The sequence below is a fragment of the Grampus griseus genome (assembly GCF_964374135.1).
Source record: "Grampus griseus genome assembly, chromosome: 5".
NCBI lineage: Eukaryota > Metazoa > Chordata > Mammalia > Artiodactyla > Delphinidae > Grampus > Grampus griseus.
In genome coordinates this window covers 13,981,957-14,104,979 of record NC_138998.1, presented here as the reverse complement: position 1 = coordinate 14,104,979, position 123,023 = coordinate 13,981,957, and the positions used below count along the sequence as shown (strand labels likewise).

Here is a 123,023-nt window from a genome sequence, read left to right as displayed (position 1 = left end):
TTTAATTTTGGAGTCAGGTTCTTTCTAAGGAATGAGAGGGTAAGCAGTGACTGAGATAAGTAGACTTTAGCTAAACTGATGGGGAGGGAAGAGATTATTACAGGTGGAGGGAATGATGTGCTTGAAGAAAGATGATAAAATGTTGGGAAGTGGGAAAATTCCACACTGAAACTTAAAGAGACTGGTGGTGAAGGCCAAAGGGATAGAAAGGAGCCTGACCATAAAAGATCTTACATGCCACAGAAAGAACAATAATACATTTTAAGTAGGGGAGTGATTACTTTGACTGCTTTGAGTAGAAAGGAATGGAGGAGGCAAGAGTGGATGTAGAGAGACTAGTTAACAGGCTGTGGTGTAGGGGAGACAAAATGAGATGACAGAGCAAGATAGAATATAGGAAGGACTGGAATTGAGTTGCTAGGAAAAATAATTGCCAAGATTTAATGATTCATTGGATGTAGAGAATTAGAGGAAAGGGTCAGATGGCTCCCAAATTTAAGATTTGAAAGATGACCTAATAGAAAGGTACCATATCCTGAGATATGAGGAACATAGGACGAGGAAGATTTGGGGGGGGGGGTTGGGGGAGGGTTGAGTTAATGTGTATAATTAACACTTGTAGAGTTTGAGGTGCCTGTAAAACATACAAATTGAGATGTCTAGAAAGCAGTTGGTTATATGAGTTAAAGACGCAGAGAGAGCAGACTGAGATTATACATTTTGGGAGTTCTGGCAAATATTAATATTATAGGAATGAATAGTTCCAATAAATGTACCCATTGGGCACGCCGGATATGACAAGTATGTGAACTGTTCAGTAAGAAAGACTGGGTAGTCATACTGGAGATGGTAGGGACAAAATGAGAAGGAAATAGCGTGGACTGTTTGAATGTTTTAAAAGAAAAGACACGAGAGCTTGCTCTGTCTTCCCTCTGAAGAAAGACCATGTGAGGACAGAGGCTGTCTACAAGCCAAGAAGAGAGCTCTTACCAGGAGCCAAATCAGTCAACACCTTGATCTTGGACTTGTGTCTCTGATGAAATGTTACTTTAATCAGTGAAGCCTTTCCTCACTAAAATATTGGAAAAAGCACTCCTCCTGTCATTATCCCTTTAGTCTAATTTTTCTTCTTTTCATTTTTATTATCTCTGGTGCCTATTTCCTGTCAAACTACTTAGCATTACCTGAGATGTATACATACACATATACATATACATATATATGTATATACATTACATATGTGTAGTGAAGAACTTAATCCTATCCAAAGAGAGGGCTGGCCTTTGCCCTTCTGAGGAGGTAATCTCTAAACCCTTGGAATGTTATGCCTGATAGGAGTGACTTTGTTTGTTTGGAGGCCTTGGACCAGCCAGACAGTAACAATACGATTTAGGGTGGAGGCTTTGAGTTATTCGTTCCATATAAGCTTGACCTTCCGAGGAGCTGGATACTGAGATCACTCTTATGAGCAGTCAACCATGCTTACCCTACTCCTACCATGATGAAGCCCCATTAAAGATGGGACACCAAGATTTGTTCCTTGTTGGCAGTACTCCATGTGTTTTGTCACACATTGATGCTAGGGAAGTACTGCTGTTCCTGACTCCACGGGGAGAGGAAAACAGAAGCTCCACACTTAGGCCTTTTTTCTGGATTCTGCTGTATGTGCTTCTTCTCTTGGCTGATTTTGATCCATATCCTTTCCTTGTAATATACCATAACTGTGAGTATACAACTTTCAAGGAGTTCTGTGAGTTCTTCTAGTGAATTATTAACATTGATAGTGGCTTAGGGAACACCCTGAACTTGCACGTGGTGTCAGAAGTGAGGGGAGTCTCGTGTGGACTGTGTGCTAACAGTCCGTTCACAGTATATATGTTTGTTTTGGTTTTGTTTACAGTTATAATCCTGTGTACCTAGAGCTAGTTTTAGCATGAAATAGGCATTCATTAAATATTATGATGAGTACATGAATGAGAGTAGCTGAATAGTATAAGAAATTAAGAGAAAATCTATTTATGAAATCCAATACTACAGAACTATGTTGAGAAAAAGCTTCCAAGTAATGCATAACCAAGCCTTTTTTTAAATTATATTCCAAGTAATACTGTGATATTCGCTGTCTTCAAAATGGTTGCCTCAGTCATAATTCTTGGAAGTCTTTGGGATTATGTAATATGTGTTTATATTTGGGGAAATCTTAGGGATTATGTGTTTTCAGTTTATAAAAGTCACCACCAGATGGTGATATTTTTATTAGGTAAATAGTTTTTGTTTTCAGATACATCAATTTGTAGAGAAAAGAGATAAACTATATGAAATAGAGCATTTATTAATAATAAGAACAATATAACAATGCAAAGGTAAGATATTTAAATATAGCACAAAATATCTATAAGGGTATGTCCTATACCAGAATGCATTTTTACAATTGTAATCACATTAAAGAGAAAGTAGACTTTATACCGGTGTAGCTGAACCATCCCCTCTCTTAACAGGGATTGGTAGAAGCTGTTCATGCTTAGGCATAGCCCCCTGTAGAGTTTTCTTGTAGATTCACTACTGTTGCCTTGAAGTTTGAACTGTTACAGGTTAGTAATGTGATGCCAAAGTCTGTGGCTTTGTGGTAAATAATCCTGGTATTGTATGAATACGTCTGAACTTTTAAGTGTATCCATTATACAGTTAATTCAACAACCAAGGACAGTTAAATGGGGATACAATATCCTAGGTTTTTTGTTTGTTTGTTTTTCAATTCCCCCAGAATAGGCCCAAGTCCAGTGAAAATAAAATGGAACACAGGAGAGAAAATGGGTATTACTGTCTTCCAATCCAATTCTTGTATTCTTTAAATCTTGTTTTTCATCATCTCCTCTCCACTCAAAGTGCTGTGCAGTTATAAAGGATTTCTCTTTATTATTTTGTTCAGTTTTATTATGATTCTGTTTCTAATTTTCTTGCTGCCAGAAATTATACTTTAAGCAGCAAAATCACTTTTCTCTTTTATAAAATTATACATCTAAATTTAATATATCAAAACCTGTCTTTTACAAAGCATTATTAGAATATTCAATTCAACTTTGGCTTTTATAACAGACATTTAATGCTGCTGATTTATAACATCAGATTGATCTGGCCATTTGTCGTTATGTTAAATTAACCCTCAAGTTTGGAGATAAAAAGTATTATCTTAAGTTAAATGTATTTGTAATGAGAATACATCTGAATTTGAATTTATATGTTATGCATTATTTGAGGCTTTCTTTACAAACATGACTAGTGGCATTACCTTTGCTTCCCAAGTTTAGATAATGATATATTGAGAAGTTAGGTGAAAGATAGGGAAAGTCCACTGAGATAATTATTTTGAAAATAACTTCTTGGTAGCAAAATAATCATCTGAAGATAAAACAGTCTGAAAGCCCATGTCAAGTAATTTAGAATTCTGATTCAATATAATGAAATAGAAACCAGAATAAATCGTTTAAAAAATAATTCACTCAGTTTGTAAATAATAACTAAGATATGTGAGTTGAGAGTGTACAAAGTTTAAAACGTAAAATGTCAACTCAATAACTTTGGAAATAAACATTTAGGTAATACATTTAATATATGTTTACAGAAAGATCAGAATAAAGCAATTTGAGGAAAAATCACTTTCTAATTTTTTTTTTTGAAATATACGTCACTAATATTCTGACAAGGTGATATCTGCATTTTTGCAATGTAACATATTTAAAATTAATCTTGATATGTGTACCTCACAATCACTTAATAAAGTATATTGAATTGTTTCTTTGCTTGAGATACACATATCTTTGGGAAGGAAATGAAAAAGCACCTAAACTTAGAATAATATGTGAACTAAAATTTTCCGTGCTTCAAGAGTGGCGAAGAAGGTCTGCCATATCTGCCACTTTAGAAACAGATACTTTTGTTTGGACTTAGAGGATTTTCCCTCTGCTCTGCCCAGAAGTTTTTTAGTCTACTTGGGTGCACCTCACAGAACTTAATCTTATGGTGTTTTTCCCTAGTTTCTGTTCAAATAAACAAAAGAATTCTAGAAATGATAAGTATACATCTACAAACTTTTCCAATATGTTTAAGAGCTACGTCTAACATACAACATATCTGTTTGAAGAGCAGTCAACATACTGAAAAGGTGAAAGGAAAACTCTCATATTTAAGAGAGAAAGAAAAAAAATTCAGTAAACAATTTGTATTTTATAGAAATGAAGGGAACAACTATTTACAGACTAGGGACATGCACGTTTCAAAGTTGGAAGCTAATTTGCCGTTTTATACAGGAGTATATTTCCTAGACATCAGTGTAAAGCTAAAGCAGTAACTGTAATAATAAGCTTGCTTTGCTAGCCACATTTAGGAAGCCTCTTCAACTCAGAGTTTTGCTACATTTCTTCCATTCCCCAAATATTTTTCCCCTTGCTGTAAAGGCCAACTTTATGTGTAGAAACACATGCATGAGAACAGTATATTCATTGAGCTTATACAATTTTCTGTTTACTCTGAGGTTGACAAACATAGGCGAAAACATTAGTAAACAAGACCAAGGTTTGATTTAGAGAAGGTTTTTAGAAATCAGATAAGAAACAGAATCTTATAATTGCCACAGTGTGCGCGATCTATAAGTAACACTTAAAAAGCACTCAAGTGTTTGCACTAGTTCCAGCTGTTTGCACTAAAAATAATTAACTATTAAGTCTGTAAAGCTTATGTAAACCAACAAATAAAACAGAAAATCAGGGCTTCCCTGGTGGCGCAGTGGTTGAGAGTCCGCCTGCCGATGCGGGGGACACGGGTTCGTGCCCCGGTCCGGGAAGATCCCACATGCCGCGGAGCGGCTGCGCCCGTGAGCCATGGCCGCTGGGCCTGCGCATCCGGAGCCTGTGCTCCGCAACAGGAGAGGCCACAACACTGAGAGGCCCGCGTACCACAAAGAAAAAAAAAAAAAAAGGAAATCAAATAGCCTCAGAACAAAGGTGTTAGTTTAGTAGTTTGAAGTTGCAGAGCCATTCTTGCCTTTATTAGGCCAAATGATCACTAGTTATCCTTGCTTTCTTCTTCTCTTCTCCTATAAGCTTTATTTAACAACTGGATTTCCTCCTGGTAGCCGTCCCTCTCTTGGCTCTGCCTTTTACTGTTCTGCCTGTGTGCTTCAACAGTGTCTGGAATGGAGATGTTGATATCACCATCAGGATTACTTGTGGGTAAAAAGAGAGAATATGAGGCTGTTTCCCCTAAATCACATGAAACAAATCTGTTTTCTTTCCGTGAGTAGCGTAGGGAAGGAGATCTGATCTGTGTGGAGGACTGGCTGATGTTGCTAATAATTGACACCGTGTCCAAGGCCTCTTCATTATCACAAATTTCAAGAACCTCCAAGTGTATTTTCACACTGGTGTCCGCAAATGTGGAGGGAGAATCTTCTGAGTTTGGTTCATGGCCAACACTTTTGGATCGATAGACTTCTATTTTCTTAGAGGCTGGGGTAATTTTTTGTCCTTCTGTGCTCACCTCATAGGTAGAAAGAGATAGGGTTTTCCCGGTTGGGGCTTGGAGAGACACGGTCCCCTGGAATGCACATAGGGGAATGGCCAGGGCACCACCGGAACGCTGGGGACAAAAACAAAATGGTTATTATTGAAACCTGGTGTCTGAGATTGGACCATTTAGTAATTCATTTTATTCATCAAAATGGTAAAGTTTCTCTATTTCAAACCCAATTCCATAGAAACCTTTTACAGATATGGGATTGAAATTTTGTCATCAAAGCTCTGTAGCTTAGTTTCTCCTAGGTCAAATACTACATCTAAATGAGGGCAGTCAGAAACCTATCTTTGATGATAAAGGGACATATTTCCACAGTTTAAGGTAAAATTTGTGTACTGTAGCCAGCAGGAGATGGGCAGAATACGGGCATAAAATCGAATGCATATTTATACTCTGGAATTGTTTTTATATTTTTGTAACATGTTCAGTTACATTAAAAAGCTTTCATAAAGGTTGAAAGAAATGCAGAATGTGTTATCAAAATGCACTTTTTTTTCCTGTTTAGTATGCCAGAGAGAGTGACACCTGTGAAACTATGGTTCAAATTAAATACAAAGAATATTTCGACTGTAGGTTTGAGCACACAGAAGAGGAACCAAATGTCACCAGAACTGTGTGGTACAGTGTGCTTACTTTTCCACAGAGAAATCACAGTCATTAAAGTAAACCCAGTAATAGAGAATGCCCTCACATCCCTGCAAAACTTTTGTATTATATTTAGAAGTATTAAAATTTTGTTTTTAAATTGTACTCACCACTGAGGACTGCTTAAGAAATGAAGACTAATTCTTATGATAGTCTGTACTTTATATTGTTGATTCATGCCTTCATACTTTCAGTTGATTCTTTTGGATTACATGTTAGTTTCAGAAAAGGACAGTAATATGCCAACCTTAGAGCAGTGGTACTAAAAGCTAGATCCCCAGACCAGCATTATCTGCATCACCTGGTAACGTATGAGAAATGCGATTTTTGAGTCCTACCCCAGGCCTACCGAATTAGAAACGCTAGGGGTGGAGTTCAGCAGCCTGTATTTTAACAAGCCCTCTAGGTGATTCTGTTGCGTGGTGAGATTCAAGATGCATTGCTGTAACTAAAGAAATGCTGTAGCCCAGAAACAGAAGGTGAGGGGAGGGGTGGTTAACAGACACTTCTTATACGTGTGCCCACCATCTGTAAAGCCTGGAATCACTCACTGGATTGGCTTAAATGTGTCTTTCCACCAGGGGAATGGGCGTGAGGGCTCTTAATGTTTTGCCAATTTAGGATGATCACCCTTCCCAGTTTGCCTGTGACCGTCCCAGCACTGAAATTCCTGCATCCCAGGAAGCCTCTCAGTCCCAGGGAAACCAGGACAGTTGGTCACCCTATTTTCCATGGGCATTTTGTATCTGGACCTAAGAGTAGCTAGAGAAAGCCTAGGACCAGGGTCCCACATTAAAGAACAGTTTGTATTCTCATCTACTTAGGGAAATTTTTTTTTTTTTTTTTTTTTTTGTGGTACATGGGCCTCTCACCATTGCGGCCTCACCTGTTGCGGAGCACAGGCTCCGGACGCGCAGGCTCAACAGCCATGGCTCATGGGCCCAGCCACTCCACGGCATGTGGGATCCTCCCGGACCGGGGCACGAACCCGCGTCCCCTGCATCGGCAGCTGGACTCCCAACCACTGCACCACCAGGGAAGCCCGTAAGATCAATTTTTAAAAATACATGTTTCCCTTGCTATCTGAAAGTAGACTGTTCTGGTGAAAATTTACATAAGCTGAAATGGCGTAAAGTGAAGAAGCAATTACCCTAGGACACATCTTGCCAACAGATGCACAAAATTAATTGAGATAAAGCACAGATGCTCATAGACACAGTTCAAAGCTATGGTGGCTTGATGCCGAGATGCTGAGTATATTTTCCAGAGAAGGAGCTGAGTGCTGCGGTTCTCGCAGCTCTGGGTGTGCACTGCTTCTATAAAGGCTTGTTGCAAAACAAAAACTGAATGTTATTTTCACTTTTTGCCTTTCTTATTTAAAGCAAAAATCCTCTTTGGATTTCCTTCAGTTAGTGAAAACTGGTTCTAATGTAGGTCTTTCGTAAAAGCAAAGTGGAGTAAAAGTGAATTTTCGAAAAGCAGGGGATACCTGTATTATTGTTTAAAATTTATCTATTTTTATTTTAACAGCCCTATATAATACCTGATGATAGTCACAAGTGCATCAGAAGGTCATATTGGAACATATTCTTTTTTTTTTTTTTTTTTTTTTTTTTTTTGCGGTACGCGGGCCTCTCACTGTTGTGGCCTCTCCCGTTGCGGAGCACAGGCTCTGGACGCGCAGGGTCAGCAGCCATGGCTCACGGGCCCAGCCGCTCCGCGCCATGTGGGATCTTCCCGGACCGGGGCATGAACCTACGTCCCCTGCATCGGCAGGCGGACTCTCAACCACTGCGCCACCAGGGAAGCCCGGAACATACTCTTTTTTGAAAATAAAATAGGATATTGAGGGACTGAATTGTATGTGAAAGTTTATTGCATGATAAAAAGTGGTAGATTCAGAGAACATAAAACTACTCATTTCGTAGTCTCTGCATTCTTTCCATTTAAAAGCCTATGAATTAGCATATGCTGTCAGGAATAGTGCCAATCCATTATTGCTGTATTCCTGAGTGTAGGTGGCTGGGAGCATTTTTATTTGAAAATGAAAAGCAGTTTTCAAAACCTCAGAAATGCTTCAGGAGGAGAGATCATGCCATGGAAACACATTAGCACAAATAATCTGCTGTGATAATTGATTCAGACTAACTGACCTTGAGCATAATGAACTTTTTGTTTCTTCACTATAAGCCTCTAAGTGAAATCAGGGTGAAATTATAATATAAAGGAGTTGCTCCAAAATATCTCTCCTAACAGTTGAAGTTTCTGTTGATTATCTGAATCATTCAATTTATGGAAGATGTATTACAGCATGTAGGATCATAGGACTCACCAGAGACCATTTTATAAAGGGAGAACTGACAGCCAGAGAGGTGAAACTACCTGCCCAGGGTCACACAGGTAATAGTAGGAGGACTGGCACCAGGACTCAGGTGTCTTAACTCCCAGTTAAATGCTCTTCCCACTGCACTATGTTGTTACTTTGAAAGAAATCTGCTTTAGCCAGGGATGGCGGATCATGGGTTTTCTGTCCAGGAAGCTAGAATTCTATCACTAACTCATGAATAATCCAAGTGACTGACAATTTTAATCTAAATTAAAATCATATAGATGATCTTTATGTGATTTAGGTGACTTTCAGGCATCAAAAAGTACAGACATTGAGGAATTAAGTCAAGCAGACCATCTAAGAGAGCTTGGAGGAGAAGAGATAGGGACACAAAAAAATAGCAGGGAGAGTAAGATCTTTGTAAGAAAAACAATAAACTAGACTTTTTTTTTTTGCGTTACGCGGGCCTCTCACTGTTGTGGCCTCTCCCGCTGCGGAGCACAGGCTCCGGACGCGCAGGCTCAGCGGCCATGGCTCACAGGCCTAGCCGCTCCGTGGCATGTGGGATCTTCCCAGACTGGGGCACGAACCTGTGTCCCCTGCATCGGCAGGCGGACTCTCAACCACTGCGCCACCAGGGAAACCCTAAACTAGACTTTTAATAATTTACTTTTGGAATTTTATTTAAAACTGTGTGATTACTATATTTTCATATATTCAAGTCCCCAAATATTCCTTGTGTCATCCTGTCTACTTCATTTAAATCTTTAGTAAACCAAAAAGAAGCACACACATGAATTGCTTAAAGAAAAGAGTAAGAATAAGAAAATAAGGGCCTCTATAAAGGTCCTATTATGTGGCATGGAAAATGTTAGGTATTTTAACACATTTCCCATTTAATTCTCACAGACCTTTGAGCTATAAATTAAGATTTGCCTTGTTAGTGATGAAAAGTCTCACAACTGAGTGACAGATTTAGGATTGATATTCATCATAACAAATATTTACTGATCTGCTGAACACAGCCCATATATCAGACTTCTTACTAAAGTACTTTATATACATTTTCTTATTTAATTTTCACATCAACCTTATTAAATAGAGACACTCGTCACCCCAATTTTATAGAGTACATAATTGAGTCACAGGGAGGTAACTCCAGTTAGTAAATGGCAGTCAAATCCAAATCCAGGATTATCTGTCTTAAGCCCTCTGTTTTTAGCCGTTTTGCTACTTCAAGGCGTAGTGTTAGCGAATAAAACATGAATAACACCTCACTCTCCTAATCCAGCTGGAACCTGCGGTGTCATGTGGGAACAAGGGAGAAGGGGGATTTATTCACTTTAGGAAGTGAAGGGAGTCTTTAGAGAAGATCTTCAAGAAAAGGGTTTCTAGGGCTTCCCTGGTGGCGCAGTGGTTGGAAGTCCGCCTGCCGATGCGGGGGACACGGGTTCATGCCCCGGTCCAGGAGGATCCCACATGCCGCGGAGCGGCTGGGCCCGTGAGCCATGGCCGCTGAGCCTGCGCGTACAGAGCCTGTGCTCCGCAACGGGAGAGGCCACAACAGTGATAGGCCCGCGTACTGCAAAAAAAAAAAGAAAAAGAAAAAGAAAAGCGTTTCTATACTTGACTGTAAAAATCCATAAAACTTTATAAACAAACATTTTGTAAATAGAATCTATGCTACAGTAAAAGAATTAACACAATTATAAGAAGAAAAAAAAAGGAATTCCTTGGTGGTCAAGTGGTTAGGACTCGGTGCTTTCACTGCTGTGGGCCCAGGCTCAATCCCTGGTTGGGGAACTAAGATCCTGCAAGCCACTCGGTGCAGCCAAAAAACCAACCAACCAAACAAAACAAAACAAAAACCCCACAACAATTATTTACATGCAATACTGACATATTTGGCACTTACTGAAAATATATGTACAAAACACTTGGCTGAAAAAGACATTTAAAATGAGAAAACTCAGAGCATTACTATAATGCACTTTCAAATATCTCACAAGCACTTATGGCACAGCAAGTGAAGAGCACCAGGCTCCCTGGTAATATTTAGGTAACTTTAATGTGCTTCCACAAGATTGTTGTAAAACCACCTGAACGTTGTCAAGAATAAAGTCAAATGCCATATTCCAAACTGAAAAAAAGAAAATGGTTTCTAAATAGGGTCCTAAAAGATAACTTCAGTTGGCAGAAAAGTAGGAAAAATGTAATCCAGGATGAGGGAACAGTAAGAACAAAGGCAATTGGAATTTTGGGGAAATGACATAGTAGAGGGAAATGAGACTGACAACAGAGTTTGGGCCCAGGGCCAAGAGCCCTGTCCACCAGGATAACAAGTTCTGATTGTATCCCATAGGCAAGCAGGAACCACCTATTTTTGTTTATTGAAAGGAAGGAAATTAAGATATATGGAAGGTCTACTATGTACAGGCGCTTCATCTTGGCACTTTACATGTGAAATCTAATTTAATATAATACTCCATAAGGAAGGTAAAATTATTTTCATTTTATAGATAAATTGAGGTGTGAAGAGGTTAATTAACTTGCTTAGGTTACACAGGAAGTTAAGTTTTGATTTGTGATATATACTCATCTCAGATTCCATATGCTTTCTGCTATGCCTCTTCTGGTCTAACATGATAATTGGGTAGCCTGTGAAATACAGATTGGGAAAGATGAGTGTGGTGGTAGGGAGACCAATTAGGTAGTTTTAAAAATCATTGTGTACAAAAGAAAAGGGAATCTGAACTTCAGTACTGATAGTAGAAACACGTATGTGGGATGGACTATAGGGGAATTGCATAGGCAAAACTCTTGAGATTGTGGAGGGTCCTGGTGAAATATGGCTATGGAGTCGTGTATACCTGTCTTTGAACTCGGTTGAGTCACTGTCTTTGTAATCCTTACCTCTCAAGCCTCAGTTGTTTCATTTGCAAAATATGAAGAATAAATGAGTTAATGAATGTAAAATGATTATTTGAGTGCCTCACACAAAGTAAGTGCTGCATAACTATTAGCTATTTTGGGGAGGTAAGAGACAGGAAACCACGATGCTTTTGAGATTCTATTGCTAGTGTCTAGTACTAGTAGTTGAGATAAGGAGCTTAGGAGGATGTTGATGATTTAATGCTACTTTAACAATCTTCATCTCCTAGTCATTTTATAATGATTTAAAATTTTGCCCTGATACTAAAACTAAACAGAGATAATCCAAAAAAGAAAACTACAGAGAACTATAACTCATTAATATAAATGCAAACATTCTTAACAAATATTAGCAAGTGGCATTAAGCAGTCAATAAAAAGAATTAAACTTCATGATTAAGTGGGGTTTATTCCAGATGCAAGGCTAGTTTCCATATTCCAGAATAGGTTGATGTGACCCACCATATTAATAGGCTAAAGAAGAAAAATCACATGATTATATGAATTGATACAGAAAAACTATTTGACAAAATTCAACATCCATTCATGATAAAAGAAAAGTAAGATCAAGAGTAAGTTCTTTTCCTTGATAAAGAGCATCTATAAAAACCCTACAGCTAATGTTACACTTAATGGTAAGAGACTCCTTTCTCTTAAGAGCAGGGATAAGGCAAGGATGTCAGTTCCTACCACTTCTGCTCAACATAGTGCTGGAAGTTCCAGCCAGTGCAATAAGTCAAGAAGAGGAAGAACTAAAACTGTCAGTACTTAGATCACTTAGATTGGTTTAAGCAGAAAACCCCAAGGAATCTACAAAAACTCCTAGAACTAATAAATGAGCTAATCAAGGTTGCCTGCAAGTTAAACATAAAAATCATTTCTATTTCTGTATACTAGCAAATGAATGTATGGATGTGAAAATTGGTAATTACAGTACTATTTACAATTCCTCAAAAAAGTGAAATACATGTTAGTCTAACAAAACCTATGTAGAACTTACATGCTGGAAACTACATGACTCATGAAAGAAATCAAAGAAGTTCTAAATAAAAGGAGAGACATAACATGTACATGGACTGAAAGACTCATTATAGTAAAAATGTCAGTTTTCCCCAAATAGATATATAGATTTAATGCACTTCCCAATAAAATTCCATCAAGATTTTTTTTACAGATACAGACATGTTTATTCTAAAATTAATATGAAAAGACAAATGAACAGAAGTGTGAAGTTATTCTGAAAAAAAATGAATATAGTGGGAGTAATCAATCTACCTAACTTCAATATAGCTACAAAAACCAAGACTGTGTTATTGGTGGAGGGATATACACATAGGTCAATGGAATAGAATAGAGAACCGGGAAGTAGTAGACCCACACAAATACACTCAACTGCTTTTTGACAAAGGTGCAAAACCAATTCAATAGGCTTTTCAGCAAATGATGCAGGAGCAATTGACATCCATAGGCAAAAAAATTAACCTAGAACTAAGTTTCATACTTTATTCAAAAATTGACTCAAAATGGATCACAGACTTAAATGTAAGATGTAAAACTATAAAAATTTTAATAAAAACATAGGTGAAAATCTTTGAGACCTAAGGCTAGACAAAGAGTTCTTAGACTTGGTACCAAAAGCATGATTCATAATAGGAAAATTAATAAATTAGACTTCATCAAAATTAAAAACTTTTGCTCTGTGCAAATGCAGATTTTGATTCAGTAGGTCTGTGGTGGTCTGAGATTCTGCACTTAATAAAATTTCTCAGATGATGCTGAGGCTGCTTGTCCATGGACCACACATTAAGTAACAAAGGACATACAATCTGTAAGGCTCCTTACAGTTCTAAAATTACATGATTTCACAGGTGAATAGATTTTGTTATTTTATAGTGTTAGCAGTTTGGAAAAGTAGAGAGAATTCAATATCAGTTGACAGAATAATAGAAAGCGCCTCCAAAGCTCATTTATAGATGAATAGGATGGGAAACAAACTCATATCTTTTCACATGCCTTTAATATATTCTAATATTTTATTCAAATGACACATATTTCAAATGATGAGCCATCCTGATGAAAAATGATCAAGTTTCAGCATGAATCTTCATTTTACGTTGATCTTACAACCAAAACATAAGCTTCTGAAATGAATATATCATTGCATTTAAATTGCTCTATTTTTTATTTATGGAAATTGGTATTCTCATATTTTCAATTCATACTTTTGGGCTTTATCTGAGCCCATGAGCACAATCAGCACAGGCTATAAGAAATCCTATAGGAATTTTTTTTTTAATTTATTTATTTTTGGCTGTGTTGGGTCTTCATTGTGCGGGCTTTTGCAGTGAGCGGGGGTTACTCTTCGTTGCGGTGCGCTGGCTTCTCATTGCAGTGGCTTCTCTTGTTGCGGAGCATGGGCTCTAGGCACGTGGGCTTCAGTAGTTGTGGCACGCAGGCTCAGCAGTTGTGGCTCATGGGCTTAGTTGCTGCGGGGCATGTGGGATCTTCCTGGACCAGGGCTTGAACCCGTGTCCCCTACATTGGCAGGCAGATTCTTAACCACTGCGCCACCAGGAAGTCCCCTGTGGGAATTTTGAATTTAAGTGTGTAAAATTGGAGCTTTTGGGATTATTGGATAGGTTTTCTATTCTCTGATCTAATAGAAACTAAATCTCTTGTAACTCTAACAATGACATTTCAGTTTAGATCTGGTATGTATCCAAATTTATTTCCATGTGAAATAAATGGAAATAAAGAATAAATAAATTTCTTCTTTATTTCCAGAAGAAACTAATTCTTTCTGTTTTATAACAAAATAGAGAATAAACTGTAACTTGAAAGAAAGCATGCATTGTTTCTATTTGGAATATACAATTTTATCAGGAATAAATGAATCCTAAGAAGTGAAATAGTTTTTCTCATCTAAATGATAAACACCCATTCAATTGGGTGTTGTACCAGTTAGGGATACCCTACTTAAAATTGTTGCACAAATATTTTTTCTCATACTTCATGAACCTGAATTAGCTCAGGAATGAATGTATATTTTCATTTGTAAGACAGTTTCAAAGGATAAATACAGTGTTTTTGGTAAGATTACTATACTTCAGAAAAGGTGTTAAAATTCATGTTGATGGTATTTATAAAAGTACAGAAGACAAAATGTTTTTATTGACAGCATAATATAAGAAAAAGATAAAATCAAAAGAACACAAATCTATGGAGATAGTAGTTTAGGGGTATCCTGGGACAGGTGATGGTGATGGATTAAGAGTAAATGGGTAGGGACTTCCCTGGTGGCCCAGTGGTTAAGACTCCGCACTCCCAATGCAGGGGGCCAGGGTTCGATCCCTGGTTGGGGAACTGGATCCTGCATGCCACAACTAAAAGATCCCACACACGGCAACAAAGATCCCGCCTGCCACAACTAAGACCTGGCACAGCCAAATAAATAAAAATTTTTAAATAATTTTAAGAAGTAATAAATGGGCACATGGGATCTAATTGGTGTGATGAAAATGTTCTAAAACAGATTTACTAGAAATCATTGAATTGTACACTTGAAATGAGAGAGTTATATAATATGTAAAATGTTCCTCAATAAAGTTTTGTTTTAAAGAACATTTGACTGATACTCAGGAGACCCTGAACTACAACACTTGTTCTGCCACTAAATAAATAGCCGTGTGACCCTAGACAAGTAGTGTATTCACTCTAGACTTTTATTTCATTATCTATATAAAGAGTGGGTCAGGCAGATGACCTGCAAAGTATCTCTCATTTCTTCCATTTCAATATTCTTTGACTCTGTTTTGGCAAAGTTAGCCTCAAAGAAAGCACTTTGTTCCTTGAAAAATATCTAAGCAGGGATGCTCTTCTGAAAGAAATTGAAATATAAAAATTTCCTTTAAAAACTTGCTCCCAAAATTATGGATCCAAGCCCCTTCAAAGACCCCTCCCCTTTTTTACCAATAGGACATTGTTGCTGATGGAACATTTTTTATGCTTTCAAAATATATTAAACCTAAGCCACCATGCATTCTGTACAATGAAAATGTCTGTGGTGGGAAAATAAAATAGCAAGAAAGAAAGTGAAGAAGATTATAAACCACTGTTTAGAAAGAAACCTGTAAGAAGAGTTTCATGATGCTTATATAGTTCTAATTTAAATCTTCAATCATAGGAAATATTTATTGAACACTAGATATAGTTAAAAGACCATGTAGAACCCTGCATATATGAGTATATATGGGGTTTGTGTATGTGTGTATTATATATGTGTGTATAATAATTTATAGCTAACTTTTTCCTGATGATAAAAATAATACATTACTGTAAATTTTTACAATTACAATAATATCTGAAGAATATGGACCAAACAGTCCTTAGGTTATAGCAAATTAAGGATGACTTCTATGTGACTATAGTTTTAAGAATTTTAATCCTTTTGAAAAAAGAATCATTCAACTCTATACAGCCTATGTGGATAGCATGAGTTATTTAAATTAATGGGATTTCCTCCTAACTTTTTGCAAAATTTTTTTTTTGCAAAACAGTGGCGAAATTCTCTGGAAACTTTTTTTATACTTCTTGTCTAGAAAATCATTTGATAAATCTAATATTTATACCTTAAAAAAAGATAGTACATGCCATCAGACTCCATTCTCCAGAATTCCCTTCCTTGTATGCTTCCAGGTTAGAATTGGCCAAGACAGGGCTTGCTTAATATTTGGAAGGTAGGAACAAGGTAGTGGTCATAACTGCCTGGAACTATTTTCACAGGCAGGTACAGAGACAGAAGAAGAGATATGTGGCAGGTGCCACCATGTCATCTCACTCTCCTGCCCCACATCTAGCTTTGCTTACTGACTCCTGGCAGTGTTGACCGGCAGTGGCTCAGATCCACCCTTAGGTGCTTGGCTATGGCTCCACAGAGGTTGTGGTTTATTCGCAGGCAACAGGTTTTCATAGACCTCTACACAGATTCCCCCTTCGTGTCCCTACTTTGGGTCTAGACATATGTGGCTTCTTAAATTGACTAACTGGTAACTCCACATCTGGCCCTCCAACTTCTCTTCCAGACTCTTCTCTTCCCTAGATTTACCACAGTTCTAAATAAGTCTCTTATCCCATAACATAGTGCTTTTGCTCCCCTGACTAAACCTTAGCTGACCAAAATCCTATTCAATGGAAGAGAAGCCCCAACCTTAAGAGTAAAAAAATGAGATTTTTTTTTGAGATTATTTTTAATTAACTCAAAAACCCAACTATGCTTATGGATGAAGGTGTTGGAATGTAGTCCAATCACAGAATCTCTTTCATCCAGTAATAACATGAAGAAAAATAACAGCCACGGGTTCAAGCAACAACAAAATAAATGGCTCAGCCTCATGTACAGTAGTGGCTACAAAAAGAAACAAAGGAGTCACCCACTTCCAAAAGCAGTTGTACAGAAAGAAGATGACTTAATATCCTGATAACTCTGGCTATAAATTTTATTTTGGCAAGAAGTGGTTTGAAAAGTGGTTCTCAAAATGAGGGGGTCTGTATAGTCAAAACTATTTTCATAGTGATACGAAAGCTTTATTTGCCATTTTCACTGTGTTGGCATGTTCACTGCTGGTGCAAAAGCAATGATAGGTAAAACTGCTGGCACTTTAACATGTTTCATGGCAGTCAACACCAAATCTACTAGTAGGCATTGTATCTTCCACCACTGTACATGCATGTGCATGCATGCATGCACACACACACACACACACACACTCCAATTTCACTTAAGAATGTCATTGATGAAGGTGAGTAGTATTATTATCCCCATTTTAAAGATGAGTTAACTGAGTTGCAGAGATGTTAAGTGTCTTTTTCAAGGTCAAACACATATTAAGTGATAGAAATGAGATTCCAATTTGGGCAGTATTGTTCCAGAAAAACACATCATTTATTTTAATCAATGATTTGATCCAATTCATTCATTTACTGTATTTTTATTGAGTACCTACTATAAGCCAGACACTATTCCAGGGACTGGGGGTATGAAATGATTTTCCAGCCATCCATCCATCCAACCATCCATCCATCCATCCATCCTTCCATCACCCATCCATCCCTCTCTCTATATATGCACATAGAGAGCTATGGTTCTTCCTGGGTGGTATAATTTTAGGTTAATTTCTCTCTTCTTTGTACTTTTCTGTATTGCTTGAATTTTTAAAATAGTGAGCATGTGTTATTTTTATTAAAACAATAGTCATTATTCTTAAGATAAAACCTAATGTGACTCGTTTCTCTTTTGAAGGAAATAGAAAGTAAATTTTCAAATCTTAAACTCAAAGGAGTATGAAAAGACTGCTTCGTTCTTTCTTCTCACTACATACAAAGCAAAAGAACATGACATGTGGAAATTGTTTTCTCAGACTGATTTAGAAGTCAAGGTCTCCAAAATCTTTCCATCCCACACAACAAATACTAAAGCAATTCTTTTAAAAAACATTACAAAGTTTCTTTAGAAAAAATTAGCTAAAAGTCTTAGTGATATTATTTGATCTCAAAGAAGGAGAATGCTAATGATACAGTTATACATCACCCATATGAACACTCTTCAGAAATTAACCACTTGCCTTCAGAGGAAATGAGCCCTGTGGAAGTGAAAATGCCATATCTAACTAGTCTTTTTATTTCTGGGAAGAGAATACTATACACATATAAAACAACATTAGGAATAGATTAAAGTCTCTGTCCTAATCTACAAGTTTGTAACATGCCTGATAGTGCATTTTTAATTGATGGAATTACTCAGATACTTAAACTTTTCCTGGATTTTCGTTTTAATTCCTGTAAATCATTTGTGTAGTAGATGATAGGACAACCATATGCACAAATGCATGCTTTTAACTTCACAGGGTGAAAATTGGTGATGCTCCAGTCTTTTTTTAAAAATTTGGGCCAATGCATAGTGTTTCTTCTCTCTTCCCTATCAGTTAAGGTTTCAGAATAAGTTGGCAGTCCTATCCTAATGTGGCAGTCCTAGAAATCTGCAATAGACCATCTAGGTTCTTAGAACCAATGATTCTCTGTATTATAAAAGTGTTGGAAGAAAATTTAATCCACCTATTGAGACTATTTATTCTTCAATGAGTGGGGCCTTTGACCTGGCTTCTTCAGTTCTTTAGACCAGTTGTTTCCAAATGTCATTTTTAAATTGGTGCTGAACTGACTCCATAAGAATCACCAGCAGAGTCTGTTAAGAATACAGATTTTTGGCCTCACTGTGGGAGAGCCTAACTCAGCAGGTTTATAACTGGAACCAAAAATTTATATTTGTAAAGAACTCTCCAAATGATTCCTACATATAGCCAGGGTTGGGACCCACTAACTTAGAAGATACAAGAAAATGAAGATAGAGCTGTGATGTCACACAGAGTAAATAATTTCCTGGTTAATTTACTGAACACTTCAGAAAAGGACATTAAGAAATATCTTGCTACAAGCCCCTGTTCTCTGATTTCCAAGCTTTAGTCAGAATGACAAATAAAAAAGCAAATGGGCATTTGCATTGGCTGGGACACGTAAAAACTATTAAGGAAGAGACAGATATATCATAAATTTAAAGTTCCAGAGCCACTCACAAGCATGGGCTACTCTGAAAACTGATTACTGTTGGAAGCTGTAGCGTCCTGAGTGGGGAGGGAAACGAGGTTACAACCAGAAAGCATTTCTAGGTGAGTGTACCTGGGAAATGGCCTAACAAGATCTCAGAAAATAGACACCTGAATCTCCAGGGCACCAATACATTTGTTATGATTTCTTCTCTTGTTCTAAATAAATAGTCATCTTCATACCTTATTTTGTACTCATGATTTGTATACTTTATTATTTTTTTTTTAATTTTACTTTTTTTTCCTTGGCCGCACTGTGTGTCATGCAGGATCTTAGTTCCCCGACCAGGATCGAACCTGCACTGGAACTGAAGAGTCCTAACCACTGGACCGCCAGGAGATTTTTGATGATTTGCATACTTTAAAAAAAAAGATATCTCCCCCAAAGATGTAATGTTCAATTTCCACATAACCTGTATACATACCTGTCTTAAGGGTCAGTAGTAAGAAATCATAGTATGAATATCAGGCTTATTTAGAGACACACCACTGGTGAAGCATGAGACATGAGATCACATAATAGTATACAGTACTAGGTAATCTTTGAAGAATCCTCTGAGAGGGAATCCTTGACTAGAGGGTTCAAAGTTCTGGTGGAAAGAAAAAGCATGACATATTCAAGAAGTAAAATTATTAATAGTTAGAAAACCTGAAGCAAAGAGTTTAAGAGGAGAGATGAAACCACAGGAACCAATCACTTAGGCCGCATTAAAAACTTTCAACTCTGTCCTGAATGATAAAGGAACCACAAAGTGTTCTGAACAAGGGGTTGATGTGATGAAAATTGCATTTTTGCAAATTTATTCTGGACTGTGGTCTGTAAAATAGACTAGAAGGGTTCACACTGAGAGACAGGAGGACCAGCAAAGAGGCAATTGAGAGAGAAAGAATGGTGATTTAAATTAGGGGAGAAACAATGGCTATGGTGAGTCATGAGAATAGCAAGATATTTTTAAGATGTAGGCTTGGTGACTGATTTGATGTGAGTTGTGACAGAGAAAGAGAAATCAAGGAGGTTGACCAAGTATCTGGCATAGGCAACTGGATGGGCGGTAGTGTGATTCCCAGAGAAAGGGAACACAGAGGAGAAGCAAGTTTGGAGCCATGGGATAGAGGGGTCAGGAGAAGATTAAGAGTTCAGTGTTGGAAAGCTGGAATTGAGATGACTGATGGGTGTCCAAATGGAGAAACTCGGCAGGAGGTTGGATATTGGGGCTTGGGGTTCGGGAGAGATTCAATCTGAAATATACATTTATATATATATTTGAGATGAAATTGAATCAGGAGAGTGTGTGAAATGAGAAGAGGATCCTGAAGAACACAAACATTTAAGGAATGGGCAGAGATAAGGGAGATCATAAAGGGGTCCATGAAGGAGTAAGCAAAAGAGATAGGAGAGTAATCAGAAAAGTAAAATGCAATGGAATCCAAGGAAAGAGTAGAAGAAAGATAAAGACAGTGTCAAATGCTACTGAGATGTCAGGTAGGATAAAGACTGAAAAGTCCATTGACCCCTGGACAGGCAGGGAATACGAGATGGAGAATCAAGCTTCCACAAATGGAGTCAATGCAAAGATGCACATATATACTCTTTTCTCTCAGGGCCCAACATGGGGACAGTGGCTGATGAAACCCATGTTGAGAAGCCCTTGGGAAATTTTAAAGGAAGTCCATGAAACTTCATCACTAATTGTCAGACACTTTAATCAAATAACCTGGTTTTGTCTGACAGTTCCTGCTTATAAAATCCATTCTTGTCATATGTGTTTATAGTAGTCAGATTTTTTTGCTGGTTGTTGAAGGAAATATGGTCACCGTATATTTTTTAGGAATAGACATAATGAGAACAAGAGATGCAATTTATCCTGCTTTCCACCTTCTTGTATACTGAAAGCCTAAAGAGAAGGCACACAGTTTGGTTCCAGAATTCTGAACCTTTCCTGCTTCCCTCAGGACTCTTTTTTCAAGAATCTACATGTCAACCTTTCTGCACCAGTATGATGCGTGGGATTTTAGGTAACAAAAATATGCTGCAAAGAGAAGTAGATGACTATTCATTGCTACATTCTCAGTGTCTAGCACATAATAGGCCCTAAATAAATATGTATCGAATGAAAGGAAAATGTAGGAAGCAATTTTGGTCTTTATGACTAATAGAAAAGTGGGGAAAAGAACTGCTACAGAAAATATCTTTTGCATGCTTAGAGTCTTCTGACCAGTTTTTTAAAAAATTATGAACTCCTTGAGAGCTAGACCACATATCTAAAGTGGCTCACACAAGTCTTAACATTTTCCAAGAGCCCCCAAATGGCAAGTGGTTGAGGGCAAGGGCTCTAGTCTGTCACAATATCCAGGAATAAAGGGGTGTTCCAGACTCAAACCAGGCTCGGTCAAAATGGCCAAAAATGAATATCCCAATATTTTTAGTAGCAAAGGGGGAGGCACACAGACATGTCAAATCTGGGTTAGTGTATATAGCTCAGGGGTCATGTTTTAGTAGAAGAAACCATTCTTGGCAAATCTTAGAAAGCAAGGAAAGATTGGAAAGCAGTTGACTGTTGTCCCATCTCTTGCTTTTTTTTTTTTTTTTTTTTTTTGCGGTACGCGGGCCTCTCACTGTTGTGGCCTCTCCCGTTGTGGAGCACAGGCTCCGGACGTGCAGGTTCAGCGGCCATGTCTCACGGGCCCAGCCGCTCCGCGACATGTGGGATCTTCCCGGACTGGGGCACGAACCCGCGTCCCCTGCATCGGCAGGTGGACTCTCAACCACTGCGCCACCAGGGAAGCCCCCATCTCTTGCTTTTTTGATAGCATCATTGGAGATGCAGACTTTGGTCCTTAGAGAAACTCTTGAAATGGGCTAAGCAAACTTACCAGCATTTCCAACAACCCACCATACTTTCTAACAGAATGCTATTGCAGAGTTGCTTAATAGACTTGTTCTCTCTGGTTAGCCTCTCAAGTCTTACATGATGTGGTACAGTTTGAACAAAGAGAACTATTTAGGACTAGCTCTATAGCAGCTTTTGACAGAGGTTTGTTTCTAAAAATTCTAATATCCTATGCTCCTTAAGAAATATTCAATATGAAATTTTAATCCAACTATTCACCCAAGAGCCACTTTTTAATATTGCTTTTTTCCTTTTCTTTTCCTGGTAGAGGTACACTAATATGCAATTTTATTTGTGTTAAGTAGGAAACATTACCTTAAAACGGTTTGAGAACATTTTGTCCTCAATAGTTCCATGCCAAAATATTACATTGTGTAAATATTTTATTTTTTCAAATGACTTGCATCTTTTTAAAACTTTTTTTCTCCCCAGTGAACTCTCTTCAATACCATCATCAAAGCTTACCACAGGGCATATTTGTTGGTATTAAATCTGTATAAATTCCTGTCCAAAATACCTTTAGGCTATTTTGTCAACTTGAAACTAGAACACTATTTTCACCAGAGGACTAGATGTGCCAGAATGTTAATTTTTAACATGCTGAATAGATCCTAATACTGAAAGTTATGAATCAAATTATATTTTCTCATAACTCATAATCCGTAGTGGCAGTCTAAAATGTCATAAAAGGAATTATACTGAAGTTGGGTGTATGTTCATATCCCTGATTATGAAAAGTATATAACAATTTCCTTATTTTTATCATTTGCTCCTTAATTACTCAAACTTTAGTTGCTGGAAGAGGCATTTTTCACAATGCCCATCTCGTTTACAAGAAGTCTTAGAGTCAGGCTTTTGATTTTCTTAAAAAGACTCATTTCCTCCGCTACAACTAAAGTTTCTAAAAATGCATCTATAGTAGCTTTGTTCTTTCACAAACCAATTCTTCCTGTTCAAGTTATTCCTCCTTATATACGTTATACATGTCAGGATGAAGTAATGTGCATAAAGAGATTAGTCATTGGGGTTAAATTCAAAGTTCAACCAGGAAGTCAAATAACCAATGTGTGTGTATTCACATTGTATGTATCTTTATACTTTTCCCCTATTACTAATATGAAACACATGCTATTTTGGAGGAGTGCATAACAAATTCATATAATGTGCCCACACATTTCATGGTTTGTCTTAAGGAACCAGGAGGAAAACAGCAGTATACACTTCGAGCATTCCTGTTTTAGAGAGCTTTATGTAAAAATATGCAAGGCAACAAGGCCATTGTAATAAAAATGGAAGATAACTGCAAAACATTCCCTCTCTGTCAATGCTCTAGAGAGACTTTTCAGCTCAGTGGTTAAGAGGTTGGGCTTGGGAGTCATATCTCGGCCCTACCACTTTAGATATGGGTTTAGATATTAAGCGACTTCCCTGTGCCTCCGTCTCCTTTAACATATTACAGGGATTACAATAATGCTATTTCATAGGGCTATTTTGAGAATTAAATGAAGTAAGGTGAGAAGTAAATAAAACAGATGTGTAAAGTATTGTAGAAGAGGGTATGTTTCAAGAAGTGTTTATAATTGTAAGCCCTAAGCACCAGTACTCCTGAATTTTAAAACAGAAGATAATAATAAAATACACAGGGTAAATGGGGGTGGTAAATTGTGGCAGGAATTTAGAAATTAAAAAGATGTAAATTGTCAGTGGAACATAATTTTTTTTTTTTTGCGATACGTGGGCCTCTCACTGTTGTGGCCTCTCCCGCTGCGGAGCAAAGGCTCCGGACGCACAGGCTCCGGACGCACAGGCTCAGCGGCCATGGCTCACGGGCCCAGCCGCTCCGCGGCATGTGGGATCTTCCCGGACCGGGGCACGAACCCGTGTCCCCTGCATCGGCAGGCGGACTCTCAACCACTGCGCCACCAGGGAAGCCCTGGAACATAATTTTAAAGTGAGTGGGAAGAGAATATGTTGTACTTAATGAATATTACTTAATGAATATTCAGTAGTATGGCCCTTGAGCAAGAATAAGGTCTGAAAGGAAAAGAAAGATTTTAGGCAAAGGATTTTAGGCAAAGGATGTTTTGGTTTTAAATCTGTAAAGCATACCTGTGTAAGCCAATATGAGCAGTGTGCTCTGGGCTAGAACATCATCTTGCTCTGCAATTATTACTTTTTTTCAAACATTCTTTATTAAGGTATAATTTACATACCGCTAAACTCACCCATTGTAAATGTACCATGCAACGATTTCTAGTAAATTGAGTTGTGCAACCATCACCACAGTTTAGTTTTAGAACATTTCCATCACTCTACCCCAAAAATCTTTCCTCATGTCCATTTGCAGGTATTCCCTATTCTGGCTTTCAGTCCCTGGCAACCACCAATCTGCTTTCTGTATACATAGATTTAAATCTCATGGGCATTCCATATAAATGGAATCATACAATATATAGTCTTTCAGGTCCGGCTTCTCTCACACAGTGTTTTTGAATTGGTTTCATGTGGTAGTATGTATTGGTAGTTGATTCCTTTTCATTGCTGAATAAAATCCCTGTTTTGTAGGGGTACACCACACCTTTTATCCATTCTCTACTTGATGGACATCTGGATTGCTTGCAGTTTGGGGCTATTATAAATAGTGCTGCTATAAACATTCAAGTACATGTCTTTGGGCATATGTTTTCATTTCTCTTGTGTATAATCCTAGGAGTGCTGGATTGTATAAGTTTAAGTTTACCTTTGTTTGGAACCACCAAACTTTTTTCCAAAGTGGGTATACAATTTTACATTCTTACCAGCAATGTGGAATGCTCCAGTTTCTTTACATCCTTGCCAACATTTATTACTGTATTTTTAAAACTGCAGCCATTTTAGTGAGTGTGTAGTGGTATCTGATTGTGCCTTTGATTTGCATTTCTCTCTGATATTAAGGATCTTTGCTTATTAATCATTCTGTATCTTCTTTGGTTAGGTATCTTTTCAAATATGCTCATTTTAAAAACCGAGTTGTTTTTCTTCTTATAATTGCTTGTAAGAGTTCTTTATATATCATAGATAAACATTTCTTTATCAGAAGTATAATTTGCAAGTATTTTCTCCCAGTCTGTGGCTGTTTTGTTAATTTTCTCAATCATGTCTTTTGGAGCACACAGTTATTTTTTACTTTCTTTTATAAATTAAAGCTATTTATTTATTTTCATGTTCAACTTTACCAGTTTGTTCTTTAATGGATTATGCCTTTGATGTCATATCTAAGAATTCTTTGCCTAATCCAAGGTTATAAGGATTTTTTTCCTTGTGTTTTCCTTCACAAGTAAAGTTCTTGCATTTATATCTTTGACCTATTTTGAGTTAACTTTTGTATATGGTGTAAAGTAAGGGTCTAAGTTCTTCTTTTTTTAACATATTGATATCCAATTGTCAGCACGATTTGTTAAAAAGTCTATCTTTAAAAAAAAAAAAGTCTATCTTTTACCCATTGAATTGTTTGGTTTCTTTGTCAAAAATCAATTGTCCATTAATGTAAGGATTTTGTTTTCTGGACTCTCAATTGTGTTTCATTTGTCTATGTTTTTATCCTTATGCTGGTACCACACTGTATTGATTACTGTGCCTTTATAGGAAGTTTTGAAATCAGGTAGTCTATGACCTACAACTCTGTTGTTCTTCCTTTTGTGCTGCTATCATAGCATCCTTTACATTTAAAAAACAGAAGATGTGGGCTTCCCTGGTGGTGCAGTGGTTGAGAGTCCACCTGCCGATGCAGGGGACATGGGTTCGTGCCCCGGTTGGGGAAGATCCCACAGGCCGCGGAGCAGCTGGGCCCGTGAGCCATGGCCGCTGAGCCTGCACATCCGGAGCCTGTGCTCTGCAACGGGAGAGGCCACAACAGTGAGAGGCCCGCGTACCGCAAAAAAAAAAAAAAAAAAAAAAAGAAGATGTAAGTGCTGGGGCATGTGTGTGTGTTTTCTGTTCATCTTTTTGGTCGCAACACTCAAACAAAAAACAAAATATCCCCAACCTTCTTATATATTCTAGAAAATCAAAGGTTTAGGATTGTATGGTAAATGAATATAAATGTTTTTATTTGGCACACAGTTTTTACATTAGCTAGTCCTTGTTCATTAACACCTCTGTTAAAGAGTGTGCTTTCCTATTGGTTAAACTTGTAAGTATCAATGACGTGCAGTTCCTTATGAAACTGAACTTTTATTCTGAAAGTCTGCTTCCAGGGAGTTAACTGCATGCATTATTTTGTATGAGAGAAACCCAAATAATTATTGCAAAATTATTGTTTGGTGGAAAGATTTTTCTACCATTTGAACTGATGCCCATTTCCCCAAGCCCCTGCTGTTGCCACAGTCATTTAACACAAATAGGGAACAAAACAAAATAAAATTAAGTAAGCAGGAAAGTTGTGCTTTTTGCAAGAGAATTGCTTCTACACTATTTAATCCTACATATATGTGATTACATTAAATTATTTATTTACATGATTTATAGACATAAAATGATATTATTCCATCTAAGGCCCCATTTAAACTACTTTTTACATGAAAAATTCATATTATTATGACACATTCTTTGACTTAACTATTGTGCTCTCCACCTCTCATCCCAGAGTTCCATCTACATACAGTGCTATGCTCAGTTTACTGTTATGGGATCATACTGTTATGGGAGCACAGTACTGCTCTTACAGGATGGAAATATTAAAGCATGAATAACTCAAAAGATAACTCATAAAGATAGTGATTTTATTATCTAGATGCCTGACTTCATTATTAACAGGTGTGTCCAAGGAATCATGACAAATCCATTTTCTGAATCTTCTAAAAGTATTTTGTGATTCTTTTTGTACCTAATTTAACTAAAATTGTAGAGACAATTGCTCATTAATGATAAACATTTACACTGATGAGAATCATTGGGTCTTATTATGGCTGAGAAAAATAGAGGTCATTCTTTCTTCAGGTGTTTCTTCAAATAAGCTCTTTTATTCTGCAAATAGCCCTTTAAACCTCCCCAGATTAATTTCTCTCTCTCCCATCCTTTTTTTAGAAATGACTATGTTTCAAATTTAATATTTAAACTAATAATTAACACTAATTATTTCAAGGTCAAAATTGTTGTACCTAAGTAAATTAAATCCAAACTGCCAATATCCAATTCTGTAAAAGCACTTAAGGGTTAGATTATACATACAGAGTTAAAAAAGTAAAGCCTGTTAGCTTAACTACCTGCCATTAGGCCGTGTGTCCAAATAAATGCCAAGCAAACCCAAACCCACCATATACTGAGCTAAGCCAATGTCAGATACAGGATTTTAAAAGTAGGAACATGAAAGCTAATAGCCAAGGCCCAGGGGCAGAAAAAGCAGGAGGAAAGTTCCTACAGCTATTTTACTTTTTGTATCTAGCAGATATTATGCCCTAAACCAGTGGTTCCCAAGTCTAGAGAGTCATCAGCATTTCTTCAGGAAAATTTAAAAAGATACAAATACCAGGAATCCACACTCAGAAATGTTTATTTAATTAGTCTAGGTAGGGACTAGGTAATTCTAATGTGCACACAGGTTTAAGAATCACTGTTCTAAACAAAACCTCAAAAAGGCAGCTAAGTGCGACATCGTGACAGATGCAAGTGAGATTTTTTTCCTGGTTAAAATATATTGAAAACAACATGGATGCCCTTGGGAGCCGGTCACTGCAGACTATCAAGCTGCATTCACTAGACCTCAAAGATGTTTGCTATTCATGTGAGCTTGTCTCTTCCATTCATGTTGCCACTGACAGAAAGTAATCTGAAGATTTGTTCTTGTTCCTCCTCGTATACTTGCTTGTCAGATAACTGTATGTTATAAATGCTGCAGATCAGCAATCACTACACCATTTTGATTTCAGAAATCAAGATTTTTCAGGTAGCATTTTTCAAGAGTGCCAATAAAATAAGGTTTTACTGTTTAAATTGTTGTATTTTTAAATTAATTCAGTTCTGTTGGTCTCCAAATAGTTAGGGTTTCGTTTTCCGTACAATGATTGTTTTTAAGTGTTCCCTACCATACCAGAAATGTTTAGTTGCTTTAATATTTTTAATATAAAGTCATTATTTTGGTGGTGGTGGGAGTGAGAAGCTTCAAGATTAAAACAGACTTTAAGATATTTTATGTGGAACTAACAGCTAAGATCTAATTGGAGAAATAAAGGTAATGATTTGAAGTCCTCTTATGCAAGAGCATGGAAGTCATATGTTGTTAAGTCATAGCACTCAAAATTGAATTGGTGATATGCACTAATCTTTAAAAGATGTGATTACTTTCTAGCACAAGTTTCTTAGAAATATGCATTTGTCTTTAGAAGAGAGTAAGGGGTAATATTCTCAACCTAAATGAGTCCAACTGATGCTAAAATTACCTGTTTTGCTGCCCAACTACTTCTATCATCTCCAAACAATAAGACATCTTCCAACAGAAGTTATTCTGCTAAAAGTCAAAGTTTTTTTTCAACATAGGGAGCTAATATTTCCCTGTGGGCTTCAAGGTTTCTTATAACTCTGTTATTACTATGAGAGAATAGGAAACGTTTAAAAACTGCTTGTTTGAAAGAAAAGAGGACAGGCCTTTGGATCTGTTATATCTTGAAAATTGACAGTGAGCCTGAGCAGGAGGGAGTGAGGAGAGAAGGAGTTGAGCCCACTGGTGAGACAAAATAGCCAGCAAAAACATTTCAGACATATGGGTACATCCCACCTATTCAGGAAGTGACATTCATTTTCCCATCAACACCTGGTGCCAGATGTAGCAGAGTTCAGCCAGGGGTGGGTGGTGAAGGAAATACTCAGAAATCCAGGAAGTTACAGGAGACTGTCCACGGAAGCATGGATGCAGCACCCTGGTGAATCTAGATCCCTTTACCAAAAGTCATTTTGCAGAAAGCCAACTTACTAAAAGGTCAATTTGTGAAATGACCATTTAATCAAATTTACCACTTATCAAAAGCTCAGACGGAGAAACAGTTTTCTTGAATAATTAATGTGTTCTACTCTAGCTATACTTTAAATAATATTCAATTTATTAAATGCTGAGGGTCATAGGATCATTAACTTTTCTTATGAGTGTGTTCATGAAGAATAATTTTATAAGGTGAATATTCATATTTAATATATTCAAGAATATATTCTTGATCATATTCAAGCCAAATATATTTTCAAATATATTCTCAATAAGAATATATCCAAATTCATTTAACATTTTCAAAAAGAATGTTCCCTAAAACAAATTGTGAGTATGTTGATACATTTATTAAATTCAGTGAATCAGTCATTCAGAAAATTGCTCTTTTGGTGAATTGCTCTGTGGGCTGGATTGGGGGAGGATTAGGGCTGAGATGGGGGTGTCAAGGTCTGGAAAGAGTAGAAAATTGCTCTAGTATAGATCGTCGTGAGGGTAGCCCAGGACACAGTGCCCATGCCCCATATCTGGAAAAGGGCTGCTATAATAAGCCTGGATGTATGGAGGCATTGGACCAGAGGCTACTTATTTATAGCCTCAGATTGCTCTGAAAATAAATAGGCTGGACCTGCAGAAGATGAAATTATTTGACCCAGCTGTGGGAGAACTGGGGCAAGAGGAAACTCAGAAAACAGCCTTGGGGCTGAGAAGCTTTACTGAGCAGGCCACATTTAAACCATCTCAGGCCACACAGTCATCTCTGCTTCCTTTAAGTCATGGGCGGTCCCAAGGTAGGAGACAATTCAAGTAGGGTTTGCCTGAGGCTGCAGGCACCTACTTCTCTACAGATTTCTCTGCTTGAAAGGAAGCAGTATTTTCAATTCTTGTTTTGTTTCAGTTCCTGGCAATGAATATGGAGCACAGTACTGGGCACGCCCAAAATAGGTTAAAAAATGCTCGTTGACTTGATATAGTTATATCTGGACTCTTGAAAACTCACGTCAAATCATTTATGGCCTCTCTCATGACAAATTCTAATTTATGCTTTCTATGGCAAATTCCCTAGGAATCAGAATCTCATATTTCACAGGCATATGCTTGAAACACACAGGTGTTACGGTTGTACCTTGACCTTTGAGGAAGAAAGTTACATACAGATACTGAATTGAAACCAAGCCCTCTGCACTTGAAAGTTCAGAGGAGATTTAGAAAATTGTGACAATTTAAAAGCTCGAGGCGGGCTTCCCTGGTGGCGCAGTGGTTGAGAGTCCGCCTGCTGATGCAGGGGACGCGGGTTCGAGCCCCGGTCCGGGAAGGTCCCACATGCCGCGGAGCGGCTAGGCCCGTGAGGCCATGGCCGCTGAGCCTGCGCGTCCGGAGCCTGTGCTCCGCAGCGGGAGAGGCCACAACAGTGAGAGGCCCGCGTACCGATAAAAAAAAAAAAAAAGGCTCGAGGCATCTTCCTGAAATCTCAGGTGAAATTTTATTTCTAGTAAACTAAACTTCAAAGAAGCAAAGTTATAAATAGCTATTACTAGTAAAGGTCTAGCCATTTTCTCATGTAGAAACATTTCCAGACTCTTTATTTATGTAAAGTAACTAGGAACAGCTCAAACCTAAAAAGATTTATTCAAAACCAAAGTCTGTTTGCCTCATCTACAGCTCAGTAATAGATACAAACATCTTCAATAAGAAATGCCAACTGAGGCGATGACACGGTTGCCATGGAAGCCTAAAATTTGGGCTTATATAACTGGGATAGAGAAAACCCTACTACACTGGAAGCTTTTTGAAGTGAAATGTGGGTACAGCGCAATGTATGAAAGAATTATAGACCATAGCATTCTAGGGCTGGAAAAGACCTGAGGTTACCTAGTTCCAATCTTTTCATTTTTCTCAAATGTCTCATTTTTCAGGTGAGAAAAAATGGCAAAGAGCCTGCCCAGTGTCACAAAATCAGTCCCTGAGCCAGAGATAGAGCCCAAATTCTGTCCAGCAACAAGAAAGCCAACCAAGATCCTGGGCTTGTGTGCCTTTATGTATAACTACTGTGTGTCAGGGTAGAGCTAACTTGGGGTTCATGGTTGGAATTCCATCATCAGTATGGCTATTCTTTCTGGCTACAGAATAACTATAGAATAGTTACTAGCACTTCTCCTAGGCAGAAGAGGATGATGTATGAGACACTGCTGATTCTTCTTCACCTCTTCTCTCCTACCAGCTTCTCTTATGGACTTCCCCTAAATGGACATGTAAGTAAGCTACAGCCTTGAATGCATATTATTTGTTTTGTGAGTATGGTTGTGTGTATGCCTGTGTTTCGAGAAATACTATTTCTTAAATGATACGAGTATGTAGTGCATATCTAAGCTTATGGGTTGAATATGAGTCAGTCTATGTCTGAGATCCTGGTGTTTAGATATTGTTAGGTAGAGAAGTTATTTGCTGAAAAGAAACTTGAAGTATGCCTGCTATAGGGTAGGGAAGGATGATGAGTTTGGAGGTTATCTGACCTGGTTTTCATCCCCAATCCCTGGGGGTCCTTTGGAGATGGAAAATCCAGAGTAGGAATTCATATATATTTTTTGTACTGGTGGTGAGTACTAAGAAGCTTAAAACTCACAAGAGGAACTCTTAACATAGGCATGACACCCTTACCATAGGCATGACACTCACCCCTTGTGAGTGACTGCCTAGTCTTTTCATAGCTACTGGTGGGGGAGTGAGTAGGACAAGAAGAGAGGTAAAAGAGAACCCTGGAGCCTGACATTCTGAGTATAATCTTGACCAGGTGCTCACCAGCTATGTGATTTTAGGGGAGCTCCTTTTTGGTTTGTTTGTTTACCATCAAGTCTACACATGGACTGTATACCCTTAAGAACTGGTTGAGGGACAGGCATAAATCCAAAGATCTCCAATGTGGTAATTTTCACAAATTTCTGTAATTTTCTGACTCTTTGCTATAGATAAGGGGAATGACTAATGGCTCATAACAAATATTAGTTAAATGAATACATGAATTAATACATATTTAATCAACATTAAACTCCTAGTATTTGAAAGATGCTTCATACTTTTAGCTTCTTTCACCTCAATATGCTGTGAGGTGAATCTTTTTATCTCCCTTCACAGTTGAGGGAATTGAGGGTCAAATAGAGGTTGAAGATTGGTCATAAAGCAGAACTAGAAAGTGCTAGCTTCGAGCTCCTGAGACCACAATCACAACTTACACAACTGCAAAGAACTAGACATCGCTTCTTAAGACCCAAGAGTGCCCCCTCTGCTTTTGTTTGCACCAGTATAGGATCAGCATGACAAGTACCCCCCAAAAAGACTCAGACTTGACCTCAAGAGAATACTCTTTTGAGGGAGGAAGATGATGCTGTCTCATGGGGTGACTCTGTGATCACAGGAAAGGGCTGTTTGTACCGATGTTTTAAAAGAGATCAGATTTCCACAGTGGAGCCTGTATCCATCTCCCTAACAGAACAGGAAGCCCTTTGTAGTGAAACCAGTTCCTTAAGGCAACATTCATCATATCTTCAGAAGAGACCACCTCTCACTCTTTGATTCCACCCAGGGACTTGCCTTAGAGGGACTGTGCATTCTGAACGGGCAAAATATCCCTGTGAAAGACGTTGCTGAAGAAAACACAAGATTAGGGACAAAAAAGAAACATAAGCACTTCAGATTTAATCCTTGTAGAGCTGACACTAAGATTTGCTCGTCTAAAAAACATTAATTTATATTTTTCTTGCAAAGACATTTATAATAAAGTTAGGAATGTCTAAATAGGAGAGTCAATATTTTAAAAATATTATAATAATCTGTGTATTTTCTTTCTATCCATCCGGGAGAAATTCAGCTTTTCTCTTTTGGAAGAAGGGTTGAAGTGTATTTTTCTTCTCTTTTTCCCTTTAAAAGAAACATCCAAGAGACTCTCAGTATTATGCTCACTAGATGTTAAATTTTAAAATGCATAACTGAATATATATAAACAATACCTATCACTGCAATTTTTGAATAGAAATTTTGTACCAAAAAAAAAGTGGAAAGTTCTTGGACTTTTCATGCCTCTTTGGGTTGAAATGTGCTCTCTTCCTCCCTCTCTTTCTGCAGGATGAACTATTATCCCTTTCAAAGCTCACAATGAAAGCTGTGATTATTTTAGTTCTCCCTTCAGCAGAATTAAGTGTGCCTGTAGCATTTTTGCCCAAACCACAGTAATCAATTATCTTGAAATACTGTCATTATCTGTGCCCTCCTTCCTTCCTTATCCCTGAGTTACTTGAGAGCAAGGGCTCTATCTTATTGCCTTTGAATATTAATACCTAAGCCCTGGGCTCAATGAATATTTTTTGAGTGAATAATCTAGACCCAGTCGGAAGTACCGATTTCTCCCCACAAGGTCAAGATGCAGTGACCTGACATAAACTCAAACTTGAGTGGACCCAAGCATACATCAGATTTCATGTCTTCTTTAATTTTGGTAGAGTAGGAGTCAGTAAGCCTAAATTATTTCCCTAGTTCAATCATCTACTATCTCTGGATGTCTTATTAAACTTCAAAAAGCTATACCTTCTCCAACATGGGAATGGTGGAAAATACATAAGACGACATCTAGAGAACCAGAGTTTCTTATTAGAGAGTACATTATTATTGTCACATCAAGCAAGCTTCCGGCACTCTCCAGAGTGCTGAAAAATTTACCCCGAGAACAAAAAACAACCTGGAAACATTTTCACTATACCTGTGCTCTCTATTATTAAATAGTACACATCCTGTGAACTCCTAGAAAAAATGAAGCAAAAAATAAGACAAAGAGTGAATAAAAATAAGCCTGAGCATTAGTTTTGTGGAGGACCAATGATTTTTTATAACTTGCCTCAAGAGGCAGAGGCTTTTAAAATAAAGAAATAATATTATTTTGCCTATTTTGAGTTGGAGGAAAGCATACTGATGTGTGAACCATACACAGTTTCTAATAACATGTACTTTTAAAAATACAACTTTTTTTTTTTTTTTGCTGTACGCGGGCCTCTCACTGCTGTGGCCTCTCCCGTTGTGGAGCACAGGCTCCGGACGCGCAGGCCCAGCGGCCATGGCTCACGGGCCTAGCCGCTCTGCAGCATGTGGGATCTTCCCAGACTGGGGCACGAACCCGTGTCCCCTGCATCGGCAGGCGGACTCTCAACCACTGCGCCACCAGGAAAGCCCTGCAACTGGTTTTTTAGGTTGTTTTGAAAACTTATGTTTCAGTTAATAACTTATTTAGAAAATCCCAATGATCTATGTTACCTTACATTTTAGGTACATTTATATTTAGTTTTCCTCTTCTATAAAATGAGTTGTGGAAAATAGCAACATTCCAAAATCTATGGACTCTTATGAACTGTATTTGTGGGAAAAGTACCAGTTTGGAATCCAATTTTCCTTTTGTTTCTCCTGTGTTTTATCAGGACAATTTCAAACAACTTCTCTCTGTTTTTGTCCCTGTCTCTCTTTTTTCTCCCCATTTTCCCAATGTACTCTAAGCTTTTATTTCTGAGTTTTCTGAGTCTATAAGTACTTGGGCTTCTAAGTATATGCTGTTACCTGAGGACTGACTAAGGAATGACTTTCTGGTACCTTGGAAGCGGCATTCAGAAAACATAACCATAGCAAGGCCTGTGGAGTTGACAGGCAGAAACAGGGCAGGCAGGCCATGATTCATTACTTACTCTCTTGCCCTAACTTGACTCCAATCCACGTGACCTGCAGGTTGACTATACTATCACAGAACCATATCATTCATGGCACAGACAGAGGGAGAGTAGAATTTTACCTCATGAATTGGCCACTGTCGGGAAAACCAGGACCACCGTTAAGCTAAACACTTCACAAATAGAAATACGTATTCAAATAAAGTGAAGAAACCACTTTGTTTGTATGAGGGCACTTCCTGGTGAGTGTGAGTGGGAATTAACACAGGAGAAGAGGAAGAACAAAAAGATTACCTCAGGGTTTCAAGAAAAAGGTAACCACTTGTAGGAAAATCATTATGGAGTATTAAGCTCACACCAGGCACCATATAAGACTCCGGGAGACACAAAGATTCAATCACAATCTAGTGGAGATAGCAGACACGTAATTACAAAAAAGCATGATGAAAGACAGGGTAGGTGCATTTAAAAAGGCACAGAGGAAAGAACAATCACTTATGCCGGGGACACAGTCCATCAAAACTTACTGAAGTCACCTGGGAAATGGGTCCAAATCATCTTCGGAAATGACCTTATGAGTCTTCCAGATCAGACATGAGCAAGGGAAACATGGGTCTTCTGGGATTAGTATATATGAAATCAAATGTTCTGTAGGCGTTTTAGTGCAGACTGAAGCCTCCCGAGTTTGGGTTGGCACTAATGTTGGATTGAAAATGGGTAGGATGAAACTTGAGGTCTGAAACTCTCTGATTTCTTCTCTATAATAAACTGATTTTGGCAGTAACAGATGAGGAAAAAATGCACTTCAGCCATTTAAATAAGCTTTAATACACAGAAGCTATAGAACAGTTCCATCCAATAGAACTTTTTGCCATGACAGAAATGTTGACTTCACTCTCCAATGAAGTAGCCACTAGACACGTGCAGTATTTGAGCACTTGGAATGTGACTAGTGATACTGAGAAAATTATTTTTAAATTTTATCTAATTTTAATTAATTTAAGCTAAAGTTTAGCTACATTTGGCTAGTGGCTACATTACTAGACAGTGCATCTTCAGAGCATAGAAGACCTGTCCCAGAAAACTGAGATGAAAAGTCCAATTTAGATTAACAACTAAATTAACAAGTATGACTTACTCTAGAATACAACTGGAATAAAGTTTTAGGCTTCGAGGCTTCTACCCAAACCTGAATGTTTTAAACATTCCAACTATATAGATATGCAGATGTTCATTGATTAGCATTAACCAATCAGCTGCCAGAGGCCTTATGATAATTGTCTTCTAACTAGCATTCCAGCTCTCCAATAAGTAGTTTCTGTCTCCTAGTTATCATTCAAGCTGATTCCTCCCTTTTGGCTTTGTAAAAAGAGTAAGTACTTTCTTACAGATTGCACATCTGAAATATATTGTTTTAGATGCGTAAGTCTATAATTCATATATGTGAAAAGCTATAATGGGGAAGACATTTTAAAAGTTGGAATATTTTAGAGGAAAAGTGAGTTCTGGGATATTAACCTGCTAGGAAACTAAATCAGAATTGAAGATACTGACCTACAAAAGCAAATAAATAATACTCTTAAAGAACTGACTTATTCTTGGGAGGTAGACAAAAAGCTTAGGAAGTAGATTTGGGGAAATATATTTAAAATCAGGTTGTTTAGTAATTTCTCGAGCAAGACTAAAACCATGGATACCTAAAAAATCATACACTCTGTCAGGTAAAGATAATGTTTTCCAAACCTTGATGAATACAGCCAAAAAAAAAAAAAAGAAAAAGAAAAAAATCACATATGGGAAAGCAGGAAATCATGTAAGAGTAATTTATTGATATGAAAACACAGACAGGGGCTTCAAAATATTTATTTAATATTTGAAAGTTGTATGTTTCTTGACTATTAATACTTTTCCTGATTCCTTAGACTCATATAGGGGCAGCAACTATTAAGAATTATAAACATGCTAATGTGTGTCCGGTTTTGAATCTAAATCTAGAGTACTTAGGTGGTTGGAAATCTGTAAGATTCTCACTGGAACATTTCATTCCAAGCAGGTATTTTTAAAATGTTGCCTAGATGAGCTTAAACTTATAAATTACATTTAAATTTTTTATTCAGATCAACTTCATTTCTTATACGGCAATCTTTGTTTAGTGAGAGACCAATGTAGCTATTGTCATTTTTATAAGTCAGGTAACTTATAAAAATGATAATAGCTAAGAAATAAAGCCAAACACCTAATTAATTGTCAAGAAATAGTGGAGCTCACATGTTATTGGTTTCTGTTATTAAGGAATTTATATTTTTATGATATATCTAATGAAACAGTATTCTTAATTATAAATATATATGCTCAAATGTATATATATGTGTGTGTATATATATATACATATTCTTTTATTTTGTGACTTTTAACTTACTATAATGGGAGGCTTAAAAACTTTTCTGTTTGTAATGAGTTGACTTTATTACTCTTCTTTTGCTTCAAAGTTTCCCTAAATCTAAAACTTCTTATGACTCAGTATAGGAGCTATCCATCTAAAGTAAATATTATATAATTTGAGAGGGTGTCTTACTCAGAGGGTTTAAAAATATAAATTATATCTGAAGGTGAACAAAATATCATGATTCTAAAAACAGAAATTCAAATAAAACTTGACATCAATAAAATATTTTTAGGAATATAAATATTAAGATTTAGATTATGTATATAAGGACTTTGTTGGAGCTAGAGATCTTTTCTCTCTTCCCCTTGTCTTGTTAACCCTTTTTTGATAATTTCCACCAGCCTGAGATAGGGAGGGAGAGAGGTAAAAAAAAAATGAGAATGGTTTCTTCTGTCAATTAGTTCCTTATTTTAAAGAATATAGTTTTTAAAAAGATGTCTAAATATTGAACCAGAAGATATGGCCTTGAGTTTGAAGTATCAATGTTAGCCTTGTAACTTGGGTATTTGAATCCTTCCCACTGTTCTGTAGATCCATTGGGAGTGGTGGGGGGAAGTAAGTGTTCATGAATTACAGATCACATCTGAAATGGAAGCAAATCCAATTCCTATTATTCGGGAAAAGTTGAGAGTCATGTTAGGAAGACCAAATGCCTAAACCGGTTCTGGGGTGAGGTGCCTGGTAAAGGACAGACCCATGGCAAAACAGAGAAAGAATCAGATTCTAAGAAGGGATAGAGTCAGAAACATTCATGCCAAGAGAAGGCAGGCAAGGAAGAAGGGGTCCAGGACAGCCAACTTGGAGGGACTGTGGCTCATGTAATCAGACACTGGGTGTTACTGCACGTGTTTTATGTTGAGTTTTCTTAAAGAATGGAGTATGCCAGTGGTGTGCTGGAGCTGACTTTGTACTGACGTGAAATTTTCAGCAATCTTGTGAGTCAGTTGCTAAAAATTAAATTATATAAACTTATAATAAGCTATATTATATTTAAAACAAAGATAATGAATACTCAAATTTCACCCTTCCTATTTATCTTATTACATTTTGTTATTATATGTGCTCTTGAGATTATTTACATCGACTGTATCTGTGCATTGGAAGCACTATATAATGTGCAGCTGCACATTTCTTCCTAACTCTGCATTCAGTGATATTACTTTGGTAATTTGAAATCAGCTATGGTGGGAGTATTTACACCATGGAAGTTAGCAAATGCTACAAATTAGTACTTGATTTTTTTTGTTTTATTAATTCCCTAGACTTAAGAAAGTAGTGGAGAAAATATTAATACTACTATTAGAATTAAAGTGTGTCTTGTCCATAGTCATTACATATGAAGAGCACAGAAAATTGAAAACTATTATCTGATTCAAGAAAGGTTTTCTTATATCATTGGCAAACAAAAGACAATATGCCTTTGTTGTTTCACTTTCATCTTACTCATTAACGTATGAGAATGTTAACCAATATTCATATTAGAAATACATCCATTTGCCAATTGTAACTTGGCTATGGATTTGAAATTTTGGCAAAAATCAGTGAAAGCATTTTGTGATAATCAAGGAACTATATGGAATTTACAATAAAGAGTAGTATCTTTTTAATATTATTTGTAAAAGGATTGTGTGCTACATATTCTTTATATCAGTAAAATTTATAATAATCGTATGTACTTACATACGTAGGTATATATTCACACCATTGGAATATTAATCTCATTTCAATTTACTTATCCCTCAAAGCAGATGAAAACATCTGTGACTGTCCAGGGGGAAGATAAAATTAGGCAATATATGTGAAAGTTCTTTATACATTGTGAAGTGCTATACAAATTCCAATTAAGATTATGATTAGGGAAGTTAAAGCACCCTTTTTTCTTTTCATCCGGATTTTCTCAAAGGCTTTAAAAGGAAAGAATCTTTACTCTATGAAATAAAGACTCACTGGGGAAGAAAGTTGCTTTATGGGGTTAAGTAAAGTTTTGTCAATTTTATCCATGTCTGATATTTTTCTTGCTTATTTTTGTCCTAAATTAAAAATTAGACCATTTAGAATGGTTATTTCTATTTGTATCTGAATTGAAACCATTATAGTTTCCCAATATACACAAATGAGAACAGGAAGTTTTGGCTATAATTTAAAAAAAGAAGACAGGAAGAAAGAAAGAAACAATAACCTTGAAATATCACGGGGAAATGAGGTAAGCAGAATATAGTTACTAAAATTGAAATTTGGCTGAAATGACAAGTTCTGAGGCCCAACATTTTCATTTATGATCTTGGATCTCAAAATAATTGTGTCCATTATTCAGCTTATCGATGTAGGAACTGACTCAGAGGAAGCAATGTCATTTGTTCAGTGACACAGTTATTAGCACTCGATTGACTTGGCCAACTGAAGAATGACTGCATCAAGTCAACCCTGTTTAGTTTTCACCATTAAGGCATGAAAGCATTAAGGCATGAAATGATGTCTCATCCCATTCATAGAGCTGAACGTAATTCCAGTAAAAATAAGAGGTGGAGGATGCGATTAATTACAACTGGGGCAGTTTTTCTCATTATTTTATAACTTTGGTTTATAAAGTACAGACTAGTGGTGCTCAACCTAAGCTGCTTATTGGAATCAATAGTTTAAAAAATATTGAATACTAGGGGCTTCCCTGGTGGCGCAGTGGTTGAGAGTCCGCCTGCCGATGCAGGGGACACGGGTTCGTGCCCGGGTCTGGGAAGATCCCACATGCCACGAAGTGGCTGGGCCCGTGAGCCATGGCCGCTGAGCCTGCGCATCCGGAGCCTGTGCTCCGCAATGGGAGAGGCCACAACAGTGAGAGGCCCGCGTACCGAAAAAAAAAAAAAAAACAGCTGAGATCCTCATTTGGTTGGTTTGAAGTGGGGCCTGAGTATTGGTATTTCTTAAAAGCACTTCACATAATTTTAATGTCCAGATGGAGTTTAGAACCACTGGCTGGATTTAGGGTGTTTTTCTTTATTAGGTACTTCTCCAGAGATTAGGCTCATTAAACATAAATCAAAGCTTGTATTCATAATGTGAATATCTTATCAAATATTCAGGCTATAATTTCCCACATTTATACAAAACTATAATTCTCATGTAAAAGATAAGCTTAAGTAACATTAAAAAGTGAATAAATGCTACTATAAAGTTAATATTTTGAGGATAAGAAAAGCAAGTTGTAACCTATCCTTTCCCATAAATGTTTAAAAATTGTCAATTATTATTTTGTGTAACAAACATCATCTTTATCCTTAGACTAGTTTTGGACTCCTCCTTTTTCTTTTCTTTAATATTTATTTATTTTGGCTGTGTTGGGTCTTCGTTGCTGCGTGTGGACTTTCTCTAGTTGTGGCGAGTGGGGGCTACTCTTTGTTGTGGTACATGGGCTTCTCATTGCGGTGGCTTCTCTTGTTGCAGAGCACGAGCTCTAGGTGTGCGGGCTCAGTAATTGTGGCTCACAGGCTCTAGAGCACAGGATCAGTAGTTGTGGCACATGAGCTTAATTGCTCCGGGGCATGTGGGATCTTCCTGGACCAGGGCTTGAACCCATGCCCCCTGCCTTGGCAGGTGGATTCTTAACCACTGCGCCACCAGGGAAACTCCTGGACTCCTCCTTTCTATTCATTACAGATCCTATCTTTAACTCAAATCCCTCCTGGAACTTGACTTGCCACACTGGAATCAAAATTCCCATAGAATGTTTCCAGAGTTGCTGGCAGCTTTCCTCTGGCCCAGAGATAGATGGTCCGTTTACCCAGGCAGGACTGTTAGAAGTATTTGAAGGTATCACCTGAAGTATCTTTGTGGCACTATTATTAAGGAGTCCTTGCCATTTGACACCCTGAGTTCTCTTTACCAGAGAGCAGGAAAATAACTCTTTTACAAACACCTAAGTCACTTCCACAATCCGGCTTGAAACACAAAATTGCTTTCACTGACATTTGTCCATTAATTCGACAGTATATTAGAGTCCCTACTATATGACATACATACATATCCAAAGGTTTCTCTGCTTGATGCTTCTATATTATTATAATCATATACATGTGTAAATGGTTTCATGTATTTGAAATCATTTATATTACAATATTAAATCCTCATAATGGTCCTATGAGCTTACTAAGGGCCAGAGAGGTTACGTTACTTGTCTTATACAATATTTCTTGTAATATATAGTGGTTGTGCCAATGGACAATCTAGGGGAAGGTCTTCATATCCTCCCCAATATTCTTCATTGATGCTCCCAAAGCCACTTCAATAAATTTGCCTTCCGATGGAAAACAGTGAGTTTACCACCACTTAACATAACCAGTGAGTTAAACAACACTTTAACATAAGTCCCTTCTACAAGACTGTCATTCTGATGCTGTATCTATATAAAAATCCTGGAGCCTCCCATGGTGATAAAATACTATATTCTATTGAATTAGGTGACATCATTTCTGAGTGATTCCTCCCTCATTTATACTGCAATGAAACAGAAGTTGTAAAACCACCTTCCTAAGTTCTTGGAATTAAGTTATACTCAATTGATAAGCATTTTATAGGTACCCTTGAATATCTTTGAGGGGAATTTAAAGCAATTCAATAGATTTGGGGAAATGTATCTAGAATGTCCATCATCCTCTTTCATTTATTATAAGATTGTGGAGATGAGGGAATTCTACAAAGAAGATAAACTTCGGAGTTTGACAGATCTTTTCCTGGTTGTGTTCTCTTCCATTTTGCGTGGGTAATTCCTGCTTGTCATTCAGGTCTCTGTTGAAATAAATTCCTTATATTCTGGCACGTCTACCCTAGGTTTTCAGTTAGACACTCCTGTTATGCCCTCTATTTATTAAATACTCATTTATTTAATTTTTCTCTTTTATGTTAGGAATTAACTGCATGATGACAGAGAGGATGTCAGTTTTGTTAATTGCTCTGTCTACCACCAGCACCAAGTGTAGTGCCTGCCACCTAGTATGTATTCATTGCACAGCTGCTGAATGAATGAATGAAGGAAGGAATAAATAACAATAGTATCAAACATTATTTCTATATTATTATGAATTATACACTGAAATAAATATTTGACATGCATTATCTTATTTAAGTTCACATCGGGTTTTTATTTGTTATATTATTATCTAGGGGGATAGAGTACAGGCAGGTGGAGGCAAGATGATTCAGGCCTGCCTATTTCCAAAGCTCATGCTCTACTTGCCACATTCCATCAGAGACTAGCCACTACTAGAGTGGAAATGCATTATAATTCATGATTATATAACTCATCAAAGTGTATTAAATATCATTTTGTTTAAAGTAATGTTTGCTCCAGAAAGAATGGATGTCGATAACATACTTACTGGACTTTTACACTAAAATACTATTGAATTTGTTGTTTCACAGGATGACCCACATGTTTGAGCCCTTGTTTGACCATTTGTAGCTATATGATTCATGGGATGAGGGGACTGGTTCAAAAGTTATCTTTCTTTGAAGAATGAAATTCAAAAAGAAATTAGTTATTTTCTAAAATTCTTAAAAGCTTTTTAACCCTTTTATTCCTATAACTGCTTAAAATCGCTGACTATCATAAATTGATGACTTGACAGTAAGTGGTATTAATTTAGTGGTTGTTTCAAAACTGTTCTGGCTTTGCAGATAATGCCAGTAACTGAATATAGATTTATAGATCATAGCTAAAGATATACAAAAGTGGCTCTTGAACAGAGATATATTCATGAAGGCAGAGCATCTATGTTTGCCCAGAGGCAAGGCAGTGTTTTCCAATGATTCTGCTTAAAGGTATTTTTAAATATAAAGCAGATCATCTAGCACAATTTTGCCTTGCTTTGCTGATAGTTTCACCTCACAGAGGGTATAGGAGGTAATAGGGTACAGTTTCTTAGACTCTGACCAATAAGGGGAAATGACTGGAAAAATTGGAAGAGTTGAACATACAAGGAGAAAAATGTTTATTCCTAGAATATGTGCTATCTGGGAGGGAAAGTTCAGACATAGTAATCTGTGTACCTTTAAACTTGAAGCCAAATTTGAAAAAAAAAAAGAAAAACAAAAGTGGTATGAGCATCAAGATTACAATTCTGGCTATGTAATCATAAGTGATCCAGCTAAGGAAGAAAAGAAGATTGTATATTAAAAATTCAGTTCAGGTCAGGTCAGGCTTAAGGGGAACTATAGAATAAATGACTCATCACCAAAGATGGGAAGATTGGTATTCAGAAGGACAAATGAAGAAAATGATCTTTGGCTTGTGAAAATACTAAGGGCAACAAAAAAGGCCTTTGGAAACATGTTCAGATGAGAAGATCAAAGAAAGGGGTAGGCCACTGCTTGCAGCCAATGCCATAAGTGAAGGATGATGGAGGAACAGCAGATATCCTCAGATCCTAATTTGCTTATGTATCCTTTGTAAAGGAATTTTAAAACATAAAGAAAACACTTGTGAGAATAAAGGAAGAACGATTTAAAATAAGAAATAATAGAGGATCCTGAAGGAGTGGGAGGGAGGGAAGGGGGAGCAAAAGTAAAGGCCGGACCTCTGAGACCGGCACCCCTGAGGGGTGGCTGGGGGAGGGGAGGAGTTCCTACACCCAGGGGGACCCACCCACGGTTAGGGGTCCAGTGGTGATGGGGGAGACTCTGTGGGAGATGGGGCCAGGGTGTGGAGGAACGGAAGGGAAGGTGGCCAGTGCTTTCCCTGTCCACTTAGGCAGCAAGGAGCCTGTTGGGCTTCTGGGCCTAATCCTCCGCCCTTGGAGCCTCCCTCCTGCCGCGCAGAACCCAAGCCCCGCCCCTACACTTCCACCCAGGGCCCTACCTCTACACTCGGAGACACCCTCCAACAAGCTGGGCCTAAACCCCACCCACACACCCTCAGCCAGGGCCCTACCTCCAAACTCCAGAATTCTACACTCCAGAGGACCTCCTTTGGACGTGCTGCCTCTCCCCTTCTGCGCAGGTCCTAAGCATTGGCCCCACCCCATGCTCAAACCTCACCACGCCCCCACCTAGGTGGCACCCCACCCTAAACCTCAACCCTAAGTTCCACCTCTGCCTAAACTCTGCCCCCCATAGCCAAGGCTTTTTTTGTGTGTTTTCTCTTCTCCTCTTTTAGACTGGGGTTTTATATTACCTTGTTGTTGATTCATTATTGTTGATTCATTTATATTTTTATTTTTTCTAATAAATTTTTTATTTTTCTAATTTTATTTTATTCTTTATACTTTGTTATTCTGTTCCTTTTGGCTGTTCCCTTGTTTTTATTTTTTCTGTTGTGGTTTTCTTTTACCTTGTTGCAGTTGTTTAATTATGTTTTTATTTTTCCTAATATATATTTTATCTTTCTAATTTTATTTTGCTTTTTATTCTTGGTTATTATACTGCTCCTTTTTTTCTTTCTTTTTTTTCCTCACCATGTGACTTGCGGGATCTTGGTTCCCAGGCTGAAGATTGAGCCTGAGCTCCGGTCATGGGAGCTCTGAGTCCAAACCACTGGACTAACAGAGAACCTCAGATCCTAGGGAATATTAATCAGAGTGAGGCCTCCTAGGGGTCCTCATCTCAGCACCAAGACCAGCTCTATCCAACTGCCTGCAAACTCCAAGCTGGACGCCTCAGGCCAAACAACCAGTAAGGCATGAATATGGCCCCACCCTTCAAAAAGAAAAAAAAAACGAAACGACAAAAAAACTATGTTACAGATGAAGGCGCAAGGTAAAAACGTACAAGACCAAATAAATGAAGATGAAATAGGCAACCTACCTCAGAAAGAATTCAGAGTAATGATAGTAAAGATGATCCAAAATCTTGGAAACAGAATTGAGAAAATACAAGAAACATTTAACAAGGACCTAGAAGAACTAAAGAGCAAACAAACAGTGATGAACAACACAATAACTGAAATTAAAAATTCTCTAGAAGGAATCAATAGCAGAATAACTGAGGCAGAAGAATGGATAAGTGAGCTGGGAGATAAAATGGTGGAAATAACTGCCAGGGAGCAGAATAAAGAATGAAAAGAATTGAGGACAGTCTCAGAGACCTCTGGGACAACATTAAATGCACCAACATTTGAATTATAGGGGTCCCAGAAGAAGAAGAGAAAAAGAAAGGGACTGAGAAAATATTTGAAGAGATTACAGTTGAAAACTTCCCTAACATGGGAAAGGAAATAGTCAGTGAAGTCCAGGTGGCAAGGAGAGTCCCATACAGGAAAAACACAAAGAGAAACACACTGAGACACATATTAATCAAAGTATTAAAACTTAAATACAAAGAAAAAATATTAAAAGCAGCAAGGGAAAAGCAACAAAAAACATACAAGGGAATCTCCATAAGGTTAACAGCTGATCTTTCAGCAGAAACTCTGCAAGCCAGAAGGGAGTGGCAAGACATATTTAATATGATGAAAAGGAAAAACCTACAACCAAGATTACTCTACTCAGCAAGGATCTCATTCAGATTCAATGGAGAAATGAAAAGCTTTACAGATAAGCCAAAGCTACCATGAAACCAGCTTTACAACAAATGCTAAAGGAACTTCTGTAAGCAGGAGACACAAGAGAGGGAAAAGACCCACAAAAACAAATGCAAATCAATTAAGAAAAGGGTAATAGGAACGTACAAGTCAATAATCACCTTGAATGTAAATGGATTAAATGCTCCAACCAAAAGACACAGACTGGCTGAATGGATACAAAAGTAAGACCCTTATATATGCTGTCTACAAGAAACCTGCTTCAGACCTAGGGACACATACAGACTGAAAGTGAGGGGGTGGAAAAAGATATTCCATGCAAATGGAAATCACAAGAAAGCTGGAGTAGCAATACTCATATCAGATAAAATAGACATTAAAATAAAGACAGTTACAAGAGATAAGGAAGGACACTACATAATGATCAAGGGATCAATCCAAGAAGAAAGCATAACAGTTATAAATATTTATGCACCTAACATAGAAGCACCTCAATATATAAGGCAAGTGCTAACAGCCATAAAAGGGGAAATCGACAGTAACACAATAATAGTGGGGGACTTTAACACCCTATTTACAGCAATAGACATATCATCCAGACAGAAAATAAATAAGGAAACACAAGCTTTAAATGACACAATAGACCAGATAGACTTAATTGATATTTTTAGGACATTCCACCTGAAAGTGGAAGAATACGCTTTCTTCTCAACTGCACATAGAACATTCTCCAGAATAGATCACATCTTGGGTCACAAATCAAGCCTTGGAAGATTTAAGAAAACTAATCGTATCAAGCATCTTTTCCGACCACAATGCTATGAGATTAGAAATTAATTACAGGAAAAAAACAGTAAAAAACACAAATACATGGAGGCTAATCAGTGCACTGCTAAATAACCAAGAGATCACTGAAGAAATCAAAGAGGAAATAAACAAATACCTAGAAACAAATGACAATGAAAACACAATGATCCAAAATCTATGGGACACAGCAAAAGCAGTTCTAAGAGGAAATTCTTAGCAATTCAAGCTCACCTCAAGAAACGAGAAAAATCTCAAAAAAAAACCCCAATCTAACCTTACACCTAAAGCAACTAGAAAAGAAGAACAAAGAAAACCAAAGTTAGCAGAAGGAAAGAAATCATAAAGATCAGAGCAGAAATAAATGAAATAGAAACAAAGAAAACAGTAACAAAGATCAATAAAACTAAAAGCTGGCTCTTTGAGAAGATAAACAAAATTGATAAACCTTTAGCCAGACTCATCAAGAAAAAAAGGGAGAGGACTCAAATCAATAAAATTAGAAATGAAAAAGGAGAGATTACCACTGACACCGCAGGAATACAAAAGATCATAAGAGACTACTGCAAGCAACTATATGCCAATAAAATGGACAACCTGGAAGAAATGGAAAAATTATTGGAAAAGTACAACCTTCCAAGATTGAACCAGGAAGAATTAGAAAATATAAACAGACAATCACAGGTAATGACATTGAAACTGTGATTAAAAATCTTCCAACAAACAAAAGTCCAGGACCAGATGGCTTCACAGGTGAATTCTATCAAAATATTTAGAGAAGAGTTAACACCTCTCCTTCTCAAACTCTTCCAAAAAGTTGCAGAGGGAGGAGCACTCCCAAACTAGTTCTGTGAGGCCACCATCACCGTGACACCAAACCCAGACAAAGATATCACAAAAAAAAAAAATTATAGACCAATATCACTGATATAGATGCAAAACTCCTCAACAAAATACTAGCAAACAGAATCCAACAACACATTAAAAGGATCATACACCATGGTCAAGTGGGATTTATCCCAGGGATGCAAGGATTCTTCAATATACACAAAACAATCAATGTGATACACCATATTAAACAATTAAAGAATAAAACCCATACGATTATCTCAGTAGATGCAGAAAAAGCTTTTGACATTTATGATAAAAAAACTCTCCAGAAAGTGGGCACGGAAGGAAACTACCTCAACATAATAAAATCCATACACGACAAGTCCACAGCAAACATCACTCTCAATGGTGAAAAACTGAAACCATTTCCTCTAAGATTAGGAACAAGACAAGGATGTCCACTCTCACCCCTATAATTCAACATAGTATTGTAGTCCTAGCCATAGCAATCAGAGAAGAAAAAGAAATAAAATGAATACAAATTGGAAAAGAAGAAGTAAAACTGTCACTGTTTGCCAATGACATGACACTATACATAGAAAATCCTAAAGATGCCACCAGAAAACTACTAGAGCTAATCAATGAATTTCGTAAGGTTGCAGGATACAAAATTAATGCACAGAAATCTCTGGCATTCCTATACACTAGCAACAAAATATCAGAAAGAGAAATTAAGGAAACGGTTCCATCTACCATTGTAACAAAAAGAATAAAATACCTGGGAATAAACCTACCTAAAGAGGCAAAAGACCTGTACTCAGAAAACTATAAAACACTGATGAAAGAAATCAAAGATAACATAAACAAATGGAGAGATATACTATGTTCTTGGATTGGAAGAATCAATATTGTGAAAATGACTACATTATCCAAAGCAATCTATAGGTTCAATGCAATCCCTATCAAATTACCAATGGCATTTTTCACAGAAATAGAACAAGAAATTTCACAATTTGTATGGGAACACAACAGACACCGAATAGCCAAAGCAATCTTAAGAAAGAAAAACGGAGCTGGAGGAATCAGGCTCCCTGACTTCAGACTATACTACAAAGCTACAGTAATCAAGACAGTATGGTACTGGCACAAAAATAAAAATATATATCAGTGGACCAGGATAGAAAGCCCAGAGATAAACCCACACACATATGGTCAACTTATCTTTGATAAAGGAAGCAAGAATATACAATGGGGAAAAGACAGCCTCTTCAATAAGTGGTGCTGGGAAAACTGGACAGCTACAGGTAAAAGAATGAAATTAGAACACACCCTGACACCATACACAAAAATAAACTCAAAATGGATTAAAGACCTTAAGGTAAGACCAGACACTAAAACTCTTAGAGGAAAACACAGGCAGAACACTCTATGACATAAATCACATCAAGATCCTTTTTGACCCACCTCCTAGAAAAATGGAAATAAAAACAAACAAAAATAAACAAATGGTACCTAATGAAACTAAAAGCTTTTGCACAGCAAAGGAAACCATAAACAAGATGAAAAGACAACTCTCAGAATGGGAGAAAATATTTGCAAATGAAGCAACGGAAAAAGGATTAATCTCCAAAATATACAAGCAGCTCATGCAGCTCAATATCAAAAAAACAGAAAACCCAATCCAAAAATGGGTGGAAGACCTAAATAAACATTCCTCCAAAGAAGACATACGGATGGCCAACAAATACATGAAAAGATGCTCAAAATCACTAATCATTAGAGAAATGCAAATCAAAACCACAATGTGGTATCACCTCACACTGGCAGAATGGCCATCGTCAAAAAAATGTACAAACAATAAATGCTGGAGAGGGTGTGGAGAAAAGGGATCCCTCTTGCACTGTTGGTGGGAATGTAAATCGATACAGCCACAATGGAGAACATTATGGAGGTTCCTTAAAAAACTAAAAATAGAACTACCATATTACCACTACTGGGCATATACCCTGTGAAAACCATAATTCAAAAAGAGACATGTACCAATATGTTCATTGCAGCTCTATTTACAATAGCCAGGATATGGCAGCAACCTAAATGTCTATCAACAGATGATTGGATAAAGATGAGGCACATATATACAATGGAATATTACTCAGCCATAAAGAGGAACAAAACTGAGTTATTTGTAGTGAGGTGGCTGGAACTAGAGACTGTCATACAGAGTGAAGTAAGTCAGAAGGAGAAAAACAAATAATGTATGCTAATGAATATATATGTAACTTAAAAAAGCAGTACTGATGAACCTAGTGGTAGGGCAGGAATAAAGACGTAGATGTAGAGAATGGACTTGAGGGTACGGGGTGGAAGGGGAAGCTGGGATGAAGTGGGAATGGATGACTAGTGGGAAGCTGCTGCATAGCACAGGGAGATCAGTTTGGTGGTTTGTGACAACCTAGTAGGATGGGATATGGAGGGTTGGTGGGAGGCTCAAGAGGGAGGGGATATAGGGATATATGTATACATATAGCTGATTCACTTTGTTGTACAGTAGAAACTAACACAACATTGTAAAGCATTTATACTCCAATGAAGATGTGAGAAAAAAATATGAAAAAAAAAGAAAAGAGATAATAGGGGAGAAACTTGTTACTGCAAGAGTGCAAGATTAATCCCTCAAAAGAATCATGTTCAAAGTTACTAGGAAAAGTTGTATATAAACACGGTTGATAACCTTTATGCAGATGGGAAATCGAACACTGGAAATGTGCAAATGTTTCTCCTTTTTCAAATGGAAAGAAATGAAATCAACAAACTAGACAAGTAATATTTACATCAATTCCTGGGACATTTCTAAGATTTACTTGATGAAAAGATAGAGTTTGAACGCCAAAAAAAAGAGAAAGATTTAGGATGATGACACAGTATTAGTTTACTAAAACCATGTCTTAATAGAACAATTCTTTTCTTCCTCACGGTTGCTGGACATAATCACTCCATCCTCCACGGTCTAAAAATGCATTGTCTGTATTCTGTCCACTCTTTTCTCACTGAGCCCCAGCTATCTGCTTGAAAGTCTACTTCCTAACTTGAAGGCAGGAAGCTTATATCTTTATATCCATAGTGTTTTTATTAATAATATTTATTGAATAAATAAACGAATTAATGGCAGATAAAAGAGATGTGTTAGAAAATTTTATATTAGTGTTTCATTAAAGCATCGCATAATATACTAATTACATCCATGTGAAAAAGAGAGAGTAAAAATATATTGATTGGAAGGGTAACTAAAGAGATTAATAACTATTGGAACCACAATACTAAAGGTGTTTTTAAATAAACCAAACTAAAGGAGGGACTTGTTTCTGGTGGTGTACAGCAGGCCTCTTTCTTTGGTCCTGTCTTGCCCCACATTTTTAGTCAACAGTTTATATAAAAATATGAAGGGTGGGGCTTCCCTGGTGGCGCAGTGGTTGAGAGTCCGCCTGCTGATGCAGGGGACACGGGTTCGTGCCCCGGTCCGGGAGGATCCCACATGCCGCGGAGCAGCTGGGCCCATGAGCCACAGCCGCTGAGCCTGCGCGTCCGGAGCCTGTGCTCCGCAACGGGAGAGGCCACAACAGTGAGAGGCCCGCGTAACGCAAAAAAAAAAAAAAAAAAAAAAAAAGAAGGGTGATTTATTAAATCCATGGGTGATACAAATTTGGGAATTACAGCATAGAAGTCAGGTCTTAGAATCAGTATCTGAAAGCATTTTGATGGCATTAGAAAAGGTTATTGAAAATAATGGAAGAGTTAACTAAGTGGAACTAGATGAAATTGAACAGAGATAAGATTGAGTCTAAACAATAGACTACAAAGGTAGTCTAAGCAGCAGCATGAGCAAAAGGGCTTAAGGGTGTTGTTAGCTGATGTTAAACACCCCAGCAGTGTGATATGGCTGCCGAATAAGTGAATGTGACCTTAAGATGCATTAAGAGAAGTGTAGCTCACAGAGTGAAGAAGAAAAGACAGCTTGAACATTCTGTTTGATTCTAGGTTTTACATAATTAAAGCCTATGGGCTACTGTAAGTGAATTTATCATGAGAAAGGCTGAGGAAAGTAACAATATTTAGTTAGCATAAATGAGAAAGGACAGCAATGTGAAGAACTGGATAACCATATTTCATTAACAGCAAGTGGGAGAGGTAACAGAATGGTTCTGGGTGGGCCCAAGAGGCAGAAGCAGGGCACATGAGAGACCTAGGGTGATGGGTGCTCATCAGAATCATCTGGACAAACTTTATTTTTAACTTCTTTAAATTGAATCACTGTGCTGTACACCTGAAACTAACATGACATTGTAAATCAACTATACTTCAATAAAATAAAATTTAAAAAAATAAAATAAAAAATAAAACTGGCTTTCTAACTATGACAAAATCCAGATGCAAGTAAATAAAAAAATGGATAGATTTTTACTATAAACAAATTTTAAAATTGTGCATGCTAAAAAACATCATAAGTAAAGTTAAAATACAAATGACAAGCTAGGAAAAAATATTTGCAATATATATCACAAAAAACTAATATCCCTAATATATAAAGAACTTTTAAAAATTGAAGGACAAAGGGACAAAACTCCAATAGAAAAATGGAAAAGAGATAAAAACAGTTTACAAAAAATAAAAAGATAAAAAAGGCTCTTAAACAAATGAAAACCATTTAAACTCACTTATAATTATATAAATATAATTTAAAACAACCTGAGATAGTATTTCTCTACTATCAGACTGGCAAAAATTAAAAAGCATGGTAATATATGCTATTACTGAGGTGGTGGGGAAAAGGGTCTTCTGTTATACATTGTTGGTGGCAGTGCAAACTTTTACGACTATTTCTAACAAAATTACACTTAACTTTTGACCCAGAAATTCTAATTCTAGGAATTTATCCTAAAGATACACTTCCAACAATATGAAAATACATTTGCATGAGGTTATTCACTGCAATATTATTTTTAATTGCAAAATATTAGAAACAATCTAAGGTCCATATAAGAGAGTGGTTGAAATAACTATGGTGTATCCGCACTATGGATGATCATGCAGCTATAAAAAGAATGAGGAAGATCTCTATGAACTGATATGGAATGACTTCTAGGATATATTATTTAGTGAAAAAAGCAAAGTGAGAAAGAGTATATGTAAGGAAGAAGAAGATATAAGAAGATATGCATGTATCTGTTCATTGTGCAAAAAGACATACAGGAAGATTAAACTAGAAAGTATGATATTGGTTACTTACAGAGGATAGGTGGGAACAGGGTGGTAAGAATGGTAAAGCGAGAACAGGGAAAAAGGAATGAGGGAGGATGGTATACCTTTTCTATAGTTCCGACTCTTGGAAACATGGTAATAATTTCACATACTTAAACATAAATAATCAAAATCAAAAAGAATCAAAATGAATCAAAAGAACTCAAAATGTAATATAAAATGAAGGGAATGGAAATGAAAATAACTAATCTTATAAATGTAGAAGATTGTATTGTGACGATAAACTGTAAGGTTAAAGATAAAAAGAACTATACACAGCTATTATACTCTAGTTAATATTTTTTCCCACAGTGGTGTGTGGGTTAGCAATTCTAAAACTACTTTATGTGTATACCAGGATTGAGCAGATAAGTAAAGAAATTTGTAGAGAATGAGAACCAGTTTCCTCACTGTCAGAAAAAGAAGTAATAAGTAAGAAAAGGGAAAGGTGTGAATGAATTCTGTGGTATTTGATTGGACTTGGGACTATCAGTGTAAACTCATGGTTTTAAATGATTTATACAGAGAAACTGATGTAGAAATATAGATTTCTACATGAGCACATATATATTTCCTAGATCTGTCCAATGATAGGGTCTAGAAACAAGACACCTCTGTAACAATAAGCATACTCAGATGTTGGTTTCTAAATCCCATTCTCTAACAAAAGTGACTAGAACTCCTTGGAAAAATGGTTGATTTTAGGGATGGGTCAGGGAAAATACAAAATGAGGCTGGAATATCTTGTGTTGCTAGAAAGTAAGGAAGTGCTCAAAAAGATGAGAATGGCATGTTGAGGATAAAGGCATCAACTTGAAGAAGCTCCCAATGGCCAAATTTAGGATAATTGGAGTAATAAAATAAATAATAGTATGGCTAATAACCTATAGATTAAAATAAATACCTATGATCTCATACTGATACAAATAAGTAAACAGAGGAGAAGAGATAACTTTTTCTTACAGGAGAATTCCAATAATAAATATAGAAGAAATTATAAAAATAGAAAATCATCTTCACATAATAATTGTTACAGGCAAGGTTCATCAATTAATGCTAAAATTAGTGGGCAAAAGTATGATAGGAAACAGAGTATTTGCATAGCCTAAAAATATCTCCCTATAAGATACTTATAAATTACAAAGGGAAAAATAGTAACTTTACATGGAGAAATCTGGCAGACCTCACCTCTACTAAGTGCTCAAAGTTTACATCACCATCATAAGACATATCAACATCATATACCTCTTGATATGATGTGCTGGGAAGGGCAAACATCACTTCTGTGTTATTCTTGTCAAAAATGCATAAGCTCAATTGATTAATAAGCATATGTTAATTGCAAATTGAAGGATATTCCAGAAATAAACCAAAACAAAACAAACTGGCTGGTTGTCTTCAAAACTGTCAAAATCTAAGACACAGAAAGACTGTGGAACTGCTATAGATTGAAGAATCTGAGGAGACACGACAACAAATGCAGTAAGGAACTGAGGATCAGGTTCTGGACCAGAAAGAGGGCATCAGCAGGACAGCTGGCAAAACTGAAATAAGGTCTATAAATTGGTTATTAATTCCCTAATAATTACATTATCATCATGTAACATGTTAACATTAATAGAAGCTGGATGAAGGATATATTAGAACTCTCATACTATTTAAAAAACTGTTTTGTAACTCTAAAATTAGTTCATAATAAAATGTTTTAAAAATGTAGTGTTTCCAGCCATTTGAGTTCAAATAAGGGATAACACTCAACAGGAGTTGTAGAAGAGATTCAAGCCATAACTGGGCAATTCCAACACATAGCCTGTAAGGCCTCCTTAAACCATGAGGCTTTTTTGAGGATATTAACAGAATCCTTAGCTTAAAAAGTGAATTATAGGATTCTACACAAGCTTTGACCCAATGCTAATCCCCTTGAATCCATAGAAAGTGAACAGTTAGCTCAATTTTACTTCATTTCAGCAAATGATACATGCTGTGAGGATCACAAAATCTGTTATGAAATATTCAAATTAGTTTACAATGAAATTCCCTTAGTTTCAACTTTCAAGACTTTAAATACTTGAGAACAAATTTACATTTGTGAATGAGTTTTAAATCACACTCTAAATAGCCATTCTAAACTATACCAGATAATCACACAAATGACTCAAACAATTTAAATCAGGTGAAAATTATACTCTTAAGTGGACAAAGCAGATGCCAAAACAGTACATGCAATATGATCCCATTTTTGTCAAAAGTGAAAATATATGCTTAGGAAAGAGCCTAAAGTTTTCTTTGATAAAATGTAAACAGTGATTAACTCTGGGTGGTTAGAAGTGGGTGTTTTTCTTTGCTTATCAGCAATTTCTAAATTTTCTACAATAATTATATTACCTTATAATCATAAAAAATAAGGATTATAAATGTTTTGAAAAAAGAAAGCAGTATAACAATTTTTCAGGTCTCTGAACAGTGAGTGGAACTAACCACTCCAAACAAACGGATGTAGCTAAATATAAAATATCTATATTCCAAACACTCATTTTGTGTTAGGATGAGGCTACATCTTTGCCTTGAGGCTACAAATAGGAGGTGTTAAGTAAGTTTTTCTCCTAGTCACTTCAGTTAAAAATGTCAAAAATTACTCAGAGAACAAGTTTCAGCATTTGCAATTATCAAGCTGACAGTGTCACAGGAAAATAGTTTATTTTTTAAAATGAAAAGAGAAGATGCACTTTTTTTAGGGAGAGGAAAGAGATATGCATACTAGGGTATCTTCTTCAAGTCTTATTTCACTTTATGGGGCATATGTTAAATGAAGAGGATTGATTATGCCCCACTCTTTAAACTAGTATCCATCTCCTAGTGATTAGATGTTAAAACTGTACTTCTTAAATTTTAGAAAGAAGTACTTAAATTAAGTACTTAAACTGGGGTTGGTTCAGATATACATTACTGATTCTGTAGGTCTGGGATGGGACTTTGATTTTGCACCAGTCACCTGGGGGTTTGTCAGAAATGCAGAATCTCAGACCCTATCTCAGATCTACTCAATCATAATCTACACTTTAACAAGATCCCCATTTGACTTATTTGCACATTAAAGTTTGAGAAGCTCGGATCTAAAGAACCCAAAATCAGTTAAATAGGCATTTGCTTTCTATAGTTTTCTATGAAAAGGATTTAAAGAAATAATAATATTAAAAAAAGATTACAGAAACCAATATTGCCCCTGAACTCTGTGAACAAACACAACTTTAATTTGTAAAACTATTTTTAGATAGTTAATTTTAGATAGTTAAATCATTTTCCTTAAAAGAAAAATTAAATTTCTTTGATTCCCCAGTGACCGTAAAGTTAGTTCTGTTGGTTTATTCATCCTTATACTAAATGGTGTGTAGCTAATTCAAAAGCAATCACTTCCCCCATTTGACTCTCATTTGAGAAGGATTTTTTCAGAATCTGGTTGACTATATTCTATTGGCATAGTGAAGGACCTTTCATCTTTCAAATACTACGATGATACAGAATTATTAGTGGGACTAAGTGACATAGTGACAGCATATCTTTGCTTCTGATTTACAGTAATAAATGAGTTTCTAGAGCTCTGAGACAACACATTAAAACAAAAGAAAACGGGATCCATGGATAACTTGATGAGCTTAGTATTAAAAGAGAAAATTAGAGTGATCTCCCATAAGTTACTAAATTATTTTATAAGTACATTTTTCTTTATTCATAGATGACAAAACTTTGGGGTTGTGGAAAATCATTATTCACTTGAGGAACAGTCATACCATGGCGACCACATTAAAACTTTGTAACCGAAGAACTCTGGCATTTCTATTTTTTCTGAATTTTTAAACAGTAAACTGCTTAGGACTCTACCTACTAGGGGTCCAAAAAGAAGTGATTGTGTGGCTAAGTGTAACACAATTTTAGTCTTACAAACACTCTCACCTGTGACATATTTTATTGGATCACATTTAAACCTACTGAAGCCATTCTACTCCCATTTCCTTTATAATTTAACCTTGATCTGACACTCTCACTCCTACCAGGATTTCCAACAAGATATACTGAGAATTTGTTTACTCACATAAACTCTAAAAAAAATTAAGCAATGTGTATTGTAAAAATATAGTAAGGCTCATTAAATACATTTTAAATCAAACCTGCTTTTTTTTATAGCCTAAAAACAAAGAACATATGCAATTCAATGTAGTACCATTAGATATGAACTGATAAACTGAACCTAAATATTTGAAAGTACAACCATAGAAAATAAAAAGAGATAGTGTTTTCATAGAGTTATTAGAGTATGTATCAGTTTATTGTACCACTGTAAGATACATAAGTTAACTTTGCTTTCAGAGCAAAGAAGGAACTTAGAAGAAAAGGATGAAAAGAAAGTGCTTTCTAAGTCACCACCTACTCCCATGAAATATCTGTTGGTGAAGAATAGGGTAAGAGTTAAAACTGGTCTTTGGTCAGAGGAAAAGTTGTCATAAGCTTTTCAACTCTAAATGTATTTTTGTTATAATGTTAATCTTTAGGTCCACAGGTGATTTTGCTAAGGGAAAGTCATACAAATAACATCAGCCTGTGGCATAAGGACTTCTTACTGTTGTTTTAAATTTATGATAGTATTTCATTTAATTTTAATTAGTTTCTTAAAATATAAATTTTACTTTTCCTGAATATTGTATTATCTATTTAACCACTAAACATTTTTTACAAGTATCATTTTAAATCAGTTTCCTGAACTACTTGCTCTTCATAAATGTTAAAATATTAATACTTAACAAGCAAATCTTTGTAGTTGAAAGATACCTGAATTGATAAACATTTTGTGTTTTCCATGTAGCATTTTTGTTTGTTTGTTTTACAGAGGTGTGTAAGTTGTGCTTCACCATTCTCATAAGACAACATGCTTATATGTAAACAGTATCTGATCTTTTCACATATTTCTAGATGTGTTTAATTGATTATATTCTCCAAAATATAACTCAGGCTTTTAAATGAGGGCTGTATGTTGTGTTAGCTCAGATGGCATTTCCCACTGCTTTGACAAAATACATTAGAAAATGAAGTCATTTCATTACATGAAATGTAATGAAGTAATGTTGAGTGGAAAAAAAGCAAGTCCCAGAAATGATACCATCTTTAGAAAGCTCAAAATAAGCAAACTAAGGAATATATTGTGTTAGAAATACATTCATTTGTGTTAAAACAGTAAAACAAGTAAGCATGAGCAAGATTCAAGATAGCTGAAACCCCTAAGGGGAGAGCATGAGGATGGAATAGGGGAGTGGCACACAGGGTACTGTAGTTGCAAGTTATTGCGATATACACACACATACATGCTTCATAATATTACTTAATTTTTAAGTGCAAGAAAACCAGGAGGATTAGATTATTTAGGAACAAATTGATGATGATATTGTAGGGATTCCCCTCTTAGCTGGGGTATCACATTGTTCTAAAAATACTGAGCAGTGTATACTGTCAGTAATACAATTTTCACTGTATTTTGCAATTTACAGCAAATATTTAGATTTTTTTGAGATACCTAATCACTAAACACTATGAATAATTATTTTTAATCATATATTTTGTTTTATTATCCAACTTTTAAAACTGGTGATATCAAAGAAAAACTAGTAGTTTTAATTAATCAAGGAGAATAAAGGAAATCTCAGATTATTCTGTTCATATTCATAGTTGGTGTTAGATGGTCATACTTGTGATCAATGACTGCACTATTACTAGCAGATATTTGAAAAACTATAGTTTTGATTCCAGAGATTAGGGGCAGGTGGACTCTGATTTATGTTAAGTCATGTAGAAAAAAATGTCTTTTCCTAGTAAATTAATTGTGTGGAAAGCAAGAGCAACTTTAATTATCAGGTATGAGCGTTTGGAGGAAAGAACAATCTTATATCAATATCACACTACAATTTCAATAAAATAAGAAGTACCCCTCATCATTCTAGGCAGGCTTAAATCTAGGAAAGAATGGGATGAGCTTAAGGTACAAATTATTTCATTATAAAACATCATATAGGGACTTCCCTGGTGGCGCAGTGGTTAAGAATCCACCTGCCAATGCAGGGGACACAGATTTGATCCCTGGTCCAGGAAGATTCCCACATGCCACAGAGCAACTAAGCCCGTGTGCCACAACTACTGAGCCTGCGCTCTAGAGCCCGTGAGCTACAACTACAGAGCCCACATGCTGCAAATACTGAAGCCCACGTGCCTAGAGCCCATGCTCTGCAACAAGAGAAGCTACAGCAATAAGAAGCCTGTGTACAACAACGAAGAAGCAACATAGCCAAAATAAATAAACAAACAAATAAATAAATAAAAATTAAAAAAAATATATAACTATTCTTCAACCCTTAAAAGGATGGAACATTTAGCAGGGTTTTTGCAAAGATTCACTTGGGTCTATTCTGGAATAGGTCTTTTTTTCCTCGCTGAGTATTAGAGGGACTAGTTCCAGCAAGACTAATAGGCAAAATGGATACAGAAGGTGTGGTACATATATACAGTGTAATATTACTCAGCCATAAAAAGGAACAAAATTGGGTCATTTGTAGAGACGTGGATGGACCTAGAGACTGTCATACAGAGTGAAGTAAGTCAGAAAGAGAAAAACAAATATTGTATATTAACGCATATATGTGGAATCTCGAAAAATGGTACAGATGAACCAGTTTTCAAGGCAAAAATAGAGACACAGATGTAGAGAACAAACGTATAGACACCAGGAGGGGAAACGGGGGGTGGCTGTAGTGGTGTGATGAATTGGGAGATTGGGATTGACATATATACACTAATGTGTAAAAAATAGATAACTAATAAGGACCTGCTATAGGGAGGCGCCTTCAAGATGGCAGAGGAGTAAGACGTGGTGATCACCTTCCTCCCCACAAATACATCAAAACTACATCTACATGTGGAACAACTCCTACAGAACGCCTACTGAATGCTGGCAGAAGACCTCAGACTTCCCAAAAGGCAAGAAACTCGCCATGTACCTGGGTAGGGCAAAAGAAAAAAGGAAAACCAGGGACAAAAGAATAGGTATGGGACCTGCACTTCTGGGAGGGAGCTGTGAAGGAAGCTCATTCACTGGCAGGGACGGGGGGTGGGCAGCAGGGGGAGCTTCAGAGACGCGGAGGAGAGGGCAGCAACAGGGGTGTGGAGGGAAAAGCAGAGAGATTCCCGCACAGAGGATCGGTGCCAACAAGCACTCACCAGCCCAACAGGCTTGTCTGCACACCCGCCAGGATGGGCGGGGGCTGGGAGCTGAGGCTCGGGCTTCGGAGTTCAGATCCCAGGGAGAGGACTGCAGCTGGCTGCGTGACCACAGCCTGAAGCGGGCTAGTGCGCCACAGCTAGCCAGGAGGGAGTCTGGGAAAATCTCTGGACCTGCCTAAGAGGCAAGAGACCATTGTTTCAGGGTGTGCGAGGAGAGGGGATTCAGAGTACCGCCTAAATGAGCTCCAGAGATGGGGGTGAGCCACGGCTATCAGCGTGGATCACAGAGATGGGCATGAAACACTAAGGCTGCTGCTGCTGCCACCAAGAAGCCTGTGTGCAAGCACAGGTCACTATCCACACTTCCCCTCCTGGGAGTCTGTGCAGCCCGCCACTGCCAGGGTCCCGTGATCCAGGGACAACTTCCCCGGGAGAACACATGGCGCGCCTCAGCCTGTTGCAATGTCATGCTGGCCTCTGCCACCGCAGGCTCGCCCCCCATTCTGTACCCTTCCCTTCCCCCAGCCTGAGTGAGCCAGAGCCCCCTTATCAGCCGCTCCCTTAACCCTGTCCTATCTGGGTTGGGAACAGACACCCTCAGGAGACCTACATGCAGAGGCGGGGCCATATCCAAAGCTGAACCCCACGAGCTGTGCGAACAAAGAAGAGAAAGGGAAATCTCTCCCAGCAGCCTCAGGAGCAGCGGATTAAATCTCCACAATCAACTTGATGTACCTGCATCTGTGGAATACCTGAATAGACAACAAATCAGCCCAAAATTGACGCGGTGGACTTTGGGAGCAACTGTAGACTTGGGGTTTGCTTTCTGCATCTAATTTGTTTCTGGTTTTATGTTTATTTTAGTTTAGTATTTAGAGCTTATTATCATTGGTAGATTTGTTTATTTATTTGGTTGCTCTCTTCCTTTTTAAATTATATATACATATATATATATTTACTTTTTCTCTTTTTGTGAGTGTGTATGTGTATGCTTCTTTGTGTGATTTTGTCTGTATAGCTTTGCTTTTGCCATTTGTCCTAGGGTTCTGACTGTCCGTTTTTTTTTACTATAGTTTTTCAGTGCTTGTTACCATTGGTGGATTTGATTTTTGTTTGGTTGCTCTCTTCTTCCTTTTTCTCTTCTTTTTTTTTAATTACTGTTTTATTTTTAATAGTTTTTTCTATTTTAATAACTTTCTTTTCTTTCTTTTTTTTTTTATCTCCCTTTTCTTCTGAGCCATGTGGCTGACAGGGTCTTGGTGCTCTGGCTGGGGGTCAGGCCTGAGTCTCTGAGGTGAGAGAGCCGAGTTCAGGATATTGGCTCACCAGAGACCTCCTGGCCCCATGTAATATCAAATGGCAAAAGCTCTCCCAGAGATCTCCGTCTCAACACTAAGACCCAGCTCCACTCAAAGACCAGCAAGCTACAGTGCTGGACGCCCTATGCCAAACAACTAGCAAGGCAGGAACACAAACCCACCCATTAGCAGAGAGGCTGTCTAAAATCATAATAAGGCCACAGACACCCCAAAACACACCACCAGACGTGGACCTACCCACCAGAAAGACAAGATCCAGCCTCATCCACCAAAACACAGGCACCAGTCCCCTCCACTAGGAAGCCTACACAACCCACTGAACCAACCTTACCCACTGGGAGCAGACACCAAAAACAATGGGAACTACGAACCTATAGCCTGCAAAAAGGAGAACCCAAACACAGTAAGATAAGCAAAATGAGAAGACAGAGAAACACACAGCAGGTGAAGGAGCTAGGTAAAAACCCACTAGACCAAAAAAAAAAAAGAGGAAATAAGCAGGCTACCTAAAAAAGAATTCAGAGTAATGATAGAAAAGATGATCAAAAATCTTGGAAATAGAATGGAGAAAATACAAGAAACGTTTAACAAGGACCTAGAAGAACTAAAAGAAAACAAACAATGATGAACAACACAATAGATGAAATTAAACATTCTCTAGAAGGAATCAATAGCAAATAACTGAGGCAGAAGAACGGATAAGCGACCTGGAAGATAAAATAGTGGAAATAACTACCACAGAGAAGAATAAAGAAAAAAGAATGAAAAGAATTGAGGACAATCTCAGAGACCTCTGGGCAACATTAAATGCACCAACATTCGAATTATATGGGTCCCAAAGGAAGAAGAGAAAAAAAAAGGTACTGAGAAAATATTTGAAGAGATTACAGTTGAAAACTTCCCAAATATGGGTAAGGAAATAGTCAATCAACCCTAGAAAGCACAGAGAGTCCCACACAGAATAAATCCAAGGAGAAACACACCAAGACACATATTAATCAAACTATCAAAAATTAAATACAAAGAAAAAATATTAAAAACCACAAGGGAAAAGCAACAAATAACAAACAAGGGAATCCCCGTAAGGTTAACAGCTGATCTTTCAGCAGAAACTCTGCAAGCCAGAAGGGAGTGGCAGAACATATTTAAAGTGATGAAAGGGAAAAACCGACAACCAAGATGACTCTACCCAGTAGGGATATCATTCAGATTTGATGGAGAAATTAAAACCTGTACAGATAAGAAAAAGCTGAGAGAATTCAGCACCACCAAACCAGCTCTACAACAAATGCTAAAGGAACTTCTCTAGGCAGGAAACACAAGAGAAGGAAAAGACTTACAATAACAAACCCAAAACAATTAAGAAAATGGTAATAGGAACATACAGATTGATAATTACCTTGAATGTAAATGGATTAGGTGCTCCAAACCAAAGACACAGACTGGCTGAATGGATACAAAAACAAGACCTGTACATATGCTGTCTACAAGAGACCCACTTCAGACCTAGGAACACATACAGATTGAAAGGGAGGGGATGGGAAAAGATATCACATGCAAATGGAAATCAAAAGAAAGCTGGAGTAGCAATTCTCATATCAGACAAAATAGGCTTTAAAATGAAGAATATTACAAGAGACAAAGAAGGACACTACATAATGATCGAGGGATCGATCCAAGAAGAAGATATAACAATTGTAAATATTTATGCACCCAACATAAGAGCACCTCAATATATAAGGCAAATACTAACAGCCATAAAAGGGGAAATCAACAGTAATACCATCATAATAGGGGACATTATCACCCCATTTTCACCAATGGACAGATCATCTAAAATGAAAATAAAAAAAGGAACACAAGCTTTAAATGACACATTAAACAAGATGGACTTAATTGATATTTATAAGACATTCCATCCAAAAACAGCAGATTACACTTTCTTCTCAAGTGCTCATGGAACATTTTCCAGGATAGATCATATCTTGGGTCACAAATCAAGCCTTGGTAAATTTAAAAAAATTGAAATTGTATCAAATAGCTTTTCCAACCACAACACTATGAGACTACCTATCAATTATAGGAAAAAATCTGTAAAAAATACAAACACATGGAGGCTAAACAATACACTACTAAATAACCAAGAGATCACTGAAGAAATCAAAGAAGAAATCAAAAAATACCTAGAAAAAGATGCCAATGAAATCACGACGACCCAAAACCTATGGGATGCAGCAAAAGCAGTTCTAAGACGGAAGTTTATAGCAATACAATCCTACCTCAAGAAACAAGAAATATCTCAAATAAACAACCTAACTTTACACCTAAAGCAATTAGAGAAAGAAGGACAAAAAACCCCAAGTTAGCTGAAGGAAAGAAATCATAAAGATCAGATCAGAAATAAATGAAAAAGAATGAAGGAAAGGAGAGCAAAGATCAATAAAACTAAAAGCTGGTTCTTTGAGAAGATAAACAAAATTGATAAACCATTAGCCAGACTCATCAAGAAAAAAAAGGGAGAAGACCCAAATAAATAGAATTAGGAATGAAAAAGAAGAAGTAACAACTGAGACTGCAGAAATACAAAGGATCATGAGTGATTACTACAAGCAACTATATGCCAATAAAATGGACAACCTGGAAGAAATGGACAAATTCTTAGAAAAGCACAGCCATCTGAGACTAAACCAGGAAGAAATAGAAAATAAAAACAGACCAATCACAAGCACTGAAATTGAAACTGTGATTAAAAATCTTCCAACAGGGCTTCCCTGGTGGCGCAGTGGTTGAGAGTCCGCCTGCCGATGCAGGGGACACGGGTTAATGCCCTGGACCGGGAAGATCCAACATGCTGCAGAGAGGCTGGGCCCATGAGCCATGGCCGCTGAGCCTGTGCATCTGGAGCCTGTGCTCCACAACGGGAGAGGTTATAACGGTGAGAGGCCCGCATACCGCAAAAAAAAAAAAAAATCTTCCAACAAAGAAAAGGCCAGGAAAGATGGCTTCACAGGTGAATTCTATCAAACATTTAGAGAAGAGCTAACACCTATCCTTCTCAAACTCTTCCAAAATATAGCAGAGGGAGGAACACTCCCAAACTCATTCTACGAGGCCACCATCCCCCTGATACCAAAATCAGACAAAGATGCCACAAAAAAGAAAACTACAGGCCAATATCACTGATGAACATGCAAAAATCGTCAATAAAACACTAGCAAACAGAATCCAACAGCACATTAAAAGGATCATACACCATGAGCAAGTGGGGTTTATCCCAGGAGTGCAAGGATTCTTCAATATATGCAAATCAATCAATATGATAAACCATAGTAACAAATTGAAGGAGAAAATTCATATGATCATCTCAATAGATGCAGAAAAATCTTTTGAGAAAATTCAACACCAATTTATGATAAAAACCCTCCAGAAAGTAGGCATAGAGTGAACCTACCTCAATATAATAAAGGCCATAAATGACAAACCCACAGCCAACATTGTTCTCAATGGTGAAAAACTGAAACCATTTCCACTAAGATCAGGAAGAAGACAAGGTTGCCCACTCTCACTACTACTATTCAACATAGTTTTGGAAGTTTTAGCCACAGCAATAAGAGAAGAAAACGAAATAAAAGGAGTCCACATCAGAAAACAAGAAGTAAAATTGTCACTGTTTGCAGATGACATGATACTATACATAGAGAATCCTAAAGATGCTACCAGAAAACTACTAGAGCTAATCAATGAATTTGGTAAAGTAGCAGAATACAAAATTAATGCACAGAAATCTCTGGCATTCCTAAACACTAATGATGAAAAATCTGAAAGAGAAATTAAGGAAACACTCCCATTTACCACTGCAACAAAGAGAATAGAATACCTAGTAATAAACCTACCTAAGGAGACAAAAGACCTGTATGCAGAAAACTATAAGACACTGGTGAAAGAAATTAAAGATGATAGAAACATATGGAGAGATATACCATGTTCTTGGATTGGAAGAATCAACATTGTGAAAATGACTCTACTACCCAAAGCAATCTACAGATTCAATGCAATCCCAATCAAACTAACAATGGCATTTTTCACAGGACTAGAACAAAAAATTTCACAATTTGTATAGAAACACAAAAGACCCCCAATAGCCAAAGCGATCTTGAGAAAGAGAAACGGAGCTGGAGGAATCAGGCTCCCTGACTACAAAGCTATAGTAATCAAGACAGTGTGGTACTGGCACAAAAACAGAAAGATAGATCAATGGAACAGGATAGAAAGCCCAGAGATAAACCCACGCACATAAGGTCACCTTATCTTTGATAAAGGAGGCAAGAATATACAATGGAGAATGGACAGCTTCTTCAAGAAATGGTGCTGGGAAAACTGGACAGCTACATGTAAAAGAATGAAATCAGAACACTCCTTAACACCATACACAAAAATAAACTCAAAATGGATTAAAGACTAAATCTAAGGCCAGACACTATAAAACTCTTAGAGGAAGACATAGGCAGAACACTCCATGATATCAATCTCAGCAAGATCCTTTTTGATCCACCTCCTAGAGAAACGGAAATAAAAACAAAAATAAACAAAGGGACCTAATGAAACTTAAAAGCTTTTGCCCAGCAAAGGAAACCATAAACAAGGCTAAAAGACTGCCCTCAGAATGGGAGTAATATTTGGAAATGAAGCAACTGACAAAGATTTAATCTCCAAAATATACAAGCAGCTCATGCAGCTCAATATCAAAAAAACAAAAAATCCAATCCAAAAATGGGCAGAAGACCTAAATAGACATTTCTCCAAAGAAGATATACAGATCGCCAACAGACACATGAAAGAATGCTCAACATCACTAATCATTAGAGAAATGCAAATCAAAACTACAATGAGGTATCACCTCACACCAGTCAGCATGGCCATCATCAAAAAATCTACAAACAATAAAGGCTGGAGAGGGTGTGGAGAAAAGGGAACCCTCTTGCAGTGTTGGTGGGAATGTAAATTGATACAGCCACTATGGAGAACAGTATGGAGATTCCTTAAAATCTAAAAATGGAACTATCATAATACTCAGCAATCCCACTCCTGGCATATACCCTGAGAAAACCATAATTCAAAAGGGTCATGTACCACAATGTTCATTGCAGCTCTATTTACAATAGCCAGGAAATGGAAGCAACATAAGTGTCCATTGACAGATGAACGGATAAAGAAGATATGGCACATGTATACAATGGAATATTACTCAGCCATAAAAAGAAATGAAACTCAGTTATTTGTAGTGAGGTGGATGGATCTAGAGACTGTCATACAGAGTGAAGTAAGTCAGATAGAGAAAAACAAATTCTGTACGCTAACACAATCTATATGGAATCTAAAAAAAAAAATGGTTCTGAAGAACCTAGGGGCAGGACAGGAATCAAGATGCAGACATAGAGAATGGACTGCAGGACATGGGGAGGGGGAAGGGTAAGCTGGGATGAAGTGGGAGAATGGCATGGACATATATTCACTAACAAATGTAAAATAGCTAGCTAGTGGGAAGCAGCTGCATAGCACAGGGAGATCAGCTCGGTGCTTTGTGTCCACCTAGCGGGGTGGGATTGGGAGGATAGGAGGGAGATGCAAGGGGGAGGGGATATGGGGATATATGTATACATATAGCTGATTCACTTTGTTATACAGCACAAACTAACACTCCATTGTAAAGCAATTATATTCTAATAAAGATGTTTAAAAAAAAAAGAACCTGCTGTATAAAAAAATAAAGAAATAAAATTTAAAACAAAAAAAAGACTAATAGCCAAGCTATGTGAATAGTAGAGTTGCAAAAGGACTACCTGTTTACTGGTAATTGGATAAACATTTGCCCCAAAACCTGTTTTGGACACTTGTGTAAACTTTTCAGGTGAAGAAAAAATATAAAACCTACAAGTTTACTAATTTGAAATAAGTTTTGAGAGTCTAGTCTGAATTTACACAGATTACTTGAGGTTAAAATAGAGGCTCATCTCAAAGATCCTGTTTAGCTCTGCCAATTCCAAAATAGATAGAATTTGACTGAAAATGTAGAACTAATTAAAAAATTTTAAAAAGACACTTTGAAATAAAATTTAGTATTATGGAAATTAATTGAGTTAAGTGAAGATAACCTTGGAGTTGGATGAATGAAATAAGCAATGGATCATTTTTTTGCATGCTGTCATATTTGGTATTACTTTTAATTTAAGAGGAATAACAACCTTTACTGTACCTGACGAGGGGTTCTTTCTGATTTACTCCTACACCATTCCCAGTCTGAAAGGTCTGGTTTCTGACTCTCCTCATGAGAAAGTCTTCTTTCTGGCCCTTCCAAAAGGGTGGTTTCATCATATTTAATATCACCTTCTGTTTTTTCAGAGAGCAGTGGATCAACACCCTTTTCATTGTGGGAATCCTGTTTAGTATCTATAATATCAGTGTTTGTGCATTTGTTGATGCCTTTTAGTGTGGAGCTGTCCAGAGAGGGCGTGGTGCTGATTTCCACCTTTATGGCATTGAATACATTATGAGAGTCTCTCTGAGAGTCTTTTGTAGTTTTGCACTCATAGTTCATGGGATTGTGATAGGATATTGAATTTTCATCATCATCATAGTAATCTTCATGTGCTATTTTATAAATTCCATAACTTCGTTGAAATGATAGATTGAATTCAAAGCATCTCCTCTTGGCTATGTAAAAACAAAAACAAAATTCCATGATTAGGAAGATAGATATAAACAGTGCTTGGATATACAAAATGAATAAAAATAGGAAAGTGAATTCAACCTGATTAGTTGAATTATCTTCGTTTACTTCTTGTCAATTATGCAAAGCAACTGTGCCTCACAAATTCAACCATCTTATCACTCTGGGCCTAACTGTTCTCACTTACACAATGGAAGGCTTGAAATACATACAACCCAAGAACACTGAAGTCTTTAAAGAAATTTTATGTAAAATATTGATCCATAAATTAGAATAGTCTCATATCCACTCAGTTTTAGTTTTAGCTCTATCAATCTACCAATTATCTCTACATTTCTTTACTTGGGGATAAAATACATTGTTTATAAATTTTATTTTGCTACAACTTAATTATTAAAAAGCTCTTAATATTACTTGAGATATTCTGCTGGCAATACCAACAACGATATAACTGCTTTAAATATTTTGATGTATATCATTCCTGACATTTATATGTTTATAAATGCATACAGTAAAAATTAGATAATGCTACAATACAGTTTTTAAACTTTTAAAAATAATATGTACATTTCTGAATAAATTTGAAATGAATTTTAAAGAAGAGTATATAGACATATTTCTGTGAACTGAAGCACTTTACAACATGTATATACCTGATTAACTACAAGAGCAGTTTAGCAGGAACACATAAAACTTTCCATGGTTTAAATCAGGTGAAATATGATGGTATCTTACATATAGCACTACTATTTGGTGAATACTGTATAAAGTCTTAGTAGAATAACACATGAGAATGTGACAGAAGTGATACAATTGTTGTATGTGAACGTCATTAAATACTAGATAATTTTTGTGTATTAAGAATGAAGCTATATCAAGATGGTAGACAAAATGCAATGTAATGTTTTGATTTTCATCTTTCAAACATGGCTCATTTCAAAACTTGTTTTCTACTTGGATAGTTCTGTGTTTTATTAGCACATATTTAGCTATCCTTGGTGGAAAAATTTATTAAAAACTATAAAATTTCTATGAGAACAGGTAAAATTTGATTCATTTTACAATACAACCTCATGTCATTCATATGCTGATTCTATTACTGAAATAGTCTCAGAACTGAAGATTTACAAACCAATTCTGCTGACTGAAAGAGAATTTATAGGTATCACTCATTATTTGAGCCAAAACATTCATTGAGCCAGGATACAAACAAAAATTTCTATTCAAAGAAAATGGAAAAGTAGAAACAGATGTTAACATTATACACTATTTCATTTACAGTACTACTTAACTTTTTCTAGTAATATAGTCCAGTAAAATTAAATTAGAATTTTTAAGTTACTTTAATAGTGTGAAAGCTGAAGGAACTAAAAGGACGTTTTAGTTATTGTTGGGTTTCCTTTTTCTCTAAAAAAAAGTTATAAAGTGACAAGTGGTCAATTCAAGGATATTAAGCAAACAAAAACTGTCATAAAATCCCAATTTTATCATATAAATGGATATCTATGGCTATGTATTTTATTATCTGTGTATTATAACTATGAAATATATAAAACAAAAGTGAGTAAGGTTTTTAAAGAACTGTACAGAATGTGTCGGTGGAAAATCTCCTTCCACATCACTGGGTGCAAGAAGCAGTCTGAGGTAGGCTATGAGAAGGAAGTGTGATTGAGAAAGATACAGTGGGGAACTAGAGCATTCCAGGGACAGTTATGCACAAAGGTCATGACATTTAACAAAACAACAACCCTACATAATAAAAGGCATATTGGTTCTATTTTGCATTTGAGAAAACTGGGGCTGATAGAAGAAACCTACCTAGGATTACTTACCTGGTAAAGAGATTTTAATTTAAAGCTGACTCCAGAATTGAAGTCATTAACCTCTATGTGAAATTGCTTTACTGCTAATCAGATCCATGAAATATGTTAATGGAAGCAGAATGTCCCTGATGTGCTATCTTTGAGTTAAGGGAAGTACATTAATTATGAAATGTAACCAGTAGAAACACTTCTTGTTATTGACTTTTCCTTAACACTAGAGGTAAATTCTGACTAACCAATGAAGGTAATAGGCTATAACAACAAAACAGAGTTGACAATATTTGACTAGTAACTTACAAGAAACTTAGAGGAATAGAGTCAGGGTCTTTTGAAGTCTATAGTACACTTATGAAAAATAAGTATAATGTTACATTTGCTCTGAAAAGCAAAACCCTGGATAAGGCATGAAATAGCTCTAGTCTTCTGCTTTTAATCACATCTTACTAATGACAATTTTAGACATAAGTAATTATATCAGCTTATAAATATACATAATTCTTCAGAGTAACATGTCAGCAGATACTTTGACTTTGTCAAAAAACAGAAGCTGAAAATCTGATTTTTATAGAAAATATTTTATTTTAACTGTTTATTTAATTTAAAAAAGAACACATCATGTCATGCAAACCAAATGGGTCTGAAAGCCATATCCAATCCATATGTCTACCACCTGAGACCTCTGTGTTAAAACCAGCTTTTTTAAACAACTTTTGTTTTGAGACACTAGTAATACAGATTATTGTTGAAAACAGGAGAGAACTATTATTTCTGGAAATTATTTTCCATTACTGACATTCATATTCTGGCTGCATGTCTCTCAGTATCCATACAGTGAAGCTGAGATGTAGAATTATGCTTACACCACCAAAATGAACCTACGGTAAATATGAGTTAGGAAAAAATATTTTCCTTTTCTTGCTTCTGGAGTTCCCAGCAAAAGAATGTAAAAGGCGGATATTAATTTGTTAAGGAGAAAAAGCTTAAATGTGACACTGGAGCCATCAAAGTACTATAACTACATAGAATCAAAGTACTATAACTGATCAAGCACCTGCCCACCAGAGGATGAGCCATCTTTGGAGTTTCAAAATTCTGTTTTTGTGTCATCCTAGCAATAGGAAAATTTATGGTGGGTCCTCAGACAAGGAAAGTACATCATTCTTATAATTTTCCTGTGGCAGAGCCTAGGATCAAGTGAGAGAGTGCCATGGACATATATTCACTACCAAATGTAAAATAGATAGCTAGTGGGAAGCAGCCACATAGCACAGGGAGATCAGCTCAGTGCTTTGTGACCACCTAGAAGGGTGGGATAGGGAGGGTAGGAGGGAGACGCAAGAGGGAGGAGATATGGGGATATATGTATATGTACAGCTGATTCACTTTGTTATAAAGCAGAAACTAACACACCATTGTAAACAATTATACTCCAATAAAGATGTAAAAAAAAAAAAAAAAAGAGAATGGAGCCATTTTAAACTAACGTTTCTCACAACATTTTATTTTCGAAGCCACGCCTCTCTAAGCTCACATTTCAACACCTTCCCTGAAATTTTAAAATGAATACGAATAAGGGCAACGATAATTTTAGAGGAAAAATATTATTTTGATCTTGAAAGGCATGGTTCTAATTTCAAACATGAGATATTAGCAGGATTATTGATTCTGCTAGCCTGCTGTAGTTTCTTCTATTTTGTGCAGTATAAGACAGAAGTGCTTCCTAGACCATTTATAGTGATAGATCTGTTGCATTGCTTTGTTTTCAGCTCTGATAGAGGTGCCCTTCAGTTCTTAAAAATGACTGCCCTAAACTCTTCTTGTCTCTCTCACAATTTTAAATACTATAAGATGGGGTTAGTTCATTAATTTAGTGACAAAATATTAATGTTTGATAGAATGGTAGAACTTTAAGGCTTGTAAGTGATTTTTACATGTTCTGTGTTCTTCTATGTGGTTCAAAAAGATTTATTATTAATTTTCTGTGTCACTGTTGCTCTGGATATTAATATCCAAAAGCACATAATTATTACAAGTTCCATGGCTATTTTATTTTAAGGGCATAGATGAATTTGGCATCTATTAACAATAAAACTTCATGGCATCCTTAACACTAAAAAAATCTTCTGGTCATTTGAAAATTATCTAGACATTAAATGTCATGAATACATGGAAAATGACCAGTTCATGACTATTTAATGTTTATAAAATAAACCTGTTGAAGAACTGATTGCAGAATATTCTTTAATAGTCTCTAGTTTTCATAGCCCTAAAATAGTCTAAGATGGAATGTTTTTATTTATTCTTTCTTCTCTGTTAAAGAATAATATACTTGCTTATTCTGAGCAAAGGACAATTAATGGAACAGTTAATTCAGCATACACTAATGCAGTCTTGGATTTATTAAATGGTAGAACATCCTATCTTTTGTCTGGAATGACAAAAAAAATCCTTTTCCTTATGAAGAGTCAAAATATACAGGTCATTCTTCAACTTTTCCTGTCTCAGAATAGGAACAATTACACTCTAGTGAGTTTTATAATTGACCGCACTCCTGGTCTAGAGGTACTCTTTAGAACGTAGTTGGTTTTTTTTTTGGTTTGTTTGTTTGTTTTAAGTAACTAGCATGGCTAGATTCATACATGAACATACATTGACAAACTCTGCCACCTTTGTCCTTTTTTGAAATTATAGGTGTTTGTGGGGTTGTTTTGTGTATGTATGTATGTTTTCTAAAAGCAGAGGCAAACACTTAAAATTTGTTTTGGAACTGTTTTTAGTCACTCCTATTGCTTACTCTGAAAACTTTCCAAAACCCTGGAAGAATATAAGCAGCAAACTAAAGAAAATGCTTTTCTTTACTGTTCCACTCAGCAATAATGAACTTTAATATAATGAGTTTTTAACTTTTCAAAGATGCAGACTTCTCATACGTAGATTTGGGAGGGGGAGTTATTTTCTACTCTAGGCTAAGAGCTATGGTAGATATAACACCTAAAGGCCTTTGTTGACTTCATGCTGTTTTGAATAAATTCTCTTCTTTTCTAACCTAAAATAATTATTCAATGTACAAGCAGTTCACAGAGCTGTTTTAAACTTGCCTCATTTAAAACTTACTCCAATATTGTGCTAACACTTGTTTCACATTATAATTTCTTCCATTTACCACTTCATTTGTCCTTGGACTCTTCATCCCCTACTAAGGCAACTCTCTCAACAGACCACCTTTCTGTATTTGACCATATGCATATTGTTCCCAACCTCTGCACTGTTCAGGACTTACGTTTTTTCCCATCAGACGTCACTGCATATGTGTTCTGCTTGCAGTTGATGATGCAGCCACAGGGCAAGTGTGTCCAGTGTTTGGACAAGACAAACACTGGAGTTACAGTGGTGGCCAGGAGGGTTAGCAGAAAGCTGAGCGTCTCAAAGGGAAGGCTCTGAAACCCCACGACGTGCTGGACCACCATGTGGATCTGCAAAAGCAGAGAGCTTCAGACCTATCCTAGGATAACATTTTCCATTTTGCCAAGCCTTTCCCTCAAGCATGCTGCCCCAGTTCCCTCCTCCAGGGCCCTTTCCTGTCTGAGAGCCAGAAGCTCTATTCCTGGGCTGGCATCCTCAGTTTGGGTGATGGACTGGGAATCCTTGGGAGGAGGCCCGCTGCTCCAGACTGCACAGGCTTTGAGGGTTTCCACTCTTGACAGCCTGGTCTGTGCTAGCTGCCAGCTCAAGTTTCCACTAGGGAAACACAGTCACAATACAGAAAATGCTATCCCAGAAAACAGGCAAGCATGTGTGAAACCTGTACCTGGTACTCCAGATGTCCTTTGTCACATCCCTGGCCCCTCACCTCCGCCAGGTTATGCTTGTCACACTAGGGCACCACCTGCCACCTCTCAGCTGGGCTCTTTCCTGGAGGCTTGAACAAAAGCCTGTTTTCTCTACTTTCTGCTGTCTCTACTCCTGACCACGCCTCTCCTGTCTCCCTGCTGGGGATGGGCGGTGTCCTTACTAGGGAGGAATGGAGCAGAGAGAAGGGCATGACAGAGGATTGGGGGCAAAAACCCTCTTTACTGAATACTCCCAGATATCGCTACGAGAGAAAAGGACACCCTTGACCATGAGAGATCTCAGAAAACTAAGTCTCTCGCGCCTGAAAGCGCTCCCCATACTCCTCCCCAGTTTTTTTTTTTTTTTTTTTTTTTTTTTGGCACGCGGGCCTCTCACTGCTGTGGCCCCTCCTGTTGCGGAGCACAGGCTCCGGACGCGCAGGGACCGGGGCACGAATCCGTACCCCCCGCACTGGCAGGCGGACTCCCAACCACTGCGCCACCAGGGAAGCCCCTCCTCCCCAGTTTTGAACCGAGAAGCACTTAGCAGCAAAGGCTTCGCGGCTGCTAGTCCTACCCGTGAACTGCCTTCCTCCAAGTGCTTCTCTAAAACCAAGCGAGATACATTCGTAAGCGGACTTAATGCACGTCTCTGGGTGACCCTCCAAACCGGGGAGGGTGGTCTCAACACGCACTCATACTGCCTGGCACACACCCCCCCCCCGCGCGCTGTGAGCAACCGCACTTTTACCATCATGGGCAGCCAAAGGGTGACTTTTGTCATCGCTAAGATCAAAGAAAAGCGCTTCTGCGCTACGCTCACGGTGAAGCTCCTGGTGCCATAGAGAGTCCCCCGGTCCTCACGCCTGCAGGCTCCAGCCACAGCGGTAGCACCGCGCCCGGGCCCCTGCCCCAGCCCTGCCCTCGCGGGCAGACCCGGTCCAAACACGGTATCCGAGCTCGGGGAGCATCCTCCCGAGCACCGCAGGGCCGGGCCCGGAGCATCATCTGGGGACGGGGAAAGCACTCTCCCCTGCGTTGAAGGGGTCCCTGGAGTGGAAGCTCCGCGGGAAATTTCCTGGTAGTTGGCGTGGAGTCTTGGTGGCTCCTCCGAACACAGCAACTGGTGAGTGAGGGGGACCGAGAGGCCGGCGAGGAGTCCGAAGGCCGAAGTGTACACAGCGAAAAGTAGCAGCACGTAGGAGCTGGAGCAGTCGGCCAGGCAGCCCCAAGGCGTGCGTACAAAGGCGCCCCAGCCGCACAGAGGAAGCGCGGAGAGCAGCAGACTGGCTGCCCACACCGTCAGCGCCACGCCGAGCACCTGGCCAGATCTTCTGGAGGCTGCCTGGCTCCCCACAGCCCTGTGCATCGTGTAAAAGTTGTAGGAGACTAAGAGAGTCGCCTTCAAGTTGCTCGAGAGGCCCTGGCATAAATATAGTAAGGCAGAGGTGGTGCACAGAGACTGGAAGTAGTCAGAGACCTCATTTGGCCACTGCAAAAACATGAAGATGGTCACCGACAAGACGCTCATGAGATCATCCCCAGACCAGGAAGCCACAAGCATGGACACAACAGTTCTGTTCCGCGTTTTCATTAGGGAAACTAGTGAATAAATGCTGCCTGCCAGGGCTGCGAGAGTCATTAAGCATGTCAGGCAAAAAAGATATATATTCACGGTTCCTGGCGGATTTAAAAGATCTGTCGAATTATGATTTTCTTTCCACAGGCTAGAGTCATTTGTTGATAAGTTACTGAGAAATACAGACATTATCCTTGGTCAATATTTAATTTCTTTTTCAATGAGTCTATAAATATTCTCAAAATTAAGCATGGCTGTTAGTTGCAAATCAGATCTCATTATCTCCTACCAAGTTTCCCTCAAGATGTTCACCAGTCAGTCCCGGCAGAAAATGGACAACTCTCCTTTAGATCTGATTCAACCCATATTTTAAAATTGGGTTCCACTTAAAGCAGCAATAAGAAACTTTTCAACATTTCAATTAAAAACAGACAAACCAAAAACTCCCTCCTGAAACCAGCACGTTTCAGGCATGAAAGCAAAACCTCCTCAAGTAGATTGAAAAACAATGATGTGTGGGTCCTTTCGGGTCCTTCTTATGGAGCAAAGCAGCTTTGGCTTGAGGTAATCAAACTCTATTCAGTTTTTAAGAGCAGTAAAATGATGCATTTGGTTCCAGAGCTGGATTCAAAGGCAGAGAGCTTTTCAGGCAGTTTTCAGCTTTGCCGGTTCAGAGACAGAGAGACAGAGAGAAAATGAGAGAGAGAGTGAGTCACTGAGCACAGCTCCCCATCAGAACCGCTGTGTTCTTCAATCAGCCTGTGATCCTCAGAGCTGCAGGAAGGAGGAGTCAGCTCCAAGCAGGAGAGAAGCAGGAACAAAAGGGAGGGGAGTCCAGTGTGTGAGCGAAATGATGTACATCTCTTCAGCCTGCCTTATTCGGAGCAAGAGACAATGTTTTTGCTAAGCCTTCCCCTTCGGTTTTGACATATAAAACTAACCCAAATACTTGCTCAGGCTTGATGTGAATGACAGATAACCACTTTGAGAGGTCCAAGCTACTCTACTAAGGGGCTGCTTTTACTCTTATCTGGACCTCTCTGTTCCATAATCCACTGCAGGAAGAATATCATCAATGCCATTTTTAAGAAAATAGGAGGTACCAGCTTTGTTTGTTTTAAAAATATGTATTGTACTTACTAATAAGAATGTCATTATGGTCCTCACCACACTAAAGATTTTGCAGAATCTTTGGGTGGAGCCATTCTAACTTTAGCCATGTAACTATTTTATGTCAATGTCATAAAGTAAGCAAGCTTCCATTTGAATAAATAATATTTCTAGTTGTTAAAGTCAGATGGCATTATATAGGGAGTAAAAAGGAAGTTATCTCACAAAAACATTTTTAACCAGAGTATTGAGGTGTTTTGTACAACAATTGAGTCTCTGAACTCATTTTTTAAATTAATTAATTAATTAACATCTTTATTGGGGTATAATTGCTTTACAATGGTGTGTTAGTTTCTGCTTTATAACAAAGTAAATCAGCTATACATATACATATATCCCCATATCTCCTTCCTCTTGTGTCTCCCTCCCACCTCGTTGGTTTCACAAGATGAGTGGTTTAGCAAAGAAGTAACAGACAGCAATAGTTCTGGTCAAGCATTTCCCAGGATGCTTTGGGGGTAGTATTCCTCCTCAGCTCAGCATCATGACCTGAGGGCTGTCTTTCCACACACAGTGCTGGAGTCTGAAGGAAAGCAGGGAAAGGGAAAGGAGAACATTCATTTGGTAATGGTCTAAGTACATGGAAGTGGCAACAGAACTCTGAACATTCCTTTCATTTTAGAGGTAACTGAAGCTACATTTTGAACCTGAATCTGTTCAAGGGAAAAGTAATTGTATTAGTCATTGCCAGCCATAACCTTCAATAAACAGTGGGTCCTTCACTTATCTTGACATATTGTTTGATTTCCCCTTCACTCAGCCACCTGTGACAGCTAACTCAGCACTCTGGCTCTTCCTACTGATAGTAATAGACCTTGCAGCGTAGTGTGATTAAGGCGGCTCTGGGTTACCTTTCCACATGGTATTTAACCCTGGAGTTTTAGTGGGGTTGGACAATACGTATCACATTGTTCAAATGCAATGAGTGGAAATAAATAACGGCTGTCACAATACCACTTGAGGCTTGGGGACATTCCTTCTGTCATTACCATCATCTCTGGGTTTATTATTAAATATATTTTTGAAAAGGGACAGGACACCTAACCACCATGCTGCCCTTGTCTCTACGATATGACAGAAGGGGCAAGAGTGTTAGTACATTTCCAAAGGTTGGTGGTGGAATTGCAGCCAGCAGGGAGCTAGGAGAGAAATCTGAATTTGATTCCAAACTGTGCTACTGCTGTCTGTGTAAACTTGGGCAAAAATTCTTATACTTTCTCTGGGTATCTGTTTCCACATCTGTAAAATAAGGGGACTTGACTGGATTATTTTTAGGTCCTTTCAAGTTCTAAAATTGAATGATACAATTTTTAAATAGTTCAGGTTAACTTTATCTTAATTTTCTTTTCTGCCTACTTCACAATAATCAATATTGAATTGATGCTTGGGTTCTCCATGCTTTCTCTTTCCCTGCTGTGATGACATGGAGGCCCTTGTCAATATGAAGAAGATATAAGATGCAAGCAGCCTGGAATGTTAGGCCAACTGAAGGATCATGGCTGCCCTGGAGGGCTGTGAGAACCTATAGTAAGTTTTGTATGTGTAAGAAGTAAAGTTTGTTGTGTAAGTCACTGTGTTTTGGGGGTTGATTGTTATTGGATGGTAACTCAGCTCATCCTGATACGGTTAGGTATAGAGTTGCCCCAACAGTTAGTAAGTGGTAGAGCCAGTTTTTAAAATTGTAGCCTGGCTTTGCATTCTTAATCACAACACACACACATTTTCTAATTGCCCCCTCTTAGCACCTCATGATTGGGAACACTTCCAAGGAATGTTGACAATTATAAAGTTTTGTTTCTGTTTTTCTTTCTCAGAAAGCATGTTTGAAATATCTCATTTTTCAAAGTTGTAGTTTATAAACAACCTTTTACCAAACTTTATGTTTTATAATATATATAATATATATATACATACATAGTGTATATATATAATAAATATGTATATTATACATGAGTTTTTTGAAAGTTGTAAGCCTTCCCCCCTTCCCCTTAGCCATAATCTCATTTTCTTTGCAATATCCTCCTGAGCTAAAAAAAAAAAAAAAAAAAAAAGAATCACCCTAAATGCCTTTCAAGTAACCAGGGTAACATTTAGGAGTCTGGGGAGAAAGATTTCTAAGAAGCCTCTTTGTGCCTTAGATTTACTCAGTTCTTGTGAATTAGCCTTGCTCCTCTTGTCTCATTTATGATAAATCTTTAAATCTTCAATTATTGAAAATCCTGTCTGCAAATTACTTAATAATGCAAATTTAAATTGATTTAAATTGACATTATGATTACACCAGAACAGGTTAAGTGAAGATGTTATTTATTGTCCCACTGCTGCTTTGAAACATATAGCATTAGAGACTATAAAACAACCTAGAGAGAATTTCATGGAAAAAATTTTGTTAGGCTTTTAGTTTACGAAGTCCTTGATGTGACTGTACCTTTGCAAAGAACTGCAGGCAACTCATTTTTCTAAAAGTCTACATTATATCTGAAAATCCTCAAAAAGTAGGAAACAGCATAAAAAATTCTGGCTGAATATGGTTAAATAACATCCTTAGCAATGCAGAGCTTTGGCAATAAAAAAGTAACCACAGAATCAGATGGAAACATTTAGTCTTGTATTATGAAAATTAAAAAAAAAGGCATCACAGATAAACTTAATCATGAAGATATAACATTTCTTTGTTTCTAAAAATATAGGATGTAACCAAAACATTTTAAAGGACTGGCCCAGGTTAAGACTCTTACTAACTTATCATCAAAGCTCAAGCGAAAGATATCATAAATTATCCAATGCATATGCATACATATACATAATATGTAAAGTCTAGAATTTATGAATATAAATATATAATACACATATAAATTTATAACGTATGTGAATATATATATGTAAAATACAGATTGTATTAAACATATGCATACTCTGCTTTAGCTGATAGTTTCCAAAAAGAGTCACTAGCAATTTGGTGTCATAGGAGAGCCCAAATGCTGTGATTTATTTTCTTCTTTTTCAAAGTCTCATCAGAAATGTACAATATTTAAAACTGTCTAATAACTTTGAATAAGGACACAATTTAAGTTGGTGCCAAGTAAGAGAGACTAACTTCATATATATATGAATGTGTATATATGTTAATGTAGAACAGTTACAGAGAGAAATAGGTTTACTGTTAATGGTCACTCTTTTTATTCATTCTGGGCAAAGATCTTGACCATGGTAGTTCTGAAGGTCCACCTAGTCATATAATAAAGATTATATCTGGAGGAGAGTTTTAATATAGAGTGGTGGGAAGCATTGAGTGGACTGAGAATGACTGAATCCATTCCATCGAATAAAAATATAAATAATATATAGTTATTCTAACCATAATCATACAGTGTAAACTTTCATTCATTCAACATTCGAGTGTCTAAAGTTCAGACAATGTGCATTAACGGTAAACAGAACATTAGAGTTCCTGCCCTTATGAAGCTCATGGTCTAGTTATTTTTCATACTATCTTCTTCCCTAAATTCCTCTCTGAAAATAATCTCTCATCCCAAGGGAGTCCACACAATAAATATTTAATGCTTAGGATGAGAATGTCCTTACGCACAACAAATTGACCAAGTCTTAAATTAGTAATGAAGTAATACAGGAGGGCCCCTGTACCTTATTTTTTGGGCTACAAGGTTTCAAAGAAATTATTTCAACATCTCAGTATCTTGAGGATAGAATAATATCCTCAGCTCAGTACTATGACTATAAGTGATATACGAAGCAGTTCTGATATTATTTTTTAGTTTCTTTGCACTGGGGAGCTGGTGAAATCTCTTAAGTAGCTATGAGAGCAGTTCTTGATTCTGGTCCAGATTTCTCTTCATCCCGCACGGCCCATGTTATGCTGATCCTTAATTTTTATGTGACCATCCCCCCTCCCAGCCCCACCACCACCTCCACGTTGTTCGCGAGCCATACCAGTGCGTGCTGGGACCTTGCTGCCTTTTAAATAAAGCCTTCCTTAGTATTTCTGAAACTTCTCAGTCTCTACATCTATAAAGGCTCAAGGTTCACTTTAAGTACCAAAACTTCATCAACCATGTTGTCAAAGATGATTGCTCTTTCCAGTCCTTTGCAAAATGAATGCCACTCATTGTCGTAGGAGTGGCTTCTCTCTCAGTGCTATGGCTTTGCTTTCTAATCTGAGCACTCTGTCCTGTAGGAGTATCATTGTCTTGCGTTGAGGTGATATTTGGGGCATAGTAATGGGCAACATGTTTTCTCTCATGTCTTTTGGCAGGAAGAGTAATTTCCTTATTAAGGTCCCAGTTTACTTCACTAAGTAAAAACAATGACTTTGAAAGATTTCTTGGTTTATTTTAGGGTCTGGCAAACTATGGTTTGTTTTTGTAAATAAAGTTTTATTGGAACATAGTCACACCCATTTGTTTAAGTCTGTTTGTGGTTGCTTTCAAGCTACAACAACAGAGGTGAACCCTGAGTAGTTGTGACAGAGACTGTGCCAAAAATATTTACTATCTGGCACTTTACAGAAAAAAATATGTTGATTCTTGGTTTATCCAAAACAGGAAAATTTCAGTGCAAAGTAACTCCCAATTGATAGAATGTTTGGGTCATTTGTGAGATTTAGACAAACCCACATCTTATGTGTTCTAACATATATAATAATATATAGTATATTATATAATTATATATTATATTTATATATAAATTATATAATTAATAACAATAACAAAAATAATAGCAACAGCTAACACAATTTTAGTTCTTATAATGTGTTGGACATTCTTCTAATAAAGTTAACTACATGTATTAACTAATTAACTAATACAATACTAAGATGTGAGTATTAGTTTTAATCGCACTTTCCAAACAAAGGAACTGAGGCACAGAGAGTAAATAACCCGCCTAAATTCCACTGTCTGTAAACGAAGACGTTAGGCTTTATTCAGGTTATTCAGAGACACACCCCTCACTTATAGAGGCAAAATTGTGTGTGGTTTATTTTTCTTTCCTATTCTCTAGATTTCTTGCCTTTGCAAACATTCTGTGAGCTTTAATAAATCAGAGAGATTGCTGGGGAAGACAACTTCCTGAGGCAATACAAATTTCTGAAGTCCTAACTCAGTAAGAGAATGATACAGACGGCCACCTGTTCTTTCTTTTCATTTAGTATCATTGAGCTCCAAGGGTTTTAAAGAAATTATCTCAGTAGTTCTTACTTCCCTAAGAAGTGAAGTTTTATCCAAACTCTACAGGCGAGAAGCTAGAGGATACAAGCAAAATCACTTGTTGAAGATGATGCTGTAATTCAGTGACTGAGGTGGAAATTAAATTCACCTTCCTCCTTTTTCTCATTCGTGTCTACTCACAGGGGCAGCAGTGTCTCAGGGTTATGTAGTGAGAAATACCGCAGGTTTTGGGTGTATTTGAAATGAAAAGGTTATGTATTTATGAAGTATTTTTAAAATCTCGCATGAAAGAGAGACACGGTAAGGGCTTAGAAATAGTAGTCCTGCAGAGGTGAAAAGTGATATTGATCCTCTGGTCACTGTGGTAGAGAAGCCGGACTCGACAACCAGAATGATTGCTAACTCTCAACAGGCTTGCTTTGAATCCTTCAGCAAGCCACTTCATCTCACCTATGGTTTTGTTCCTCTGTCTTCATAGACAGGAAAATAATACCTGTCCTGAAGAATTTGAAAAGCTCAGACGAAAAGCATCATAAAAGGTTAGAATAAATAATGATGAGTTTCTAGTATACTTATCTCTGAAACTGGCAGTTCCCTTTGAAGTGAAAGACTACACTAGCACCAGCTCAGGGTTCTCTGGTAGATGACAATAAAGGGGAAGCAGTTGTGATGGAGCATTTATCTCCTTCCTTTCCTTCCATGTCTGATGCATATCAGAACCATAAAGTCACCAAGCAATCGTGCTATTTCTAAATTTGATGCTCAAATTAATAAAATGTGCAATGAAGAGAGGATAGAGAAAAGGAGGGATGGCAGGGATAGGGGGCGGAGAGAGAGAGAGAATGAGAACGAATGAATATGTAGTAGACTGGAGGTATCTGGGCTGATTAATTATGGTACTCGTGGCGACAGGCATTGGAGTTGGAGGGAATACGGCTGGCCTAGCAAGGTTCAGGGTAAGAGATAAAGACAAACTGATAGACACAGATTCTATATTTTAAAATTTAAAATTGACTTGTTCCAGAAAGGACTGGAGGTGAGAGCCAGTAAGTCAGACCTGAAAATGGGTTAAATGTAACTGTAAAGCTATGGCAAAAAACCCCACCTAAAACTACAGAAGAAAACGTTGCTCTTCCTGTACAGAAGTGATGACAATGAGCAGTTTCATGTGTGCACAAAAAAGGAATCTATACACACATGTAATCATACTTACATTTTGTTTATGGATGAAATCATTTTGAAATCACTTCATACCAGCACTTCTTTATTATTTACAGAGATGTTTTATATTTGGCTATATAAATGAACTGTAATTTATTTAATTAGTTCCTTATGAAAGAATGTGTAAGGTTTTTTCCCTCTTGTTTTGCTCTAAAAAAATAATGTTGAGTGAACATCATTGTACACATATCAAGGCACCTTTTTGTAAGTACATACACAAGGTAAATTCTTAAAGTTGAAATTGCTGGGCCAAAGTTGCTTTAATTTTGACATATTTGTCTATGTGCCTACCAAAAATGTGCACCAATAATGGTACCATAAACCCAAATATACTAAGACTGCCTGCTTCTCCCACATTCTCACCAGTACTGAGCGATATGAAAGCTTTAAATTTTTTTGCTCCATCTGCTAGGTTAAAAAATATTGATTTATAAGTGTCTTTTGGTGTGAAAGAAATAACAACTTCATATGTTCAGATATTTGTTATGAATTTGTCAATTATATTACGATTTTGCTGATGATTAATTTTTTAGGAAATTATTTTATTCAGGCTATTGCAATTGGGAGAGCATTTATTAATGAGAAATAACTCAAAGAAAAGGAAGGGGCCTTGTTTGTACTGAGGGAAGTAACAGAGGAATTATTGATAAGGATGGAGGTGGGTTTTATTTGGGGAAATGCCAGAATATGGTGGGTCTTTGGATTTAGCCATTTCCCAGAGCATAAAGGGTGGGAATCTCTCAACCATTACTGGTTTCTGGGAGCAAAGGGTTCAGCTAAAGTTCAACATTGTCATTCTCCCATTTTGTTCAAAACAAATTTTGTCGCTGAACAACTTAGAGGTAATTGAAGACTTCATGAGTGGGGAGAAGCAGGGTCTAAGAAATAATCTCTCCAGGGTACTTGTTAATCTTTTTATGGCTTATTTTTAAAAGGAGTTTTTCTTTTAAGGCAAACTGATTGACAGTTTCCTTTGTGTCACACAAAATACTTCACATCAAAAGTGTAAAATAAATTACGTCATTTTAAAATACTAGTATGGAATCACTTTTGCATTTAAAATTTTCCTGTTAAATATATTTTGGTACAAGGATTTAGAAAAGAATTTTGCTTGATTTTTATTTCCCAAGTAGGTATCCAGTTGCTCCAACGTAACTTTATATAGTCTATCTTTTCCCAACTGATTTGCTATGACACCTTTAAGATACAGTTATAATCATTTCCTATATGAATTGTGTCTATTTTCGAATCTATATTTTGTTATACAGATTATTCTCTGTTGATTACTATCCCATAAAATAATATATATTTTTATAAATTCCATAACATGCATACAGAAAGGTGTGCAAATGATAAACACACAAATTAATAAATTCTCTCAAAGTGAGCTCACCTGTGTTACAGCACCTAGATGAGGAAACACATGACCAGGATGTCAGAAGCCCCCAAGTGTCCCTTCCAGTTACCACTGAACCACCCTCCAACAACACACCCCAAGTGTAACTAGGGTCTGACTTCTAATTTATAATTGTAGACTAATTTTCCTTGGAAAGATAAAGTATGTGCTGCTGTGAGTCTAGCTTCCTTTGTTCAATGTCATGTTTGTGAGATTCATCCATGTTTTTTAATATAGTGGTTCTTTTTCTTTAGTATATAGAATTCCAGATTTATGAATAACCTACAATTTATGTGTCAATTCCATCATAGATGGACATTTGTGTTGTTGTCAGTTTGGGGCTATTACAAACAAACACTTGTAGATTTTATCCTACTTGCAAGCTTGTAAGTTAACTTGCTGCAGTTTCGTGGCAAAATAAGGGGATTCCTGGTTCAGAAGCAAAGGACTTTATTATTCACAACAACAGCAGTAGAGTATCAGTATTTTCTTGTGCCAGTTTCCCAAGCCCAAATTCCCACAGGGTCATATGCAGAGAGCCAGGTGACACCTGCACACACAATGGAGGTTGTGTCAGGAGAGAAACCCTGAACTAGCTTAGGAACACAAACAGTTTATCATGGGCAGTAAGTATGCCTGTCCTTCACTCTGCAGGAAGACACTATCCCTTTCTTCCAAGGCTGTAAGCAAGTCTGCCTTTTATTTTGTATACAGACATCACTAAAAAGAAAATATAAAAAGACAGTCAGTGTCTCTGCTTGCAAGACATACAGAGATGCAAGATATGCATGGATAATTATCTCCCAATAGAAACAGGACAAGTATGTCCACGATTACCATTGCTATTTAACATATTACTGGGGGTCCTAGCCAATGCTATGAGGAAAAAATACAAACAAGAGATTGGACTGGGTGGAAGTTCAGAAAGAAAATTATTATGTGCAGATGATATAATCATAAACCTAGGAAGCAAAAGAACTCACAGAAAAATGATTACAACTAAAAAGAGAATTCAATTGTTGGGCAAAGGATTCATTTTTAAAAATCAATAGGAGCAACAACCAACTAGAAAGTTTAATAAGCTGGAGAGGGTGTGGAGAAAAGGGAACCCTCTTGCACTGTTGGTGGGAATGTAAATTGATACAGCCACTATGGAGAACAGTATGGAGGTTCCTTAAAAAACTACAAATAGAACTACCATACGACCCAGCAATCCCACTACTGGGCACATACCCTGAGAAAACCATAATTCAAAAAGAGTCATGTACCACAACGTTCATTGCAGCTCTATTTACAATAGCCAGGACATGGAAGCAACCTAAGTGTCCATTGACAGACGAATGGATAAAGAAGATGTGGCACATGTATACAATGGAATATTACTCAGCCATTAAAAGAAATGAAATTGAGTTATTTGTAGTGAGGTGGATGGAACTAGAGACTGTCATACAGAGTGAAGTAAGTCAGAAAGAGAAAAACAAATACCGTATGCTAACATATATATATGGAATCTAAAAAAAAAAATGCTTCTGAAGAACCTAGGGTCAGGACAGGAATAAAGACTCAGCCGTAGAGAATGGACTTGAGGATACAGGGAGGGGGAAGGGTAAGCTGGGACGAAGTGAGAGAGTGGCATGGACATATATTCACTACCAAATGTAAAACAGATAGCTAGTGGGAAGCAGCCACATAGCACAGGGAGATCAGCTCAGTGCTTTGTGACCACCTAGAGGGGTGGGATAGGGAGGGTGGGAAGGAGAGGTAAGAGGGAGGAGATATGGGGATATATGTATATGTATAGCTGACTCACTTTGTTATAAAGCAGAAACTAATACACCATTGTAAAGCAATTACACTCCAATAAAGATGTTAAAAAAAGAAAGTGTAATTAAATATATATTTTCATAATTTAAATCCTTGAAGCAGTAAAAATCATGAAATGCCTGAGAAATTAATTTAACCATGGACACTCAAGCCCTATTTAGAGAAAACTTGAAAACCTGAATAAAAGATCATAGAAGGGCTTCCCTGGTGGCGCAGTGGTTGAGAGTCCGCCTGCCGATGCAGGGGCCACGGGTTCGTGCCCTGGTCCGGGAGGATCCCACATGCTGTGGAGCGGCTGGGCCCGTGAGCCATGGCCGCTGAGCCTGCGCGTCCGGAGCCTGTGCTCCGCAATGGGAGAGGCCACAGCAGTGAGAGGCCCGCATACCATAAAAAAAAAAAAAAAAAAAAAAGATCATAGAAGATGATCTAAATAAAGGAGAGATATTCCATGATTCTGTATAAAACATTTAGTATTAAAATGATATAAATGCTTCCTAAATTTATCTATGTATTCAATATAATCCCAATTAAATTCTAGTTGAGTTTCTTGAAAAACTCAATAAACTTAAATTTATTTGCAAGGATAGAGGTCAATGAAGAGCTTAGTCAGTGTCATAAAAAAGGAGTAATTCATACAATGATGCCATTGTTCTAAAGGTAGTGTGATTAGTACAAAAACACATTAACTTTGTCCCAGCTTGGCATGGACATATATATACACTACCAAACGTAAAACAGATAGCTAGTGGGAAACAGCCACATAGCACAGGGAGATCAGCTCGGTGCTTTGTGACCACCTAGAGGGGTGGGATAGGGAGGGTGGGAGGGAGATGCAAGAGGGGAGAGATATGGGGATATATGTATATGTATAGCTGATTCACTTTGTTATAAAGCAGAAACTGACACACCATTGTAAAGCAGTTATACTCTAATAAAGATGTTTTTTAAAAAAAAACACATAAACTACCAATGCAACAGAACAGAGTTCAGAGACTGGCCTATATATTTATATAACAACTTATATCACAAGTGTGGTCCCCTGAAGGATCATCACCTAACTCTATGGAGAAAAATAAAAATTGATCCTGATCTTATATATGTATAGGTGATCTTAGATGGATCAAAGACCTAAATATAAAAGGTAAACTATTAAGTTCTTCTGAAGCCAGGGAAGTGAAGGTCTTCTTAATTAACACTGAAAACATACAAATCATAAGGCATAAATATTGATGTAGCTTTTTACATCAAAATTAAGAATTTCTGCTAAAAAAACAAATACCAGGAACAAGGTTTCTGGAGTGGTAACAAAAGGAAAGAATATCTTTGCAATAGTTGAAAACCGAGAAAAACAAAAGATGATCAAAATCAATTAAAAGGAATCGCTCCATCTCTAACTGGCTTATTTCACTTAGCATAATGTCCTTAAGGTTCATCCATATTGTCCCATATTACAGAATACATGCAATATACGAAACTTCTAGCCCTTTAGATTCTCCCTCTCACTCTGTCTGTCTCTCTCTCTCTACTTCTCTCTCTGTCTCTTTCTCTCTCTTTTCGTTTTTCATGTAGCGCTTCCAAACACAGAATTCCCTTTTAGGAACTTGTGGAAATATGAATGACATAGAGGCAACATATAACTAGAAGTTTTTGTTTTCTCAGAAGGATTACAGAAAAGGTCTCTTTATCTTTTATTACACCCCAGCACCCTTAAATGATGATGCGCCTCAGTATTTTTCTGTACATAGCTCTTAATTTTTTTCTTTGTAAAGTGATTTACAGGTTACTAAGCAATTTCACCTACATTGTGATCTTTTTTACTCTTAATACAGTATAGCTGATTTAACAAATAGTTACAAGTGTTCACTATCATTTGCCTTTTGCATATGAAAACAGACCTTCAACATTTGCAGTAGCTGTACTTCAAAAATTTCAGTGTGTACACGACAATAATTTACTACATACAGCATATATTGTAATTTTCCCCATAGAATTTTTTTCTGGTTAGTATCTCTCTTTGGGAAGCTTACGATTCTCTGCATTTTAATCACCATCATGAGCAGCTGACTCTCCTTCAGAGGAGATTTTTAATAAAGAACAATTTTTTATGATGGCAAGTAGGTAACAACAAAACTGTTGTAGAGTTTGAGATGCTGTGTGTTCAGCTAGCTTTACTCACTAGCTTAATGTCTCACTCCTACACAAAAGACTCATAATGTACAAACTGGGCAAAACTATTGATAAATTGATAAGTGGCATGAACCTTCTGGATTGCTTAGAAATACTCAATGTGATAAATGTTGCATTGAGAATGACAAGCTCCAGCTATATGTCAAAGCAAGAACTGAATTACAGTTGCTGGGAACTACTTTCATGTTTGAAGTGTTTATCTGAAGTCGATGTTGACAGGAACATGGTATTTTGTGGGGCTTTAGAGATCTTGATAACAAGAAAATATTCCTTATGGAGTTAGCAGAGCAAAGAACTGGTTTCTACCTTAGCTCTGTGGTTCTGATGCTATGCCTTTTATGGCCCCAATAGTAGTTGGGCTGTGAGTAATTTCTGAAGGAAACTCTGGAGGTTTGCTTGTGCTTTGGAGGTATGGCTTGAGTGCTTTAGAATTTAATGAAGTATTTCTCTGAAGCTATCAAGAGCCCTAGTATGGTGAACTTTTCTGCCAACTGAGACTTCATTTAACAATAATCAGAGATAGCACATTGGGGGCACAGTAGGTTTTGAGGTAAAAATCTCAAATAACTGATGTCTTTTTGCAAAGAGTTAGATTGATTGCCTAGAGGCTCCGAACCTTTGTGAACCAAGTAAATAGATAAATCAGTTTCCACCATTTAAACCTGTTTGACACAAATCCCTAGGTGTGATATGTGCAATTTGCATCGAAACATAAAAGTCACAGAATTGTGACTCACTCTTCTTACCTACCCACTTCAGAGTTAGTGGTTCAGTTTTGTTTGTTTGTTTTGTTTTGCTTTATTTTGTTTTGTTTTTGTAAGCCTAAAGAGCAACTGTAACTCAGATGAAGGGTACATCTGTTTAAGTTTACTAATAAATTGTTCAAAACTAAATAGGTATTGTAGTATTTTCAAGCTATTTTTTACAAAGACTCTTTAGAGATGTTACGATTTTCATAGCACATTGTTACAAAGTTGTGATGGGTGACTCAAAGTTAAAAATAAATTTGGTCTAGTGCATTAAGCTCTATTTTTTGCTAATTATCCTAAGCTGGGTGTCAGTCCATATCATTACAAGTGAAAGTCTAAAACACAGAATAAATTTTAAGAGTAGACAGTATTATTGCACACAGAAAGGAGATATAGAGTCCTTGCAATAGCTCCATGAATTAAAAAGAAAGTATATTATTTTTCCTTGGAAGAGCTTAAATTTTCAGTCTGCTGTTAGAATCAAAGAACTACAGAACTGCAAAGGACCTTCTGGATCATTAGTCAATGCCTTATTTTGGAGAGGAGAAAACTGAGGCTTAGAGAGACTTGGTAGGCTAGGTGACTCATGCAAGGTGAGGAGCTTGCTAATGGCAGAGCTGGCCCAGATTCCAAGTCTATCAAGTCTTAAATCATGCTTTAATTTCTTTGGCAGAATTTCTGACATTATAAAATTGCCCTATTCTTCTGCTAGGCTAATGAAAACTGCTTCAGAATGATTTTCTGGTTGTCTAAGTCTTTTTATTTTCCCCCTCCGCTCCAAATGTCAGTCCCAACCTCATTTCCCTGCCTCTGCCCCTCCCAGAATCTCTGATAGATCCTTCTGCAGGCCCAGACCTACCTGATTTCCTGGCTAGAGCTAAATGAGGTAGGATGTGTAGTGCAGTTCTCTTTATCTTCTACCTTCACCTTGGGACACTTTGGCTTAAATCATCATCCCGAAACTGGTTATTTCCACTTGGAAGATACCATATGAGATCTTATCTTCTACACAGAGTAAAACTTAATGAATGAAATGAATAATCCATCATGAGTTCATTTATTCAGTGAATATTTATTAATTACCATAGGCTAGGCATTGTGCTAGAAAGTGGGAATACAAAGGTGAGTAAGCCATGGCACCTGTCTGCAAGGATTTGGCAGTCTAGTTACAGGAGTTATAATGTTGTATGTGTCTCCTGGAGACACAAGTGAGGCTCGCCTGGTGCAAATTACTTCCCTTGTACTAGGAAGCCCTTGAATTGCCTTTTGATTTATACACCAAATGTTCCATGCTAACTTAAAAAAAATTTATTTCATAAAATTTACATGGCACTTACCATGTGCCAGGCACTGTTCCAAGAACTTTATGATTATTAATGCTTTAAATCCTCAGTCAGTCCTAACAGGTAGGTTCTATTGTTATTCCCACTTAAATCTGGAAGCCCCAGATTTTCTCTTAAACCTTCCCCTTTTCCTTGGTGAGTATCAGCACTATCCACTCAGCTCCCCAATCAGAACCAGCAGTCTACACAAGTGGACACACACTGAAATCAGCTGGGGGAACTTTAAAAAATCCTGATGTCTATGAAAAACTGCTCATGATCACTAATTATTAGAGAAATGAAAATCAAAACTACAATGAGGTACCACCTCACACCAGTCAGAATGGCCACCATTAAAAAGTCTACAAATAACAAATGCTGGAGAGGGTGTGGAGGAAAGGGAACCCTCCTACACTGTTGGTGGGGATGTAAGTTGGTGCAGCCACTATGGAGAACAGTATGGAGGTTCCTCAAAAAACTAAAAACATAGATACCATACGATCCAGCAATTCCACTCCTGGGCATGTACCCAGACAAAACTATAATTCAGGGCTTCCCTGGTGGCACAGTGGTTGAGAGTCCGCCTGACAATGCAGGGGACACGGGTTCGTGCCCCGGTCTGGGAAGATCCCATATGCTGCGAAGCAGCTGGGCCCGTGAGCCATGGCCGCTGAGCCTGCGCGTCCGAGCCTGTGCTCCATAACGGGAGAGGCCACAACAGTGAGAGGCCCACGTACCACAAAAAAACAAAACAAAACAAAACAAAAACAAAAAAAACCTATAATTCAAAAAGATACATGTAACCCAATGTTCATAGAGCACTGTTTACAATAGCCAAGACATGGAAACAACCTAAATGTTCAACAACAGATGAATGGATAAAGAAGATGTGGTACATATATACAATGGAATACTACTCAGCCATAAAAAAGAATGAAATAATGCCATTTGCAGCAACGTGGATGAAACTAGAGACTATCATACTAAGTGAAGAAAGTCAGAAAGAGAAAGACAAATACCATATGATATCACTTATATGTGGAATCTGAAATATGACACAAATGGACCTATCTATGAAACAGAAACAGGATCACAGACATAGAGAAGAGACTGGTGGTTGCCAACGGGATGGGGGAGGGGAGAGGGCTGGAGTGGGACGTTGAGGCTAGCAGATGTAAGCTATTATATATAGAATGGATAAACAACAAGTTCCTACTGTATATCACAGAGAACTATATTCAATATCCTACAATAAACCATAATGGAAAAGAATATAAAAAAAAGAATGTATATATATATATGTATAACTGAATCACTTTGTTGTACAGCAGTAATTAACATGACATTGTAAATCAACTATACTTCAGTTAAAATATATATATATATATATATATATATATATATATAAATCCTGATGTCTAGGTTACAGTCTGGCCCAATGAAACCAGAATCTCTGGGGTGGGAATTTTCTTTTTCTAAGCTCCCCAGGCAATTCTCCAATGCAGCTAATTTTGAGAATCAACCGCTGCAAGTGCTTTTCAAACTGTGGCATGCATCGGAATTGCCTGGAGGGCTTATTAAACGTAGATTGCTGGGCTCCATATCCAGAGTTTATCTGGAAGGTCTGGAGCGAGGCCCAAGAATTTACATTTCTTAAAAGTTCCCAGGGGATGCTGCTGCTGCTGTTCCAGGTACTCTGCTTTAAGAACCACTAACTGCTTTTCTTACTCCATTTCCCTCTTTCTGCTCATTCACAAAGTCTCCTGAATCCTACCTTCTAAATATCCACGTACAACTTTCCCGTCCATTCACCTGTCTTTGTCCTAATTTTCCCCTCTTGAAATATCTTTCTTCCGGTGTTCTTGTTTCCAGCCTCAGCCATTCCAATCCATTTCCACTACTGCCAAAGTAATCCTTCTAAAAATATGTGTATTATGTGACCATGACTCTACGAATTTGAAATATTAATTTGGAGTATGTAATCTAATGACTCTCGTTTACAGTCAACTGTGCTTCTACTACTTATTTCATATTCTACTCAACTTTCCTTACTCTTGGACCCTGAGAAAATCTTAGCACCTCTTTTCCATCTTGCATAGCATTGAGTTTTTGCCTCTGTCATGGCATTCGTTATAGCATACAGTCATTCTTTAGACAGAGGTCTTCTCTTCTTCACTGGGCACTAAAGGAGGGGATGGTATGGTATCTTACTCATCATTGTATACGAAGGATTTCGAACAGTTCTTGGAGAAAGGAAGAATCATAAATATCTGCTGAGTTACTGGGTTGCATCTTTCAAATAAGTTACCCCAAGCTCCTCCTATATCTTTTGAACAGTATTTTTAGTGAGGGCTTAACTAAAAGGAAATTTATATATTTAATCATTACCAATGTAATTATCACTTTAGTGCTGTTTTCTGATACAGGCTGCCTTCTGAAAGAAATTAAGGGCTTTTGAAATCTTAGCCATGTAAAAAATTCAGCATTTTTTCCAGAACAGAATATTTTAAGCCATTATATGAACAAAATTTAAAATACTATGTTTTGGTTTTCTTCATTGTAGTCAGACACTTTTATATGTGTATGGCAGAGTAAATTGTGGTCTTTCAAAAATGTATTTATGATTTTAGGCATATCATTCAAAAACTTATCCTATAACTTTGATGGTGACATTTTACTCAGTTTATATAAATTGTGAGATATTGATACATTCTCAAATTGACATTAGAAGATAATAATGTATATTTTAAAGAACTCTACTTGAAACTAAATATTAATTATTGTGTGATCTGACTAAAATTAATCACCGTAACATATACTCTAAATCTTTTCATAAAAATTTAGTTTGGATTTAGGATGTAACTTAAATGTTACTGGTATTACCCTATCAGTACTGAATCCTTAGTTTATATAAAGCCAAGTACCAGGCTTAAAGCAGAAGTTTCCTGTTTTCTCCATATGGTGGATTATTTTTTTTTTGCTACCCAGCCTCTGTTCTTTTACCTGTGGTGAAACATACCAATTTTCCCTTTTGTTTTGGGTAATTACTTCTCCTCTATTTTGTGCAGTGATGATGCTTGTGGCATAATCTCAATTTACCCCATATCCAGGAAGATTCTACTTTGTCTTTTCAGCAGCACTCACTTTGGATGCTACAATGATCAAACATATAATAATAGTAACCATTATTTATTGGACAACTTTGATTTGCAAGACAATGGCTAGGAACTTTTTGTGTGTTATCTGTGACTTCATATCAAAACTGTAAGGCAGGGGTTATAGCAATGTTCTTTCCTTTTGGTAACTTTTAACATGTTTAGAATTGTGATCCTAACCACAAAAATTCATCCAAATAGGATGTCATCAAGGTCAATAGGTTTTTCTTAATTTTATGGAAATTTTTATATGTTAAAAGTAGAGAAAATAAAATAAGGAATCCCCATTATCCACCTTCAACAAACTCATGGTCAAATTTCTTTGATCTATGTTCCACCGGTTCTTTCCAGATTATTTTGAAAGAAATTCCAAATATCATGTCTTTCCATCTGTAAATACTTTAGTATGTATATCTCAAAGATAAATATTGCTCTTTTAAACATAACCTTAATACCATTATCATGCCTAAAAATATTTGCAAAAAGTCCTATCACATCGAGTTTATAGACTGGAGTTATGTTTTTCCACTTGCCCAATTTTCTCTCTCTCTCTCCCCCAGCCCCACCAAATCTGTTTCTCTCCCCTTTTCTTCCTTTTTTAGCAGATTGTTTAATCAGGATCCAAATAAGATTAGGTTAGCGTTTAGATTAGTTGCTGTCTCTTAAGTATCTCTCCAACTATAGGTTCTCCTTCAATCTTTTTCTTTTCTTGAAATTTGTTTGTTGAAGAAATGCATTGTTTTTCCATTCTGGATTTGGTAGATCAGACTGCTTCCTATGCTGTCAATTTGTAAGTTTCCTCTGTCCTCTGTGAACTGGAAGTTAGATTTAGAGGTTTGATAAGACTCAGGTTCACTTTTTTTTTTTTTGAAAAATACTGCATAGTTGATGTATACTTCCATCAGGAGACATATAATGTCTGGTTGCCTCCCTTTTTGTGATGTCGCGAGCCACTGATGATCATTCCCCAGATCCATTAATGCATTAGAGGCTAAGAAATTCTGTCAACTCATTTTCATTTGTTAGCTCCCTCATCAACTATTGAGTTATCCTGAGGTACAGTATGTTTTAACAGCATAACAGATTTTTTATTCTTTTCCTTTGTTACCAGTTTTCAAAATAATGATTGAAACCCTAAGATCCTCCTAAGGTGACCAATTATTATTATCTTTAAAATATTATTATGAATTTATGGGTATACATTTTTAAATTATTTTCTATTAGTTGCAGTTTTCTTTATTGATACTCAAGTCTTCTTAACTTTGGCTAGTGAGAGCTTCTTAAAGTTGGTCCTTAAGTCCTTTTGACACAACTCCAGTAGCTGATAGTTTCCTAGCATATTGGTATGGCAAGATATAATATTCTAGACTCACCTTGTATGTTTTCACCCTGGGTCTGGCAATGAATTGTTTTTTAGTAAAGGAAAGTTTTATTGTCAGCTTGAAGTGACTAAGGAAAGTTATTTAATAGATCATCCTGCCATACAAGTGCTCAAAGAACATTGGATGAAGGTAGAACTGAAGGCTCTCTTTTAAACCAACATTTGCCAAAGTCAGCTATTGAGGGAATGATAGTATCTCCTGGTTGTTTTCTTTGGACTGATTTGACACCTTTAAGGGCTCCATTCACATCCATGGATAAGACCATGGACAACTGAAAAAACTGTCCACGGTTCTACCTACTGGGTCTTTATCAGGCTCATCTTCTTATCTGGCTTCTTCATATATTTACCTCTATTTACAGACCTAGTGCCTTGTAACCATTTTCATCTCTGTGCTTCGTCCCTTTGGGATTGATTGTCTGTGAGGATAGTTTATATGGCTCTTGAGCTGCCCTCCTCCATGGAAGCTTGCCTCCACTTCTGCCTAGGATCCTTCCTGCACAAGGTAGGCTTGGCCCTATCTTACTCCTCATTTAAGCTCATCTCCCAGAACCCCAGTCTAGATAGACTTCTGTTCTCTCTTATTCTTACAGAGGAGTTTGAACTTTTGTCAACACTATGAAATAATAGGCAGTACACCTGAAAAGATGATTATCACATGATTTTGCTAGTTTTTGTGTGTGTGTGTGAAAGGAAAAATTAAAAACTAAAAACTAAAAACTAAAACTAAAAACTAAAAAAGATAAAAACCTGGACTAAAAACCTTTAATTGGGTATTTTTAAAGAGTAATTTTTAACATAGAAAAAAGAAGGAAATACCCTAAATTTAAAAACCTCTGATTTATTTACCACTTTTAAAGAAGAGGTGCTGCATGTGACTAAATCTACTGTTCAGAGTTTGCACTGTATTCCACTGTTTGTTTACTGTACACAAGGATGGACAAAAAATTTATCACTGCCTCACTTCAGATGCATCTGTGGAATCATTTCCTAAGTATGGCTGACCCTTGAACAACATGGGTTTGAACTGTGTGGGTCTACTTATATGCAGATTTTTTTCAATAAATATATCGGAAAAAATTCTGGAGACTTGTGACAGTTTGAAAATACTCTCAGATAAACCGTGTAGCCTTGAAATGCTGAAAAAATTAAGAAAAAGATATGATATGAACGCATGAAATCTATGTAGATACTATTCTACCATTTATCACCATAAAATATACACAACTCTATTATAAAATGTTAAAATTTATCAGAACTTATGCACACAGACCGTAAATGTAAACAAACATAAAGATTCAGTATTAAATCGTAGCTGCATAAAACTGTAGTACACACTGTCCTACTGTAATAATTCTGTAGCCACCTCCTGTTGCTATTGCAGAGAGCACAAGTGTTGCAAGTATTTGCTTAAAACACTTTGTGATGCTAATCGTCTCCACATGAGTTCACCTCTCCAGGAAATTTCATATTGCAGTGAACTCTCGAGGTTCTTGTGTATTTTTCATTGTGTTTAGTACAATACCATAACTTTAAATAACACCATGGTACCCATACGAAGTGCCTCTAGTGATGCTGGGAGTGCTCCCAAGAAGCAAAGTCATGACATGACAAGAAAAAAAGTTCAGTTGTTTAATAGGTACTGCAGATTGAGGTCTGAAATGGTGGTTGCCCACCATTCCAAGATAAGCAAATCCAGCATAAGGACACGTTTAAAAAAAAAAAAAAGGAAATTCATGAAACTGTCACTGCAGCTAGGACAGCAGGCATGAAAACGTTGCACTTTTCATGAAATACCTTTTTACCTCTTATTGAAAATGCAGCTTTTATGTGGGTGCAGGATTGCTATAAGAAAATCATACCTGTAGACTCTAATATAATTCAAGAGAAAGTGAAGTCATTATATGATAACTTAAAAGAAAAGGAAGGTGAAGGATCTAAAACTGGAGAATTTAATGCAAGCAAAGGATGGTTTGATAATTTTAGAAAGTGGTTTGGCTTTAAAAATGTCAAGATAACAGAAGCAGCAGCTTCTGCTGACCAAGAGGCAGCAGACGAGTTCCCAGACACAATTAAGAAAACTATTGAGGAGAAAGGATACCTGCCTGAACAGGTTTTTAATGCAGACAAAAGTGTCTTATTCTGGGAAAAAAAGTCACAAAATGCATTTATTATTAAGGAAGAGAAGCTAGCACCAGGCTTTAAGGCAGGAAGGGGTAGGCTAACTCTACTGACCTATGCAAATGCAGTCGGGCTTATGATCAGGACTACCTTCATCTATAAAGCTGCAAACTCCTGAGCCTGGAAGGAAAAAGACAAATACCAGCTGCCAGTCTTTTGATTTTACAAGAAGGCCTGAACAACAAGATCCATTTTTCTGGATTTATTCTATCAATGCTTTGTCTCTGAAGTCAGGGAGTACCGTATCAGTAAGGGACTGTGTTTTAAAGTTCTTTCAATATTGAACAATGCCCCTGGCCACCCAGAACCCCATGAGTTCAAGACAAAAGGCATCAAAGTGGTCTCCTTGTCCCCAAACACAACATCTCTAAATTCAGCCTGTAGATCAGGGGGTCATAAGGACCTTTAAGGCTCATTACACATGGTACACTATGGAAGGGATTGTCAATGCAATGGAAGAGAACCTCAACAGAGAGAACAACATAAAAGTCTGGAAAGATTACACCACTGAAGATGCCGCTGTTGTAATAGAAAAAGCCATGAAAGCCATTAAGCCTAAAACAATAAATTCCTGCTGGAGAAAATTATGTCCATATGTTGTGCATGACTTCACAGGATTTATGACAGAGCCAATCAAGGAAATCATGAAAAAGATTATGGATATGGTTAAAAACAAAAAAAGATGAGGGTGAAAGGTTTCAAGATATGGCTCTTGGAGAAATTCAAGAGCTAATAGACACCACACCAGAGAAATGAACAGAAGACCACTTGATGGAGATGAGTGCTTCTGAACCAGTGCCAGATGATAAGAAAAATGTAGAAGAAGCAGTGCCAGAAAAAAAATTGATGTTAGACAATCTGGCAGAAGGGTTTTGATTGTTCAAGACTCCTTTTGACTTCTTTTATGACAGGGACCCTTCTATGATATGGGCATTGAAACCAAAGGAAACGGTGGAAGAAGAATTGGTACCATATAGCAACATTTTTAGAGAAATGAAAAAGCAAAAATTCAGGTGGAAATTATGATGTATTTCCATAAAGTTACACTGAGTGTACCTGACTCTTCTGCCTTCCCTTCCACTTCCTCTCCGTCTTCTGCTTCTGCTACCCTGGAGGCAGTAAGACCAACCCCTCCGCTTCCTCTTCTCCCTCAGTCTATTCAATGTGAAGGCAACAAGGATGAAGACCTTTATGATGCTTCACTTCCCCTTAATGCACACTAAATAATCATCATGCTGTATAGTTCATAAACTGATGTGTTTGTGTGTGAGTGTGAAAATGTAATAACTACATGGCAAGAACTGTATGAGATGTTTATGTGTCATTATCATCATGCCTAAGTATTCATTGTGTAGAACACCGTGTGCAAGATTTGTATTGAGGTGGACAATCTATCCTTACATAGGCATACGGTGAGTGCTATTTAGTATACACTTAATAATGTGTAGGTTTCCTTACTGTTTTATAATTTGCTTTCAAAGAATTACATTACTGTACAGTATGCCCCTCTCTCTCATAATTGGAGAAACTACGTATTAGCCTATCATCAGTGGTAAGTGGTTTTTTTAAAAAAATGTAACAATCTTTCCAATATTGTGTTATGAATATGACTGTAATATTATACGCCATAACATTTTTATAACAGTTCATCCATTAGTGTGTAAGCTAGGCTACCATGAGGCAATCGTATCAGTTATACTACGCTACCATAAAGCCATCATACTGCTGCTTCTTCATTATCAAGGCATGAATTGTTTTACCTGAAAATATGAATACCTTTATCACACCATCTTTTCATTTCTAATGTCTAGTGTTAGTAATACATCTAACATCTATAGTGCTTTGTATTCTATAAGACAATATTGATGTAGGTACTGACAGACAAGATATCTTGTAAACAGGTGACAAATTTATGGTATCCATAATTACAGTACAGTGCTGTAAATGTATGTATTTTCTCTTCCTCATGATTTTCTTAATAACATTTCTTTTCTCTAGCTTACTTTATTGTAAGAATACAGTATATAATACATATAACACACAAAATATGCGTTAATTGAAGATTCATATTATCGGTAAGGCTTCCAGTCAACAGTAGGCTATTAGCAGTTAAGTTTTTTGGGAGTCAAAAGTCATGTGCAAATTTTCAACTGTGCTGGGGTTAGTGCCCCTTACCCCTGCATTATTCAAGGGTCAACTGTATATTATTCTTCATTTATTGTGGATTCCATATCTCTTAAGTGAGCTTGGTTGCCTAAAAATATTAAGAAGCCACATGATAATGATATAGTCAGCTGTATAAGACATCTCAAATTTGTGATTAATTCTCTGTAATGGAATTTATAAGCAATAAGGTAAATTTACAAAGAAATGGTAGAAGAATCTGAGAAGAGATGTTGAGAAAAGGAACGATATCATAGCTAAGAAGACTCACAGCTCATGGAATTGTCCTGTCAATGCTTCACATTCTAAAGGTAGATTCAACAACAACAACATCAATCATGTAATGATTATTTATTATCTGTCAGTCACTATTAACTGCCCTACTTACTTACTGTATTTAATTTTCACAGAGGCCCAGAAGTTAGTAGGTACTCTCCCATTGCAGGTAAGAATAAAGTCTCAGAGAGATTAATTACTATGTGCTGAATCACTTAACTAATTAGTAGTGGAACAGAAATTAAAAATCACATCTCTTTGAGTGGAAGGTTCATGGTCTTTCCATTAACACTACACGACCTGGAAATTGCCTTAAGAGGGTAAAAATGTACTTATTGTTTTTTTCTAGCAAGACTAAATTTATTCAATACCCTAGTAAAAGTTTTGATTATAAGTATCCAACAGTATAAAAAGTACAAAACAGATTTGTAGATTTCTAATATATTAATACAAAGTGCATGACTACATACAGTACATCCTACAGGCAAAGAGAGGTGGAAGGGGAAAAAGAAGACTGTGGTTGAGGTCTAGTAATAAATAAATACAGAAGTAGAGATGATCCATATTATAGTATATTCTACCACCAATACTGCAGCCAAAATGTACAAAAAAAAAAAAAAGAGAAAAAAATACCATTTCAGAATAACTCAGGAGGAAGATGATAATGGCTGGGATTCTTGTAATACACCTCAAAGTCTGTGGGAGAGTTGACCCAACTCACTATGTAGTCTGTGCATATGGTGGCTTGTAGTTTTTTCCAAAGGAAGAAATATAAAATTTTAAGTTTAGATTAAGAACTATAAGGTACCCATAAAAATTGGCTCACTTCTTCTTGTTATTTATACTATCCAATCTTTAAAATCCAGTTTTAAAAATAAGCACTGAGTCATGTTATTACAAGGTAGGCAAATGATCCTCCCGCATTATGAACAGTCTGAACTGGTGATATACTCTTCCTGAACTTTTAGAAAAGAGGCAATAGATAGTACTTTGGTTTGGGTTCAAGTAAAAGGCTTTTAATGAAGGTTTTACAATTGAAGAGCTCCACATTTAGGATGTATCATCTAACACCTCAATGTTCAGAAAGCCTGACTAAAAGAAACCAAACCAAAACCAACCCACTCAGCATTAACACACACCTCTTTTCTTTTAGTAGAATTTTACTTTAATATAGAATGAAAAACAAAAAACAAAAACCCAAAACCCAAAACCCTAATAGGTTAAAACAAGTCAAACAACAATTCTACACAGATAAAACCTTCACAAAGGTCAACCGAAGTAATCCAGAGCTAAAACTGAATTGTGCAGATTTTCATTGAAGTCACCAGTCATGTAACATAAACAAATTATTTACACACTTGCAAGCCCTCTAAGAAATGTGCCCCAAGAAGCATTAACCTTTGTTTTTTTCATGTGCCATCCTGAAGACTTGCACATTTTATTTTTCAGATAATTTAACATTTTAATAGAGTGCATTCTCTACCAAGGGGTAATGCTTTGGTACTATTCATATAGGATTGCCTATCCTAAAGATTTGACATTTCCCCAAGAGGAACTTTGATTCTGCTTTAGAAGTTTCATATAAATTAAAAACTTTATCAAATATCAATATGGAGGGAGGTGACACAGGATGCAACATATACAGTCAAGTTACCTCTGTATATTTAGAAATTACTCCTTCAAGATATTCGCACTAGAGAGCTTAGTCCGTCCGTCCCGCTTAATATTCAGTAGTACAGGTTTGAATCATCAGAACCTTGGCAACACCGTAATATTTCAAAGTTATTAACAACTACCTCTAGGGGCAAGTCTGTGTTTACTGAGTTATAACAAATTTATTATAACGAAGGAAAACAAGTGTAGCCAGCCATCTTAAAAAATGCCCCAACCACTGCTTCTCAATATAGAAAGATTAAAACTACATACGTTTATCATACAACAAATCCCATCTCTGTCCCCTGAAATTCCCCTAATTTCATTCATTAGAAGGGGATTTTTTTAAAAAGCCTTAAAGAGCACTTTACAGCAGCATTCAGCTTTCCTATGAAATACTCAGCATCTTAAATATTATGTACACTTCTTTTTTTCCTTTTAGTAAGCTAGATACTGGCCTCAGACTTTGTGGAACTGGAGGGAAAACAACCCACTCAAAACTATTCTAGAAATCATCTTTTGGCAGAATAACAGGTATCCAAGTTAAAAATAGGAGGGTCATTTTGTTGGTGTTTTCCAAAATTTAACTCATTTTTTGTTCCCCTTCTACATCAGCCTCAGTCACCACTCCTGAGTGGAGATGGGCAGAGGCTCTGGCCCCTGAGCCTCCGGCTTCTCAGCAGCTGCTTTCTCATTACTGCAGCAAGGCTTGAATAGATGTGTGTCGATGAGGACTTCCCCAAAACGGCCTTTATAGATAATGCCACAGCATATTTTCTGTCTTTTCCAGTATGTGAGATCTAAAAAGGAAAACACTGGCGTTCTGTTAGAGCCAGAAGCCATCTCTGTATCTGAGCCATCATCTGATGTTACTATAACAAGGAGATTGAGCTGGAGAGGCACTTGAGGTGGTACTGTGAGCATCAGAATTGTGACGTTTAAATTCCTTCTGCAGTTTACTGATCTGGTTGCTTTTTATCCTGTTTCCAGATAGAGTTTTCACTTTCTTTGGTTTCAGGGTAGTCTTTAGACTGGGTCCTGCCCTTGCATGTACCACATGATTCCAGTTTTTTTTTTGATCCTGCTGGCAATTTCTTCCATCTTTTCACAAGCAGGACACAGGCATTACAGATGTCTCCTGAACGAGTCTCACGTAACCCAAAACAGCTCTGGAAGTCCTTTTCATAGCGTTTACTGTCAGTGAATCGGGAACTGGAGGATTTAGCTCTGCAAATACAGCAGCCCTCTATACTTCGGTACATCTTTGGCTTGTGAAAACCAAACATCTTTTCTTCTGGGCAATAGTCTGCCAAAAGCAGACGTTCCACGCGCAATAACGTTCCCGAGGTGCGGAGCGCACGCCAAGCCAAGCCCACCTCCCAACCGCTCCCTCCTCCTCAACTGCCTTCAAAATGTACTTATTTTAAATTAACTAACCCCATCTCCTTTTCCTTTTTACTTTATGGTGCATTAAAATAAAATCTAGACTCACAGACTTAGAGAATGAACTTATGGTTACCGGGGAAGAAGGGTGGGAGGGGGAAGGATAGTTAGGGAGTTTGGGATCGACATCTAGACACTACTATATTTAAAATGGATAACCAAAAAGGACCTACTGTATAGCACAGGGAACTCTGCTCAATATTACGTAACAACCTAAATGGGAAAAGAATTTGAAAAAGAATAGATACATGTATATGTATAACTGAATCACTTTGCTGTACACCTGAAACTAACACAACGTTGTTACTCACCTATACTCCAATATAAAATAAAAAGTTAAAAAAAAATAAAATCTAGTTTCTGATATTTATCTCACTACTTGTTAGATACTAGTATAACATGACTAGCCTTCAAAATAAATAATTTCTTTTTTTTTGCTATAATGTGTGTGTTGCTAGCAGTCAAAGAAAACATCTATTTTAATATTATATGCACATTGCTTGAGACATTATTAACTAAATTAACACATTCACACTTATCCTATGAATGTTTTCAGACCACAATGAATAACGTGCTTTTCAAATATAATACAGCAAGCTATAAAATAGGGCATAATTATATTGAGTGAGTTATGGTGTTTAAAATCAGGATCCGCCACAGTGTCAAATAGTAAAAAGGAATGAAGCCATGTACAAAAATCATTTATCCTTTATAAATCTGGTGAAAGAGTAATGTGAGGTCTCTAAATTACCTTTGGAGAAGAGTATGTATTATCTTTGGTGATCCACCAATGAAAACATATTGACATAGAAAAAGAAGTTATAATAAACTTGAAAAATTAAAAAATGGAGATTTTCCCCTTTATATGCTATAAATCTTAGATTTGACTCACTGGGGAAATATTGGTTGGGGATCACCACTTACTACTCCTTAATTTGGATCTCCAACATTCTTTCTAATAGTAAAGCTAAAGACAGCTTTACATGATGCTATATCTCAATGTTGTTGAATAAATGAATTTTCTGGAAAAAAATTGTTAAATATGACTTAAAAAGACAGTTGATTACTGCCGTAAAGTGCTAAAATATTAAAGGAAAATATATTATGTTTTTTAAAGCATTTGTTATTAATTGCAAACAAAAGCTTTAATTGAAAGCCATTGTTTTGATGGTTTATTATGAGGTTTTGCTATACCAATGATATTAAATTCAAATGATAAGACAGCTTTGATCTTCTAAAAAATGTACATAGTAATGGTCCTTTATATAGCAATAATCTAAAAGCTTTTAATTTGAAAATCATTTATTTGATTAATCTAATTCCTTTTTCCTTGGAATGATTCTTTCCTCTAAAATGTGGCCAACCCCTTCCCCACCCAAAAAGTCCCCCAAAACAAAAGAAAAAGAGCCTCACCATTACCAATTATTATATACTGAATGTTTGTGTCTTCCCAAAATACATATGTTGAAATTCTACCCCAAGTGTGATGGTATCAGGAAGTGGGGCCTTTGGAAAGTGATAAGGTCATGAGGGTGGAACCATCATGAATGAGATTAGCACCCTTATAAAAGAGACCCTGAGATCTTCCCTGGTGGCACAGTGGTTGAGAATCTGCCTGCCAATGCAGGAGACACAGGTTCAAGCACTGGTCCGGGAAGATCCTACATGCCGTGGAGCAACTAAGCCCGTGCACCACAACTATTGAGCCTGCGCTCTAAAGCCCATGAGCCACAACTACTGAAGCCCGCAAGCCACAACTACTGAAGACTGCGTGCCTGGAGCCTGTGCACTGCAACAAGAGAAGCCACTGCAACGAGAAGCCTGCGCACCACAATGAAGAGTAGCCCCTGCTTGCTGCAACTAGAGAAAGCCCGTGTGCAGTCACGAAGATCCAACGCAGCCAAAAATAAATAAATAAATTTATTTCAAAAGAAAAAGAGAGACCTTGGAAGAGGGTCCTCACCAGAACCTGATCATGCTGGTACCATGATCTTAGACTTCCACCTTTCAGAATTGTGAGAAAATGGGTTCCTGTTGTTAGTAAGTTACCCAGTTTATGGTATTTTGTTATAGCAGCCTAAGCTGACTAAGAAACCAACTGTATTCCAGTTGACCCTTGAACAACATGGGTTTGAACTGTACAGATCCACTTATACGTAGATTTTTTTCAGTAAATACTATAGCACTGCACAATCCGTGGTTGGTTGATTCCAGGGATGCAGAACTGTGGTATGGAGGGCAGACTGTAAAGTTATACTTGGATTTTCAGCTGAGCCAGGTGGCAGCGCCTCCTAACACCTGCATTGTTCAAAGGTCAACTGTAGCTTCCTAAGGCTGCCATAACAAATTACCACAATCCTAGTGGTTTAAAACAACAGAAATTTATTCTCATGGTTCTGGAGGCTAGAAATATGAAATATAATGTAGACTCCTCCTGAGTGCTCTAGGGGAGAATCCTTCCTTGCCTCCTCCAGATTCGTGTGGCCCCAGGCATCCCTACCTTGTGGCTGCATCACTCTAATTTCAGCCACTGTCTGTACATGGCCTTCTCCTCTTCTCCTTGTGTGTCTCTCTTTTGTTTATTTCCTATAAAAATGGCTTTAATTGGATTTAAAGCCCACCTGGATAATACAGGAACATCTCAGATTCTTTACTTAATTATATCCACAAAGACCTTTTTTCCAAATAAGGTCACATTCACAGATTCCCAAGGTTAGAATGTAGATATATCATTTGAGAAGGCAACGTTTAATCCACTATACCAACATTACCCGAACTTCAGTTTATGTTCAGGGTTAGAGAGTGAGTTTTGGGGTCTGAAACCTGTGGGATCAAGTCTTGGCTCCACCATCCACTAGCTGTGTGATATTTGGCAAGTTACTAGTTCAGTGTGTACATACGGAAACTAAGGGTAATAATACTGTTCATAGAAGGCTGATGAACATAACAATTGTAGTATGAATCGATAATTGACACTTTCCTTCCTGCCTACTAAGTCGGATTCCTTTTGACCATCTACATTTCACTTGGTCACTTTTACTTGATCTCTCCTTGTCTTTTGGCACTGTTGACCACTCCCTATTTCTTGAACATTTTTACTCCCTCAGCTTCTAAGACATCATGCTTTCCTGATTGTACTCCTACCCTTTTGACTATTCCTTCTTTTTCTTATTTTTTTTATCTTGCCCCTTAAATATTGTTTTCCTAAAGTTCCTAATACAAGCCCATTCCTTAATTATGCTATACACTTTCACCAGGAGACTTAACCTAATCCCAGAATTTCAATTAACATCTGATTGCTGAAGATTCTGAAGTCTACTTCTCCAACTCAAAAATCCCCCTTCGGGGCCTCCCTGGTGGCACAGTGGTTGAGAGTCCGTCTGCCGATGCAGGGGACACGGGTTCGTGCCCGGTCTGGGAGGATCCCACATGCCGCGGAGCGGCTGGGCCCGTGAGCCATGGCCGCTGAGCCTGTGCGTCCGGAGCCTGTGCTCCGCAACGGGAGAGGCCACAACAGTGAGAGGCCCGCGTACCGCAAAAAACAAAACAAAACAAATAAAATCCCCCTTCAGTTAGAAACCTGTATGTGACTTGCCTTTCTACACCTAGATGTCCTACCTCCAAGTCTTCATATTCACATTACAAGCTAAACCATAATTATTTCACATCCAGAAATCTATACTTTCTTTGAAGACTTATGTATTGTTACTCTTCAGCCATATTGGTCAACCAGCAGTTCCCCAAATATGTCATGCTTTTTTGCCTGTTCTTATCTTTATCCACAGCTTTCTCGCTCCATTGAATGCTCTTTTCCCAATCTTGTGAACACCTATCAATTGTTCAGAACTTAGCTCAAGCATCACCTCAATTTTTAAGATGACCATTCACTCTTTTCTTTGTAGCCCCACTGAAATGTATACCAACTTCCATCACAGCAAATGACATGACATTTTGGGGACTTTTATCCCCCACTAGACCATCAACTCCTTAAAAGGTAAGTAACCATGCTTCATTTATCTTTGTATTCTTACTTTACAGGATAGTGTCTGGCACATAGCACTCAATAAAAATTCATTAAACTGGTTTCTTAAGCCTACCAAAAAGTCATCTTGCTATTATTATTATTTTTGTGTTTAGCTTATTCTTAAAAGCACTTAATGATAGCAATAGTGGCTAACATTCATTGAGATCTATTGTTTCCAGCATCTGGGGGTAGGAAACCTTCTAAAATGGCTTTTAATGATTCTTGCCTCCTGGTATTCATGCCCTTGTGTAATCCCTCCCTTTGACCATGGGTTGGATTTAGTAATCTATTTCTAACAAATGGAATCCAGCAAATGTGACTGGCTTTCACTTCTGAGATTAGGTTACAAAGAGAACATGACTTCCATCTTGCTCACACTCTCTCACTTGCTCTCTCTGATGAAGCAAGCTGCCGTGTTGCGAGCTATTCTGTGGAGAGTCCCATGTGATAAGGAACTAGGGGCAACTTCCTTTCAACAGCCAGCATTGAACTGAGGTCTTCAGTTCAACAATCTGAGAATCTTGTCGACACCTACATGAATGAACTTGACAGCTGATTCTTCCCTAGTCAAGCCTTGACTGCAGCCCTGGCCAACACCTTGCTTGCAGTCTGTGAAGAGACCCTGAGCTAGAAGACACAGATAACTGCATCTGGATGTCTGACTCAGAAATCACCATATAATAAATATTTGTTGTATTAAGATGCTAAACTTTGGGGTAATTTTTTATATAACAATAGGTAACTAAAACTTATTGTTTCAAGCAGTCAGCATGAATCAACTCATTAATCCTTGAAACAACATTATGAGATAGACACTCTTTTGAACCCTATTTTATAGATGAGAAAACTGAAGCACAGGTTGGGGTCAGGGTGCAACTTAGCTGCACCTCTGTTCATGTCTCAGAAGGCTACAATCAAAGTTTTGTCCAGGGCTGCAGTTCTCATCTTGGGCTCAAGCTCTTCTTCCAAGCTCTTTAAGGTTGTTGTCAGAATTCAGGTCACTGTGGTTATCTGATGAAGATCCCCATCTTCTTAGTAGCTGTCATCCAGGGACCATTCTCAGCTGCTGGAGGCTGCCCACAGTTCCCTGCCATGTGGCTTCCACAGGCAGTTCACAACACAGATTTTTGCTTTCTTCCAGGACATCAGGAGCATCTCTTCAATCTCTAGACCTCCTTTTAAAAACTCATCTAATTAGAATTAATTAGAATAGTCTTCCTTTTGACGAACTCAACTGGTTAGGAACCCTAATTATATCTGCAAAAATTCTTTTGCCATATCACAGGGAACTCTACTCAGTACTGTGTAATGACATACATGGGAAAAGAATCTATAAAAGAGTGGATATATATATATATATATACACACACACATACATATACACACACACACGTATATGTGTATATATATATCTGATTCACTTTGCTGTACAGCAGAAACACAGCATTGTAAATCAACTATACTCCAATAAAAATTTAAAAAATAACATAATATAATCATAGGAGTGAAATTCTATCATATTCACAGTTTTCACCAAGGGCATGGGTCATTGGATATCATTTTATTTTGTATTATTTTTACTTTTTATTGTGGTAAGAACACTTTACATGAGATCTACTTTCTTAAAAAAATTTAAGTGTACAGTACAGTATTAACCATAAGCATGATATTGTATGGGAGATCGCTGCAACATAATCATCTTGCACCTGCATTTTTAATTTTTTAAATTAATTTTTAAAATTGAAGTATAGTTGATTTTCAATGTTGTGTTAGTTTCTGATGTATAGCAAAGTGAGTCCGTCATACATACACACAAATCCACTCTTTTTAAGCTTCTATTCCCATATAGGTTATTACAGAGTATTGAGTAGAGTTCCCTGTGCTATTCAGTAGGTTTTTATTAATTACCTATTCTATATATAGTAGTGTGTATATGTCAATCCCAATCTCCCAATTTATCCCTCACCCGCTGCTTCCCCCTGGTAACCACAAGTTTGTTTTCTACATCTGTGACTCAACTTCTGTTTTCTAAATATGTACCATTTGTTTAGATCATTGGAGATCATTTTAGAATTCTGCCTTTCACTTATATTTCTTCTTCTAGTCTTCCATTAAGCTTGTTTTTATATAGTTGCAATAATGTGGTATATTTAAATATGTATACCCTCCTTTCAACTCTATCATATCACAAGCATTTTCCATTATTATATAGGCTTCATAACCATAATTTTAATAGGCTTACAATGCATTAAAGTTAAATTTGACAAATTTTTCTATACATTTTCATGTCTAATCCTGGGGAGATTAAGATATTTAACTTTGAAATGAGACGAGTTTCTAAACATTTTTCTCTCTATTTATAAAACAGAGGTAGTAAAACAACTTATTTCATGATATTCTTAAGATTAAATGAAATGATACATATAAAATGCTTAACATAATGTCAGGTACATAGTAAGCTTTTAAATAGCATCAACATCGTTAGAATCATTGTCATTTATTCTGACCTTATTCTCATTTTACTCCAGATTCTTGTAGACCTATTTGATACAAAGATTTCTTTTTGATGTCAGTCAGAATGCAGAAATATTTGGGATATGAAGAATCAAATGGTGGGGACTTCCCTGGTGGTCCAGGGGTAAAGAATCCACCTTCCAATGCAGGGGCTGTGGGTTCGATCCCTGCTCAGGGAACTAAGATCCCATATGCCACGGGGCAACTAAACCTGCCTTTCACAACTACAGAGCCCACGTGCCCTGGAGCCCATGTGCTACAACTAGAGAAAAGAAAACCCTCGTGCCACAACTACAGAGAAGCCCGAGAGCGACAACAAAAGATCCCACATGCTTCAACGAAGATCCTACGTGCCGCAATTAAGACCCAACACAGCCAAAAATAAATTAAATTAAAAAAAAAATCTTTAAAAAAAAAAGAATCAAATGGTAATTTGAGTTTTATTTACTAGTTGTGTGACTTTGGGTGGGTCACTTAGCTTTCTCATCTGGAGATAGTAAAATACATCCCACAGCTTCTTTGATAATGTATATAAAAGGACAAATAGTGTAATTATCACATAATTAGTACTAAATAATTTAGTTTATTCATCTTGAAAACTTGTTAAGATATTCCAGGTACTTTGTACACATATTTATAGTCAAAATTATTATTAAATGATCTGTATTTCTCTTACGTTCAGAGTTTATGGAAATAACAAAACAGTTTATAAAAGATGGATTATAAAAATAAAGAGCGTTTGAAAGGAATAAGAAAATGAGCTGTTTTAAAGTATTTTTTTTTCTTTTATTCTGAACAAGATCTGTAAATAAGTGTGCAGAATGTCATAGTTCCCATGTTTCTTATGGATAATTTAAATAATAGTAAACATACATATACTCTTAAAAAATAGTCCTGTCTTCAATGAATAATATATTTTACTCAACCATTTTCCTTATAGATTTCTTGAAGTAGACATAAAAAAATTCTCATTCTGTTCAAAAAGATCTTTTGTTATTATTTACCATGTTTAAATCAATTAATTGCTATATTTTTAGTACATTCATCTTTATTTTTCATTGCGGTTTTGTCATATTTCAGTCTGAAACATTCATAGAAACTGTGTGGGCTAAAATGCTGAAATGTTCTGTAAATCACTGCATGCTAATGAAATTCAGTGTTAATGGGATCTTTTAGTTTCACTTTTACAGGAAAGATGATTGATGGAAATACTATATTTGGAGAAACATTCAGGCTTATGTGCATTATAAAAACAAAACAAAACACCGTAACTTCCAGCACTGAGGCTGAATTTGTGAGAGAAAAGCTGTTACTGATATTTGAAAAGTTTGTAAATGTAATTAAATGTATTTTAGTAAAGCCATTCATAAAACAGGAGTATCTGAAACTATCTTTTGCATTGATGATAACGTTCTTTTACATTAGACAGTGATCACTTCAGAAGCCAGGATTCTATAGGTTGCTGAGCACACAGCATGGTGGGTTGCCATCCATGTGGTGGCTAAGATCAGAGTGTCAGACTGGCTATGTGTGAACCTGCCTCTTGGTGCCTCAGCTTCCTCACCTATACGATGGGAAATACATTGGCATTTAGGTTAAAAGAATTTTGTGAGGAAACAATGCGGTCATCTGTGTAGAATGCTGAGGCCCAGTGTATTATAAATAATCAAAGTTAATTTTATTCCATTACTATAATTTATGGTACCATTTTCATAGACAATTTCTGAAATGCTAACCCATTGCTTTTCTAATGCCTCCCTAATGGCATTTCTTTGAAGAAAACTTGATAATATTTAGGCATTAAATTGAACTGTGGCTGCCAGGCCTCAATTTTGATGGGATTTCTCTGTGTTTTAGTGCCACTCCTCATTCTAGATAAGCATGGGCAAGGGCTTAGTTGGCCAGGGAAGGGAATTTAAATCTGTTTCTTTTTAAAAGTTAATGAATCTAAATTTCCCCAAAACCATCCATGAAAAATTTTAAAAACTATTGTGATGTCCATTATGCAGAGGAAACTATGGGGTACATAGACTGATGTTATCTTTTGCCCTATAAAACCAGATGAAATATATTTAACTTAGACCAAAATGCTATTGTTCCAATGTGTGGAGTGTTTGTAACACCTTCTTCTTCTCCCACAGGAAATGTCTCTGGCACCCCATAAAGTCCTGCAGTTATCATCCCATACCTCTGGGAATCACTCCTGGCTCTGCCTTCCACTTTCCATTAGTCATATGCTTGCTCTGCTATATGGTTCCAGTTTCTTATCTAACTATCCTGATCACTTGTACTAGATAGTCTTTTTGATTCTGGTTTTACCCTTAGATAGTCTCTCTTTCAGTTTTTCCTCCTTGGTTCTATATTCTACGGCCCATGGACCAGCATTGTTCTACTCAGTCCCTAGTCCTGTCACCTAGAACCTTGGCTCTGGTAAATTATACCAGACCCTTGGCCTGTCCAGAGACAGAGTCAGTAGGTGCCCTAACTCTTGAGCATTCCAGTCTAGATATCCCTGGAGAACTAGGAATTCATGTTTGTTTTCATGCAGAGAGACCCAAGATTGTGTGAATAAGGCCTTCAGGGTCAGTGTAGCCTCCCATCCTAGGAGAAAATGAGATGACCCTGGAATGCCAGATACCTTCAATTGATGGTAACAAGATTATAACAAACTTTGGGAATGTCTCGAGTTAACCCAGCGATGCTTCTGGAGCCTTGGAACTGCGTAAGTCTCTTGATATGGTGAAACAAAGTATTGATGGATATTTCTGAAGATCAGACTTTCAAGAGTTGAGGAACTATCCAAAGATGATACCCTTGCCTAGAATTGTTTTTTCTCCCAAAACTTTAGATGAGTTTTTTTTTTTTCTTTTTGAGCCGTGCCATTCCTCTGACCCAGCCCTTGTGCATCCAAAAGTACTCATGGTTTAGAGGGACACTTTTAGAGAATTTTCCAGCCCAATGGAAGCTGGCTTCTGTGGGATATGAAACTATGCTCTCTAAGGCAATACCAATGCCACAGTTAAGAACTCTGTAGCCCCAGTCTAAATTACCAACACCAACTTCTAAAGTGGCAGGTTCTTTTGGAATACATATCTTCCTCCATATAATTCATTGTTAGGTTTGTTAGGTGGGAAATACAAAAGATGTATGGATAGTTCTTATTCTTGGGCATATTATGACCTATGAAAAGTCACAGAAACAATTAAATGATAAAACATGTTTTTGTGTTTAAGATATCAGAGGAGAAAATTATCACTTCAGGTTGGTGGCATATGGTTCCATGGGTGAGGTAGACTCAAGCTGGGGCTTGAACAATGTTGAAGGTTTACACGTATGGAAAATATTGGATGGGGGATATTCATAAAGAGTCACATTGTAACTGGAACAAAGCCTGTTATGTCATTCTCATGCTTAAAATTTTTCAGTGTTTTCCAGTTGTGCTTCTTAAACTTGAATGTGCACACAATTAAACTGTTAAATGATTCAGATTCAGTGGGCCTGCAGTGATGTCTGAGATTCTGCATTTCTAACAAATTTTCAGCTACTGCTGGACCTCAGATAAAACTTTGAGAAATAAGAATCTATATTGGGAGTGCAGGTAGGGCAAACTATAGTCCATGGACTAAATCTAGCCCACTACCAGTTTTTAAACACAGTTTTATTGGAACACAAGCACATCCATTTGTTTACCTATTGTCTGTGACTGCTTGTGCACTGCAATGGCAGCATTACATGGTTGTGACAGAGACCATATAGCCCACAAAGCATAACATTTTTACTCTCTTATCCTTTACAGAATAGGTTTGCCAATCTCTGGTCTATACTATAGGATAAAATCCAAATTCCTCAGGAATGTATGCTAGGACCAGCAAAATTCCCCTTCAGCCTATCTGTCCAAGTTTATTGCTCTGCACTTGCCCCCTTAAGGTACATTACTGCCATATGATCAACTTGCTGGTACCCAGTCCTACATGGTCTTTCTCACTTCTTTGCACATAGCCTTTGTCTGGAACAATGTTTGCAGTTATCCCCCCTTGCTCACTCACTCATCTTTATTCAGTTCTGATGATAACTCTTCTGGGAAACTTTCTCAAAGCTGGGCTAGATGTTTGCTTGTACTTGCTGCTGGACCCAGTACTCCCCTCTGTCAGAGTACTCATCATTATGCATGGCTCTTTCTGTTTGTCTCTCACTGGAAGTCAGTGGTTGCATTTCATGGTACATAATATATAACAGATGTTCCATAAATATTTATTTAGTGAATGAATAAAGCATTAATAAGTTTAGCATATTTGGGGTAGAGGGAGGAGATAGGTTTAATGCAGGATTTATTTAGGAGAGTACTGGGAAATACGGTTGTACAGAGCAGGATGGCTAAGATAGTGTAAGTAAAGTGCTTAGCCTGGCACCTAGCACATTGCAACTGCTGATACTGTCTTTTATTAAAATACTATTTTTTATCGTCTTTATTGGAGTATAATTGCTTTACAATGGTGTGTTAGTTTCTGCTTTAAAACAAAGTGAATCAGTTATACATATACATATATCCCCCTACCTAAGGAGACAAAAGACCTGTATGCAGAAAACCATAAGCCACTGATGAAAGAAATTAAAGTTGATACAAACAGATGGAGACATATACCATGTTCTTGGATTGGAAGAATCGACACTGTGAAAATGACTATTCTACCCAAAACAATCTACAGATTCAATGCAATCCCTATCAAACTACCAATGGCATTTTTCACAGAACTAGAACAAAAAATTTCACAATTTGTATGGAAACACAAAAGACCCTGAACAGCCAAAGCAATCTTGAGAAAGAAAAACAGAACTGGAGGAATCAGGCTCCCAGACTTCAGACTATACTACAAACCTACAGTAATCAAGACAGTATGGTACTGGCACAAAAACAGAAATATAAGTCAATGGAACAGGACAGAAAGCCCAGAGATAAACCCATGCATATATGGTCACATTATCTTTGATAAAGGAGGCAAGAATATACAATGGAGAAAAGACAGCCTCTTCAATAAGTGGTGCTGGGAAAACTGACAGCTACATGTAAAAGACTGAAATGAGAACATTCTCTAACACCATACACAAAAATAAACTCAAAACGGATTAAAGACCTAAATGGAAGGCCAGACACTATAAAACTCTTAGAGGAAAACAGGCAGAACACTCTATGACATAAATCACAGAAAGATCCTTTTTAATCCACCTCCTAGAGGAACGGAAATAAAAATAAACAAAATAATAAACAAAATAATAAAACAAAAATAAACAAAAATAAACAAAATAATAAATAAAAATAAACAAATGGGACCTAATGAAACTTGAAAGCTTTTGCACAGCAAAGGAAACCATAAAATACTACTATTACCACAACTTGTGTCTACTGTTGACTTTATCACCATCAAAGCTTGTCATTGTCCATTTTTTTCTTGCCTTGTGCTGTGACTTTCAAAAAGCCTAGAACACACATCCTGGCTTATTAGGTACTGATATAGATCACTGTGTGCAAAATCAGCTTTAATGTTAAATAGGATAATATTTTATCCTATAATTTCAAAATATTATGTTTCAGTAAATTTTAGAAGTATTTCTCATATAACTGTGATGTAGTAGCTGAACTTATCAATGTAGTCTTCTGAGATCCATGAGACAAAGAAAGAATTTCTCATTTCATGAAAAGATGACATGAATATTTCTTAAATTTGTTCCCTGAAATTTATTATTGTAAAATGACAGAGAACTACACATTTCCAGAAGAGGTAGAAAAAATTTCTTGTTATTCACATAGTCAATGTCATCAGAATGTTAGGAAACAAAAGGATTTTTGGAAAAATGTTGTGTGGTATAGGCCTCTAGGAATTGAAGAAACACTTACCCTTGCACAGATCTTAATACTAATATCAATAATAGAGTAAAATTGTTCATATTTACTTTTTAAAACTGTTTTAATGATCTCATTTGATAATCAAGTGTATCCTTGCCCTGGTAACCCTAGATTTGGACGTTGTACGTAGATTTATTCTATAAATCTGTGCATATGAGGAATGTATAAGCTCAGAATGTAGCAAAAATCTGTGTAGGCTACATCCTTAAGTATCTCTTATGGTTAAAATTAGAAGGAAATGCAAATCAAGACTTAGCAGAAGAGACCACTATATCACCCCTCAAACCTAAATGGCCCAAACTAAAACTCTCAAATGAAAAATAAACAGCAATTAAAACCTATAGTTAAAAATTTACAGGTGAATTATATTTTATCATTTACAAATAACTGAAACCTAAATACAATTTTTTTTCTTTGTTTTTGTCCTCTATGTGACATCAGTATTTCTCAACTTGAGAATATTCATTTTCTTTGGAATCACAATAGCAACAAACTGGGCCAGGAAGGAATGCCTGCCAAAGCCCATCTACTAATCATGTCTTTGGCAGGCCCTTAGACCTCTCTAAAACCTAGTTAGTCATCTGCAAAATAGGTCAAATAATGTCGATTGTATTTTTTCCACAGTATTATTGTGAGGATAAAAAAAAAATCAATGTATGTGAAACAGAAGTGAAAACTGTAGATGACAATATAAATGTTAAGGGTTACTGTGTATCTGAACCATCTACATTGTTCTGGGCCCCAAGATCTTTGCAAGGCTGGCTTCTTCTCATCATTTAGGTTTTAATTTAAATGTCACCTCCTCAGAGAGGGCTTTCCTGAGCAATTCATCTCAAGTAGAAAGCCACAAACTCTACCAGTCACTCCTTGTTCTGCTACCCTTTGCATACCACTCATAACTATGTGAAATCAGCCAATTTATCGTTTAGGTGTTGTTTTCTGCATCCCTATCCTGTAATGTGATCTCCACGTGGCAGGGACTGTTGTCTGTTGCCTTCATTGCAGACCTGCAGACCACCCCCACACGCAGTGTGTCTGGGATGGTGTACAAAGAAGGGATATGTTCTCTACAATCACTTCTGTCTCCAGGCATGTCTGTTCTAATGGATTTAGGTCTTAGACCTGTGTCAAGCTGAATATTTTCATGTAACTATAACTTTCCACGTACTTGGTAACAAAAGGCTTCAGAAGAAATTCATGCATCCTCCCAGCCCAATGATAAATTCTTTTCTAAAGAGAATTGCTTTCTCTGTGGAATCATTTTAACCTCAGATAAAGTCACTTTACTCAAAATGCTGCAAAGAATTTGTCTATCTCCAGAAAACCAGAAGAGAGATTTATTTATTTATTTTTTGCGGTACGTGGGCCTCTCACTGTTGTGGCCTCTCCTGTTGCGGAGCACAGGCTCCAGATGCGCAGGCCCAGCGGCCATGGCTCACGGGCCTAGCTGCTCCGCGGCATGTGGGATCTTCCCAGACCGGAGCATGAACCCGTGTCCCCTGCATCGGCAGGCGGACTCTCAACCCCTGCTCCACCAGGGAAGCCCGAGAGATTTATTTTTTGATTCTCCCTGTTACAGTGGTTAAGATCGTATAGACTACTCTCTTGGTAATCCCCTCTCCAGGGCCAGCCTGGAATTATGATCGTAAAGCTGCCTTATCAAATGGCACAACTGTACTTCGTATGTTGGTTAAAAGGCTAGGCCATTTATTCCTATCAAATAAAGAATCTCAAAGTTTATGTGATTGGAGAAATAAATTATCCACAACTTACAAAAATAATGAATAAACCCCCAAGTCTTCACAATCACTTGTAAAGTCTTAAACCATCTAGCTTCCTGTTAGTCTCTCTGACTTTATGCCTATGGCTTGGCTCTTCCCATCATTCTTTCAGCTCTAGTCACACTGGCCTCCTTGCCATTCCTCTAATCCTCTAAGATCTCCCTTCCCCCAGGTATCCACAAAGCTTGCTCAGGTGTTTGCTCAAATAGCACGTTAGTAGAGTTGCCTTCCTGTCCACCCTATTTAAAATCACAAAGCCCCCTCTCTACTCCCTATCACCTTCCCTGCCTCTTTATTATTTTTCCCATAGCACTTATCACCATCTGACATATGTCCTACTTTATTTATTTAACTGTTCATTGTCTGTTTCCTCTCGCCATAATCTAAGTTCTACAAATGCAGGGATTTTTGTATTTTCATTGCTATGTACAGTCTGGCACATGGTAAACAGTGAATAATAAATATTTATTTATTGAATGAATGAATGAATAAATTAATATGCAAAAGAGCAGCAGAATTTGAATAAAGTTCAAACAATTCATTAAAGTTGATTATATGCAGTTCTCCAACACTTGAAGCTGATTGTTAATTAGATTGCTGCAAGGAACAGAAACTGCAGGGTTACTCCTAGATAACTCCTAGGCTTTTATCTTAAAGGATTTAGGGAAAGTTAAGTAAGGAAGCAAGGAATTGGAATGTCATTCTGACCAACGTTCAGGGTACAGTCGCTGGCCTAGTTTCATGGTTCTTGAACTTTATAGTATATCAGAGTCATCTGGGGTGCTTATTAAAAACATAGTTTTCTGGGCCCTACCCTTAGTAAGTCTGTGTGGGGCGTGAAAATTTTCACTTCTAACCAGTTCCCAAGTGATTGTACCGCACCCTGACCTAGTGGTATAAAAGTCACTGTGCTGACCTCAGGGCATCCTAGGGCTAGTGATTTAGTCCCTTGGACTCTGCTTCCATATTCCTGTTTGATCTTATTCTGAGAGCAGTTCTCATTTTTATCTCAAGTCCTTGAAGCCACGGACTCATCGAATCTAGTGCTTCATGACTTCTGCTTTTTGTTTTTTCTCTCTGTGACCCTCTGCATTTGTACCTGCCAACTGTGCCTGGGAGTTAAAGGTTCGATTGGATATTCCAGTCACTCTTCAGTAGAGAGTACCTCTGTAGGGCACAGCTCTTATATTAGACACATTACATGCACCTTTGTTCATGCAAAGATCCTGGACTAGCGAAGTCATGTGAAATAAAGCATAATAGCCTGTGTATAAGGTATTCTGTCTAGTTTTGTTCAGAAGGGGTCTGTGAGAATAAGGCACTTGAGGATTTTCAGAAGAGGGCTCTGTACATGATAGATAACTTGTATAGATTATCTGCTTCAAGGTGATTAGGGATATTTTGAAAGAGTGTGGGAGAAATTACCTGTATTTTACTGCGAAGTCAGCCATAAATTAGCCTAATAATACAGGACAAATTTTTTGTTTTTCTCTGGGCCTCATTTTCTTCAGTGATAAAGTAAAGGAATTTGACAAGATGAGCTGCAAGTTCCTTTCTGTATGCAGTGTGCTATGATTTGGTGAATCTAATTCATTAGTGTACATACATAGGTGCATGACTAGGTCAGCCTCAATCTCCAGGTTGCTATGATCTAATCTATTATGGTTGAATATTATATTGTTTTCTCCTGTTTTTCTTAAAAGAATGAATACATAACAAACTTGCTTGAATTTAATTCTGGTTATGCCATTTACTAGCTTTTTGCCTTGGGCAAATTACTTTGTTTGATCCCCAATCTCCTCATCCATAAAATTAGGATCATAGTAATTTCCTTATAGTTTTGTTGAATTAAATGAGTTATTACATGTAAAATTATTTATAATAGTAGGGATGAAATGATTTAATATATGTGAAAGTATTTAGAAAGGTAACTGGCACACAGAAGAGACTATATAAGTGTTATTAAAAATACTTATATATTTTTTCATCTGTGTAAATTTTGTCTGCTTTAACACACGTGACTATACTGTGCATGGAATTTTTACTTAGAATTGTGGTTAGAATATGAAGTTGTTAGAGACTCCTATGATAAAATGCTATTGTAGTGAGTAAACTTTGAAGTGTTTTAGAAATACTAGATTCTTTTAAAATATATTTCTGGAAGTAAAGAGGCATATGACATTCCATAAAAGACAAAACTCTAAGAACATAAAATATATAAATCTTTGCCACAGGCTAGAGTGGAGGGGACAGGAGTGACTACAAATAGGCACAAAGCTTTTGAGGATGATGCCAATATTCTCCATCCCAGTTGTGGTGGTGGTTACATGACTGAATGTGTTTGTCAAGATGCATATACAAAAGGAGTCAATTTTATTGCATTAAGTTGTAGCTAAATAAACCTGAATTTATTTAAAAAAATTTTTCTTGGTGTAATCTTTTGATCTGGGAGATCTTGTAGAACATACAGTTGTGTTCTAATCTTGCAAATTGATTCCTAAACTTGCATTCATTTTTATTTCAAGTACTTGAAATATAATATAAAATGTCAGTAGAGACACTGTCACAGCTGCCGCCATCTTTGCAGCACCTGCTCTCCTCATGTTTGGTTAATCAGTCTGTAGAATTTTCTCCTTAAATAGCTCTTACCTCCCTCGCACGTCTTTGCCTTAAATGCCATCCGTACTCCACTTCCATATCCTCCTCCTCATTTCTCCTGGGGCGCCTTAGGCTTTCCCTCACCCAGCAAATTGGAACAAACATGCTTATTTGATATTTGTTGATGCTATTTTGAGTAGTACTATTTTATGAAGTTTATTTTCTAAATTATTGTTGCTGTTATTCTGAAAAAATGGCTTTTTTGAATTTTTCATACTCATTACCCTAGATAAATTTATTTAATATCTTGTAAATTATTTTTATTTAAAAATCATATTAAATAAACTTCTAGTTTGCTGAGTGCTTTTTAATTATTATAAATGGATGTCAAATTTTATGACACCATTTTTTTTCTGCATCTGCTGAAATCCCATGCTTTTTCTTCTTCATTTGGTTAATGTTGTGAATTATGCTAATTGATTTTCAAGTGTGAAAACAACCTTGCTTTCCTGGAGTAAATTATCTTGATTATTAGATTTTATTCATTTTATATCTGTTGAATATGATTTGCTAGCTAACGTCTTGCTTAGGATTTTTCTGTCCATGCTTATGGGTGGAGTTGGATTTAATTTTCTTTCCCTTTGGTTTCCTTATCAGGTTTTGATATCAAGACTATGATAACTTCACAAAACAAATAGAGCAATATTCACTTTTCCTCTTAATTCTAAGGGTTTTTATATTATTGGGGACAACTCTTCCTTAAATGGTTGGAAAATTGCACCAAGGGAAGCTATCTTGGCCTGGAGTTTTCTTTCAGACAAGGTTTCAGTTATGGGTTGAATTTTTATAGTAGTCAAAGGACTAATAATATTTTAATTTCATCTCTGTTCATATTGTTAACAGTTCTTTATTAGAATTTTGTCCATATTACTTCAGTTTTCAACATTTTATCAACATAAAGTTGCCTATAACATGCTCTTATGTATTTTCAATATCTGTGATGTTCAACATCTGTGATGTTCCTTGGGTTGTATGTGTTGCCTCTTGTTTTTTGTTTATCATTCTTCCAAGAGTTTTACCAGCTTATTAGCCTTTTCAAAGAATTAATTTGTGACTTTGTCGATTCCCTTTAACATATATTCATTTATTTCATTAATTTTTTTAACATCTTTATTGGAGTATAATTGCTTTACAATGGTGTTTCTGCTTTATAACAAAGTGAATCAGGTATACATATACATATATCCCCATATCTCCTCCCTCTTGTGTCTCCTTCCCACCCTCCCTATCCCACCCCTCCAGGTGGTCACAAAGCACCAAGCTGATCTCCCTGTGCTATATGGCTGCTTCCCACTAGCTATCTATTTTACATTTGGTAGTGAATATATGTCCATGCCACTCTCTCACTTTGTCCCAGCTTACCCTTCCCCGTCCCCGTGTCCTCAAGTCCATTCTCTACATCTGCATCTTTATTCCTGTCCTGCCCCTAGGTTCTTCAGAACCATTTTTTTTTTTAAGATTCCATATATATGTGTTAGCATACGGTATTTGTTTTTCTCTTCCTGACTTACTTCACTCTGTATGACAGACTCTAGGTCCATCTACCTCACTACAAGTAACTCAATTTCATTTCTTTTTATGTCTGAGTAATATTCCATTGTATATATGTATCACATCTTCTTTATCCATTCATCTGTTGATGGACACTTACGTTGCTTCCATTTCCTGGCTATTGTAAATAGAGCTGCAATGAACATGGTGGTACATGACTCTTTTTGAATTATGGTTTTCTCAGGGTATATGCCCAGTAGTGGGATTGCTGGGTCGTATGGTAGTTCTAGTTTTAGTTTTTTAAGGAACCTCCATACTGTTCTCCATAGTGGCTGTATCAATGTACATTCCCACCAACAGTGCAAGAGGGTTCCCTTTTCTCTACACCCTCTCCAGGATTAATTGTTTGTAGATTTTTTGATGACGGCCATTCTGCCTGATGTGAGGTGATACCTCCTTGTAGTTTTGATTTGCATTTCTCTAGTGATTTCTACTGTTATCTTTTTTTCATTTTCTTTGGGTCTCTTTTTCTTTTTTCTTGAAATGGATGTTTAATTCATTAATTTTCAACACTTCATTTCAAATTTATGCATTTAATTTTAATGACTGTAAATTTCCTTCAACTTTTAAAAAATCTGTACCACAAAAATGTTGATGCTTAAACTTCTGTGATAATTTTATAATTCAAATAAAAAACTTTTCTAATTTTTATTTTAATTTGTTATTTGACACATTTAGTATTTCTTAATTTTTAAATAGAGAGATATTATCTGGTTATCTTATTACTGATTTCGAGTTTAATTTCACTGAGGTCAGATTTTAATCACTTGGAATTTGCTTTTTGTCCCAGCATATGGCCAATATTTTGTTTGAGTTCTATTTTTTTATACAGCAGGTTCTTATTAGTTATCTATTTTATACATATTAATGTATGTATGTCAATCCCTATCTCCCAATTCATCCCACCACCACCACCACCTCCCATCCCTGTTTCCCCCAGTTGGTGTCCATATGTTTGTTCTCTACATCTGTGTCGCTATTTCTGCCTTGCAAACTGGATCATCTGTACCATTTTTCTAGATCCCACATATATGCATTAATATACGATATTTGTTCTTCTCTTTCTGACTTACCTCACTCTGTATGACAGTCTCTAGGTCCATCCACGTCTCTACAAATGACCCAATTTCGTTCTTTTTATGGCTGAGTAATATTCCATTGTATATATGTACCATATCTTCTTTATCCATTCATCTGTCAATGGGCATTTAGGTTGCTTCCATGACCTGGCTATTGTAAATAGTACTGCAATGAACATTGGGGTGCATGTGTCTTTTTGAATTATGGTTTTCTCTGGGTACATGCCCAGTAGTGGGTTTGCTGAGTCATATGGTAATTCTATTTTTAATGTTTTAAGGAACCTCCACCATACTGTTCCCCATAGTGACTGTATCAATTTACATTCCCACAACAGTGCAAGAGGGTTCCCTTTTCTCCACACCCTCTATAGCATTTGTTGTTTGTAGATTTTCTGATGATGTCCATTCTAACTGGTGTCAGGTGATACCTCACGGTAGTTTTGATTTCTCTAATAATTAGTGATGTTGAGCAGCTTTTCACGTGCCTCTTGGCCATCTGTATGTCTTCTTTGGAGAAATGTCTATTTAGGTCTTCTGCCCATTTTTGGATTGGGTTGTTTGGTTTTTTTTTAATATTGAGCTGCATGAGCTGTTTATATATTTTGGAGATTAATCCTTTATCCACTGATTCATTTGCAAATATTTTCTCCCATTCTGAGGGTTGTCTTTTTGTCTTGTTTATAGTTTCCTTTGCTGTGCAAAAGCTTTGAAGTTTCATTAGGTCCTATTTGTTTATTTTTGTTTTTATTTCCATTTTGTTATTATTTCCATTATTTCCATTTTATTTCCATTATTTCCACTCTAGGAGGTGGGTCAAAAACGATCTTGCTGTGATTTATGTCAAAGAGTGTTCTTCCTATGTTTTCCTCTAAGAGTTTTATAGTGTCTCGTCTTACATTTAGCTCTTTAATCCACTGTGAGTTTATTTTTGTGTATTGTGTTAGGGAGTGTTCTAACTTCATTCTTCTCTATGTAGCTATCCAATTTTCCCAGCACCACTTATTGAAGAGACTGTCTTTTCTCCATTGCATATCCTTGCCTCCTTTGTTAGTTGACCATAGGTGTGTAGGTTTATCTCTCGGATTTCTATCTTGTTTCATTGATCTAT

General features: G+C 37.0%; 1 protein-coding gene and 1 pseudogene across 2 annotated transcripts; both read right to left on the bottom strand.

Moving 5' to 3' along the window:
• Nucleotides 1–4,983: 4,983 nt before the first annotated feature.
• Nucleotides 4,984–75,288, bottom strand: GPR149 (G protein-coupled receptor 149; the record flags this gene model as incomplete). The annotated part of the gene is made up of 4 exons (XM_082654866.1): nt 4,984–5,634; nt 67,394–67,851; nt 72,971–73,163; nt 74,272–75,288. The coding sequence occupies 4 exons, from the start codon at nt 75,286–75,288 to the stop codon at nt 5,062–5,064; spliced, it is 2,241 nt and encodes a 746-aa protein (XP_082510992.1). The 3' UTR covers nt 4,984–5,061.
• A 26,296-nt stretch (nt 75,289–101,584) lies between these two features.
• On the bottom strand, nt 101,585–102,249 carry LOC309822907 (SIN3-HDAC complex-associated factor-like; annotated as a pseudogene). Its single transcript has one exon. The product of its transcript is annotated as an SIN3-HDAC complex-associated factor-like (transcript).
• Nucleotides 102,250–123,023: the final 20,774 nt, after the last annotated feature.